At 46.5% G+C, this 143576-nt stretch overlaps 1 protein-coding gene across 3 annotated transcripts; it reads left to right on the top strand.

The window, feature by feature from the left end:
• The first annotated feature begins 62714 nt into the window (after nucleotides 1-62714).
• SPRED2 (sprouty related EVH1 domain containing 2) lies at nucleotides 62715-128360 on the top strand. Of its 3 annotated transcripts, none has more exons than XM_037391874.1 (6): nucleotides 62715-62872; nucleotides 100299-100476; nucleotides 101837-102005; nucleotides 104646-104710; nucleotides 124302-124451; nucleotides 124861-128360. In XM_037391874.1, exons 1-6 carry the CDS (start codon nucleotides 62826-62828, stop codon nucleotides 125509-125511), a joined length of 1260 nt encoding a protein of 419 aa, XP_037247771.1. In that variant the 5' UTR covers nucleotides 62715-62825; the 3' UTR covers nucleotides 125512-128360. The 3 variants fall into 3 exon arrangements, with proteins under 3 accessions (XP_037247771.1, XP_037247773.1, XP_037247772.1); XM_037391875.1 differs by lacking the exon at nucleotides 62715-62872 and adding an exon at nucleotides 89877-90726; XM_037391876.1 differs by lacking the exons at nucleotides 62715-62872; nucleotides 100299-100476 and adding an exon at nucleotides 89874-90726.
• The last annotated feature ends 15216 nt before the right edge of the window (nucleotides 128361-143576 follow it).

Raw genomic sequence — 143576 nt, 5'->3', positions numbered from 1 at the left:
CTGCAAGGCAGAAGGGAGGCAGGACCCCGTTCCTCTGACATACGGCAGGAAACAGTTCTCCATCCCCAGTTCAGGAGTAATTCTTTAGCTGTGGAACATTTGTGGGATGAGCTCTCCATGAGGAGACACAGAGCTAAGAAGCCAAGAACCAAACACAGGAGAAACAGAATCTGGTCTTCCCAGAAAGCCCTGTCATGCATTGCTGTTAGAAGAGGCTTCAGACAAAGAGCTGACCTTTTGGGCAGCCTATGTCAGGACTCGGGCTCAATGAATCATTTAGTCACTACCACTACTCACTCAGTCATGATTAAATCTCACTGCATCCAATTCAACTAACTGCAAAAACATTGCATAGCACATCCAAAGCTGAATACCCTCAAGCTACCACAGAGAGGGACAACAGCAAAGAAGAAAGATGTTTATTAATTCCAGTGTCCCAAGCTGTAGGAGGAATCCATCTTTTTCCTATGCCCTCCCTTTCTGGCTGTATGTCGCACATGAACTCTGTCTTTCAGAACAGAGGCTATAGAAAAGGACTCCTGGTATTGTCTCCTTCAGAGGCTTGGTGGGAAATATAATACAGAGTATCACAGCAGGGAAGGAAGGAGACAAATGGGCATAAGCAAAATAGGGGGTAAGGAGTGGGGAGAAAATGCAAGGAAAAATCTTTCTGTGCTTCAGTTACAAGGAAGAAGCAGCTCAGTTTAAATGCTCCTCTGCAGTAACATTTATGTAGATACCTTCAAGGCAGATATGGAAATATCAACAAAAAGGTGGCTTAGAGGTGCGCTACCTCTTTTTGAATGGTTCCTTAATAGACAGTGGATGTAAGAGAGGAGTTGGCTCGGCTGCCTACAGTAGAAATGTTAACGGTTTTGCAACACAGTAAAACACACACGGAGCTGAAAGTAAGTTGGAAGACAGAAACCAAAGTTGGGGTCAGAAAATAAAAGGGCCTCTGTACCTGGCAGGAAGAAGGAAGCATTAAGCTCAGCCAGGAGCTTGGAAACACCACGAGAGAGCCCATGCTAGAAACAGGCTGTTTTGCTGGTCAAATTCTCTCAGTTGTGAGTCTACCTGCCGACTCTACAAATGCATTAATAAAAGCAGACCGAAACAATTTAATAAGCTCACTCCTGCTGCCAATTCCTTTTCCTCCATTAAAAGAAATAACCCATCCCTCTGGTTCCAGTCTGCTAACCATCTGGCATAAAGCCCAAGTGGGGCTCGGCTCTCCAGCCCTGAAAGGCAAGAGGTGAAATCCAGTGCTTGCTTAATACCAACAGTGTAAAGCCAATTTAAAAGTCTTTAAAAATCTATCTTTGATCGAAAGGAAGATGTTGTTTAATTGAAAAGTCTCCTTTTCTGGAACAGCTGGATTTTCCTCAAGCTGCAGCCACTTCAAAAGGATTCCCAGTAATGTCAGAGCTTCTTAGGTTTAAACTGTCAGCATCGGAAGGGCTGCTACAGGCTTTCGTCTCCTGCAGGTTCCTAAAGACCTCTAGTGTATAAAGATCCATTTTAAATAATATAAATGCTTTAAAAATACAGAAGGGAGGGAAAACGCTAAGAAAAAATTCCCTCCAAATATAAAGTTATCATAGTTTCTGCTGAGGACCGATTTCTGCAGCAGTTAGGTACTCTTCTAACATTAATATTTTTGTTTCTTGTTCCTTAATTTGTATATCATGTAAACAATAATGAGGTGCCCATTGCTGCAGACACACAAAAACATGTTTTGGAATTGCTGCTTTACTTCAAATGCATTGCATTTAAATGCAGATGGAAAATGCACTTAGGCAGGCATTATTATTCAATAAAGTGTGCCCTGTCATGTCTCATCATGCTTGACTAAAACTTTGTAACTCTGGCATAGCTGGCATAAAAATAGGGATATGCCAGTATCTGGATAGAGACATAACATTCTCCTCCAGGGAGAGCAGACAGCAGCTTAACAAAATTGATGTCATACCCAAACTCCACTGAGCCCTCAAAATAAGACAGACTGGCTTTTTTAAAATTTCAGAACTGCCCTGTGCACCTTAACTTTCATGACCTATGTGAGGATTTACCATTCCCATACATATAGCTTTAAATTCCTGGCACACAATGTCTCTACAGATCAGTTAAAAAAATAGGCAATTGGCTTTAAAAACAATTTCTGCACACAGACAATGCTGAGGTCTGTTCAAAATGGAAATAGATGAACCGAAACGCACCTGTATTCTCAAACCCACGACCTACTCTGGTTTAAGGACAAAAAAATTGAGCCCATTTTACCGTTGGACTGAGGAGAGCTGTGCTCTAGAGACTGCAAAACATCAGGCAGGATGAGTCCCCCTGTTCGCCCAGCACTGTGCCTGGCCTCACACAGACCAGACTCAGCTGACCTGGATTCTACTCCACCTCCATGCCTTGCTTTTCCCATACACGGGTTCTAAGAGACTTCCCCTTCAGCAGCTCATGTAAGCTTTGGGTATTTCCCTCCTGGAGTTACATCTTCAGGGTGAGGTCCTCTGTGAATCTCATCATCGTGCTCTTCAGTGCTTAAATTCCTCACTTGCACAGTAAGAAACACAGGACTTCAAAGGGTATTTGTGAGGGCAAACAGGGCTGCCCAGAGACTGCAGGGATGGAAGTCGTAAAGTGGGACACTGCAGAACATGTGACAAGAGAATTTTCTAAATCATATGCACATATTTAATAACAACTCATTTTTGGGTTCCCCATGCATGAGGACTGTCATGTCACATTCTATTAGTCATAGTCATACCAGTGTATTCCTTTTACAGTTATTGGGGTGGCTGGTTTTCTGGACACTCATGTTTGCTACCAATAAATTTGGGAGTGAGGGACAATGGGTTAGATTAGGACAATTAAAAGCTTATTCCATTACCAATTACTTATATTGCTATACTACTCCTGTGCTATCCCTGGTGTAATTCTATTAAGCTTTTGGAGTTGCAGTGGGGACAAATTTGGCTCAGTGTGCTTAAATATTTTTTTGTATTCAATACTCATGGCTGTATTTATATCCAAAGCAATATGTCTCTTATTACAAACATAAGTCTTTGTAACGGCATAAGCCCTGAATGCATAGGACATTTAGCCCATAAAAATAACCAAGGTCTGATCCAGTCTCCATTGAAATCATCTACAAAACTCCCATAATTTCTAATGGGAACAGAATCAGGCCCCAGGTTTTCTGCCCTTAGAGGGGAGCGTTGCATTAAGAGTTAGTGGTAATATCCCCATATTGATGAGTCACTCACTTTGCAGTACATAACATTTTATGAAGTAGAGAATCACTTTCCCTAAGCAATTACAATTTTGAGACAGGATCTCAGGCACTGGCAAGTTCCTTTGTTTCACAGCCCACTCTTGTGTGGCACTACAGCCATCCTTAACATGCCTGCCTGGTTATTTGCTAGGGTAAATAATTGGTAAAACGTGGTTTCTGTGATAAGAAGAGCTCCCAGTTGGATATCAAAGTTTAGGTTAAGATTTCAATGAATGAGGATTTCTATTAAATTTCTCACCCCATTTCTTCAGCTTCTTGATTAGGGGCCTGTCAGTAAGAACAAGAACGTCCACCTCTGAAGCGCATTGCCCCTACTGAAAGGAGTCCCCTTTCACCCTTGCCCAGTATTAAGTGTGAACAACAGGAGCTTATCACATACATAATAACATGAGCAAGTGCTACAGAAATCTTTAAAAACCTATGCATGTCACCTCAGCGCTGGCAGAAATGTAGACATTCCTTCTACCACATTTTGGGAAATACTGCAGACCACTAGCAAAATCCTCCCATCCCACCAGCAAGCCTGCTAAGGTCTAATGTGAGCTCTGCCCAGAGGAACAATGGGCTGTACTAAGACCATTGCAGCAACTGAAATTTACTGCTCTATCAGAGGGAAAAGTATGTACTGGCATCAATTGCTCCGCTTTGGTCGGGCATATAGGAAGATTTAATTATTCAGGACGAAGCCTCCAAGCCACACCTCTGTATTAAGAAGAAGGAAAGATGTAAAAATGGACAGGGCATCTAACGGCATTTGACAGATTGCTGCGGGGGTGGCTGTTCTTTCCCACTCAGAAACGTTTCAGAGGACTCGCGCAAAGCGTTACCTTGGCCACTTGCGCCCTCTAGTGCCCACCACGGAGAACAACCCAAGCCTCCAACAGCGCGTACAACGCTTCGAACGTTTAAGAAAGGCAAACTACAAGCTCTACACGGAGATCATGACATACTAGGTCTGCCACTCGGAGCTTTGTCATCTCACCATCACGCTGGGGTGAATGTGGGAAACAGGACAGAAGTGTCTGATTTTCCTCTACCAAACCTCCTTGAGCTGCTAGCTGAACTCCCTGCTTCAGCTTGCGACGTGGTCAGTGTCCTTGAGGCACGCCGCTAATGCGCGGAGTGACCTTAGATGGGGCCTTCAGACGGGGAAGATCCCAGTTCTGATTAGCTTTTACACGGTACGTTATAACAGGGAACAGAATCTGCCCAAAGTTCAAGAATAGCAAAAACGATGCTCCCAGAAATTAAATTGCTATGGCCTCTGGAAAAATATCTTTTTTTAACAGTAAATGCAATTATTATAACCCAACACAGTCTTATTAGGCAGGCTTTCTGAACCAAAGTATCTGCCTCCTCTTCCACTACAGCTTCTGCTCTTACAAACTTCAGATTGCCCAGCAGCAAGCACTGTAAATTCGCTTCTAACATTTCCCAAGGAAGGGCTTTGGACCTCTGAATTATGTTCTACTAGACCTGGAGAAGAAGACTTTTAAAATGTAAAGAAGAAATAAAGGTTACAGATGAGAGTCTAAAACAAGTGGAAAACAGATGTAAATTAAACAACGGCTTACAGCATAATGGCAATGGAAAAGACAGTGCCATGGCTTTGGTTTTAAAAAGAATACTTTCATTCCATGTAATATTTTAAATCCAGAGACTGAAGTTACAAGGCACTACCTCAATCTATTGTTTAATGACATTTATAACTCTATAATAGTATTTTGCAAAAATTACTGCTCAGGCTTAATATTTCTGATTATGGAATAGACAATACAGTGATGTCATAAATGCAAAGTTGGTAAATTATAATCTGTCATTTCGCTTTAAGTAAGTGTATTTCTTCAGACAATAGGCATGATGAATATAAGCGCAAATGAACCATGAATCTCTTCAATTATTCTTATTTAGATTAATTTTCCTATGAATTTTCCTTTAATTCCAACCACAATCTCTTTACCCTAAATCAAAGGCAGCCCTTTCTTGTGGCAACATGTCTGCTTAATCTAATGAAGAAACACCTACAGTCAGTAAAAATAGCATTTCCACAATCCAAGGTTCTTTTACAGCAGCACACTCTTGTGTTTGAGGCTATATTCTGGAGTTTGCAATATTGTCCCTTTTTCTCTAGCATCAGATTGTTACTATCAACCACAGCAATTACACAAAAACCACATTAAAACCCTTTACCTTTAGCACTAAACCCAGGTAACCCGTGATGAATGAGAGTATGATTCTCCTAGTGCTAGAACCTCAGCTCATCTACCCATCACCATTCACCTCTTGCCCTGACAGCATGGAAATGAGCTGGTATTATCAAAATAGCCCATGTTGCCTCACTTGGACTCAAGCCCAAGGCCTGAGAGATTCCAGATCCAGCTTTTCAGTTCAGGCATATCCTCAGGGGGGGACAACGTGGGCCCTAATTGCATCAGTACTAATAAAGATGCTTAGCTTTAGCTGTCCCACTCAAGTCCACATCCCCTTGAACATGGCAAGCAGCTAGTCTAAAGTTTCCCAACCAGCATCATTGTGCTCCATCTGGCTCATGCTGGCTTTTGAGTTGCAAACTGCACATCTGCAACAGGATTCCCATGCTGCTCACGACACCCTGAAACCCTCCTTCTGGATGTTGTAGTCTCAGCTGAGGTCATGACCCCTTGTGAGAGTAAGCAAATGCATCCCAACTCTCCAAGAGGCTCCAAAAGACTCCTGTCATGCCCTCTGTTGGGAACCACTGATTTAAAGCCCTACATGAAGCCCCAGGGTCGTAGGGTACAAAAACTGTGCCACAATTCCTTTATGTTGCTTCTCCCTCACCTGTTTGCCTCCTATACCATATCAGGCTTTAATCTTCTGTTTTCCTAACCTCTGTGGCACACAGTTGATCAACTTCAGCCCACTTCCCAAAGTGATCCTGTTCACCCGTGGAGCCTCCTGCTCCTCTCTCCTGACACTCTCCTATTGTAAGCTAGCAGAATAGGCAGAAGGCAAGGAGATAATCAGGCAGCCGATGTGGTCTGAATACAAGTCTCGTTATCTCTTTATGCATTCTCTCCTCAAATTGTATGACCTGCAATTCAGGCACCCTTGGGCTTGGGATTTACATTTTTAATATCGGGGGCTTGTGACGCCATCCTCTTGTTGGTTAATTGGTATCAGAGAGCAAGTGTTTTCCCTTCCACTGAAATAAATCTCCCCTAAAGCTGCAATTGCTCATTCTTTTGTTCCATCCTCATTTGAAATGGGTTCTGCAAAGCCTCCACACCATGCTAAATAATCTTCAACTCTCACTTTTTAAAATCTGTTGGTTTATGCCTTAATGGCTTTGATGGGCTTTGCTATTCAGTCTTGTTACTTAAACCACTTTCCTCATATTCCTAAACTCTGTGTTTTCATTCATCCTTACCACAGTGGACTCTTTGAAGCTGAAAGGATTTATTTATTATCCAGAATACTTTTTCCCCCTGAGTTTGGAAACATACCTTTTTAAAAGACAATGTGACACAGTTCAGGGTATTTTCTTGGTCTAGAATACTGAGCCTAAAACAAATGCATTTTGTGTTCTGATTTGCTGAAATATCCATCTGTACCTCGCAGGAAATCATTTTTCCAGTGGATCTGTGTCAGCTCCAAACAATAGAAATGTTGCACTCATCATCAGTTTAATGTGATCTGAAATAACATTCCGTTTGAATTCAGTTGTTAGTGGTGTTAATAAAAGCTCATCAGTAGCAATGGTGAATTTCTGGAAGATTACTGCATATGAGCTGTAATTCTCTGTCTTCAATATGCATTGCAGTTTTAAATTAATTTGGACACACATAGGAAATGTCAGTCTGGGTAACACTGTGTAAACAGACTGAAGTATCACAGAGGAGGATCAGGAACAAATAAAATCGTGTGTGTGACTTTGTTCTTAAATCAATGTTGACACTTTTGCTGTTCCTACAACGATAATGTAACTTTCAGCTCTTTCTTCATGTGCTGTCCTTATTGTGCAACCATGGAAATACTGAAAAGTGTAATCATCGTTTTGTCAGTCATTTGTTTTAATATTGTTCTCCAAATATTTGAAAATATCTAAAAACAAGGGCTGAATTTCCGAAGTTCATCTATCAGTCAGAGGCAGTCAGCTCTCTTTCCAACCCACACACAGCTTCTTCAAAAACTGGAAAGATGACCATGTATTTGAAACATTGCCAGTTGCTTCCAGGCCAGAGAGCTGATGTGCCCAAATTCCTCCATTCTCTGGGGGGAAAAAAATGCAACCAGAATCGGGAGCCGAAGTTGCTTTGTTTTCCCTTATATTTTTACACTGACTCCAGAAAGAGATGTTGTCACCAAAACACTTCAGTCAAAAGGAGTTTTTTCTAATGACTGAAGCTGTGCTTCAACCCAAAAGACACAGAGCTTGAGCCAACCTGAAGCCAGAAGTTTCACTTCATCTGGCTTCTATAGGGAAAGAACTGAATCCACACTGAGCCCAAATTTCTGGGCTGCTACGGAATAGCATGTGCCTAATTAGAGTCCAGCTGGAGGCTTATTGTATAGAAGGATACAGTGGGGTTTTACCTCTTCAAAGCAGTTAGTCATGCACACAGGCTTGGCTAGAGACCTTTGCTTTCTGTGACCGAACCAGGACACGATGGTATTTAATGGGACTGTGATTCCGTCTCGTATCTCAAATGGTCCCTGCAGAGCTTTGACTCTCCCTGCAGTCATGGTCTCTTACCTGCAGTATTTAACGTGCCCCAAGCTGCAGGCTGAAATACTGGTTTTAAGGGTGTGCTCAAATACCGAGGCAGGAGCCAAGGTTTGTATCTGCATTGGGTGGCCTCTTAGTTTAAGCTGAGAGTAATACCACCTATTGCTGGTCTGTTGGTCAGGACGGATTTCTGCAGCCTCAGACTGCCAAGTGATACAGCTCCCTGCTCGTATCAAGGCTTCGCTTGCACCAAGTGAAGAATTTGAAGGGGTCCTGCTCTTGGGCAAATGGGAAAACTGAATTCCCATGACAGAAAAGCTCTCAGCAGTCCTTCCAGGTTAGAAACAGGTTTCTGCATTATTGGATAGGCTGGAGGACAGTAGTCACCAGGACTCTCGTCTCCCTGCACAATGAAGTGTTCAACAAGGATGAGAAGAAATATACCCTTGCTCTGCAAAGTGCACCGTGGACTAGCTGGTATTCCTGGCCACGGTTCCCCATGCTTCCAGAAGGACAGTAAATGGAACTTCAGAGGGTGTAGCATGCTGTCTCCATACTCCAGTGATACCAACCAGTATCCATTAGGACTGAGGCCTGCTATTAAGCACAACAAAAAGAGAGCTTGCCTGCCACAGATTTTTCCCAGTTTTTGTATGATGAGAGAGTCTCGGGCATCAGACACAATTTCAAGACTGAGCACCAGCTGAGCTGTGGTAATTGCCCATGCATGGACACAGAGTCTAAGGGAGGACTTTGACTCATCTGAATTAGCTTAACTTTCAACAGAAATTAGCTATGTTCAAAGTATGTTACCAGCTCAGGCACTAAGTGCTTGTGCATCCATATTTACCACAGGTCAGACAACATGACTAAATATATTACTCCCCAAACTGGTTAACACTCTTTGTCCTGATTTAATTATTTTAGATGTGGTATTTATTTCGTAAACCAACAAAAGTAAAGCCACACACACCCTTAAAGCTGACACTTTTACAGAAGAGCAATGGCATAGCTTCTATTGCTTTCGTGTATTCTCTTCTGATCACAAGGACCTATCTCAGTCACTGCCCACCCTTCCACCTCTGCTAGAAGACAGTAAGAGTGGGCAGGTCACGCAACAGTTACGTTCTGATCTAAATAAGTCAGGCTAAACAAACAAGCAGCAAATTCTAGCAAAAATGACCCAAGTTAAAAAGGAAAGGCTTGTTAACAATCACTGAACTGAACAGTGAAGACTAGTTAATTTAAGTGAGCTTGTTTGGACTCGCACCAGTTCAGGCAGTGACCACATGTACAGTTCAGACAGCAGATGGGAAGGGAAGGAAAGGAATTAGACCCCTATCATTGGGCCCACAGGTATTAAATTGATGGGAAGCTAAGAGGGGAGACTCCTTCAGCCAGCATAACTACATCTGGGATAGCACCTTTCTTAACTAAAAGTAGCAGTGGCTCTACCTGGAATCTCCACAGGTCATACTCCTTGCCCCACAACTCCTGCAGCCACCTCCCTGCAGCGTTTGGAGGCTAAGTATGGGTGACTGGCTCCTGCCCTGTGCTACTTCAGCTGCTGCATTTGTAGATGCTTGCACGCCTCTTCTGCCCTGGCAGGATCAGCCCAGAGTTTGAAATCTGAACCCAGAAACAAAACAAGCCTTTACCACCTACAAAAGACAAGATCTCTCCCCCTTTGCTCACTGATGAGTACTTTTTAGCTGTTTCTACTCCCCTTGAAAACTTACAATTCAAGAAGTGGAGAAAAACAACTCTTCTCATTAGCAATAACAGTCATGTGAAAAAAATACTTGTCTCACTAATTATGGGTATTGTGTTCGCAGTGCATTTGCCCTGATCACCACTTCTTTCAGTTACTCCTTGGACTGCTGCTTCGTCTTTCTTAGTGAGTAGGACAGTGGCACAATGGGATCCAGTACCTCTTACTGCTCAGCTGCTACTTTTTTTGCATAACTGCAGTGAGACCCTTTCATCTCTCTCCCAGAGGATAATTAGGTATAGTGAGGGATAATACTAGAAGTCCAGTGACAGCAAGTCCTGTGTAATACTACTCTTTACAGACATAGCATAAAACCTAAAACAGATGAGCCAGCAGTATTTTTCCATTGACCTTTCTCTGTCCCAAAGAAAAAAACGGAAGAAACCAATAAGCTAAATCTAGCAAGCCACTTAAACTGGTATTATTTCCCTGGTCATCCAAAGGGGTGAGTAAAGCAAGATACCTCTGTGCTTAAGAAATTAAGTTAGAATAAGAGATGAGCTCAGCATGGCAAACTGGAAAGAAAAATAAAACTGACAATTCCAAACTGCTCTCTGTTCATCTTGTTTGCAACCAGACAAACCTCATTAGGGCTGAATTTCTGCAGAGCATCATAGTGACATTCAATGGACCACTTGCAAAGTATGCATTTCCTTCAAGCGTCCAGAGCAAACTATCTGGACCTGGAGCTGTGGCCAGCTGTTTGTTAGAAAGCCAAGCTTCAGGCAAAACAACCTACCAAGCTTCCACACTTGCTCCAATTTGCCAATTAAACACACAAAACAAATAATGGGGAAGGGGAAGAAGGAGGGGGAGATCACAGTGCTGCTTTGCCAGAAAATGACAAAATAAGCCAGAGATAGGAGCCAGTAGAGCTACTTACACTACATTATAATATGCAGAGCATTGCCTGCCTCCTGATCCTGATAGTAATTTGTCATTACACGGAAGCCTCATTGCATTTGTTTCCTTTAAGGGAGCCAGAAGTCTCATGCGCCACCCCCCAGCTTTCAGTGAATGCGGTCAGGCTGCCTATCCAGACATTTCAACAGAAGGCCAAGATCCACGCCTTGGAAAGCCAAGAGTTTCTCTGTCTGTGCAGAAACCTAATGGACACAACATCATGTGGAACAGTCTGTCCCAGCAAAGGGCTGAACTTCTAATACCCTCTGGTACTGGTTATAAGCAGCAAATGCTCCTGCTCTGGAAGCACAGTGAGATATAGCTCTCACATGACGCACACAAGCAGTCAGCGCATGCCTTGGGATGCCTTTCCAAATTTCAGTACTGCCTTCTACCTGCGCTCAGAGGCAGGTGGCCACATACCAGGCAGGCTAAAGACGGGCTTGTGTAAGACCTTCTATATTAGACGCATCTTGACCTCTGATTTTGTTTGTGCACCAAGATCACAGCAATTGGACAACACTTAAAAAAGAACAACACTGAAATCCTCTCATTTCCTCCATCTCTGGCACTCTGAGAGACATTTCTGGCTGGGAATTGTGACTTTGACAGGTTGGGTGTCAAAGCATACTTGCTACGATAGTTCAGGTCTCTGGCAAGCTAATCGAACCCTAAAGAGAGGACAGCTCAGTGTCTCAGCTGCAGCTGGCCCCAAAAAAAGGTTGCCTTCACAAACCCTTACTCCCCACTTCCCACTAAAACATAACCTATCCTGAGCCAAGAGCCCAGCAATCTGTGGGTTGTCTCTCTGCCCTATGACTTAAATTCCCCATGCCTTTACCTGCAGACTCAACTCTATTTGCAACTCTGTCCTTCTTTTTCCAAGTTCTCTCTCTTCGCTAGCATTCAGGATTAAAGGTAAGGTTCCACAGTAGCTCGAGCTCAAGCCTGTTTTGATCTCATCTCCATCTCTCTAATGAAAATCACATAATCCAGCCTCCTTCCTTGCGCTGTTACTGGTGGTCATATATGTGGGTCAGTTTAAGGAACCAGCACAGCTGAAACTAACCCACACCAAGCAGAGAAAAAAGAAATTATTACGTTTCAGACAGATCAGTCTCCTGAACAGATTTGCTACACATGAATGGAAAAGGAGGGAAATGTCTTGCCGTGGGAAAGATGTAACAAAGCAGTATGGACCTAAAACTGTCCCCACAGGCAGTGGCTGGAGGAGAAATGAACCTGATACTTGCTAAACCCAGGAAGTATGCCTGTGTCTGCTGATGGGCCACAGCTTAACAAGGTGGGGGCAGATGGCCAGAAGGAAGGGAGGAGAGTTCTAGGGTGGCTCCAGCAAGCTGTGCGTACCGAAGGCCAGCTCTGAGCTCTCCACTACACTGTAGCTCTGCGGTACAGACATACATATTCATTGATCTCAGAGATAGCAAGCAAACCCATCAGCAGTGACTGATTCATCTGCAATCTCCTTTCTAGCTCCAAATCTGCCCTCTGAAACTGTTCAAGAGTCTTTCTTTGTATGAATTAGGAAACACACATACTTTGCTTCATTCATGTATTTCTTTAGTTATCAGGTCCCCATATTGCAGTTAGAAAGCTTCTGATTGACCTTAAAATATAGTTCATATCCACCTCTTACTGTAAAAGCAGCAGTCCTTACAAAACACAGATTATTCCAACCCACCATCCTGTTTTAGACTATAGCAATGAAAAAAATGTCATTGGTAATTTAGACTATTGTTGAATACGCCAATAGGTTTGCTTTGTACTCTGAAAGGGAAATCAGATAATTGCTTTGGCAAGGCGGCACACTGCTTATTGTACACGGTTATTGCATAACCTCCAGCAAAGATATATTTAAAAAAAAAGTTTTCAGGGATTCTTAAGCCTATCTTCTTGCCCCCAGCACCATCTCCCCACCACCATTCCCCTCCCCCAACCCCCAAATCTCACAGCTTCACTTTATCCCTGACTGCAATATCAGCATAAAAAGCGAAATCTGACAGGAATTTGGAGAAGCAGTTTTTAAGTAAAGGCGAAATAAATCTTAAAAGGATTTTGGTCATTTTAAAATATTTAAAGACTTCAACCACAAAATCAAGATTTTGTGTTTTGGATACTTTTATGTACTGGTCTAACCAAAACCAGCTTTGTATAAAAATCCAGTTTTGCAAGTCATCCCACTTCCATAAAGAGAACTATCCCCTTAAAGTATTGCTAAAAGGTTGTTTGGCCCACAGGGACTTGCCCCCTTCTCTCCTACACTCCTGTTAGCAGAACGGGAATGACCCAGCATCCATAAACCTCTAAGCCCTTGAAATACCAGAGGCACCCAAGTCAAAGAGTAAGAAAAGCCATTAATTTGGCATTCATTTCCCTTTTTAGATGCTTGGTGTGAGCCACTTCTGGACCTGGATCCTGCAAAGGCTCAAACACAGGTTTAGCTTTACACCCTGCATGGGGTTCCATTTACTTCAACAATTGCAAACACTGGGAGGCCCAGGGACTTACAGACAAACTGGAAATCAGGCTCCGCTATCTCTTTAAAAAGGATCCCGTCTATCTGGAAAGCCCATTTGCATCTGGGGGGGTTGGGGTTGTTAACCTATTACAGTTACATTACACCAAGATTAGTCCAACTGAAAGAAAACAGCAGGAAGAAAAAAAAATAGCTCCTACTTCCTCTCCACTCCCAGGTTAGTTTATTATGTGTATTTGATGGCCCTTCACGAAGAGGCAGTAAGACCCTGAACCTGCAATGACCCCTGTTTCCACACAGAACATATGGACTTCAGTGCAGGGGTTTGCCTGTACGAGGCTTATTGTCAACTGAGACTCAAACATCCCTGAGCAAGCAGAAAAACAAAAACATATTTTAATATTCCCCTTTAAGAAGAAAATAAGTCTAGCAGATTTTGAATATTCTGTTTCTGTGAGACACTTCCTATCTTGTTGTTTCACAACTGAACACATCCCTGTAGGTGCTGGATGCTCTGCAGGGTCTGCACTGTTTATGTGTAAGGCACCATCCTGCAGCACCTTGAGCTGTGTTACTCAGCACCTTCAACTCTTTCTGAACCCTGCTGGCGTTGAGGGCACTCAGCCCCTCTCCGGATGGGACACAAAACTAGTTTACTTTGATCTTAAGTGCTGGAATTGTTTGTGATTAAATCTAATTTCACCGGATCCTTGAATTTATCCATTCCCCTAACGTTTGCAACTTCACTGAAAACAATACGTGTAGAAATCACTAGCATCACATATCCTACTGAAGATGGAAGTTAATTTACAGAACCTAGCCTTTAAAATACAAGGATTTCACAACAAATCTGTTGCTATAGCAACAGAGTAAGCTTATGTGAACTTCAGGCATTCATATTCATAGAAACTCCTGAAGCAAGACTGACTGTTGGCCATAACATCCCTACTCTTGCCAAGTTTCAAATAGTGCATGAATTATGCCAAAAATAAATGGGTGTGACTAATACAAGCACACAGAACACTCAGGGAAAAAGAAACACCCAAGCTTTTGCCTCTAAGGCAACATTTGTTGATAGAAAAGATGGGCATTTGGAGAGCATGCCTCTTCCTTCCCTCTATCTTTTTGCTTTACTTGCACTTCATAAAAGCCCCACGTGCACATTTGCCTCCCATAAATTGTACGACTGCTAGTAATCGCATATCTTTGCAGTCTATAGAACAAATCTTTTTTTAAAGACTTGCTCCCTTTGTACTCCCCTGGTATTTAAGGAGCACGTGTGTGTTGGAGGAGGAAAGTCAATCTGTTTTAACTCATACCCTTCTCTCTCACAGAGCTGCAAGCAATTCTTTTTGCAGCCTCAGAAAAAAGCATGCCCAGCCTTAGCCTGTGACAAGCTCTGCGATATCACATCCATCCCTCTCACATTCTCTCCTGCCCATCGTATCTCTGCACCCCAGCCCAGCCTGCCCACTCTCATTTACCAAGGCCAGACCTTGTCAAAGGCCAGCCTGCATTTAACGTGCTGTATCCAGATCCAGAAACTTCCTGCTAATTACTGTGGTCACACTTCCTAATCCAACAAGCATCAAACTGCACAGTAGTCTCTCAAGCGGAATAGGTCACCCAGCTATCTGCTGCAGGTCATTCAGCTGGCAGCTTTTTCTTGATGAAAGATAGCTCTGCAAGGTAGCTGTTCCAACATGAACAGCAATCTAGACTAATTACATGTGATACACCCACTCTGACTCACGAGATAGCACAGAAGGAAAAGGAGGGAGGAAGGGGAAGAAGATGAACAGGAAGAGTAAGCACAGTAAGTCCTTAACTCATCTAAGGAACAGAGGAAAGTTTCACACTTACCGCTCTTCCCTTCGGAACAGAAAGGTTCTGCAAGAATTTATTTAAATCAAAATTTTACTCCCCTTCCTCTACCCCCCTCCCCAGCTCCTCTTCCTAGGCTGTGCCGCAGCTCCATTTCCCATTACAACTCAACCCAAACCAACATGTCCTTCTCAGAACTCAGTAACTGCTTTTGGGCCAATGAACTCTACACAGGCAGAACAAAACAATCAAGAAGGTGGTGGAAGCATCTTTCTGGCTGTCATTTCACCCCATGTTCCCACAGGTGATTTTACAGTCTTTCACTCTGCCCAAATCCTGATTTTTGCTTAATGATGGAATTAGCCCAAACACATGTTAAGAGAAAAAGTGAAGAAATGGGAGGGCTCAGGAGACCAAAGTAGACCTCCACGGAGCAGAGGTTTTGCAGTTGAAAAACACAGGATTAACTTTACAACTAATCTTTAAATTCAGTGAGGGGATATGGAGGAAGGATTTCTTCTTTGCATGCATTGCCTCAACATTCAGTCCACCTTTTCAGATCAAGTGTTAGGCCCTGCACATACCATCTTTCACAGTGTGTTCTGGACAGAATGCTGGCCTCCGACATGCCTCCTGTCAGGCATTATGTCAACATGCCTTCTCCTTTCAGGAGCGATGGCATCCACAAAACTTCAGCTCAGCAACTAAGTGTGGACAGAATTTTATGCAGGCCTGCAGATGATAACCTCACATCCCCCATGAGTTTATAAGCATGGTTATTTTTCATTTATATCGACAGTAAATTGATTTCAAGTGATTTGAATAGTATTCATTATGAAGTCTGAAGAGAAACTGTTTGATAAAAGTCAGCCAGGGCAACAACTAAATGCAAGAACATGCCATCTTCTCAGAAGAGAAGAGTTGGCCCAATGGCATAGATGAAGTAAGACGCAATTTGTTGCAACACGGTTACTTCAGTAATTATGCCACTTGGGGGGTTTCCTTGCATGTGTCCTCTTCTTGGTGGAGGCTGTACTGACCTAGACACTAGGTTGCTGTTTGCTGCTGCAGCAAAAAAAGGAAGCCACCTGTGCGTTGCTTGCTAATTGTAGTATCTTCTGTTAGGATGGCTACAAACGTTCAAGAATGAAAAGATGTGAAATACAGCAGGTCCTCATGATTAAGAAGGATGAGAACGCAACATGCTGATCCATTTTGACAGTCCATTAACAAGTTCACTTGTGCATGATTGAGATGGCTGTTTCCAGTTTTCCAGGAGCTAGGCCTGGAAGCTGGTAGATCTTGTGTGAAGTACGAAAACAAGGAAGATAAGGGGGAGGGGAAGAGGGTGAGAAATCATAAAAGCTACTCATGGTCCATGGATTATTTAAGAACACCTGTGTTACCTGAACACTTGACCTTGCTTTGCCCTGGATAATTCATAATGCTGGCATCGAGTCGCCACTTGTCAGGAAAATCATATTGGGTTACTCACCATCACATGAGATGGGCCTGTCTCCAAACACTGCAGATTCAACCAGTGCTGAGAACTGCACGTATTCACAAGCCTTTGCCAATTGACTGACTATTTCCCAGCCATAAGGATTTTGGTAGTTCGCCCTCCAGCCTTGCTGCCAACAGCACTCAACTGAACAGAACAACATCTCTTCTTAGCATGCTGGGGCACTAGCAGACACTGCAAAGCCAGGTACGCCTCTGAGGGCTTGCTCAGAGCTCTTAGAAAGGCTTATGTGGCTAACAAAGGCCTTGGGTCAATCTCCACTCCCTCACATTGGGCTACAACAGCCAGCAGTGGGGACAGGAACTAAGATGTGAACTCACCCACTGGATTTCACACCACAGATCACAGTTGCTTTACGCTTAATTTATGTTAGAGGTCACTCCAATCTAACTGAGCCCTGTCACCTGGTTCTGAAACGTTGGCTACGGATTTTGTCTTCTTGTTTCACAATCACATTTTGGTCTTGATTGATGGGTTCTTGAACTCTCATGGAGCGCTTTCACTCCCGTCTAGTTACAGCATAGCACTGTACTGCATGAACACATTTTCCTCTCACAGCTTTAGTAAAGGGCTTCTGCAGGATGCAAATCTGCACTCCCTCGGGCTTTAAACCATCCGTTTTTTCAGCACTATAACGTCAGCCCCTTGTGGGCAATATGGACAGTCCTTGGAAAGGACTAGCAAGAGCATCCAGAACTTGCTTTCATTTCTACCTGTTACACATTTTTGGTGCCCTCTACCCTTTGGCAGAAATACTGAACTACCAGAAAGGAGAAGCAAATTCCTATAGCTTAGCTTCATTCTAACGGTAGCCAGGGCTGCGTTGGCAGGCCAAGTAGTACCCACTGCCTTTAAATGGACTAATTCTGCTGTTTGGAGAAGCATGCAAGTGAGTCTTGGCAGAACACAAGGTAAGGTTTCAGAGTGGCTGTCCTATAATAGTAGCTTAGCTTAAAGAATTACAGGTGTTCCAGATGTGGGCCACCATGTTTAAATTGGTATTCTTAATACCAGTTCTCAGAACTGCTCAGGACTTTTAGGTCTGCTTTTCTTCAAGACCTGTGACTAGTTGACTTCACTGGAAACCGGAGCTTTTGTCCCAGTCAAGCTCCCTTTTCCATTTCTTCCCTCTAGAACAGACAAATCAATTTCTACCTATTTTAACCTATTGTATTTCTTACTCTTTTCTCCCAGAAAAACACAGGCTATTTCCAGTCTGCAATCTTTTGGAGGAAAAGAGGTTTCAGGCCAAAAGAAAAGCACGTAAGACAGTTTGTAGCTGTTACAGCGAGGAAGCCATTGTTCTTCTATGAGCCATGTAAGGGCAGTCTCTGCAGAAGTGCAGGATGTTCTGGCCACTGCCACCACACTGCCCACCATCTGCCCCGCTGTGTCCGAGGCAGCCTATCTAAGCAAGCACAGCAGTCTTGGCCAGGCGCACTAGCAGGCCTAACTACCCCTAGAGGAGATCAGTTTGGTGTTGAGTGCCTCAAGGCTGCCCTTTCCTTGCAATACAGGCAACATGCAGAGGTCCTTCCATACTCCGCTCCCAGGTAAGTGCCCAAACACTTTTGGGAACTGACGAGTCCTCTGCAAATTTGCAATGTGAGCGGTGTGAGTGACCAAGGGTATGCTATTCCACAGGTCTTCCTGTTATCTGGCTCCCAGGACAGAAAAGGCCATGCACTAAAACCTAGTAGAGACCACACTGACCTCACCATGAAGTACTTGGGGCCGATGGAAAAAGACTCCCACAAATATTCATGGAGGTGAAACAGAGCCACTGGTAAGTGTTTCTAGATGAGTCCTTTTGCTTGCACTAAAGGAGCTTAACTACTTCTAAAAGAGAGGAAAGAAACTACATTCCTAAGTATTATTTTCAATAACTCCAGTGCTTTAAGTAAGTGCACTAAATATCTGCTGAAGTGTCATATTCAGAATGACTCTGCTCTTGGTAAATGAAGACTTCAGTTTTCCTGGTAGCAAGATGGAGATCTGGAGCATCGAGATGAAAAACATTTCTCTCATTGATTTCAATGGGTCTGCCTGGAGACCCAAATCTTAAGCACATGCTTATGTACTTGATTGAACACAGAAAGGACTTAAGCACATGTTTAAGTGTTTTGATGAGTGTTGCCATATGAATTTCAACATGGATTTACAGATCTATGGCTTGACTGACAGACTCAACCCTTTCAAACATATATTATCTAATTAGTGCCTGAAGGGAAAGGCCTAGATATAGAACATTTGTCTTTTAGCACACAACTCATACAGCATTTCATGACGTCTTGACACTTATTAATTGCATTCAGTTTGAATATAAACACTGTCACATGATCCTTAATCGAGAATTGGCTGAAAGACCATAAACAAAGGATTACAAGCAGAAAGCGGGGAGGATGTGTCTCAGGGGATGCCACGGGGAATTTTGGTTGTGTCCAGTCTTGTCCTCAAACGATAAGGAAAACAGAATTAAAAACAAGCCTGAGTTTGTAGATGGTAGAAAACAGACATGAGAGGAGCTAGAAAAACAGAGTACCTAGAAATGTCTACAACTTGGCGGATATAAAGAAAGGAAGAGTTATAATGGAAAGAAAGAAACAAATTTCTATCTTCTTCCTCTCAGCTAGAACACAGACAATATTTTTGACACCTTTCGTCCAAAGAGTTAAAAAAAAAAAACCATGAATGATCCAAAATATGCACAGAGCAATAGCAGAGGCAGTATCACAGCATCATACAAGAGCAGTAATAGTGGGATACTGTCTCCAGGAAAAAAGGCAGAGGCAGAAGGTTTCTGTAAAACTACCATGTCTCCTAACAAAACCCTAGCACAGGAATGGCACCAGTATAGATCCCCTTCTCACCTCCTCTCTGTCTGCCAAACTTAATCCCTGAGGCTGTTCTAGTTTTGCCAGGTCTATGGACTATGGACCTCAGCCATCTCAACTCCTGTTACAGGCTGGGACTTGTGATGGAAGCAAGATAAACTACTTCTCCTAGCTTTGTCATGACATCTGGGAAATTCCTTCCTTGCTTAAGCAATCAGAGCCTGGGACCAGGATGTGACTGCCACCAACAGGCAGTGCAAGAAGTGGATGGCACAAAAGCACTCCTGGGTTTTAGTCTCCCACATGCATGTATGACTTTGTATGTGTTCACAAGAGCATGGAAGATCCTATGGGACCGCAGGACAAGAGCCTAAACTTGCACTGGAAACTAAGAGAAGGACTACAAACTCTGGTACCCTTTGCCTGGATGGAATACGCTCTACCCTTCAGCTAAGAGGAAGCAAAACGCTGGAGCCTGCATTCTGTATTTGTAGAGCTACAAGAAGTTAGCCCAAAGACATTTTTTCACATTAGTTTGGCATTTGCTAAAAGCCACTACAGTTGCATTTATAGCATATCATTTTTCAGATGACCAGAAGACTTATTTTCATCTGCTTGTCAATTAATTCATTTATCATTCAGACCTTTCCTTTAAGTAAAAGTGTTCTCTCATAACTTTCATACCATTGTAAATTTTTACCATGTGGGGGAATCAAGCAAAATTCATCAGAGCTTTCAATCAATGTGAGATATATATAGATATAGAGAGAGATATATGAAGAAAGTGCTGCAACGGTATTAAATTTCAGAGTAAAATCATTTATTCTGCCTAACAATGAAGCTGCTATCTAGAAACAAGACTGATTATTCATAATACTACCCACTGTTATTACCAGAACTCTTTACAGCCCCCGATAAGCTTTTATCCAACACGTTTAACATGTCAAAGTCAATTTGGCTTTCCACATGTATATTTCATAATGTTACTTAAGTATACAACCAGACACCAAAGTATTAAATAGAGTATACATTTGTTTGTATTTATTTAATATTGCCATAGCTCTTGACAACTTTAAAAGAACACACATCTTAAGAAATAACTCAGGTTTCTTTAGGAAAAGATCTCTCATGAAAAATTATGTTTTTTCTAAGCATCTTAATGGTAGAGGGTTACTATTTTAAAGTAGGAAGAAAGATTATGTAATTATATATCTTTATAGTTACATATTGCAATATACAGTGTAATTTACATAGCCAGAGTAACAAAGGGCAAGGATATATCCCCTAAAAAACACCCAGCAATGGTGAACTCCAGATACCATGAGAAATTAGGGGTATATCAGGGGTCCCACGGCAGACAAGCTGACCTCACAGATTCAGCTCAGATCCATCAGGCCTCCTGACCCCTATGACACCAGTCCAAGCCAGCTACTGGAAGCACCGTGCAGGTGGGACTACAATAGCTCATGTAAAGCGACAGTACACAGACATGGATCAGGTCCAATACAGTCAATGCTGAATCAGACTTTTCAGCCCCACTGACACAGGGGCAGGCTGTCTCTGCCTGTGCTCCTACTTCTAGAGGCACCAGATCTATCAGCTACCTGCTCCAGGGCTGCCTAACAGCAGTGCCATCTCTCCTGGCACCAAGCTGCTCCTGAAAGACACGTAGCTATTCTCACTCCTGCATCTGAGCCAACACACCCTATGTCTCTGCATAGAGCAAGCTCAGGTCGCCCCACATCCATAGCCCAGGCATAAGCCACAACCCAGCCAGCCACTTACAGAACCCTGACAATATCCTGCACATAGCTCCCTCTGCCCAAGGAACACCACAGCTTCACCTGGAGCACCTGCGGGGATAACACCCACTGCTTCCTCCTCACCCCCCCCCCCCCCCCCCCCCCCCCCCCCCCCCCCGACTACCACCAAGCACATCCTCATCAGCTCCCAACACAGCCAGTGTTGTTAACAACAGCTCACTCACCCTTCAGAGAGCAGCTTCTGCTGCCTGGTCACCTCAGGATCCTGCTGCACCCCAAGTGCAGGGCCCCGTCTCTGGAACCCTCCTTCCCACCAGGGCACAGCCCTCCCACTCCACTCCAACTGAGGATCTGTTCATAGCCCAGCCTCCTCGTGCTGCATAGGACTCCCAGGCTGACTGAGCACCTTTTAGTGCTCCTCTGCCTGGTGAGGACGGGAATGTGCCCCCCACACACACACCGCTTTACAAATGCTAAACAACCTCACATAGCATCCGCAGGACAGAGAAATTGTGCCCGGTGGGGAACCTGAGGCAAGCAGCCTGAGCCCCATCCCTGCTGACTGTCAGCACCAAACCTGTGCCCGCCTTCCCTCAGCACAGTGAGTCAGGAGTAGCCGTGTAGGCCATAAGCAGATCAGCTCCTCACACACAAAAACCCTGTCTGAAGTGCCCAGCACCGATGAGCTCTGAAGCTAATTTCCACGCAGTACTAGCAGGGCTCCCTTTTGGATGAAGCACCTGCACAGCCAAAAATGAAAGCCCAAGGAAAGCTTATTATCCGTGAAACGCAACTTACCAAAAAAATACAAAACCCCTCAGCATTTTGAATTTAGCTTATCTCGGCACATCCCTGCTAGTTTAATGGAAAGGCACGTAAGCACACAAACACTGAAGTACAGGTTAAGAACAGCTAGCTGAAACCTAGGGCCCAGTTTTCTTCTTGTTCACATTTCTGAAATAAGCCCATTTGGGGCCAGGATGTTCCTCTGCTTTCATATCACCAAAATCATGAGCAAAATCTAAACTGCTCCTGGTAAAATACTTCTGGAACATTCAGTTTTGAAGTACACCTATTCTTCCCTTAACACTGTACGCTGCATGTACCTGACAGCACAAGAAAATGACCAACTGCAATATTTTTGTGTGTTCACTTGTGTTCTTCTGAATAAATACAGAAAATATTGAAGATTTGCCCCTAAGTTACTTTGGAAAAGCTCCTGCAGTCATTCTTGCAGTCTACTAAGCAATTCCTCTAATAAATGCAACACCCAGAAAGATTGAGCTCATGTCACAGAGACACATTCTTACAGCTGAGAATCATTTTCAGGCTTTGAATCCAGCTAAAAAGAGATGCATTAGCAAATGTAGACGACGCATTACTATTTGCTTTTAAAGGAGGTCTGACCAGCACACAGGATGAATTCTGAGACCCCTACATGACATAAATAAATAACCATTATTTTTTAAAATTAATATTATTTGGAACATCAAGCAAGCTTTTCCAGTTTGAGATTCAAACACAAGAGACCACAGTTTACCCCACTTATAGCACATACCTTGGACAGCGCTGACAACAAATAAAATGGGGTAAAAAGTCTTCCCAAATACCTTGGCATTGTCTGGATGACCACTGAACTTTAATAACAATTTCAATTAATTAAGACAGGAAAATACGAGAATCATAACAACAGTGCTATTTTATTGGCAGACTACTGGGGGGGGGGGGGGGGGGGCGGGGGGCAGGGAAGAGGATTCATCTGTTGGCCAGCAATAAAAATCAAAATAACTGCAAGTAGCCTCAGGCCTAGAATCTGCTCTTATTTACACCATCCAGGTAATTCCATTTATTGCAGTGGGATTACTCCAGGCAGATATTGTGGTCATGCAGCTGTTTAACACCTCATGCAGAATAGAGCCCTCCAAGGAGAATTTGGCTCCATGCATTTATATTTTCTATCAGGCACATACCCCTAAGGGGCTGTAATGAAATGTTAAATAAATAAAGTAAAATAAAAATAGGGACTTCTGGCTCAGGTTTTAACTGTGCCCTCCTGCAGAAGGTTCCACCTGATTTACCCAGTTAGTATTGTGCCTGGGAGGCACAGGAAAGTATGAGGGGTAAAGAGCTCATTTCTCCATTACTAATTCCTATTATTGTTAGCTGGAGTCAAGAATAAGGGGATTCAGAGTGAAGATGTCAGAAGAAAGATCAAATAACTTGAACAGGCAATAACAGCACATTGACTAGCTATAGCAGCTGGATTACAGGTGGTAGTTCCTCCCAAAGAATGACTGGCATAGGAAACAATTTTCAGGGTGAAACACAGGATGGTGCTCTGGAGAGCAAGAGAAGATACAGCCTTTGAATGAATTCTCCACTGCAGCAACCCTAAAGCAAGATATCCTCCCAGAAAGAAGACAGGCTTTCTACTTCCACATACCTTTACGTTTCCTTATGCTCCCTTAAGTTTCTCAGTCCCTGTGCAAGGGCCACCAGTTGAGGAAGAATGTGTCGCTGGAAGGTAAGCAAGTGACATGGCTGGGGATCTATCCCCTGCAAAGGGTCTTTCTGTCAGGCTACACATGAAGATGATGTCTTTGGTTGAGGCCAGTGCACCAGGGAATGTTCATGCCCATCAGTAGTTCAAGATGGTGTGACCAGGATTAACAACAGAAATTCACTCTCCACCACCACTAGCTCAGGCAGCAGTCTTCATCTAGGTGGCTGTTTTTTCCTGACCCTTCTCACTGGTGGAGCATATAGTAACAGATGTATTGCCTCCATCAGACCCCTTCAGCTCCTAGGTAGGTTCTTGTGACCTCGTCACAGTAAACTATGAAGCAAATGATCTGCAAAATAAAATTACTCCCAACCAAACTGATTCAATTTCACACGTCTTCAAGGACCAAATGCTTAAGGATGTGCTTACAAGAGAATGTATGAGGCTGCTTTTAATTAGGCACAGAAAGAAGAGCTTTGCTGAATGAGAAGCTAATGTGCAGCTGTGAAAGAGAAAGGTTGGCTTAAGTGTATGATTTCTCACATACCTGGAATAATACACCTGCTGAAGTTTGAAAGCAATAACTGTTTTGTACCTACACTACCCACTGAAGACCAGGCAACCAAGTATGTCTTTTGTCTGCACTGAAGTTGCAGAAAAGTCTCAGGCAAACAAACAGAAAACAGTGTGTTCCACTGCACAATACGGACATTTTTCTTTACAAAACACTGCAGGTTGATAGCAGGGTATCTATCAGCACAGAGAAGTTATCTGCACTTGGTGACTAATTCACCTTTGGAAAATATTGCTCCTACAGCTGATTATAGATTCAGACAGGAGTCCTGCCCCTGAAATCATTTCCCATCAATCTCAATCACTCTGAAAGGCTCAGCCACCAAAGGTTCCCAAGTCAGCTGGCACACAAATGTCCAGACCCTGCCAATATTTTGTGATCCACTTACTGTAAACACACAGCTAATGAATGTTAATTCCCTTGATGATTCTTTTGGAAAGTGGAGACACATCTAAGAGTGTTTAGGAGGTATGTAGTACTCAAAAAAATTGATAAATACTCTGACACATCTTAAAACAGAGGCACCGATGCCTTTAGCCAAACAAATAATGCTAATCTTGTATAAAGACATGAGTTATTTCAGGAGCCTCAACGTATTAATTTCATTATAACTGAACACTGCAGTTGTTAAATATTCTGACCCCATAGCTTGGGGGAGGACAGGAACAAGACTAATGCAGATGAAAATTGTTAGTTGTTATGGAAACCTTTGCATAATTGTGATGGCAGTTTTGTGTCAGCCTGTGGATTACATATTTCCACCATCAGCAATGGCCATTGCTAACCCACAATATCCACTTGGCAGGATCTGAGACTGTGCAGCTCTTCCAGCAAAGAGGATGCCTGACTCTGGGAGGAGGCTGACCTGCAGGTGACAATGAGATGTGCCAGGGTTGCTGTCCACCTTCCCACTGAGCTAAGCCAGAATTTGGCAACGCAATACCAACAGCCTGCAGGAAGACTTGAATCCTATTCGTCTTGATGCCCAGAGGGACTTCTCTTCTAAATAGCTGGGCATAAGAAAAAAATGTTGTATATATGCACTCGTGCACACAGACATGTATACACTCAAACAGAAAGTTGAAAATTAGATTTTAACAATATTGTGCTGAGAACTACCATGGAAAAAAAATTATTTGACTTGCGTTTCTCTTCACTACAAATCCCTAAAGGTAGATGATGGGACCCTTTGAACACAGGAAGAATTTGGCAATACGAAGTAACTTGCAGATGCTGTGTCTGACACAGCACATCTCCTATAAGGCTGCATTCGCTAACTGCCATCTTAGAAAGCTTGGAGGCATCAAGGAAGTTCAATGCAATCTTCCGGTCCTCTCAGCCCTTCCACAGAGAGTGTGTCTTCCAAGGAAGGGAGTAAGAAACCTGCCTCTGTGTGTGATCATGTTGCCATCTAGTGACCGCAACCTAGAGAATACTCTCCCACACAAGCACAGACAATGCTGCGTGTGAAGCAACACGGTCTTGTATAACTGAGACCTCAGGGGAAGTCTAAGCTGTTGGCAAGATCGACAGGATTATTGCTCCTAAAGTCACTTAAGCAGAAACAGCAAGTTCTTTGACTAGAGTGATAAGGAACCGAAAGCTCAAAGAAGTTGCAGATCAGTTCTAGGGCCAACAGAGCAGTTCCTTTTCCTGAATTCCCATGGAGAGTTGGCAAGACCAACCACAACAGTCGGTCTGCTGTTCTCTGCCATTCCTGTGAGATTTGCTCAACCTTTCCCGTTAAGCACAAAGAAGCGAAACATCCCAACACAGGTACTGAACGGTGCTGGGCCTCCTCTACTGCTCGCTGCACCTAGAATCAATGGCAGATTTTCTGGGACAGAGGGGAAATGCGGTTTTCTTCTACAGCCCAAAGGATGTAGGAAGCCAGCACTCTTTTTTAAATGACCAAGATATGTAGGCAAATAAAACTTGGGGATCCCACACATAGGCACTTCTGAAATCCAACTCTCACTGCTCTCCAGGCATCCTTTGCCGGTCCTGGCCCAAGACACTCACTCAAACTCCATCAAAGCTGTTTTGAGTGTTTTTCAAACTTACAGTTATGGTAACACACTTCTTTTTTGGCGATTTGAGAAAGCAAGCTTTCCTTCCTAAACATGTATGTGCTCAGTCCTTTTGTGTGTAGATAAGTGTACGTATGTATGTGTGCATGCATGTGTATAAATAAATACACATATATGCACAAAAGAGCATCCTCTCCAGCGTCCAATCTTTTTTTTTCTTCCCTATATACAAACTGCTATGAAGTCAGATGTAGAGAACTGGCCAAAGATTCAGAGATGCACTTAGATGTGACTTTCTGTGGTATCTTGTCCAAGTTTTTCACCCTGCCTAAGCCCCAGACATTACCACCCAAAGTCTCTGTATCCTGAACATTACTTCTTCCCATAGCACCAGGTTTTGTGGAATTTGTCTTTGGTTTTCCCCTTGTTGAAAGAAGGCCTTCTGCTTCTGCCTTAACAGAGTCACATGCCAATCTGGATCAGAATCATCTTGTTGGTTTTGTCTATAAACATACACACACAGAGTAACCAAAACAGCTCGTGTTTTCTTCCTATTATTCTCTGTATTATCTCTTTCTTTTGCTTTGGGATCTGAAAAGCCACTGATTTGTTTTTATTAAAATATAAATAAATTTTAGGTCATATATTCCCTGATCAAATACAGACAATGAAAGGCTAACTTCAGCATACTTTTCTCCTTAAACCGTTATAGAAGTCTCAGTGTGGTTTCCTGAGAGATATGATACACACAAGAATTGCTAGCAGATATAATTTACTGGCTCCAATTTATTAGAGATCAAAGAATGGGGAAAATAGGCCTCATCTTTCTTGTTCTTCTTGGCAGTGAAACTTTTAGATCACTTAGAAAACCAAAAGGCAAGAGGAAAAGAAACAACATGAGGATACACAATTGCACTGGGGAGAAAATGATCACACTGAAATACCTAAAGAACCCCAAAAGTCTTCATAAAAATTAGATGCACAAACCAAGTCAGATGCAGATTACCAAGCATCACGGCCCTTATCCTCAACAGCCATAAATCAGTCCTGACGTAGCTATGCTAGTATGAAATAGCTGAAGATCTTCCTGCACTGTGGTGATGCTCTAGGGTTTGGGTTGAGATAGTTCCAGTGGAATATGGAGGAGAGGAGGGAGCTACATACCTCCCCGGGCCTGGGAAATAAGGGAATCCCATTTCTTAGAACCTTTTCCAGCAAAATGCACTAGGTGACGAAGCTAACCTCTGCCACTCCTGTTAGAATTGCTCAACTTGTCCTGTTAAGCACAAAGAAGAAAAAAAACACAAAGTAGAATGAAGGATGGCCATGTGCAGGATTGCTGCTTTTGCTCTATTATGCTAAATAGGATTATTCACACAGTTAATTAATTTTTCCTCCAAATAACTCACTAGTTAATTCTAGAGACTGAAATTTTGTTCTCTCCTATGGGAACTTGTATTTCTCAAGCAGTTCCTTAAGATCAGGTTTTCTTTTAGTCTTTGGCAAAGTGCTTCCTTTCCAGGGAGACCACCCAGAAGAAAATAGGAAGTTCCACAGTTTCATATTCTTTGAGGAGCAGAATGCTGAGTTCAAGCCCTATATTTACCCAGCCACCAAGGAGTTAATGTGTTGAGCAGCTACTTCATGTTCTGCAGCTATGTATGTACTGATTAGCAGTGGTTGGAATAAAAGACTACAGCCCAAGGAGGGTGGAACTTTCTCAGAAATAGCAGTCTGGCAAGAAGCTGTCAAGGGAATAGATCCAGAACCCCCAAGAAGAATGAGACGGACTGACTGGGAACAATTAAGGAAATCATTCCATTCTCTATAAAGGGGAGAACAGAGCATCTTTCTGGAGTTGGGGGGTCCCTGGAAATCCCCTTTAACTTAGGTTACAGAAAGGACTAAAAGAATAAGACTGGACCATTCCTAATCTCTTGGAGGATAACAGCAAAACACCTCACAAGGAGAGTGCAAAGTCTTCCCCAGCACTGTCTCCGTATCAAATGTGCTAATGATGGCAACAGTGCTTCTACAGCGGGTTTCACCCCAGTGCAAACCAGACAGCCACTGGCTGCTTGTTTTGGGGGTCATTCAAGGCAGTTGCCTATTACTGCCTAGCTACACACAACTTCAAATACCAAAATAAAATACTCCAATGGTAGTGGCCGGCCTCTCCACTCAACCCTATCTGTCCAGAAGCTGCACTATGCTGCTAGAGAAAGCTATCCAAAACACAAAATGTAAGACTCTATCCCCAGTCCCATTAGTTCTTTGATTATTCCATTAACAGTGCTAATGATTAGCAATGAATATCGAGAGATGTACAATTGAACTGGCTGACTGACTGACATTACCAGCTCCTGTTATGCAGACACTTGAACAACCCCCAGTCCCATCTAGGAACTTGAATTTCCCTACTGAATCTAACCCGATTCCAGCTCAGGAAGCGGACCAGGAGTCATCCTGGAGCAAGATGCAAGATGCTAGAGATCAACAATTACCTGTTCCCCATCTTAGTATCCGGACTTCACCTTGACTGCATCAGAAGGTTTTGTACCTTCTTCGAAAAACATGTTTAGCATAAACTATTTCGAAACTGGTGACCTTAATTAGGCAGATAAAGAGGATTCCTTCTCTCTGCCTCTTGCTGAGTTTTGATCCCAATGTAAACTAACAGCAATGAATTTTGCAGACTAATTCCACGTTATGTGAAGCTGCATTCCCACAGGGAAGCTGTGATCCCTTCCAGGAACCAGCAGCTTTAAAGTTTTTCTGTTACAATGAGCATGGCCCCTGTGGCCACTTCTGCTTCTTTCTTTCTTCTATTGGACTTCAGAGGACGAGGGCATGTTCCTGGCTGGACCTGTGTCACAGAATGACAATCACAATGCAAAAATAGCCCCCCTGCAAATCAATTTACTAAAACTATTAAAAGATCAGCACAGAGCAGGTGTCCTTAAAGATCAGAGACCCAACTGGACCTATGTTTCAAACTGGAGTGTGGGCAGAGATATCAACACTCCCCCTCACAAAACAGGAGTGAATGGAGGACTAAGTCATGAAGTGTGTGACAAGAGATGGCAAGGAGGAAAGGAGGGCATGATGTGCAGGGACTCAAAGATATGAGTCCCACTGCAACTTCAGAGGATGTGCCAGCCAGTTATATCCCACAGATGAAGGAAGAAGAACAACATTTCTGCCATCATTCCTACACAATTCCTTATTTGAGGAACTTCATCACATCCCATCTCCTTGCTCCTTGTAAGACAAACGAATCTGTTCTATGGCAGTGACTTCCTTCTGGCACACAGGGACTAGGCAAGCTGAATGCACTACATGACCTCAGCACTTCTGTGCCTATATGCCTCTTTTGGGGACGAAGACAGCAGCAAAGTTTGTGACTTGCATCCTGTCAGTCAACATGTATTCTCAAATTCCCCTGAGAGTAACATGCCTGGGTAGAGCAAAAAGCCATTTCTGTTCTCCCAAACTAATGTTCTCATCCCTGGTGTGGAAAAGCCAGGCAAATCCATAGCTGACTTTCAGAGATGTCACAGAATCGCATAATGACTGATGTTGGAAGGGACCTATGAAGGCCATCTCATCCAGCCCCCCGGCTCAAGTAGAGACACCTAGAGCAGGCTGCCCAGGACCATCAGCCTTGCTCCGACTGTTTTTATGGGAAGTACCAGTGCTTACAGCACCTGTGCAGGGCAGACCTCTCTCCTTAGGCGTGCATTTTATTATATAACAATACATAGATAAGGAAAACAAGTGATAGTATTTCACAGGAAGCAGTGCTGTTTGGAATGGAGATATACAAAAGACTGTTTGTAAAGCTGCCAGTTCTACATACACAAAAAACCCAGAAACATTTAAAAATACTTAAGTGCAGGATTAATTCATTACCTGTAAAACTGACTGCAATCTTATATCAGAAAGAGCCATCTGCTTATTTATCCATCTTAGTAAGCTGAAAACACAGAGAATAGAAAAAATGCATAAACCACCCCCTCCCCTGAAAGAAAATACCTCTTGCTATCGCAACGCTGAAACAAAAAGCAATCACCTTTGCAAATTAATTAATTTACTGAAATTCTTAAAGAACCAATCGGAAATAGTTGTTCAAAAATAAGGCTTCTTAGGCTGTGGAACAATTCAGTAATGACATATCCTATTATTCTCTTCAAAAGGTCTTGGAAGTGCTTTGTAAGGGAGTGCTCTTAACGTTACAGATGGGAAAGCCAAGGCCTTACAAGGCAATATGATTTATCCAAGGTTATTTTACCACTCAGTAGTGGAAAGAGGAATATAAACAGTTACTTAATCCCCAGTCCACCACCAGCTTCCTGTAGCCTTACCTCTAGCACAAGCAGGATTGGAACAGCAGCTGATAACGAATCTGTTTACTTGTGGGCCCGTACATTGTGATTTCGTCAGAATCCACACGACTGGAGGACACACTGCCACAGATAATTCTTCCTTATGCAACGAAAGACACTGAGATGCAACAGGGACCTTCTTCTGCATGAAGACAAGCTAGCACAATTTCATCAGGGCCTTCAGTGAACGTGCGGGAAATGCTGGGGAAAGGCTCTGAACAACTTGCCACCCATCGAGCAGCTTCAGAGTGCTGCTTCTAACGCCCCAACACCAGCCTCACCGCAGTCACCCATTAACTTCCCACCTCGTCCCTGTCTCCTGCCAGCATCACAACGAGGACATGCCAGGGCTCCCACTCGCGAGGGTGTAGTGCTGCAAACCCGTGCTGCTGTGCCAACCCCTGCCAGATTCCCACTCCTACTCCCATTACGGGTACGCCTCCATCTGCAGGGACATGAAGCCACGTGGCAGGCCCAGCACAGCCCACAGTGACACAGGTCACTGCTGACACAGACACAGGTCACTGTGTGACACAGGTCACTGTGGCAGGCCGCCGCCGGGGCCCCTCCAGCAGGCCTCAGCTGAAGCGCAGCCTCCCTGCAGCTAAGGATGGCCTGGCTGAGGAAACCAGGGCAGCAGCAGCTCACAATCGCCTCTTCCAGCCGAGCACGGCGGGGAACCACCACAAACCCCCCTTCGAGAAGAGGCAGGGGCCACGGCGGCCGCCCCCTCCGCCGCCACCCCTCGCCGCGAAGGGCCCGAGGGAAGCTGCGTCCCCGACGGCCGCGCCGCGGCCACAAGATGTCGCCCTCCCCTCAGGCAGGGCTGGGGCCGGCGGGGCGGCCGGGGAGACCCCCAGGCCCCGTAGGGCTAAGGACCCCCCGTAGGGCCGGGGAGACCCCCGCAGGCCCGGCCCGCCATGGCTGCGGGGAAAGGCGGGCCGGTGGCTCACCGGAGCCGCCCCAGACCTACCGGCCTCCACCTGGCGGCGGCGGCGCCGGGCGAGCGGCCGCCATGTCGCGGAGCCGCTCGAGGTCGCGGGGTGAGGGGGGGCGGCTGCAGCCTGGCTCCTGGCGGGCCCCCGGCGGGCCCGGCACCTCAGCGGATCCCGGGATCATAGGATCGCTTAGGCTGGGAAAGACCTCTGAGGGCATCTGGGCAACCGTTCATCCCAGCGCCGCCGAGCCCACGGCTAAACCGTGCCCCTCAGCAGGCGGCTGGGCGTATGTTACACACCCCCGGGCACGGCGGCTGCAGCGCTGCCCGGGCAGCCTGTGCCTGTGCCTGTGCCTGACCACTCCTCCTGCGAGGAAGTTTTTCCCTATATCCAACCTAAGCCTCCCCCGGTGCAACCGGAGGCCGGTTCCCCTCATCCCTAGTGCCTGTTACCTGGGAGAAGAGCCCGACCCCCCTGCCTACAGCCCCCTGTCAGGCAGCTGTAGGGAGTGGGAAGGTCCCCCTGAGCCCCCTCCTCTCCAGAATAAACCCCCCCGCCGCCCCCCCCCAGCCCCTGCCCCAGCCCCTGCCCGGCTCTGGACACGCTCCAGCCCCTCCACGTCCCCCTGCAGTGAGGGGCCCAGAGCTGAGCCCAGGGTTCGAGGGGCGGCCGCACCAGCGCCGAGCGCAGGGGACGGGCACTGCCCCGGCCCTGCTGGCCACGCTGTTCCAGGTACCAGCCAGGATGTGTTGGCCTTCTGGCCACCTGGGCATACGGCCGGCCGTCAGCCAGCCCCCCCAGGCCCTTTCCCCCGGGCAGCTCCCCAGCCCCCTGCCCCCAGCCCGCAGCGCTGCCTGGGGCCGCTGTGACCCCAGGGCAGGACCCGGCCCTTCTCCTGGCTGAACCTCGTACAAGTGGCCTCGGCCCACGGGCCCAGCCTGCCCAGCCCCCCCCGCAGAGCCCCCTGCCCTCGAGCGGATCAACGCTCCCCCCAGCTTGGTGTCACCTGCGAACAGCCCTGGGGACACCCCGTGGGCCCAGCGCCCGCGGGATGTAGCTCCATTCCCCCCCACTCTTCGGGCTCGGCCACTCAGCCAGTTTTTTACCCAGCAACGAATACACCCGTCCAAGCCATGAGCCGCCAGTTTCTCCAGGAGAATGCTGTGGGAAACAACGTCAAACACTTTACTGAACTCTAGGTAGACAACATCCACAGCCTTTCCCTCATCCACTAAGCTCAGTCTGGCTTGCTATAAAAGGGACAGTTTAGGCACTTTGGGCACCAAAAAGGCCTCCTGGGATGCAGGCTGACACCCCCCATCCCCTACCCACTGCAGTGCATCCTCCTGCAAAGCTGCAGAGAGCTGGCTTCAAACCAGCTGCTCTTTTTTGCACCCAGGGCATGTGAGGCTCCAGTTCTGGGAGGCTGTACAGGAGCCTTACTCCTCTGCTTTACAAAACTCTTCCTTTCCACAGCCAGTTCATTCTGCTCTGCTTCTCTGACACCACTGTCCTTTAGCCCAACTTATTTTTCACTGTGTCTTCTAAGCAGTGAAAAAAACCCAAATGCAGCAGTTTAAGAGGGGGCCGGATGTTTCCTGTTGTTGCTAGGAGCACACAGCAGCATCTTCTGGTGATTCAGTATGAAGGTAAAGCTACCATCTTTACTAAATCCCCCCATGTGGACCAAGCATCCCTCCAAAAATGACTAAATGCAATAACTTGATCCTGAAATGGATCTCTTGCAAGGCTCAGCCGCCTCCACTCCTGTTCAATTGACTCCTGGAAGGCAGTTACAAGTTAGGACTAAAAGACCTGGCCAGGATGCAAACAGCTGCTCTGCTGGAAGACGCGTCCACCTCCCACTTACTTGTCAGCCCCTGCCTCCTGGAGGGTTACCACCTTCCCGACTCTGTAGGTGGGATCACCTTATCTAAGTGCTGCCTAATCCACTGCAGGCATAATCAGACAGGCTGGCTCAAACCCTCTGAACTGGTGGGCTGAGCTCAGCCAGCAGATTTTCCTTGAAGCCCATAGTGGATGCTAGATGGACAACTCCATCAAAGTGGCAATGGTGTTATCTTTCCATAGGTCTAACCAGATGGAGAAGAGGATGGATGTCCTTCTGGGCTGTGACACTCCCGTGGCTTTCCAAGCTGAATAACCCTTTTCAAACATACCACTAACCTCCCACTAAAGATGTTTTGGTGATCCTGGAGGAGGACTCCTACCCCTGCCATATGTGACATCTAGATGCAGCCCAGGCCACATGCATTAGTACTCAGGTTCCGAATCTGAGAAGCTCACACACGTGTGACCGTAAGTGTGGGGGAGACGGGAAGAAAGAGGTCACCCACAGCAGCCTCTGAGCAATCCTGTAATGATGGTGTGTATGTAAATGACGTAGGAGGGTTCAGAACAGGAATCTGCTCTCAGAAAATATTTGCCCTCTGTGACACGAGGAGTCCTGCTGATGTCAATGGAACAGGAGTGGCAAGCCCTGGTTCTCAGTAAGGAGTCAGATTTCCCTTCTTTTTTATATTCTTAGGATTATTATGAACATCTGGTAAACAAATTTTTCTTAACGATTGACAAGATTTTGACCATTTCCTTTCAGACAGCTGGCTTAGAGTAGTAAGACACAGACCGAAGGGTTTAGATTCCCCCTTCTTTCATACATAGCTTCTTCCACACAAGAAGCAAGCAAAGTTTCTCCTTACGCATAATCGTATTCACTAGCAAACCACAACTGCTGGGGGGAAAGTTTTCCCTAAGACTGCATTTGAATCCAAGCATCTCCCTTCTTTTTCAAGACTATGAATAATGTAATGCTCATTATTACAAGACAGACGCAATGGTACTAGCTTTGTACAATCTAGCGTTTGTTTGGTACCTCTGGAAAAGAAGATTTAATGATACCAAACTCTGCGCAGGAAGTTAGAGAGAACACTTAAATAGTGGTTCAATGCACAACAAGGAGATAATTAAATCTGGCACACAGGAGAATCCTTTCTAATTGACTCCCTGGATCAGATTGTGCTGGCAACCATTGGAAGTGAAGATTAAAAGAGTTTAACAGCTTCCTTTTTCAAAAAGTGATTTTCAAGAGGAAAATATCATAGTTCATTAAGAGTTTCATTGGAGCTTCATTAAGAATTTCATTGGAGCTGCCATGAATTGTGCTCTAAACAACACATACTTCATCGCTATCTTTGCTTACATTGGTTCTGTAGATTCAAGTGCATTCTAGGGGAGTTTATTTTTTGTTACCATGGTAAAAATGATTTTAACTGTATATGATCAGCATTGCCCTCTCTGCTTGCTCATAATCTCTTCTACTCCACCACTTTCCCCTTCCAAGTACATAAGCATCAAGATTTTCTCTCTCTTCCTTTGACTCACATAGGTAACAGAAAAACAGTTTCTCAAACATATCCAGTGATGACCCCTGTTTATTAATGGGTCTGGATAAAAACCAGCTCTCTTTGTATAGCTAAGTATTAAAGACAAATCCAAAAATTTTAATTGCTAGAAGTTAAACTCTCTTTTTTTTTTAGCCTGGCTTCCTAATGAAATGAGGCTTATGTGATCCTGCCGTCTGTTTTCCTCTCCCACCCTCCTCCCCCATTCAAATGCTTTTAAACCTGTTGGCCAATTCCAGCTAAATTTGGCAGAGAGGTTGGAAAACACTATCTTTGCAACCTCACCGAGCTTAATGAAAATTGGCGCTGGACCGAGAAGAGCTATACAAATGAATGCCGTGTAGTTCCACAGTCCCCTGTTTGGCTCACGGGGTGACCCAGCAGCGTGCACACACCGGCCAGCCTGTACACCGGCTGCTTGAGCTTTCCCATCGCAAGTGTCTGCTGCTCAGCTTACTGTCGTGGTGGTGTAGGCAAGCAGGTGGGACTTACATGGGGTGGGGGGGCAGAACTGGAGGTGGTGCGGGGCTGTGCAAGTCGGTGGGTGAAGCTGTAGTTATAGGGTTGTGTATACAGAGGCATGGAATAAATGTGCGTGGGGAGCAGCTTCCAGAACAACTACTTGCAGTGACTGATACTCCCCTCTCGGTAATAGTCACCTTCCAATAGCACAATAATCCAGACCAGCACAATTCTTTCCCCGTGATACATTTTGCCGTTCTACATAAGCAGTTTGGGTAGGACACATGCAAGAAGATTTTCTGCACAAAATACTGAACAGGAATATTCCTTATCTTTCATAGCCACTGCCTCCAGACAACCTATATGCCCTTTGCATCCTGGGTGGGAGCCAGGACTGCTAGAGTGATGAATCAATAACATCCATAAGGAAAACGAAATGGAGGAGGCTCTTATTCAGTACATTTCTCTTTTGTTAATTGTTGCTATATTTCATTCCAGCCCCCCTGTCCTTCCAAATGGCTGGGACTGTGACTCAGCTTCAGCAGCTTACATGATCAGAAGAGAGAGGAGTCACCCTCCTAGGGCTGATTTCACTGTTTGCTTCATAAGCTCCATCGCTCGGCAGGTTTGTCCATTACACAGATCCTTTTGCAGGTCTTACCCATCGCACACCCTGGATCCCAGTCCTGTCCTAGGCAGCCGATCACTATGGACAAGGACAAGGACAGATACAGCATCAGAGGCCAGCAAGATAATCCTACTAGCAGGATGGCTGCATGGGGAAGCGCTGGCTTTGCTCACCTGGTATCATTGTCCTACCTTCATCAGACGCATGATCTAAATGACAGAGTATGAACCGGGCCCAAAGACAGCGAGAAACAAGACCCACTCTCCAACCCTGCTGCAGAAACGCCAGCACCTAATGGACAGGCAGTGCAAACTAAGAAGGGCAATTATTTCTTCGGCTGTGGCACTTAAATCCAGTAGATTTGGTCTGTCAGTCATGAGTCAGCTCTGAAGCAAGCTTGTGCCTTCAAGGTATGGTATCGATGCTTCAGAGTTGACACCTCATAAGTCACTCTGTACGTATGGAAAGCTTAACATTGCTGTTCCTAGGTAGCAATTACACTAGACGACAGGTTGAAAGGAGGGCTTGGTGTAACTGGCAACCAGAAAGAAGGAGTCAAAATAAAGTTAATGAGATTTCTTTTTAAGATAACTGCTGTGTCCTCGTCAAAATAGATCAAGGCACCTTAGGTGGAAACTGAGGGGAAAGCATAGTGAAAGCAAAACAAAAAAGCAATGAATAGCAACAAGAAAATAAACTAGAAACATATGTAAAACAAAGACAGAGGCAAAACAGACAGGCCTTTCCAAGCCTCACCCTTTAAGCCCTAGCTCCTGGAGCCAGGAGATTGCATACAGTCCCCAGTGTCATTAAAGAAAGTTATTTTCTCCTTCTCACTATTCTTTGCAAAGAATTCTAAAACATAGCACAGATGTGCTTTAAAGAAAAGCCAGAAAAGGCACCCAAATTTGGCTAGCAAACACTGGGTCTTTAAAGCCAGAGCAACCTGATAATTCTTTGAGATTTGCCCCACAACTTTTGAACAGTGAAGAAGTGTTCAAAATGCCGGTAATACTGCATGGGTTGGATGAACTCATATTCTGGGCCCTGGAAACACTGTACAACTACACTGCTTTCCGGACATAATGAGACTATTTTCATTTTAAAAAAGGTGGTTTTGTGTAAATATGTAGCTTTCAGGTCAGTGAGAAACCTGGTATCAGAAAGTAAACGAGGACAGAGATGTCTAGAGACATGCTGAAGCCTGTAAGCTCTGTATTATAAGGCTAATGTTTCCAAGTGCATCTGGAGACAGTACGTTTATATTGCTAAAAGATCCAGCTCACACCACAATGACAATGGGACACTATAATGATGTTGGTGGGACACTATAATGGTATTGGCAGCTGACTGCAAGTCTTCTACTGCTAATGTTTTAGAATTGGTCAGACACCACAACCCATATTTAGAGCATGCTTTTCAGAGACACCGGCCACCCACAATTCCTACAGGGCTGGGCACAGACATCAAGCCAACAGCTGTAAAGCTCTTATTTCCAATGTTGTGTTTCCAGTCAACAAACAAAGCTTAGGTAGGGAACATACTGTCAGGAATGTCTTCTGGGTTTCTCTTTTATTTTTTTTCCACCCTGTTTCCCAGCTAGTCTTACTGAGGAACAAGAAAATCAAATGACTTGCATGGAGGTCACAGAGTGAGTCATCAGCTCAGCCCAGTGACGGTCAAATAATGCTTATTTGTAAAACTATAATTTTATAGTGCTCTACTGCATAGCTTTAAAAATGAATGTATGGGAAAAATACACCCACATATGACAAACGTACTTATACTCCCTCCGCTTTGGGTGGACGTTCTGTTAGTCACAGGGAAGCATCTGTGTAAAGCTTTTTTTGTTGCTGCTTTCTGCTTCTCTAGACATTTCATCAAATGGTCCCTGAGTCAGAAGAAGTGGGTTTTGCTATTAAAGTCTGTGTGGAGGCCGCATTCCAAAGCTGTTGGAGGATTCAAAGATAAATATTCCTACTTTGGAGAAAAAGTAAAAAAAAAAAAAACCAAACAACAAATATCTTTGATTTAAAAACCAACAACAACAACAACAATCCAAACTGAATGTAATGTTTACAAAGACAGCAAATAACTAATGATCCTGCCCGATAGTCCCTTTGGAACTGAAACCAAAGAAGAGTTTCATTAAAGCACAAGTTCCCTTAAAATTGCTTTCAATTGTATAGCATATGTGCCTACCATGCTGAAAAAAAAAAAAAAAAAGGTATTGATTCGTATTGAAACTAATTCCAACAGCAACAAAATATCAGCCAGCAACCTCATACAGCCACTGTGTGATGAACAAAGCTCTTTGGAGCAGGAGCCATCTCTGTTCTGTGATTTGTATTTTGTGTGGTAAGGGTGGAATGCAAGCCTGTAATAATCTGTCTCAAGAAAATATTTGGGGGTGAGCATACAGGCAACGGCTCCTTTGGCTCGCTGCTTTGGAAGCCTCATGTATGCTCTCAAATACATGGCTTGCATCAACAAAATGAGGGAGAGCTCTGCGGTAGAAGATGGTAGAATCACCCCATCCTGCGAAAGTGTTCCCATATAACATATAAAACCAGCAGCTGCAGAACACACCAGAGGTGTAATAGACAGAGGTTAGATTTCAACTTAAATCTAGGTGCATTGCTTGAAGTAGCATCCCTGCCTCAGTTCAGAGGGACCTTCAGACCCACTGTTCTCCCTGCAGTGGTCCGCCATGGACAGCAGAAATGACAAATAAAGTCTACGCTCTCCCTACGTAGTATCTGTCACCATCCCTTCCATCTTAGATACCCCCATCCATACCATCAGGGGGTATCTCAGCCCAGATGGGCTTGCAAGGATTTTGCCCCCCACCATGAGGCAGAAGGAGGGTTTTCTCCCTTTTGCCCTGGGTGCACTGGTGTGCAGGACGGAGGGACTGACTCCTACAAGGGCAAGGAAGCCCACAGCAAAGCTGGGCCCAAAGGCTGAGTGCAGAGTTCTTACCCCATCCCACCTTGCCCGTGTTCAGCAATATCCCATGGCTTGGATGATCTGCTTCATACTAAAAGAGTGCCCTGGGTGAGGGGAAGAAGAAATTCACCTAGCCTCCATCACTCCTGTAGCTTTAACTTTTTGTTGCCTGGTTTAGCAGCTCTGGCTCTCCAGCCGTGCAAGGTGGAGCTGGATGCAAAGGGAGGCGATGAGCCTCTAAAGGTGGAGCTTTGTGGAAGGAAAGCTGTCGAGCAAGACTGCACAGGAAAAAGGGACCATTTTATTTGAGCTGGCCTGGTCCCAGCCTCACATTGCCATTATGATCACGACCTAGGGAAAAACAGTTCTCAGGCAACATTGATGAGCCTGGCGCACCTCATCTCCGATAGCCAGATCACCAAGGCAATTACAGCTCACGTCCAAGAAAAGCTAAGAAGATGAATGAATAAAAATGCTGAAATATTAGATCATAAGTAGAACAATGAAAACCCCGAACAGATACAAACAGTGTTATTGCCTTTTTTCTTTTTTTTTTTTTTTTTTATTTTAACTCCAAGCTGAAAACCTATTTGGGCCAGAATTCTTTGGAATCATGCTACTGAATGTGCCTATAGTTAGGAGATAAAAAAAGAGGCGTTAAAGCTGCTAGGAGATGTGATCATCACAATGAGGGACTGGTTGCAGCCTGCAAGAACCTGAAAAGAAACTGGTGAGTGCAGGAGTTAGAAGGCATTGCTATGACAACAAAGCAAACCACCCCTGAAGAGAATAGAAAATATGTACAGCCATGCCAAGATCATAAGCAAAGAAATGTATATTCTAAGAGGAGGCAAATGAAACATTGACTTGGAAAACAAAATTACGCCTTTAGCATGATTTCTTCTTTATACATGGCACCTCTTCAGGAAAAGCATGCATTTAGCAGAGGGAAAGAAACTTTCTTCAAAGCACCTCTTTGCCCAGTCCTGATGCTTTGAGGAGGTAGCAGAAAGATCTGTGCTCTGTTTGCACTCTCAGATTTCAGCGAGCTGTGGTTGTTTAAGCTATCCATAAGGTGGTCTCTATGCTTTTTTCCAACCAACACTTACTGTACTTGTGAACAAATTTAATGCTAAATTTCTTACATTTTCCCTCCTAATAAAATTACGGTCATTTACCAGAAGACGCCTTTTTATTCACATTCAAAGCCTAGGATACCCCATGGAGGATTAAACCTAGAAATTCCTCTAGCATTCTGGCAGAGAAGGTTTCCATGTTCTTCTACAGCTGCACATAAGTCATTAATGAGATCGGTCCAAGCAGTTGTCTGGACCATACCTAGCAGAAAGCTCCCTGGTGACACTGATGCTTGATGACAGTCAACTCTTGAAATCAGAGCCAGCATGGATGTTGACATAATGGTCCACACTTTGTGTGCTCAGCCAGGAGGGGGAAAATCCTCAGGTTCCCAAAGTGAAGGAGCAAATGAGCGGGCTGGAGGAACACACTATAACAAGGGTGTTCTGAAGAGGTGGTGAGCAGCATCTAGGGTTGGTCGCAGGGAGCACAGCTGGGCAGCTTTGTGCCACGCGACTGTTCTGCATGGAGGATGTCCTGCACTGGGAGAATGGAACACATACTGCTGGAAACAGAGCAGTATCAGGCCCTACCTGGACAGTCTTATGATGGCTTTTGAGATTTATCTTCCAACTTAGTTCTGGAATGGTAGGAAAGAGGATGTCATATACACAGCCTCGAGTGGGTTGTCCTCTGCCTCTACAAGGTCCTCATGATGCAGCCTCCTGCCTCCCTCCAGCAGACCTGAGCAGTTCTGCCACACTTTCTGGCAAAATACTTCCTCGCTTCAGCCTCAGAGATTTCATTTCCCTACCGCACTCCTTAGCTGGAGACTGAGCATAGACCTCAGCTGCTACAAACGTACACTGTGCCCCGTAACACATCTGGAACATCAGCAAACTAATGCATGGAAATTGTTGTGCCGGGCTAGGAGATACCTTGCACTAAAACCAACAACAACAACCACCAAAGTGTGACTGTCCTTGCCTGTCCTCTGGAAGGTACTGCCGTGGAGCGGCATGGGCTGAACCGCCTAGCCTGCCACCAAAGGGACTCGCAGCCTGTGGCAATGCCACCTATGCACCCAGGCACGCTAAACTGTCAGAAACACTCATCTGTCAGCAGAGCTCTGTCTGCACCAGCGCCTTGCCAGCAGTGGGGGAGTTGATTTCTTTCCACACCCTAGAATTACACTGGCAAACTCTGTAGGTTACGCTAAGGCACAGAGCGCAGGCCACGTGTGCACACACTTTATTGGCCTTCATGTGATCCTGTGCACTAAAGGCAGCTGGGCTTCCTCTCTTTCCAACTAAATAATAATTACACCTATTGTTCCCAGTGGGCAAAGAGACCCTGTTCGCACATATCCAGAAAGACAAGGCATATAATTAACACCTTGCTGGGATAGAGAGCTTTTGTTCAGGTTAGTTATTACGTGTCTTGCAGCCTGAAAACAGTGCTTCTTACATTCATTGCAGCTCATTTCCTCCCTGCCTCAGAACTTAACTCCCTGCTTCTCCCAGGTCTTTGTGCACCAACGTGTCCAGCAGCAGTGCTCAGTAAACTGGGGGCAACGGCTTCTTCTGGGTGTCCGGAGCAGGGGGTGCTGAGCTGCCATGTGTATCCCGCGTTCCTGCCCGCAGGCAGGTGCTGTGGCTCTCGTGGCTGCTGCCAGACCCGTTTGCAAACAAATGTCAAAGGTCTCTGCCAAAGGTGCGAGGCAGACAACAGGTCTCTCACCTTGAGATTTGGGCTGCAGGAAGAAGGTGAAGTTCCACCATATGGATGGGCTTAAATAACAGCCCATTGCTTTTCTCTTCCTCCTTCCTTCCTCTCTTCTTCCTCATCCCGTTTCCCATCCTTAGTGCAGCTCTCATTTTCCCTCTCTCTTCTGTCCCTTCCTTTCCCATGTGCTGGACTCCACCTTCTGCTGACCAGTGCGGTCAAAAAATCTCTTTTTTTTTTTTTTTTGTGTGTGTGTGGATTTAGGGTTTTTACTTTTTTTTAATTTAGGTTTAATTTTTTAAGCCTCTGGTTTAGTGCATTCAACTGAAGGGTCCCAAACAGCCCAAAGACTGGCATAAAGAGGGGAGCAGAACAGTCACAGTTAAGGGCAGAAAGGGGGTGGCCAGGGAAAGGGGGCATGTGCTCCCCTCTCCCAGCAGCAATCTGCCTTTAGAGCAGCTCAAGCTGTCTTCTGTAACTTTGCCATCTCTTTTACCAACACAGCGACTTGGAGTACAGTGCTGTGAGGAGGTAGGGTAGGTTGAACCCCATCATTTTGTCAGTAACGATGCTGCCTAGGTGTGACTATAGCCACAAAGAGTCATTTCAGGGCCAAAATCCCAAAGGCAAAAGCACTGTATTGCCAGAGTAAGGTCTGTCCTTATGACATGAGCTTCCCAGGAAGGAACTCTCAAAGTCCCTTTTGGACATGGTTGCTGCCCAGCACACTGAGAGGCCCCATGGCCCATCCAGGCAGAGCAGCGAAATCCTCCCCTCTCCAATGCCCCCACATCGCAGCCCCCATATGTGCCCTGCTGACAAGGCTGCCGCTTGCGCTGAGAGCCACCAGCTCGGGCAGGGCGCGGGGGCTGGAACACCAGCCATGCTCAAGACATGAGGAACCAGACCGAGAGCAGAAACCAAACGGTTTGGCACAATCGATACAGGTTTTGGCCATCAACTGACAAAGGAGCAGCTGTGGCTATGGCCTTACAGCACAGGTCCTGGCAAGCAGCGGGGTTACCGACACCCGGCCGACAGGCGCTTGCGTAGCCAGCATTTCGTCACTTCATTTCAAGCTCAGTCCAGCTGGTACTACCCGATTTGGCAAGGTCTTTGCAAGCCCAGAGTGGTGTTCAGCCCACCGAGAGCTTTAACTATAAACATCCAAAGCATCGTGGCAATACAACCTGAGTGAGAAGGAGCACTTACATCAGCTTAAAGACACCCAAGTACCAAGCTCCTTTGATGGGGCGGCTCTCTGCTGCCTGTCATCAGCATGAAGTTAGAGGTCAGCTCTGTATCAGAGCACTCCCACATCAGCTGGATTAACTTAACCCCCCTGTGTCAGTCCCACAAACTAACATGGTGCACAGCTGGATTGGTAGCATATAACATTTTCACTGCCTCAATCCAGATAAAGCCGCACTGGTGCTTTGAGGAGAAACTGTATAAAAAAGACCATTCACACCTAAACTAACTTAATAAAAACAGTAATAGCCGCATTTTGTAAACGGAAAGCGCAGCTATACTCCTGCAATCCTGGCAGACAAAAAACTCCTGCAGCACACAGTTCTGCCTTCTTTTGCAGCCTCTAAACGCGATGGCATCTGGTGCCTTGGGGTTTCAGCCCTTCCAATTAACTAACAAGCTCTATCTCCCACTGGTGCAACTGAAAGGTGATTCTGTGATCTCAGGAAACACTAATTGCTCTTTTTCTTCCCTGTTCTAATTTAAATAACATCCAGCCCCCCCCCCTACCACATAGCCACTGTAAGGAGCTTTAGAAAGGTCTGTACTTAGCACAACGAGATTGTAGCAGACAGGTAGGCAATTAGGCAAAATAAGCAGCAAGTTCTTCTAACACAACAGCCATGCCACGGTGCCGTTCATTTCCTGTGGCAACTTCTGTATCTAAATGATGTAGGATGTTTAAATGGATTTGACACGTAACATTTTGCTAATGAGCTCTGGTTTCACGGCTCAGTGTTATGAAGTAGCGTGAAGGTCCCTTTTGTACGTCCCCCACCGAAACTGGTAGGACCTAGGCAAGTGTCTAAAACCACCGCGATAGCCATGTCCCTCATAACACGTGGTGGTATCATTGGACTATGTTTTGAAATGTTATTGTTAGAATTAGCAGTTTAAAGCCTGATGTAGCAAAAACCCCAAACCAAACCAGAAAAAAGCCCCAGCTTCCGTTCTCCTTATTTTTCAATTCTAAACTCAACAATATTTTAGCAGCTGCCTCTGGAGAGGCTAGAATATCCCCTGCAAGAGCCAGGCGCTGCCAGGAGAAGGACAGAGTGTCCTGGAGATGGGCACTGCTTTCCCAGTCCGATGAAGCTAGCCCAGGGCAGCAGCCAGAGGAGGGTTATTTCAGATCCTTTTGTCACAGCAAGTCAGGAGAGTTCAGCAGTGCCCAACAGGCCAGGCAGAGGCAGAAAGGATTTGTCCCTGCTGCCAGGGACACTCCTTTCCTACTTTCCACAGAAGGTCTCTAATCTGCCTTTGCTGCTGGTGGCTGGAGACGCCTTGGGCATATTTCTCCAGATTCTCATCTGGTTCCCTAGATGGAGACAGCAGATGCACTCCCCTAGGTTTTCGGTCCATTCCCTGGGTGAAAAGTTATCCGCTGTCCCAGTTATCTCAAAAGGATGGCTCTGGGAAGCGTGGCTTAGCCCTGAAAAAGGCCCTGTTGTGAGGAGATGGGGAAGTAAGATTGAAGAGAAAAGCAGCAGCAGAGCTGGACCACAACATCTGTTTGAAATCTCAGGTCTTACTTGCCGTTTACTGAAACTCTCCCCCACTTCCAAATTTTCTCATGACAGAATGAATTGCTCTATCAACAAGCGTAAAAGGAAATGATTAATTTACCCCTCCCATCCAAACTGATTACCAAGACTTCCATATCTTCAGGACCTGAGTAATGAATGACCTTCCTGTGATTATAGCCAGGCACACCAAGAGGGCTCTAGTGTTCGCATTCACACCTCTGGGTCAAAAGCTGTAAGGACCACACAGCGAATCTGTGCTCATCAGAGACAGCAGCAACTTTTTCACATGGCAAACAATAACTCCTGTTGTCTTTGACCTTGTGCACAGTAGTAATCTTGCTTAAAAAAGAAAAAAAAAAAAGTCTCTGCTTCACACTGCATGACATGGCACACGGCGCACCAGGCTAATGGGAAAATGCTGGAGTCCTGGTTTCCCTGCCATGCAAACCAGGGCAAGGGTAGCATGCCAGCTTGGACTTTCTTTCTGAAATATGAGGCTCAGCTTGCTGGGAGAAACACAAGAGGAATCGGAAGCTCCTATCTTGCAGAAAGGCAAAATGCTGCCAGCAATTAATAGATGGTATCTTGCTTTCTTACATGACAAGCCTCACTCCTGGTGAGACAGGAATTCAGCGTGAGCTGGAAGCTGCAGTTTCTCACAGCTCCTTCTCCTGTGGTGGCATGCTTCCCAGTTGCTGATCTTACCATGTGCCAGGCAAAAATATGTCCTCCTGGTATCTTTGGCCTCCACGCTGTCAAATGCTGACCCTGATTCAGAGCTGCACCGGTCCGAGTTAAACGGCACAGCTGCGAGCCAGCGGGGCTTCTCCGCGCTAACGTGCTCCCCACCAACAGCCACGGGCAACCCAGGCTGGGGACCCAAGCAGGGCTGTGATGGTCACCCTCCTCTGTGCCGTCCTTCAGAGATGTCGAGCCAAAGCCTCCTCCCCAGCTGCTTTCAAGGTAGAAATTACAAACTGTCACCATCATTCTCAAAAGAATAAAAAATGAACCTCAGCCTGAGCACACAGACCAGCATCCCCCTTCCCCCCGGAGGAAAATGGTTTCTGTGTTAAACTTTCACAACTAAACCTGAAACCCAGTGATGTTTGTTTTAGGTTTTGTTACAAACCTAGAACACAGGCCAAGTTTTTTGGGGAAAAAAAAAAAAAAAACGGGCAAAGTTTCAAGCAAATCAAGACCGATTTATGGTTTTGAGTGGAAACCATACTGAGTTCACTACTTTCACAGGGGTTTGATCTGAAACCAGGCACAATCTGGCAGCCTTAGACTGACTTTTGCTTCAGGTTAAATTGAAAGCCAAACCCAGCACATCTCCCCAGGTACCCAGGTCTATGTGGTCCTCGCAAGGAAGGATTCACAATCACAGATGTGCTAGAGAACCCATAATTGCCCAGCAGTACCCACACGCTGGGGTGTCACTCCAGTCTCACAGATCTGCCTTCAAGACATACACTGAGGGTTTTCAGGATAACATACATCATATAATTGAAATTCTAGGCTGTAATTTCTCATTTGTTGGGGTTGTTCTTCACACACACACACACACGCACAATTTCCTTTGATTGTTTTGCTTTCAATCTCTTTGCTGCTTTGGTACAGTTGACTTTTTATCAGATTGCAGACAAAATTTCTGGCGATCTTGTATCAAAGGCCGTACGTTGTTGCAGTAATTGAGAATGCTATTGTGGCACTGGTAGGAATTCACCAATTTTACTGGGAGACAAGATGCATGTCTTACTACGTGCCTATACTGCGTTATCTGTGAGCTTTCTCTCCCTCTGCCTCACACTGATACGTGTGCATGGTTTAGGCTTGCTTTCGAAATATTAAACAGAAGTGTCCTATTTGAAAAAAAAGGATGGCAACCGTGCCATTGCTAGACAGAAGGCGCAGGAGTCAGTGCTTCACAGAAGCAGAAGGAAGGCTGAAGCAAAGAATGGACAGCAAAAGGCATTACTTAATGATCCTGTGCCTGGCTTCTACCATTATTTCACATCGTTAAATGCAACATCTTGCCTCTCCGAGCCAGCCCTCCATTTTCCAAGTCCTACTTAATACCTTGTCAATCCAGACCATGAGGGTTTATGCGTCCCTGAGTCCAGACATGCAAACATCCACAACGTGACAGCCCTAAGTCAGCACATCAGTATCAGGTCCATGCAGTCCGTGCCTTCCACAGATGCACATGTGTGCTTGACTATATGCTGGGAGTAGACTTTCATGGGATTAGCCACAGGGAACATTAAGTGCATGCTTAAGTTTTTGTGGGACTGGCAGGCCTATCTATTAACAAAAGAAAGAGATACATAAATACTACTTTGCACGTATCCAGGCCCCCATCCTAATCCTTTGTATTTTAATCAGATTAAACTTTGCAGAAACATATTATTTCGTGACAAAAACACCACGAGGAACAATCCTTTGTATAGGATATCAAAGAACCATCTTGAGACATGGCTCCAGTCGAGTTGGCACGGAAGAGGTAAAGCATCCCCAGCCACGAACCCTCCCCAAGCCGGCAGGGAGCCACGGGGAAGTTTGCTTGCTGGAGCCAGGCTGGAAACGTGCTGCTCTCTGTAGTGGTTTCAACAACAACAACAAAAAAAATTCCGATAGCAAGTATGATGGGCTTAACATAGGAGCTGTTCCCCGTGCAGCCTGCTTGATTTGCTTCAGCGGGTGCAGGGGGATCATCTCGTTGTCACCTATTTCCCCCAGCCCCTGGTGAGATGGGCTTTGCCTCCCAGGCGGTCCTTTCCCAGCAGGAGGACAGGGATGGAGATACACATCCTCCGCCAGCTGCAGCTGTGCTGGCTGAGTTGCTCCTACTGCCACTGTCCCACAGGTCCTGCTCCCTTCAAAATCTGCTCTTAAGGGGCTTATCTGGATCATTTTCACCTTGCTGTGACAGGCAGCCGGAGACAGGCTGTGGGCAGTGAGCATCCACCGGCACCTTCACAGGCACGTCTCCCACCGGCCGGCGGGGACAGCCAGATGCTTTGCTTTCCTTCTGTGTGGCACCGTGAGCCCCAGCACACTGTGACAGCCACCTCCCGGCACGCTCCTGAGCCAGGGGACCAGCCAGGGGTTTTGCCTGCAATTCTTCCCCTCTACGTGGACTTTGCAGGGGTTAAGCTGTAGTAGCAAACAGCCCAGCGCTGCCAAGAAACCTGAGTAACCCTAGTCCTCGCCAGACAGGAGGCAGTTTGGGTTGGTATTCTTTTACTTATCCTTCCTAAATGTACCAGGCTATGCGACCTTTTCAAGCATAAATCACCCAAGGTGGCTATGGTTAGGAATTAATTTCTAGACATTAATGAGTGCCAATGATGACACCATTCAGCTGGTGCACAGAACTGCCAAGTAACAGACCAAATTCCTTCCCAATGTAACCCCAACAAAAGAAAGGTTATTCCACCGGGGGTAATTCTTACTTCTTCATGCTAGACACACACCACTTCTTAAATCCAGGTTCCTATTTACATGTTAAGTATCCTCCTAGGAAGATAAGTGAATTAGGCAGCCACACTGTCTACTAAGGTTGACTGAAAAAAAAAGAAAAGAGAAAACTAGTCCAGCTGAAGCACAGCTGGACAACTTGTCTTGTTCTTATTATTTGATGCCCTTCAGGATATAAAGAAAGTCCGTGCTCCATTGTTCCAGTGACAGAATAAGGCCTGCTGAGATCCCACCACTTCATTACAAAACATTGCATGCTGGAGCAACCACAGAAGGCCACAGCTGGCCAGCTCTGGGAAAACCAGAAAAACAGTTTGCTAACTTAAAGTGGCTTCAGTTCAGAACTTCTGTCCCCTGCAAGCCGGACACACAGCAGTGTTTGTAGGTCTGGAAGGAAATGCCCATCACCTAAGCTGCCCATTACCACACATCTGTGTTAAAGGGCTACTGCCCTCACGTTAGGTGTTACAGCTGGATGGAGAAACTCTAGGACCTGACTGTCGGCTGGACATCGCAGTGCCACCATGGTCCCCCTGGACCAGCTCCTGCTTGCCCCTGCCCGAGAGTGCCAAAGTTGGGCAAACACTCAAGCTGACAACCACATTTCTGCTTCAGTCAGTTGCTTGGGATGTTTCTCTCATGCCTGTCAGCATCACCTCTCTTATCTGGAGTAAGCACAAGGCATTTTGCTCCTCTGTATGTCCCTAGCCTGCCACGCCAGCTGGCGAGCAGGCAAGCCCCTGGATTGAGTGGGAAGGTAGTGCTGCGGGCACCTCCGCACCCGTAGCCCTAACAGGGCAGACCCACTGAAGGAGAGACACCTGCTGAGCCCACAGGGTGTGGGATGCATACTAACAAAGCCAGCCCCCGATGCCTCTTGCGTGACCCTACACGTCTACCTCGACACAACCTGCCAGCAAACTGAGAAACCCTGGAGTGTATCGGGATGAAAGGCTGATGCCGGTGATCTGGTTGCTAGAAAACCAACCATCCAGCAGTGCAGCCATTTAAAACCTGCGTGCATCCATCCCCCACCACTTCAATCCTTTCCTCACTGCTGCTTCTTCAATAGCTTTACCAGGAAATATGAGGGCACTGGTGACGCTCTTGCCTTCAGCCATAGCCTGGGCTCTGCCCAGGTGCTGCTGTGAGCCTCGTCCTGTGCCCTGAAGACACAACCAGGAGTCACAAGCACTTGCGGGGCCTTTCGCTAACATGAGCTGTGACCCCCCCATTCCCCAGGTTACACGTCTCCCTTTTCTTGTTTCTGCAGAGGTAATTGCTCAGCAGGAATTGAATGAGGCCAAAAAACCCCCAAAAATGTCTAGGGAAAAAAAGACAAACCCAAACCATGCAATTTTGGGGCTTGCAGAATGAATGAAACATGGCAAACATTTTCAGCTGTACCCAAAATGTAGGGGGAAAGGACATACATACCTACATCTCTTGAACGAAACGGTTTGTTTTGAAATGCCACAGCATTTTATTTCAATGCTTCTTAAACACAACCCTTTGATTTGCTATTTTGAAGTGGCATTTTCCACTCAAAAGAGACCTGAAATAAAAGAAAGTGTGAGAAGCAAGGGAGGTAACTAACCTCAAAACAAAACATTACATTCAAAATGCGATTCGGGTTGACCCAAAATAACACGTTGGGGTTTTTCTCATTTCCCCCCAAAACAAAAAAAAAAAAAACAAAAAAAAAAAAAGAGAAAAATGACAATTTCTTTCACTTTGACCCAATCTAGATCTTTTAGTTCTTTTTCTCTTCATTCTCCAGCACAGCCCCTGAGCTGAGGCAGCTGTTATTTCCCTAGGTCTTCCCAGAGGGAGTCGGCATTATCCAGGCTGCCTGACCCATGGATCTCGGGAGCATCTAAAATGCTCGGTGCTGACCCAGTCTGTGCAGGGGTGTGTGGAGCCCACCAGGTGAGGGGAGTTTGTTTGTATTTCATTTTCTTTCTCACTCTGTCCCATGTACTGTGCGGCTGTGGCAAGTCCATTTGCTCCCAGGGCTGTTTCTCAGAGTAGAAACGAGCTTTATCAGCACCGCAAGCTGCTGTGCCTGCTCGTGCGGGCGCTCTCCCGAAAGCAGCACATTAACCACCACCGTGAAAACTTCTTTCCCTCTAATTCAGCACCTACCGAACACCGAAACCTTTTATGGCTTAAACCTGCCTAATGCACGTGTCTCTTTGGGGATGTTCCTCCGTGTGCCAGGCTTTGAGAAAAACAGCTTCTTCCCTGCCCCCTTTCCCCTTTTCACACGATTTTTTGCACCTTCCTCCGCGGGTTTCTGGCGGTTCCTCACAGCCCCACAACAGATGCCTGCGCTCGCCCTACCTGTGCGGCTGGCTCTGCCTTTCCCCCCCCCCCCCAGAAGATTCATCTAGAGGATAAGCACTGCGGAAACCCTGTGACACCGACCTCAGGGCAGCTCTCGTAGTGGGGAGCCCAGTGACACGTCGTCCATCGGGAGGTCCCACTGACAGGCACATCCATGCATTTTGCACCTCCTGAAAGTCCAAAGCAAAGCTTTGGGCGCCTTACAGCATCGCCGCGGATGCTCTGTGGTTTCGCTGTGGCCAAGCTCACTTTCATTTTAACGTGGTGGAGGGGAACGTGGTGTCTAGGTTTCGGCCAGGGAATCCTGCGCCGAGGGGCTGCGTGCTGCACCCTACAGACACTGCACACGCACCAGCCATCCCTCCGTGCGGGATCAGCTGGGAATTTATCCCCCGAGATCTGGGACAGCAGGGGTGTGAATGCGCCGAAGTTACGAGGCACTCAGCTGGGTGATGACTCAGAAGAGAGGAAGGAGCAGAGAAGGGAGGAATTGTTGGGGAGGGTGCGAGATGGGTCAGGCACGTGTGTCCTGCATGGGACAGTCCTGTCCACTTGCCAAGCAATAAGGTCGGTTCATTGCAGATTAAGAAGGCCTTGCTGGGAGAAAAAACATATCCAGGGGAAAAAAAAAAATCAGGACAAACCAATATCCCACCGATGCTCGTAAGGATGTTGGGACAGACCCAAGCCTGGGGCGTCTGGTGGCCCTGGGTCAGAGAGAAGTGGGGTGCAGAGCCCCCATGGTTTGAGGGAGGTTAGAGAGGCGTTCAGGGCACCCGCAGCAGGTAGCCAGGCTGCAGCCCCTCCAAAGGAGCCACCTCAGTGCCTGAAATAGCCACCTCCTCCCAAACATCAGGACAAAACTTCCCGAGACTGACTCTACAACATTCATAACGAAGGCACATGAATACAGGGAAAAAGGCAGAGCCAGGCTCTGCTTTCCCTGAAGCTGGCGCTGAGCACAACGGATTGGACTTCTCCAGTTCCACTCCAACCGACGGGATATATGCCTGCATTTTTTTTTTCCTAGTTTAGAAAAGCAAAAAATATTTCTTGGGCTTTTGTTTCAAAAATCACTATGCTGTGATATTTTTCAGCAAAATATTTCAGTTAGGGTTTTATTGTTCTTTTTATTTATTTATTTATTTATTTTCAGTAAGACGGATTTAGTATCCTGTTCCACAGGCTCAGCGAGAGAGATTATAGGAAACCAGGAAGTCCCAAGTGGAAATACTCTGGTACAGAGCAAAGACTTAAGACTTCTCTGAGGACATGGAAGTAAAAAGAACATTTCCTTTGGGAGGAGCAGCTCTTGTATTCATGGCTTCCACTTTAAACAGCAATGTCTTCCCTCAAAAATTTTGCATCACAGGCAGTTTGGGAGATGTAGAGCAATTGGAAGAGGATGGGGAGGGGAATCCCTAGGACTTGATGACAACAGTGAGTAATTCCAGCGGCTCCCCTACAGGAAACAAGTCAAAAGAGGAAAAGGAAAAAGGCCAACAACACCTTCCAGTTCAAAACTCTCTGTAAGCCATTGTTTTTGCAGACGAAACCATCGAGGGAGGCAGTGTCTTCTGGCGGGGAATATTCCCATATTTCCTCCTCTTTGTGAGCTTGGCTAGCACATTCGTGTCAAGCCTGGTAACCCCACAGGCGGCTGAAGAGCATTTACTGTGGTGTCTAGACACAGGAGAGCACCACACCTCCTAAATCAGCCCAGGGTACTCTCCAGCCGCCACGCTCTCAGGGAGGGATTGCCAATATCTGATGCTTGAAATGGATTGCAAAACCTTTCCCCCCAACCGGGAGGTACGAGGAAAGACTGCTGACGAATGGAGGCAGAGGTCTCACTCCTTCGGAGTTTTGGGGGGTCCCTCTGTATCCCCACCAGTTGATGGAGCTCTCTGAAGCTACCCGGGAGCTGTGGAAGCGGAGGAAGAATTTGGCATCAATCCCATACGAAGCCAAAAAAGAGGACTTTGGTTCTGCAGGGGTGCACAGGCTTCTGTAGCTGCATACGTTCAGGGAGCGATGTTAAAGGCCAGCTGCTAGTCACACCACAGTACGTATATCGGAAATAAAGGTGCCAGTGGTATTACTCCTGGGATACGCCACCATACTGGAGAGGAAAATTTTTCTCTTAATTAAGAGAAAGACACCTAGAACTAAACAAATAATTCTTCACACTGGGCATGACCAGCCTTTTCCAGCCAGCAAACCACTAAGCAAAGTCTTCACACCAGGGGCAGCCACCAGACCCTGAGGTGCCCCATTCCCAAGCTCTGCAGCTCCCCGCGTCGCGGCGGGTGCCTGGTGCAGGGGTCCTGCAGGCTCTGACAGCCCCCAGGAGCCGGCCACCCCCGGCTCAGTGTGGGGCTCAGCTTTCACAGGCACACACATCTTCAAACCAGCAGGAATTAGAGGCTTTGTGATCCGACTTCCATGATTCAGTAGCTTGCAATTTTGCGGGATGTGGGTGCTTCCCTCGCGTGGGACATCTGAAAGGCCAAGCCTCGCTCATCCTTGCAATTACATATAGTGCTTGGGTATCTTTCATGTCGCAGTGCATTTTCCAGGATGAACGCATATGCTGCACCCCTTTATGGTAAATGTGTTTTAATTTAGGCCTCTGTGATGTAAGACCCTGAAAAGTGCATTTAAAATTGAAAAGGCAGCTGGTCCTCAATACCAAAGGCACAAATACGATACCGCAAAGCATTTTCTGAAGGGTGTGCCTTCTTCAAACACACCTTCATTAGAAAGGTTAAAATTCAGAAGAGAGGAGGCATGTGTCTTACAGTCATTATTAAAAAAAAAAAAAAAAAAAAATCCGGGGAAGCTTTATAACTAAGAATCTAAGTTTAATTTTTCATCCAAGTTACATGTTGGCACAAGCGCAAAGGAAAGGGCTCTTGTTTAGGCAGCAAAAAGCATTTATAGGTGAAAACACTTCTTTGGAGGGTGAAAAATGTGTTTCATCTCTAGAGAGTTCTTTTCAAACGTGGCAGTCTGAGTGTAAGGAATTTTTCTGGGGTGGAAATGCACACACCACACCGGGCAAATGATTACAACCACGTTCAGTTTGATGGGGCAGCTTCACAACAGCATTTTTTTTTTACTCCGTGCTGATAAGAACTATTAGAAGAGAACAAGCAGCATGGTATTCAGGCTTGAAGCATTTAACTTCCCTCTAAAATTTCCTAAGTTTGGAGTAATTCCGGTACATCTCACAAACCTGTTAGAATTTATTTCTGTCCTTTCTGATAATAAATTACAGGCGAACAAAGGGGCTTAAGTGATTTAAATACCACTTACAGCCAAGCAATTAAACACACGTAAATAAGCACAGGGAATTAAGCTCAAGTGGATGGTGTTTTCCTGTCCTAGATGACTCCCAAGTGCTCCCGAGTCTGAGTTCTCCCCCTGACACCTGGGTATCTCCTCGGGCCGTGATTTATTCTGCTGCAAGGCAAGACTAACACTCTTCTCCACCCTTACTGTGAAGGATACTAATAAAAATTAGTGTATAAGACCAGAGATGATTACACAGATGCACTAATTATACCAAAGGTCACGATATATCATTTCTTACCCGGGTGATTACCTTTTTTCAAGATCTCATCTTCCTCAGCAATTATCTCCCCCAATACTTGGAAAACAAATACGGGAAAACTCTGTATAAGGCAGTGCCACTGTTACAAGGTCGAAGCCCCTTTTGGGGTAGTTGCGCGCAGCAAAGTTGCTGCAGACCTTCCGCCACTTCCCAGTATAGCTGATTTTAGGGTCCAGTAAAACTCTGGCTGTGATTTTGGTGCTGTCTGTATAATAGTGGCACAAAATCCCTTCCCCTGCCAGGGTTCTTCAGGGAGCAGAAGGCAGCAGGCTCTGGTGCCCTTTCTCAAGGGTGCCTTGCTCGTGCCATTACTAACAGAGGAAAAGTCCGTCTGCAGAGGGGACCTTGACTTGCCACTGCAAGGTGAAAACCACCTCTGCTTTGCACCCCCCCAGGACTGTAAAGCAGGAGAGTTATCCACCTCTGTTTCAAGAAGACAAAGACTTACCCCAGTTTTCCCGTGACCCTGGGAGAGGAGAAGGGCCAAAATTCAGACGGCCTCTGACCAAGCCTTGTGGGAGAGCTTGCACGTTTGTTACATCCTTAGGCTCAGAACTGCCAAAGGGAAGACCCAAATCTCCGTAGAGCTGAGCTGGAACCACTTTGTAAGCAGCTTTTCAGTGTCACGGTTATCCAGAGCATTTTATGCAGTAATACACGAAATGTATGGCAATGTGGCAATGGCTTTGGTATGAGGAGCAGCAGGTACAGGAAAGGTAGGCACATGGTTAGGGTGGGTTAGGGCAATTCTGTCACCCCTTGATGGGTTTTGGACTATGTTGTGTAGGAGGAACAGGTCTGGTGGGAAAGAAGAAGCAGAAAGCAAAAAATAAAGGAAGAGCCCAGAGTCTGTAATAGGTCTGATGAAGACAAAACCAATGACATTACAAAAAAATGTTATCAGTCACCAAAACGTTATCGTCATAAGCTCTCTAGCTCCCTGTTTAAATAATATTAAAAAAAGTGATAAAATGCTTAAGATGCCAGACAGTGCTGCTGAGGTGGGGCTGTATAAGAAGGTAGGGGTCTGGATATGCTGAGGATCTTGTTCCTTGTTCCCTCAGAAATTTAGGGCAATTGAAAACCTTTCTGAAGCGAGGCCCGTAATTTAGCAGAGATCCGTGCCCATATTGAACACGTGTGACCCTGAAGACACACATGGTCCTAGCACACACATGTGTTCCCCATGTCGTCAATGGGACCTCTCCAGTGTGTGAAATCAGGAGGCAGGAATTTTCCATAAGCTGCTGAAGGTAAATAATGGCTATAAAATAAAATAAAATAAAATAAAACAAAATAAAATAAAACAAAACAAAATATCTTTGGGATAGCTTGATCTGGCTGGCACTGCCTTCAGTGGGGCTGATCAGCACACGTACCTCCTCCCCTACAAACCACCCCTCCAGCCATCCTTTGTAAAGCTACAGTCAAACAATTACCACGTTATAAGTATGTGCAGGAGGGAATGAAATTCTCTTCCTAAACTCATCTTTCAGCACATCTATTTAAGTTTATAGACCTGAAGAGAAAAACAGAATCAAATGCAAATGTTTACCTGCTGTGGATCTAGGTTTCCTTCACAGAGTCCCTGCAGCATAAGTCAAGTAATCCTGACTATGGAAATGAAGCTTATTTTCTACAGTGTCTTCCATTTGATGTTTTCTGGCTCTTTCTAAATAATTCTTCTCACAATAAACCTGAAATTAACCCCCACTCCTCCACGCTTGCAATTTTAGCATGGTGGTATTAACCGCAGCACGAACAAAAAAAGCCCTTCAGCTGCCACTCCAGCAAGCCCCACATCTTGGATTGTTTTACTTTGGGCTTTTAAGGTCAGAACATGGACCCAGCAATAACCAGAACTTTTTTTTTTTTTCCCTCCCACCCCCCCCCCCTTCCTGCCCTAAGAGGCTGGAGAGGCTCCTATCTAAAACAAGGGAGTTTTGTGAGCAGGCTGTGAGCTCTGGGGAGGCAAGCCTGCACTTTTAGCTTTGCAGGCACGACGCTCTCACAACCTGGGCTGGTGTTGCTGGGCTTTGTCAGCCCTGGCAGCCCATGCGGCTGGGGGTGCAGCTGGCGGTATGCACGTGAAAGGCCTCGCACCCGGTTTCTGCGGATGGCGGCGTCTGTTAATAACCACACGCAGAGCAGAGCTGTGCATCTTCATTCCCTTCTAGACAGAGCTGGAATACATACCGGAGCATACATACAGTCCCAAAAGATTTGTGTGGGGTGACTAATTACTTTTCTCCTTAGAAGTGGGCAGGGAAGCATAATATGTTTGTCATTACAAGGGACATAAAAGGAGCATATGATTATTTTCCATGGGAATCCTTGGGAACAGCAATGCAAGCGTCCTGGAGGATGGTTGTCTAAGGTGGTGCTCTCTGCAAGAACATTAAACTCTCCTCCCAGCTTCCTCATTGTGTGCTGCGACTTGTCCCCAGCAAAGCTACCCAGTGGTGCGTGGGGTTAACCGGGAACTTTCTTTAGCTCAACTCCCCACCTCCCAGCCCTTCCAGGGCGCTCGTAAGCCATGTGCTATATTTGCCTAGCTGGAGTTGTTATGAGACGTTGACACAAGGGAAAATATCTGCGTGGAGAAGAGGGTGGACTGCTACCCTTTGAAATTAAATATTGTCGAGCATCTGTAAAGGACTGCGTGGGTCAGTGCTGCTGGCAGCCAAGGGCTCGCTTAAGGAGGATACGGGCAGAGCACATACAACACTCGTTCCACCAAAACACATGACCCAGCTGCGTCCTCATTTCCTTATTTCAAAAGCTTAATTTAGCTCCAGAAACCTTTCCTGATCAATACCAGGGGGGTGTTACTGCCACGACTGGGTCTGGACTGGATGAACCCATAGCTACAGCTGCTCGGGTACTGAACGGGGACCCTCTACTCACAGCAAGATGCTAGGTGAGAAAAGCAGGTCAAGCCACGAAAACTGGTTTTGCCAAAGTGAGGAGTCAACAGTTCATCCTGTCACCCACCACGGCCGACCGCAGAGCTCTGCAGTCAGGGCGATGGGGTGTTCCAAAGGGATGGTCTCCCATCAGCTGTGCGAGAAGGGGAGGGACGCTGGTTATTGAGCGATATTTGGGTATTGGAAGGTGACTTTCTTAAAATACACTTCAGGGTTCAAACCTAATTCAAATGATCCCCAAGGAGAAGAGGGAAAGGTGTGCACAGCTCCAGTGTTTTGCCCAGATCCATCCACTTTTGTGCTCCCTGAAGTAAAACCAGATTATTTGGCATCTGTTTATTCAGCTCCCGTGAGGCCCTGGGAACAGCTGTATTAAAAACGCAGAAACCTCTCAAGGGTGGAAAGGCATCTTAAGAGGAGAGCAGCCTTTCCCTCATGCCAGAAGTAGCCCGGCCTTCGGACTACTCCTGAGGTTGGCAGTGCACCTGTGGCACTGGCAGAGCTCGCGCACGCTGGTTTTTCAGTCCAACGGGCCAGGGCACGCTCTGAGCCAGGAAAGCCCATAAGCAAAGCACTGCTGGGGAGCCACCAGCGACAACGTGAGGGATTTGCAGCAGTTTGTCTTTCCAGGCTTTCAGCAAACAAAAGGTATGTGAGAAGTTCTAGAAGCAGCTGTGCACCCATCTCTTGTGGAGTCCTCGCCAGGGACTCAGCTCCAGGGGGACGCCTGAAAAACATCACCCTGCAGCACTACACCTGAAGGAACCGCCCCCGCCAACACTGCTGTCACACTGAACCTGCTAATGCCACTGTGTCACCAGGGTGAAATTTGGGGTTGGGGAGGGGGGTGGGAGGCTGAGGGGCCGAACTCCAGATCAGAGCATTTTCCTGCTATCTGCACTACAAAGACAATGTGTCATGTGCTTGCAAGATTACAATTTAGGTTTGTTATCACCCTTTTATATCAAAAGGAAGTTATGCACACAAGGGAAACACCAAACCATCACGTCAGGAGGGCTATAAATCACATACTGCCGAATACTAAGAGGGCATCAGCATGCCCAGTAGGAAAGCAAGGGTTCTGAAAACCCCCCTTTCCCTTACAATCCCCTCGTTTCAGTAAACCTTCCTTTTATTTTGGGAGAGGGAGAAGGAGAGCAGATGGTTTAGTGAATACAGGTATGAAGGAGACCAGGTTTGTCCCATACGTGTGACTCATGGCTGGCTGAGGTCAATGCCTGCCTGGCTGTCGCGACGTTGCTGTTGCCCAGGTGGATCCCATGGTGTCCAGAAAGGGCTGAGCTCCTGCTCCACCTCTGCTTTCAGCTGAAAGCACTGAGCTGCTCCTCTAAAGAGCCATTTATTTTATTGGAATCGGTGAGCACCGGGTTATTTTGGAGAACTCTACTCTCCTTCCATGTTCTTCCCTTCCCCTTCTTCCCTGCCAGCCACCAGCCTCGTGGTGTACGGAGTTGTACAGAGGTGCACACATGCGGTAGTGAGTAGATCATACAGGCTTTGTGGCCATTTTCTGTCCTAGTAAAACACTTGGTTACAAAAAAACAAGAAATGGAGAAAAGAGGGGGGTAGCTGGACCTCAGGCAAAGCAGCCCGCCTGGCAGCCAGGCTCCCTTTCTGCTTTCCTGCTCGCGTCTTCCCACCGTTCCAAAGGACATCCTGGGAAGCCTGCGGGAGCTCTCCACCTCCTCTTCCCCTGGCAGGTGCCTGAAATCCTCCTGACAATTCTCCAAACCGCACGCTGAAATCCCACTCCCACTGAAAAAAAATCCTTTCTATTTCCAAACTCCATGACCCCCCAAAATTTTGAGCTCCGAAAGCTCTCAAGCTGGCTGCAAAAGATGGAGATAATTTCCACAGCTCTTCAACTCTGAGTGGTTATAAATGGGGGGGGGGGGAAAACACAGATGTAATCATTGCTTGTAAAATATGATTGCTGCTCAAAAAATTATTGGGGAAGGGGGGGTAACCGTCTGCAGGACAGCGTGATTCAGGGCTGCTGACTTCCACTCCTCACTCGTTCAAAGTCACCGAGTGAGTCAGTGAATCATTGAAACCAGCCCAGTCAACATGGTACCGACGTTCATGTCCAGGTTCCCAAACCAACAGCGTGGAAGATTTCAGCTCGAGGACACGGCTTTTCAGAGCAAGAGTAGGTGAAGGTAGGAGGCTATGTTGCGAGCACGCAGTAAGCGCTGTCCTAAACCTGCCGCTTCAAATCCCAGCGCTTCTCACCCCAAATGGGCACTGGCCAAAGGTGCCACAGCACGCAGGGGTGTCCATCTTCAGTCCAAGCAGGAACACGGTCCATAAACCACATTCTCTGCCACGGCTCAAGTATTATTCTGCAAAAGAAATGCTCCTTTTGATTATAAAATGCAGAATAGTCATAGCACGCAAACCCTTAGTACACAGAAGCTGCCGGCTTGAAGCTCTGCCACCAATGGCTAATTAATTCTAGGTGCCATAACGATCGCATGGCAGGGAAGCACCATTCTGTGTGCAAGCAGAAGCCCTGAATACAAACAGTACAATGCACCGGCAGAAATTGCACCTCGGAGAGCCTTTTCATTCAGAAAAGTCAGTCATTGTGAAAGCGCTACTCGCAAGAACCGGCACGGTAACCTGAATATTAGAAAAATAAAATTCAATAATTTATCGGTATGAAAATAATAGTAAGAGGGTTGTGCAGGGAGAGAAATCGTTCAGAGAAGAAATAGCTTAGCAGCGTCCAAATTAGCAGGACGGTGAAAGCAGAGAGGGAACACGAGATCTCGCAAATCCACAGGAAATGACTCAAGAAAGTAGACAGAGTAATACTTTGGCTTCCAAGCCTCGGGCACCCTCGCTTCTCGCCGTCGGGGCAAATATACGCGTGCACAACCCAAGTGCCTAAAAATACACCCAGATCATACAGTCAGGCTCTGGAGCATTAATCAGACAGTGATTAATACCCAGTCCTCCACAGCCGTATATGCATTATAATGGCCTTTTAATTGCCTGATGGTGCCCTGGGTTTTTCACGTGGCCGTAACTCTCCCCTTATTCTGGTTCTGTAGTAGCCAACTGCTAAATGCCACGCTCCCCGCTCCACCCGCACTGGCGCTCGCGCCAACCGTGGAAATCGTTGGCGTGGAAGGTTTTAAGGTTGTTAAGTCTGTGCAATCTCAGCATCGTTTTGGGGGTGGAAAAAAAGTGGACATAGGATGGGTGGAGGTGTGTCAAACCATTACATCTGGTCTTTTATGGCGCAGCAGCTGAAGATGTTCCTGCCATTTCCTTGCCACCAGCCGCTTACTCCTGCCTCGCCACTTCCTTTGGCTGCCAGCTCAGCTTTGCCAAGATGTTTCTCACGCCATTCTGTGAGCTGGATCCTCGAATAACTTTCCAAAATGAAGAGGTATTGGGCGGGGGGTGTGTGTGTGGGGGTGTATAATAATTAGCCAGGATCATTTAGCAGACCCAGCAGCATGACGCCCCGTGGGGGGGACGCATTAGCGCAGCCGAGGGGGTGTCACACCGTGCTGTGTGGAGCAACGAGCGGGTGGGATGGGGATGGGGGGAGGTGGCAGTGCCACCCAGGGAGCCCACCATGGGCTGCCACGGGGAGGGACGCAGGCTTGCGCCCTCCTGCCTTGTCCCCTCTTACGGCCAAAGCTCTAGCGATGGCAAGGCATGTTATATGGATGGGCATTATAATGCACATACTGCCGCGGGGGGCTGGGCATTAATATATTCTATTGTAACGGCACCAAAGCTCTGGATCCTGGTACCATCTCCGAAGGATGCGCTGCTTCTCCTGGGGGTCACCTCCCCCCCGGAGAACTGGGAGCCCCCACAGCATTTCCCTCGGTCGCCTTGCTAGCACTCCGCAGGCTTCCTCCCATGTTCCTACTTCTGCTCCCAAAAAGAAACTTTAGAGCACTTAGAACCCGAACCCCCCAAACCCAAACGCCCCTTTGGGATTCAGCCCCGTCGCCTCCAGCCATCGGTGGGGAAGGGGCTTCAGGTGGCACCGTGGCCACAGAGGGGCCAAGCGGCCACCGTGGTGAGGGTGGAGGTGGCCCAGCAGTCTTGGGGGCCAGGTGCCACACCTGGGTGGCACCCGGCTCCGCCACAGGGGCCTGGCAGAGAAACCGAACCCCAGGCTCAGCCCTGGGCACTGTTCAAAAGGAGGCCGGCGGCCCCGCCGCACACGGAGCCCGTCCCCGGGCAGGAGGTGTCCTGGCACAGCCGCGGCCACAACCGGGGCAGCGCTGACGGGCACGGCACGGCTCGGTGCTCCCAGAGCGGCCGGCGTGGTGCTGTGGCCTGGCCCAGCCCAGCACGGCCCTGTGCAGCGGGCAGCCGAACCAAGCTGGGCTGAGCTGGGGTGAGCAGGGCCGGGTCAGGCTGAGCCCGACTGAGCCGAGCTGGGCCAGACCCCGCTGAGCTGGGCCAAGCCAAGCTGGGCCGAAGCAAGGTGGGCCAAGCTGAGCTGGGACAGGCTGAAGTGAGGTGGGCTGAGCTGGACCAAGCCAGGCCAAGCTGAAGCAAGGCAGGCTGAGCCAAGCTGGACCAGGTTGAAGCAAAGCAGAGTGAGCCAGACCGAGCTGAGCCAGGCCTGGCTGAAGCAAGGTGGGCCGAGCCAAGCCGGACCAAGCTGAAGCAAGCCAGGCTGGGCCGAGCCGAAGCAAGGTGGGCTGAGCTGAGCCGAGCCAGGCTAGGCTGAGCCAAAGTGAGGCAGACCAGAGTAAGCCAAGGTGAGCCAGGCCGGGCTGAGCCAAAGCAAGCTGAGCCGAAGCAAGGTAGGCTGAGCCAAGCCAGGCCAGGCCGGGCCAAGCCAGACCAAGCTGAAGCAGGCCAGGCTGAGCCAGGCTGAGCTGAAGCAAGTTGGGCTGAACTGGGCCGGGCCGACCCGAATCGAGGTGAGTCAAGCCAAACCGGGCCACGCCAAAGTGAGGTGGGCAAAGCTGAGCCAAGCAAGGCCAGGCCGGGCCGAGCTGAAGCCAGTGAGCTGAGCTGAAGCAGGGTAGACTGGAGCCGAAGTGAGGTGGGCCGAGATGAAGCAAGGCGGGCCGGGCCGGGCCGAGCCGAAGCAAGGCAGGCTGGAACCGAAGTGAGGTGGGCCGAGCCGAGCAAAGCAAGGCGGGCCGGGCCGGGCCGGGCCCAGCCGAGCGGCGGCGGGCGGGGCGCGGGGGCTGCGGCGCGGGGGGCGGTGCCGGCGGGCGGGGGCGAGCGCGGCGGCGGCCGCACCCCGGGCGCTGCGCCGCGGGGGCTCGGTGGGCCGGGCCGGGGCGGGACGCGCCGCCGCGGGGGAGGCGCCAGCGGCGGGCGCGTCTCCTCCTTCCTCGCTGCCGCCGCTCCCTCCCTCCCACCCTCCCTCCCGCCCGGCTCCGGCGCTGCCCTGCCCGCTCCCGGCGGCCGCGGCCGCTCGGCAGCGCCGCCGCTTCCTGCCGGGGCTCCCCCTCCCGCCTCCCTGCCCCGCTCCGCCGCCACCCGCGGCGCCTCGCCATGGCGTGAGCGCGGCCATGGGGCTGGCCCGGCGCCGCCGCCTGCCCCCGGGCGCTGCGCCGCTCCCCCGGGCCCGGACCCCGCGCCGCCGCCGCCGCCGCCGCGCCCCGCCGCGCCCCCGCGGCGCGCTGCCCGCCGCCTCCCCTCCTCCTCCTCCGCCCCCGGCCGCCGCTGCCCGCCGCCCAGCGCGGCCGTAGCCCCCCCCCTCCCGTCCCACCCCCAGCCCCCCCCCCCGCCGCCGCCCGCGCTCCCGCGCCGTCGGGCCCGGCGCGGCCGCCAGCCGCGGCCTCCCCCGCCATGTGAAGCCCGGGAAGATGCGGAGGCGCAGCCCGGCCGCCCGCGGCGAGGGATGAGCCTAGACGGGGAGAAGATGACCGAGGAAGCCTTCCCTGATGAGTGAGCGGGGCCGGGGGCGGCGGGCGGGCGGGCGGGGAGGGGGACGGGCGCGCGTCCCCCGCTTTGTTGCTCCGGTGGGAGCCGGTGCGGACCCCTCGCCCCCCCCCCGGCTCGCGGGCGGGCGGAGGGACGCGGACACGCGCGTACGTGTGCGCGCTGCCCGCCCGCGCATCCGCCATTTCGCGCTCCCCCCCGGGCCGCGCTCATTTGCATACCGCCTTTTCATTCATAAAAACCCCCGGGAGGCGCGGGGACCTGCGGGGGGGGCACCCCCGCACCAGCCCCCCCCCGCCGCCTCCCCGCGCCCCGGCTGGGGGGAGTCGGGGCGGTTGGAGGGGGAGTGGGGTGCCGTGGGGGAGGCGATGCGCTGGTGCGCCTTAATTCCCCCGCCCCGCACTCCCGGGGCTGGGTGAGGGGCGGGGGGGGGGGGGGGGGTCGGGAAGCGGAGGGGGGGGGATGTCGCGGATCCCCGCCCCGGTTTTGTGAATAGGAGGGCGGCCCGCGCCGTCACATGACGCCGCATTCATAAACCCGGTCACCGGCGGCCTCCCCATTCACCGCCCCCCCCCCCGTGTTCCGCCTGTGTCCTCGGGGGGCAGCCGCCCCCCCCCCCCCCCCCCGGCCACCCCAGCGCTCCCACACCCTCCCCACACATATCCCCCCAAGCCGCACCGAGCCTTGGAAAAGGCCTGATACTTTTTTTATTATTTTTTTCCCCTTCTAAATTTTGTTCCCCAAAATAAAACTTCCATCTGTCACAGCAAAATTACAGAACCTTTTGCAAGCTGTGCTGGCCCAGCTGCTGCTCCTGGCTACCTCCTCCTGCCTTCTGACAGTGTGTCGTGTCCCCCGTCCCCCCCCCCCCCCCCCCCCAAAAAAAAAAAATATATAGCTGACTCGCGTGCAGGACTGGTTTTGTGCCAAGCGCCATAGGATGTACCGCGCGGTAAAATGACTGCTCTCAGGGCTTATAAAGCGGCGTCGGAATTGTGCAATTTTTCGGCTCGGTTTGAGAGGCCAAAAAAATAATTGGCGGAATGCGCGGTGCGTACACCGTCGTAACATCGGACTTATTTTAAGGCGATTTGCTGGGGAGATGTGAGCGGTGAAGGAAATGGCTCCTGCCTGCGACACGTGCGTTGGGAGGGATTGGTAAATTGGCACCTCTTAATGAAGAGACTATAAATATGTGTGTATATGTAGCTTCTGAAATTGTGGTTATTTTGAAGTTGGTATGGTTCTTCCAAAAACATGAAAGAAGTTGAGTTTCTCTCTCATGGATTGCCATGACCTAGCAGGCTGGAAAAAAGTGGCCAACTCGTTTCCAATAAAAACCCGCCGGTTCTGGGTTGGGTTTCGTTGGTTTAGTTTCTCAAATTGGACAAGAGGAGGTGAGGTGGGTCCCTGTCTGGGCTCCGAGAGCGCCGTGGTGAGCCCAGCCTGGTTCGGTGGGTGAAAGCTGATGCTCACCAGCCGTTGTCTTGCAGGAGATGTTGCTCCCAATGCATTTTCCTGCAGGGCTCGGTGCGGAGGTGAGTGTCAATGTAAATCAGCGAGTGCTTGGCTCCGATCGTTGGGGTTTTTTTCCCCTTAATTGTAGCTGCAGTTTGGTTTGGAGTAAATTCTTCTTCCACGTGCCATCACGCTGCCATGCCGAGGGATGCTTTGGCTAAATGGGTTTTGTGCGCCTCCTGCCTGAGCCGGGGAGGGCGGCTCTCAGGTTGTGCTGCCTCTCCTGAGGTCACCAGTTAACCCAGCAATGTTGTGCTTTGGTCACTGGGAGCTGGGGAGCGCTGGTGGCCACGGGGAGCTGGTACCCAACCCGCTTCCCAGGTTGGTGTTAGCTCTTGGCATCTGGGTGTGTTGGCTGTCAGGGTAGGATGATGTCCTGCGGTCCTTACCCCGGTGCGCGTCCCTGCAGCCGTCTGGGCAGTTGCAGGCTGGGCTTGTCGCAGTTGAGTCCGGGCCTTCGCTGCGCAGGGCCCGGGGAGGTGTTTTAGGTAAGCGATGGTTTCCTCTGTAAGCTCTCAGCTTCCAACCTTGCATTGATTGATAGCGTCGCTGAAGCCGGTGACTCATGGGTTGTTTTTCATTTCAGTGGTGGGTGAAGTGATTTGATTTTTTTTCTTTTTTTTCTCCTTCTTCAATATATATGGTGTTAAAAGAAATAAGGACAGGCTCGCCTGATAAGTTTTCTCAAGCTGTCAGAACAATGGTAGTATAGCATGCTATTTGCCCTAGATATCTGGCTTTAATTTGCATAGCTATTCTCGTTTCACTGAGTGCACTGTGAGCAAATGTTAACAGCCAGATTACAAAAAAAACGGACCACTGTCAGGATGCACGTTAAAATAACCCTCCTCAAGGAAATTATGAGGATCTTCCCCCTCCCTGTTTTGGGTGTTTGGGGCTTTTGTTAATTTTTTTTTTTAATTAATTCCTTGAGAACAGCTCAATAAGATTTTTTGAGTTTTAAAACAATTTATAAAACCAAGGAGGGGAGGAAAATAGGGCTTAGGATGCTGGAAACTCATTGGTCCCTTCCTGACTGCACCATTTCAGATCGATACTTAGAGGTCAATTTGTCATTGCAAACCGAGCGCCTCTTTCTGCATCTCAGCCTTTATTTCCCCCATCCCCATCCCTGCTGTGCTGCGCCTTCGCACGTTGCAGGGCAGGGGCAAAGCGGGGACGCCCAGTAAGAAATGGGAGGCACGAAGCTACAGCGCAGAGCGTGAGCGATGGGAGAGCGTCTGGCAGCGCCCGGAGAGGGGCAGCGCCTGGGTGGGCTGCCGCCGTCATCTCACTTGGAAGTAGGAGGATGGAGCCGAACGCTGAGAGAAAATTGGGTTATGCCCGGAGGCTGCCGCCTGCTCGTTCCGCCGCACGGTTCCAAGAAAGTCACAGGAAGTAATTAAATGGAAAAGGTCAGAGAACGAGGAAGTGTTGGTCCGAAGCCTTTCGCTGCTGGGGATGAAGCGCGATGCCCTGCCCGAGCCAGACAGCGGCTGCATCCCCCAAGTGTCCCCCAAGCATCCCCGCCGCTCACACTGCGCTGATTCCAGCGAGCCCGCAGCACGCCTGCCTGGTGTCTGCCAGTGGGACCGGTCCCTGGAGGTTTATAATGAGCTGGGTTAAGTGGGATATGTCTGGGGCTGTGTAGGGGGTTGCTGTGGTGTTGTACGGGACAGCAAAATGTGGCGTGGAATCGAGCGGATGCTTTTTTTTTCCCCAGTCCAGGGAAAGAAAATTAAACTTGATTCACTCCCGCTCATCCTTTCACCAGTCCCAAAAATCTCATGTCCCTCTGTCACTGAGCAGCGACCAGCGATGCTTGCTCTGGATACCAACTCTGTCAATATTACAGTTTGCCCTTTATGCTGAAAAAAAACCCAATTATTTTTTCTTCATTTTCACCATGCTTTTGCCCAATACCAATGATTTTTCTGTAAGTGTCATAAGCGGTTCATTCCACTAGATTATTTTTTTTTTTCTGCTGCGAGCTTAAGCTGGGGAGGAAGGCATGGGACACGCCATGTGTCATGACATTATTGCTCCCAACTAGGACAGGAAATGAAGGATTGCCAAAATATAACTCTATTTCTTGGCCTGAAAACATGCCTGTTTAAAATACAACATGTAACTAGCCGCTTTGTTTGGTTACTGGGAGAAGTTGCTGTTTATAAGGGAATAATAGCTCTGTTGGATGAAGGAGGGGTGATGGGGAAAGGGATTGACTGACCCTTTCTGCTTCTGTCTTGGAAAGGAGCTGAAGGTGGAAGGTGTACAGACAGGGCATTTGGGTGGGTGACTGGAAGGGAGACCTGTGGGAAGAGGGTTGCCACAAGTGGGAGAGAGCCAGACTTGCATTTCCTGGCACGTTAGTCCACGCTGTGGCCGCTGGCAGCCCTCGGATAACCCTGATCCTGCAATGAAGAGGAGAAACCTGAACAAACCCCTTCATGCCAGAAAGCAAGGGGTTTTTTTTTTGGTGAGGTTCCCCTCAGCAAGAAGCATGGTGGGACGGCGGCGGTGGGATGGTGCCCGCGCATGGGGCAGATGCCGCACCAGCAACAGGATCATCTTCGACCTGTTTTTTAAAGCCTTTTTTTTTTTCATCTTGCTGGGGTGCACCCTGGAGCGTGGGTTAAAAGGTAGGCTTTATCTGCCTGTTTAATTAAATCCCGAGGCTGCAAACAAAAGTACACTGTGCGGCAGGGCTGGCTCTTAATGTGGACTCAGTTTTCTGGATTTCAACCACAGAATTGTTTCCTCTTGGCCACCAAACTGCAGGGAGATGATGGCAATTGTCCTTGCTCTTCTGGACCTGGGCTGGAAAGTAGGAGCTGGGGAATGAGACACAACTTAGCTATTGGTTTCAATCCCTCTTTTTGCTTTCTTACACTTTCTGGCATGCTCAAGTAATCGATACATTCAATTTCCTTCCTTCCAGCAGAATAAGAATAAATGATCCTCCAGAGATACTAAACCTGGGAGAGATATGCTTGGGAAGCTTGAGTGCTGAAAGGGTGCGGGCAATCAGCCACATCCCGACCCAGGCGATGTCGTGTGTCGATCCAGCCCATTGAATGGCAACGCCCTGGTTCTGCAGAAGTTGAGATCTTGTGGCTCGCTGGCAAAGGTGCACCTCTTGCTTTCTCTGCTGTTAAGAGCAGCTTCGGCTGTAGGAGCTGCTCCCTACAACAAATTCATTCAAAAATAGGTTTTGTTTTGCTTTTTTCTTCCCACCCACCTCCCTTTTTTTTTAATGGTAGAAGTTAATCATTCTTGCCAGAGATCTGCAGGAGTAGAGAGGTCACAGGGATCAGTGAAACGAAAAGAACAGCCCTGGAGACGGTGTTTTTGATATATGCCCTCTTGGCTAAGTGGAGCATTTGATTTTTGGAAGACTTACGCTTCTGAAGCAGTGCAGAAATTTAAGCAGAAATAATAATAAAAAAAAAGGTCGGTTGACTAAAAAAGGCACAAATAGACTGTGGAGTTGACTGACAGCAGATGCGGGCTGCAGCGGTCCCTGTTTCTGTGAACTACCAAAAGCAAGTGAGAAGCTGTTGTCACGTAGATCCTGGCGCTGGTAAGGGAGGTCTTCTCCAAGCCTGCCAGCGAGCAGGGACTGCAGCATCGCCCAGTGCCTTGCTCACACTGACCCTCCCCACCTTGCCCGTGGGTGAACGCAGCTGATGGGTTTTAATGCTCTTTTTTTTTTTGGTGGTGTTTTGGGGTTTTTTTGTTGGGTGTGAGGGTTTTTTGTTCTTGCCTATTCGTTTTCTGGCGAGATTCTGTGAGTTTTCTTTTCCTTCCTTCCCTTTTCCTTACCCACATCCACCCCCTTTCCTTGTCAGATTTCCTTTAATCATTTATTTTTCTGGTGGTTGCTCAGTACTGAAAACCTGGCCTTCTGAAGTGGCAGAGAAATGCAGCGGGGCTGCACCGGCCGCTGCCTGGATGCCTTCCGTTTGCGCCTAACCCCCACCTTTGGGTTTGCATCGGCATTTCGGAACAAAGGTTGGGTTTGCCCGCACAGTTTCTCATGTTTTGTTCCCTCGTGTGGCAAGGGTGGCTGCTGGTCCCCTCTGCTTGGTAAGTCAAGGCTGCTGGCTTGCAGAAATAGAACCAGGGCGAGGGGACAGCCCTGGTAATGCAGCAAGACTAGCAAAGCCGTGCCCAAATACTTCACTTCTGCCTGCTGGCACAGTCATTTTTGGAGTTTTTTATTATATTGGTGCGACTGTTGGTGTTGGTACCGGCAGACACCCTAGTGATGCTACTCACCTCTTTTCCTACTCCAGCCTGATGTCAAACAAATGTTGGCTGGGCAGAGGAAGGTCATCTGCTTTAAGTCTGGGCAGATGTCTTTGCACTGTCTCATCGCTGTCCCTCAAGCAGAAGTCGCTGCTGGTTCCTCCCTCCCCTGCCCCGTCCCTGCAGCATCCAGGGAAGCGGGCTTGCCCCGCTGCCTGCCAGCCGGCTCTGTGCCACAGGAGCCGCAGCTTTGCCTGCGGCTGAGCTTGGGAGCCGCTCTGCGCGGAGCCGGCGAGGGGCTCTTCCCTTCTGCTGCGTTTCTGCACTTTCCTGCCCACTTTCTCTGTTTCGCTTCTTGTTTTACGCTCTTTCATTTCCTTTCCCCTGCACTCTTCCGTGTGGGGGTTTTTTGCCTCTTGCTTATTTTCTTTCTATTCCTTCACATGTCGCTCTCGTCTGTAAGCAGGACTGCGAGCCGAGCCCCGCGGGCAGTGTTTTCTCCCTGGTGGCAGGGGAAGGTGGTCTCCCGTCATGTGCACCTGAGGTGGCAGCTGGAGCTTCGTGCGGTAGAAGTAGATGCTTCACCTTAAAAGTAAGCTGCGTTTTGTCAGAAGCAGCACTACAAAGCATGCTTCTGGGGCTGTTGAAGACCTTTCTGCCAACAGCCGGCAGGTCCTACCTGTCTGTTGCAGTAGGTCTAAGGAAGTTTTAACCTATATTATTATTGGTTTTGGTCTCTGGTCTGCTTGTTCTTAGGCTCTTAGAGTAACCTTCTTCTTTGACTTGCTTTGCTTGCAGCTCACACTTCAAGGACTATGTTTTGGGGTTTTAACATTACTTCCCCCCCCCTCCCCTTTGTTCTCAACTCCTACATGTGCTGTAGTCGGAGGAGAGATTTTGAGTCTTATCAGCTGAGCACGATAGCTGATGGCTGTTCCAGCTAGGAAGGAAACTTCTTTCTGGCAGGCGTGGGGAGGAAAGGTTACAGGGCTTTCTAACAAAAAACCCTTGATTTCCCTATCCATTGTGGTTTCAAAAGTGAGATTGTGGAGTTGCCCATCTCCACAAAGCGCTTGGACCTTGACAGTGATTCCTAGCAAGTAGAAAAGCATTTTTGGTCTAAAGGCTATTGTGTGGAGCTCGTTCCTGGCTAGCTAGTGCTTTTTGTCCAAGATGCTACAGAAACAAGGCGAAATGCACATCAGAGAGCATTGTCAGTGAGCTACTTAAACAATTAAATGGATTTTTTTTGTTTGCACGTGTATTAAATGGTCTTTCAAAAGTAACGTTAGGACTCGTTACCTGTGTACGTCTCTTCCTCTTGGAACAAAAGTGTGTGTCTCTTGCTGGCAACGACCACTTCCCCCCTTTTTTGTAAGAGGAAAGTTGAGTTGGTCGCCGTTACACTTCTGCTGTTGCTTGTTGCGAGACTCGCATCGATGGCGCTGGGAGATGTGTTGTAAAACCTGATAGTGTCTTTTGATCTAGTGTATGGGAAACATGTCTCTCAGCTTGTAAGGACCTGTGCTGCCGTGCAAGGACAGGAGCGTGTTCTGCACATGCACTCGAGTCCTGAGGAGGTCTGGAAACGCTTAGATCTGATTTTTCTTTTTTTTTTTAAATTGCATTATAGAGACGTCCTGTTGGGATAGTCCCATTGCTTCATTTTTTTGCGAGTTAAAAGTGGGTCTGAAAACTGGGCAGCTTCCCTCCCTGTACTGCATGTTAAAATGTTTAATGTTGCTTGCCTGTTGGGTGAGTAGTTAGGAGCAAGTTAGTTTCCTTTGCAAGAGCTGGAATACACTGAAGGTGTTTGCACAGCAGGGTTTCAAAACCTGTGGGAAATCACAGAGCTTCTTCCCTATACACCGGAGCATGTTGCAGCACCACGGTCTCGCCTACCAGCTCCTTCCTGGTCCTCCCCTTGCCTGCGGAAAGACAACATTTCTTAAATGATGTGGTTTTATAGGAATCAAGTCCATGCTTAGGATTAGTTGATGCCACTAGCAGCAATTAGCATCTGAGCTAAAGCAGTTCTGTGTGATTCTTTTTTTTTTTTTTCTTTTTCTTTTTGAGTCGCTAGACCACTTAATGCTTTTTATTTATTTATTAATTCACATACTGGTGGTGGAAAGCATTTTTCAGGAGGGGGGAACATGAGGTGAAAGAAGGCTCTCCTCCCATCGCCTATCTATAGTATATAAAGTGTATCTCTATCTGGGCGGCAGGGTGTCTTCCCTTTTTAAATACAGGCAATGCTAATTTTTCAGCAGCTGAAATGACTCCTTACCTGTACCACCCTGAGCAGGGGATGTACCACCCTGAGCAGGTCCCTGCGGTGAGGGGGATGCTGCCCAAAAAGATACCCGTGGTGCTCGCCCCTCTCCCCAAGTCACACACTTGGGCTTGCTGAAAGCTGAGAGCTCAGCTCACCTCTGCTCGCTGCATTTCTTCCGCTGACATGTCCAAACACTCCCGCCTGGGTTTCTGAGCGCTTTGGAAGGCGAGCTGGCTGTTTGCGTGGTTTTACGAGGGAACAAGCTGATAGAAGGTTACTGATGCTTCAAGTTGCAGCATATAGGGAAGCGTTTGCTTTGCCTGGAGTTTGGAGGAAATGAGGCTGGGGGGACGGGGGGAATACCTGGGTTTGTGCCCTGGTAGCGAACAGCAGCCTGGGCGGCTCATCATGCGGATCCTTCCTCCCCTGCAGCCCATCACCCTGCCTCTGGGCTGTGGTGCCAGGAGGTGCGTGGTTGTTAGTGGGATCTTCGTGAGATCTCAGAGGGCTGAGAAAAGAAAAAGTGTCCAGGTGTTAATACTGGAGAGTTACTGTTGGTTTGTTTTCCAGAAATCAAAGGGATGGTGTAAAGAGCTGCTGGAAGGCATCAGCGGAGCTGGCGAGTAGGCTGGGCCGGTGCTGCAGCGCTTCTGGCTCTGGGGCTGTGTGCTATTTACAGTCTGGTTCTTAAAAATGGTGCAGAGATCTGAAAGCGTCACCCGGGCTAATTCAAAGCACGCTCGGAGATTTTTCAGCTGTTGAATTTAGTTGTTCAGTAGCACGATTCCTGTAACGCTTGGACCTTTGCATCTCTCCATCGTTTGTCCATCCTGCATGGCTGGGGGTGTAAGGACGGCAGTCTAGCAGCGCAGTGGGGAGGTGAGGGCCCCATTTTGCCCTAGGTGCTCAGTGTGGTGGGTCTTTGCGATGCTGGCAAGCTGAGAAATGCACCCTCAGCTGCCAGGTCGACGGTTGAAGAGCTGCATGGGAGAGCACGTTGCTGAAAGTGGGAGCTAGACCTGGCTCCTGCTAGCCTCTTCACGGTTTTGGCAATGCAGCCACCTTATTTGATCACTTTTCCTAAAGCCCAAGGTGCCCGATTCCTTAGCACTGGTACTTTTTTTCAGTTTTGATGTTCTTTGGTGCTTTTTTTAACTTTTATTAAAACCCCTACTGCCTTGCTGGGGATGGAGAGCCAGGGTACCGCCACCCCTGTTAGACGCAGCGTAAATCCCTGTATTTCAGAGCTTGTTATGCTCTGTGTATTTGAAGTGTGTGTATATAAATTACAGAAAAGTCACTGGTACTTCAGCAGAGCATGCTCTTTTTTTTTTTTCTTTCTTTAATTACAGCAAAAACTTTTATCGCTGGAGATGTATAGTGCTGCCAACATAATTCATCCTTGACTGAAACTTGGCATGGGAGGTGTTAAGCTGGTTGCAGCCCGTCATTGCTTTATGTGTTGTTACTGGATGTATGCAGTTTGGTGGCTGTAAAGATAAAAGTTAGGAAGTGGTGTAGAGTTTTGTAAAATAATAATTCTGATACTTGCACTGCTTGAATGACCTTGTGCTTTTAGAACGGCGTCTGATGTTCAGTTGAACTTGGGCGAAAAACTTAGTGCAGAGCTTGGTTTTTGTATTTAAAAATTAAGAAAAAAAGGCTGCAGTACAATTAAACCACTCAAGCTGCTTAAGAGAAAAAATTGCTGGTTGTTTTGGTTTTTTCTTTTTTCCCCCATGCAAGTGTTTAGCGTTTTGGTATTGTAATTCTGCACGAGAGCCTGAATGTTGAGTGGCTGGAAGGTTAGTAAGCAACGCTGGAGATGAGCTGCTGCTTGTTGCCTGAAGGAAGTGCAATGCAGAGTGTTAGATAGCTTGGTTAAAAACAATAAATAAAAAAATTAAAGGCAGGGTGATTGAAGAGCGGGGAGAAAGAGGACTAAATGCATTTCAAAGATGCAGTTAGAAACCCAAACAGCAAGGATAACTTGCAGATTTTTCTAGGGAAAAACACATCAAGAAGAGCTGCGACTTCCCTGTGTCTTGCCTACCTTAGTGACCTGGAGCTCCGTCCCGCTGATCTGTGGAGCTTCTCGTAAGGCATCCACAGCCTCCGTTCTCCTGCAGCACTGGCTCTAAGTACCGCGGACAGGCAGGCTGGCGTGGGCAGGAGCCGGGGCGTATGGAGAGCACGGTCTGACCAATGCAGTCAGCAAGTTCTAGAAACACCCTTGCATCCTCCAGGAAGAGCCTTTGAGCCCAAATAAACCATTTCCCCCATCTCTATGCATACACTGGTTTGGAAGATCTCAGCAGGTCAGCAATGTGGCTTTTTACAGTGGTTCCTAACACAAATTATGTGATAAATACCAACTTTTTTTAGCTGTTCCTCAGGTCTCTCTGTGCTTTTATCAGTTACTAAAAAGCCCGTGACTCCCTCGCTCTTACCCAGAAGTCACAAACCTTCCCAGGTCAGTTCACCTGGCAAAGTGATCAGCTTTGGTTAAAGTCCTTTGGCGTGGCTTGGTGGGGATGGGCAGGGGCAGGAGGAGGGCAGGTGTTTGTGTCCATTTGATTTGATGTCCATGTGGGATCTTCCCCCACCTGAAAGTTGTGCTTTTATGTTTGTGTAGAAATGATTAACAGACAGCAGATACAGAGGAGGCAGAAACAGGCTTATTTTGATGCCTTGGGTTGAACTCCCAAAGAGTTTGTTGGTTTTGGGATTGCCGTCCTGCACGATGCTGGGCTGGACAGTGTGAAAGTGTTTATATTTTATATACAGTGATTTTATTTTATTTTTTTACCCAACTTCTCTGATGGTTTTGCACATTTAAAATCTTGCTTCTCTCCCAGTTCTATTATTTGGTCCCAAAAATGCTTATGTTTCCACACGAAGCCAAGATCTCGCTGGGGTCTCCCAGTTTCCGGGTGTGGAGCTAGCGGTTGGTGCCCTGTTGGCCTCGGCCATGCTGATCCCCCGCGAGCGGTTAAGGAGCCCTTCGAAATCACAGTCTGTGAATGAAAAAAAATTACAGCTTAACGAAGTCTGCCACCAACCACTCATTTGGTTTGGTTCTATATGCGTGCCTTTATACGAGATCCCTGAAATAAATTTTCAGGGCATGCGGAAAAGCTCCCCCCTCCCCCCCCCCCCCCAACCCCCCATAAACAACAGAAAAGACTGGTCCCTAAAGTTAGCAGCCACATGGATTATTTTAGAAATGGTGATAGTAATGATCTATAAATGGAAACAGAAAAGGCCCTGTCTAAGGCATTTTTATCTAGGATGTGAGGGTTTGGCAATGGAGCGCTGAAATTGTGTGGTGCTCAGTGCCTCTGCATCCATGTACCTCTATATTTTCTTGTTCAGGAAAGTTCTAGGTGTATTTTAAACAGAGTTAATTCGTTGATACAATTGGCTGTTCTGTCCAAAAGTCATTAAAATATTTTCGAGCAGCTTTGTGGCTGGTGGGGGTGTTCAAGTGGGTGATTTTTTTTATTATTTTTTTTTTACTCTTTCCTTTTACTATATCTCTAAGGAAGCGTGGGCTACCTTTATCAGAGTATTGGTGGAATAGCTTCCCCAACCTTTCATAAGGTCAAATAAAAAAACAAACACTTCTCCTTATGGGAAGGAAGGGATGCGGAAAGAAGGGTGTTTGTATACACTTTCCCATTCATGTTTTAAAAAGAAAATATATAAACTTCTGGAGTTGGTGCCACGTAACTGATGTGATTATAGGATCTGAGAATTGGAAGCTTAATTTGCTTTCTCAGTGCTGACTTAAAGAAACAAAACCCGAAGGGGAATAGTGGTAAGCAGGACAGCTCTTACTGCTTTGGGTTTGCCTCTGTTGGACAAAATGCATTCCAAGTTCTGCAGCGATTTCAGCAATAAAATGACTCTACGTGCTTCTGCAAATCCGTTCTCTTCGGGTTACAAATGTATCTAAGGTTTGTGTGTTGATTTTGGGGTGAATTGATAGAGAGGAAAATGTGTCCTTTGCTCTTAGTAGAAAGCACTTGAATTCTGAAATTTCAGCAAAATGCATGCCTTTTGTGCAAACTTTGTGTCAAGAAAAACCAGTTAAGTATTACTAGGCTGTTTCCCCCTTGTGCTTCCTCTCTGCTGCAGGAATAGATAGGAGGGATAATTTTTCACAAAACGTGTTACCAGGTTGCGGTTCCACAGGAGTCTGAACGCTGAAAATACTGGACTGCGAGCGGTGCTTCCCTAGATGTGTTTTAAGGAAGGACTTGCTCTGACTTCCGTGCTTGGGGTACGAATAGTAGAGGTGGGGCTTGAAACGAGCATCCCCTGTTGGACCTTCTCCAGATTGCTGTCCACCGGGGGTGGCGAGCCCTGGCTGCCCGCTCATGGTATAGACGTCTAAAGCAGCCAGGCGCCACGTTCGTACAACGCTGCAGCCACCCCTGCCCTGGAGCCAGGGTGGGAGACCCAGCTGCTTGGCGAGGGGCTTCTGTGTCGGGTGTCTCAGACCAGTCACCTGTGGAACGGCTGGAGACTGTGTGATGTGTGCTGTGGGTGCCAGTTAATGCCGTGAAGGAGCCGTTGAACGGACTGCCAGGGATATAGCTGAAAACTGCTGGTGGTTGTGCCCGTGCCTGGGAGCGTGCCCACACCTGGAAGAGGTTGGCTCCGAACCTGGTGTCAGAGAGATCCATCTCATCCTCTCTCGTTTTTTATAAAAGTGGCAGTCCAGATATTAGGATGTGTTAGAAAATACTTGGTAAATAGCTACTAACCTTGCTTTGGAGAACAGTTAGTATGGGATTGTTATTTTTTTGCAGCGTATGTGGAAGTCAACGTCCCTGTGTGTAATGGGGGTGGCGGGGGGAGAAGGGAAGGACGGGATGGCAGAGAAAACCTGTTGACTTAATGGGTGATGGGTCAGCAGAAAAAGTACTGATTCATTCCTATTTGTGGTTTTATAAACTGCCATGAGGTGACCATGGGCCAGCTGGATCGCCCATGATCCAGCTCTGAGGGGAACGGGAGGGTGGCGAGTGTTATTTTTCCTAGATGGGCAGAAGGGAATCGTCTCTGTGCCTGCAGACGGTGTCTTCCAGTGTCAGGTAGCGTGCATCTTCCTGGGCTGATCGTTCAGCGGCATGTTTCTCATCAGCTACAGAGCACCTGACGCTTTTTCTTGCCCATTAAGCCTCCTACCGTGTTTTACTTTCTGGCTTGTGGCAGAGTGCAGCTGCCCAGCAGCACGGCAGGGTGGCAGGGGACGTGTTCTTGGCTGCAACCCCAACTGCTGGCTCAAGTGTGCGTGCCCTAGGTTCATCCTCATCGCTTGATGGCACCCAGGTGTATGATGCCTGTGCATAGTGATGCAGCTTCAGGTGACTCCAGAGGTACGACGAGAGTAGTTGTATGTGTTTGCTCGGTGCAGTGTTCAGTTGCCGTGATATTTGCAGAACACCCTACTCTGCTTCCTTCCATGAGGCAGTGGGGAGCGCCAGGTCATGCCAAGCCCCTCTCTTTGCAAAATAGCCCAAGAGAGAGGGATGCTTTTGGTTTTGCACATTCTTTAATTGAAAAAGGCTCTCAACAACTTAATACCCAACTGCTCTTTTGAGCTGCTGTTCCCTTAGGTGGAAGGAGTAAATGCTCAGCACCCTTTCCTCTGCTTCTGCATGTGACTTTGGTCAGCAAGAAACTTCTGCTCCCTGAACTTCTGAGTGAAACCAGGTCCTCAGGACAGGAAAGGGAAACTCCTTGAGAGCACTTTCCAGTGTCGAAACGCACTGTATAAAAGCACATTTGTATGTCTTGTTAGGCAAAGGAATTCCTGGCCGTACCCAGCCCTGAGTAAATAGCCCGGGAGAGGCGGCCGAGGCGTGACGGCCGGCTGCGGTTGGCGAGGGAAGGCACGCGGCGTGGAAGCCCGCGGTGCAAAGGGAACCGTGCTGTGTTTTACAGAAGTGGTAGTGTGTCGGCAGAGAACTGTCTGGTGCCTAAAGCTGTCCTCAAGGTCTCTTGCCACAAGGACAGAAAATGCAGAAAGGTTTTCTTCAATCCATAGGTAAATTTTCCTGTTACATCATGCTTTGCAAGCTGCTTGAAAATGGTAAGTCTTAATGACAGGAAGTAATCCATTGGCATGTTTTGCTGATGTGATGTTTAGCTTCAAATTGTGGACAGAAAAAAAACCCCAAAAACCTCCAGAAGTTTTAAAATCCACTTCTAGAGGATGCGTAACATAAGCTCCAGGAAGTTTCTACCTATAGATTGCCCGCCCTTGCAGCTCCCTGGCTCAGTGAGTTGGCAGAAAACCAGGCAGGGTTTTCCTTGGATGGCTCCGATAGGAGCGTGCCTGGCTGAGCACCTTGTTCAGGTGTCTCTTGCTGCATAATTCATAAAAGGGGATTGAGAAACTCCCTTGCCAGCAGAGGTAAATTTTCAGAACCTAGAGAAAACTTCAGACTGGGGAGAGGGGGAGATGTGGCTGGCTGGAAGGTGCTGCCCTGCAGGAGGGTGGGTGCTGCGGTGCGAGGGTCTCTGTGCTTGGTGGAGTAAGAGAATTTGCAATGGTTGTGCCTGTTGACAGCTTGTGCACCTTCTTGCTATATTATATTTAACTTCTGAAAACTGTAGACCTTAAATACGGGGAAGGAAATACCTAAAAGGCTAAAATCCAGCCTCTGTGTATTCATTTTATTTTGGAACATCTCAAATACTGGAACTTTTTTTGCAGGAATACGACTTTGTCATTCATGATCTAATTAAAATGCTAAATATACTAGCTTTTGTGCTTAAGGAAAATATTTGCTTCTGGATGTGGTAACTTCCCTCTGCGGGATGGCCTTATTTCTGTCAAGAGTGCCTTGTTGTAAAGGTCAGAAGACGGTGACAGTCTTCCCTCCGATCAAACGGGCGCAGGCGGACGTGGAAAAAGTCTTTCTTAGATTGCTCTTTGTGGGATTTTTGTACAAAAACACACAACGACCTGGCACAGGGATATGTAAGCTTGCGAGAAACTTATTATTTGAGTTCATATATAATAAGTAATACCTAAGTCATAAATAAGCAATATATAATTATGTATTTAAGAAGATATTTCCCATGTGTTCAGTGACCGGGAGGTAGCTGGAAGACAGCCGGCAGTCCCTGCAAGGCCGTGCCTCCGGTTGCAGCGGGCTCCTTCGGCGGGTCGGTGTGGATGTGCACGGCAGCATCGAGCATCACGCAGGCTTTCATGGCCTCGGCTTTCGTTACCTGTGGCGATGGCTCCAGTTTTGTGAATGCTTTTTGCCGTTCAGCACTCCTCAGTGTTACGGATCGCGTATAAATGAGTCTGCCGGTGTCATGGAGCGGGATTGTGGCAGAGTGGATTTTTGTTGTGATGACTTTAGCCCAGGCAGTGTGCTGAACGTGTTCTTCCTTTTGGCTAAAATTCAGGCTTCTCCCCACCCCAAGCTGCTCTCCCACCCTTGGACTTCCACTACATTGAAGCATGAGAGATATGCAGAGCGCACCGTAGCTAGGCGTGATGTTTCAATTAACTGTTAAATTCTTTAGACTGGGATATGACCTAATTAAGCTTGAAGAGCGTGCTTGCCCCAGGTGAATAGAAAGCCTGCCTGAACAAGCACCAGGGCACCGACCGAAAATTACTTTGTATCAAAGGAAAAGCTTAATTTTAGCCCTACAAATCTAAATGGGCTATAGCACCTTCAGCAGCCTGTGGATGTGGGTTTTTGTGTTGCGGGCTATTAGCAAGTTAAAGTTAATAAAATCTGCGATGTGGAGATGGTGTGGGCGCCGCCGGGCTCGTCAGAGCCGTCCGTGCCCATTTCACAGCAGCGTTTCGGGAGAGCAGGCGAGGAGCTGCTGTGAGCTCGCAGTGCTGCTTGCTTGGCAGAGGGTCACGAGGAAGTCCTGAGCACTATCCAGGAGTGGGATTTTTGGAATTGTCCTCGTACCATCCTCCATACTGGCAACAGCTGGTCATCATAGGCATGATGGGCGTCCGAGGTCCCTGGCACCAGAGCCCAGCCTTTCCCATTGCTACCTTGGTTGGCAGGAAGAGTCCACAGTCAAGTGCCATGGATATTTTTTTCTCTATTATGATTTTTTTTAATTACTATTTTTTATTTTATTTCTGTTGTCATCGGCATGCATCTCTGACCTGCTGAAGTACCCATGGACCTCAAACTCTGGTTGATTTAATGGAAAAGGCAAAACCGCCCCATGCTGCACGAAGCCAAGAAGCCACAAGATGCCCCAGATGAAATGTCCAAGGCCTTCGGCATCAGCTGGCGTACAGCTGTCCCGGCGCACCGCGTGCTCCGCAGCCACGGCGGCCAGCGCTTGGCAGGCTGCTTTGGATGAAGCACCCATCATTTATTGTGCTTTTTTTGTTACTTTGTGGTATTTTCATATGCATTGAAGAAGAGGGCTTGAAGAGCCAAGCTGTGACTTCTGAAAGTCTCTCTGGGCAGATGATGGAGGGAAATAGCCTGTTGTATTTTGCTAATTGGCTCTCACTTGATGAACTGCTGTAATGGCAGGAATCAGTGTTTGGTATATCAAAGTTTGGTATTTTTGTGGAAGTATTGTCTTTTTTTGTTTGGGGTTTTTTTTTGTTTGTTTGTTTGTTTGTTTTGGTAGCTCATCCCTTAATCTAGAGCAAAACAGGGATGAAGCTGGAATACCTGGGTGTCATTTCAGGGTTGAAATTACATTTTGGAGTGACATGTCAGGGTGCAAAGCATGGGGAGCTTTGGCGAGCACCATGTGCGGGTGCAGCATCTCACTGCTGCCTCAATCACTTAATTAGCTGGAGAGCGTGAACTGTAACGGTGCTCTTGATAGCGATTTCCTAGAAGCCAGTGCTCAAGGGCTCTGTCTGTGTCGGTTATTATTATTTCAATTTCTCCTTGTAATTGATGCAAGTTGTTTAATTACCAATGCCGTCACTTAACACGAGGAGCTATGAGGTGGTGTTAAAAATTTCAGCGCACCAAAGCCTGGTACGCTAATACACGTGGGAGACAAGAACAAGAATTAGAAAATATTAACAGCTGGTCTGCTTGGATGTGCAGCAATTCAGCAGGATTTTAATGTGAGTAATCGCTTGGAAAGGGGATGTGGATTGGCATAAGGCAGGGACCCACAAGCTGGCCAGGCTGGCTCAGGTGAGCACAGACCTTTGCTTGTCCCTCGTCATCGGGAAGCGTGGCGATGCACTCTGTGCTGCTGTAGCAGCGTTTCTCTGGACAGGAATAATTTGTGTGAACTGAAATCTGTACATTGTTTCAGAGTCAGATCTTGGCTTCCCTGGTTTTACTGCAATTTAATTGACCGTGCTGTTAAGAGTTGGTCACTGCCCTAGCTGATATGTTTAAAAACAGGAAAAAATGTGGCTTGGTATATTCTGTGTCAGTCCAATAGCAAATGCTTACTATTTGATACAATATATAGATTTTTAAATATTTATACAAATGTTCCATGAAGTAAGTGTACACATAGCTACGTTGCAGTTGTGGTAGAAGTCAAATCCGAGCTGGGTTGATGGTATTGCACTTGGGTTTTTTTAATGTAGATCTTTCCCTCACCCCGTACCCCATAGTTAACTAACGTATGGTAACTAACGTGGAAATTTAATTATATTTCCTAACTGATGAATGCCCTAGTCCACATGGATCACTTCCAGTGGACAAAAATAATTCAACTAATAATGGCACTAAAGAGCGAAGTGATGAGAACTTAGTAGAAGCATAAATATTTAAGCTCTTTTTTCAGGTTAAGTTAAACTGAATTCCTGCACCAATGGCTTTCTGTGCGCTGGGGATTCTGCAGACAGGTGTGAGCTGGATTCAGCTCTTAGGGGTGGCATTCAGTACATGTGTGTAGCATGGGCTGCCGTGGGAAAGATCTGCATTTTTTGCAGGCTTTTGCAAGACAGAAGTGGAGGAGTTGCTTCAAAAGGTTCTTGGATGATGAGGACAGTTTGATGTGGTGTCCCTGTCGCCTACTCTTGCCACCTCCTTTAACAGCAGAAGACCCCTGGGCAGCGCTGTGCCTCAGCTTGACTCACTTGAGTAAGGCAATGTATGTATAAGATGTGACACGAGTCCGAGGGCTCCTTGCAATGCCACCACGAGCTGGCAGGAGACGTTTTCGGGATAGCAAGGAAGGTTGGTGCCTCTGGACAAAGCGTTGGTCTCTGCTCAGCTTTGGTGGCTTGCAGTGGTCTGCAAATCCTGTGCCACCAGGTCGCTGCATAGGGGGTGGTTGTCCCCAGCGCATCCCCACTGCCTGCTTGGAGGGACTGTAATTCATGGCGGGGGCAGTTTTATTTTTGTTTGAGCAAAACCCAACCAGAACAGCTTTTCTTGATAGCTCATTTGTGGCAAAACTCTTTGTTTCCAACAAGTACTCTGTTAATACCAAGTATTACAGTAAATCGAGCGAAACACTTACTGGAGGGAGTGCCTTTGTCCTGTGGCTGTGGGGTGGAAATGCAACAGCAAAATAACTTGATTTATTGCTATCACCTACAGAACATTGTCCACGCAGTGACAGCCCTTTCAGTGACTTGTAATGACTTTAAATGATGTGAAAACGGAATAACAATGTTGGCTGGGGAGGCAGCTAAGCCGTAGTGTGCAGGATGGCCTCCCCGGGCTGACAGCTCTGGGGACCCCAGTGAGGAAACTCTCTGCAGCTGCTGTTGCGTAGAGAATAGTGTGACCTGCAGATGGATGCTTTTGCCGGTATCTTAAGCTTCAGAAAAACAAATACTCCCTCAAAATAACATGAAAAAAAAAATAAACTTCCACTTCTTCCTGTTTTTATAGTTCACTTATTTCCTCAGTGTCATGGTTTTGTCTCCAGTACTGTAGATTATTAATCTTCAGAGGATCAGGACCTTCATAGAAGTATTTCCTGTACATGTTTATCTGTCTCTTTAACAAATTAGTATCTACTTGCTCTCTTCTGAATTTTCCTGCAAATAGTAGCAAAGTCTCCCTCGGTAATAAGGCTTTTTGCTAGGAAAAAATATCAAGATGAACCACTGCCAGGGGTTAAAGTACCTTTTGTATGACTTAGTCAATGGCATCCTTTAGGACATCTGCAAGTAGCACCAAATTGCAGAGGTCACTATCTTTGTGTTGGTTTTGGCGAAGCATTGTTTCAGCTAAAGTTCACTTATTTGGTCGTAAGTGCATCTGGAGGTCTCCTGTCCCAGTGTTAGCTGGACTCCTAAAAGAGGGATGCTGCTACGTCTGGAGCTGGTTTTGAGGCAGCTACGGATTTCCACCTAATTTATTAGGTGAGTGTTGGCCGTTAGTCAAGGGAGAGGTGCCCATTCTCTACATCTAGCTCTTGCCTTGGCTCGTTACAGCAGGATGGAGGCAAGCTTTTCGGTAACGGCTACAAACTTCTCCTACTTTTAGCTAAACTCAAGTTCAGTCTTTAAATACGTGCATTAAATCCAGGCATTTAAATACATTCCTCCTAAATTGTGCATGCATGCGTGTGGTGGATGGGGACTCAACTCCCAAATTCTCCATGGACTCATTACAGCCCCAGCGCATCTGGACAGGCCGAAGCAAGGATGTGGTTTCTCCTTTGTACCTCAAAAATGATGGCATGCATCGACCACGCATCTCCAAGGGAGAGCGCTGGATTGGGATGAGGAGCTGGCTTTCCCACCGTGGCTTTCTGTTTCGGATGGAGCTGTCATAGTCTGACTCTGTCACCGAATCAGCTGAAGCTGTGTGTGTTACACCGCCCATAACTCAACGCTCCTGCTGGATTGCATCAATATCCACAGTGTCTTCACAGCGCTGGCGTGGTGGCTTCTCCAGGGCTGTCCCCATGCTGGAGGAAACACGGGTTGGGCACCTGCCTCATCGCGGTGGTAGCGCTAATCAAAAGGCATCCCTGCCTGAAAAAGCAGCTTGTGGGTCCATCAAGGCATAATCTTTTGAATTGCCCCTTGCCCCACCTTGCAAATTAATATTGGAAATAGCACTTGGTCTGACTCAGAAAGGGTTGGGTGGGTGTTTTTATTGGTGTTGTCATTTTTGTTGGTGTTTTGGGTATTGTTTTGTTGGGGTGTTTTTGGTGGTGGTGTTGGTTGTTTGGTGTTGGTGTTTTTATTTGCAGACAACTTGACAACTTGTGATTTCCCATCACGGTGTGAATTGTTTAGCAAAGCGTGTATTCAGCTTGCTTTAGGGCAACGCACGCGTATTCCTCTCCGTTAGCATGCTGAAACGCCATCACTGTTTTCTCTGAATATTAATTTCTAGCAGACAACAAGGCCTTGCAGGGCAGTCTGGGCACATCGTGCTTCTGCTGCTGTCTTGACCGGGAGGCAAAACATCCCACTGGGGTGCTGGGTGCGGAGCTGCCCTCCCTTTGCACAGATGCAGCAGGGACCCATCTCTTCCTTTCTAAAATGTCTCCTGCTCCAAGGTATGAGTGGACATGGCAGCAGAGGAGGTAAATCCGAGGCAGGGAAGCCAGAAACTAATATAACCGGATGAAACCTCCTTAAGGAAAAAGAAAACTGTTTGTAGATGGGGTGTTGGAGGCTAATTGTGCAGCTCCTGTTGATTTTGCATCTTTGGTAAATGGGAATTAAAACCCCAGTTAAATCTGAGTTCAAGGGGAGGAATCAAAAAATAAGCCATTTTGGACTGAGATAAACACTTGCAGTTGCATTATCACCCACTGAACATGCGCAGAGTGGTGGTAACGCAGCTTGAGACGGTGGCAAACAAGTGGGAAGGTGTGTGGGGGGAAATCTGGGTGTATCTTGCTTCTTCCTCCCTTCTGGACGTTACCTGAATTTACTGGGGGTGGGCAGTGTATAGTATAGACGGGGCTTTGCCCAAAGACAAAAGGTATATGCCTGCTTTCCACAAATCTCCAGCAAGAGGATAATGTTGCTTCAGTAGTCACTTCTTGATGTTTTTAGATGGAGTGTTGTGGGCTATTAAACGAATAGACACTCAAGCTGTTAGTAGGTATTTTCTAAGCCTAGCAATTTTTTGGTCTTGCATGGAGCATTGGTGTCGTGGTATTCCTTGATAAACCCAGCAGGTTTGAGATTGCAGCTGCTGGCTGATATCGAATGCACCAAAACCCCTGATGGAAACAGGGCGAGAAGCGCCTTCACCATCTCTGCTGCAAAAAGGAGAGATCGTGGGAGGCTTCAGTCACCTTCAGATATGCAAGAGGACTCCGCTGTCCCTCGGCAGACATGCCCAAAACTGAACCTTTTTGGAAGGAATTGGCATGGCAACACGAGCGTGCAGCACATTGAACAACTCGCCCTTACATGTCAGAATGAGAATATAGGATGAACCTGAGGAGATCACCCCCGACTGGCTTCGCCGCCGTATGCAAACAAGATCCCTCTTGCCCGTGATCTGTTCAGTGGGCACTTCACGCTGCCCTGTCTTCTAGCGCTTAACAGATCTGCCTGTTGAAGTGGAGCCTAGGAAATAAAGCGCCGAGAGGCAGGCGACGCTTCTGTGACCGGGCGAAGGACGGTTGTAGGAAGAGGCACGCAACTGCCGCGGCTTGAGGAAACGCTTGTTTGTTTGTGGTTTTTCCAAAGCCCTTCAGCTCTGCGCCGGCAGGGCTGTAAACAGGAAAGCTGGCCGCAGGGAGAGCGAGGGGGAGCCCAGGGGATGAAACCGAAGGCGGCGGTGGGAAATCTCTGGCTGCTGCGGGACTTGGGTAATAACGCTGGAAAGCCGAATAGGAGTCGGTGCTGGGTGTCCTGCCCCGGGGGAGGCATGGGCGGGGGGGATGCCTGTCCCGTGTCATTTCTGTCCTCCAAAAGAGGCAGGCAGCGAGGATTGCTATCCTGAATGAACCATAAAATAATTCCTGTGCTACTAAAAATGAAAGCAGAATCATAAGCATTAATCATCTTCCTATAAATCTATAAAATAGCGGCTTGTTCCTAAGAGCGCTGGAAAGAGCTGGACAAGGTACATTTTAAGGGCAAGATAATGTTTTACTAACGCTTACAGGAGAAGCAAAGTGATCTTGAAAATTTAAGCTGGTTAGCTTCAGTCAGCCCCCAGCAAAACGGGGTTTTGCTGAAAAAACCAGGCTGAACGAGGTGCAGTCAGCGTCAGCTTGAGTCTCGACTTGGAGCTGGTCAGCACGGTTTAATGGAAGTTTTCAGTGGATTTAGAAATAAAGGTTATCCTGTCGTGGGGCTTGCCTCTGGTCTGCTGTGCCTTGCTGCCTTCGCAGGCGCTTTTAGCGTGGGGTATTGAGCCCTGGTATGAGGGCTTTGCGAAAGATAACGACAGCCGTCAAAGAGAAAAGATGATTTGAAATCTAGAAAGAAGAAATTGGAGAAGGCAAGAAACTGGATATATTTGTCTGGGATACACGTAATTAGTCTGAGTGTACTTGCATGGGAAAAAAATTTACCCTACGGAAAGGGAAAGCAAAGATGGCAGTGGTTAGAAGTTGAAGATGCACATTTTAAAAAAATGTGTATATTTTGAGGGGGATGCTGTGGATCCTTCACCACTCGAGATCTTTTGCAGGTGAACAGAATAAAGCATCTGTGAGACTCAGCAGTCTAAAGTTGAAACAGAAGTTTTTACTTGGCTGGTTGTTCCTAAATCAAGCTCTTCAACATACGCTGCAAGCGATGGGTTTTCTGGAGGTCAGAGGTGCAGATCCGTTCGTGGCAGTGATTGATCGTGGCTCATGGAGGCCAGGAGCCCTTCGGGCAGGTGACTTGAAAGAGGCGGTGAGCTCTGCTGTCTGGCCAGCCTAGGAGGTATTGATAACGAGTGCAAGAAAAACACAAATTCAGATGTAAACCGTGGGGAGGCAGGACATCAAAAGCATCTCCCTTTGAGCTAAGAATTTAAGCATGGAAAAAAGGGAGGAGGAAGGTCTTGGGTTTTTACTAGCTTTTTTTTTTTTTTTGTAACCAATGTTTTTTTTATCAAGAAAGTTAAAATATGCAGCCTGCTTCTGTGATGATCAATTCCATGTCACGTGAGTAAAGTGAAGTACAGGGATAGATTTCCTGGAGTGTATTACAGCTGTTTGTTCAGGTATCAATTAGGAGCTATGGAGGAAGGATTTAATTAGAAGAAAAACACACGAGGCTTTTCCGGCGTGGAGGAGCTGGGTGCATGTCATTTGTGTAACCTCTTTTCTGGTCATGGATGTTTATTTGGAGTCAAGTAAGTCGCTTTCAGCAGCTTTCCTTTGATCTGTCTGCAGGAAAATTGAATCCACATGGCTTCCACACAGAACCTTCCTGCATCCTGGATGGAAATACCCGTCTGTGCTGGGGTGGTTTTTTATTGTCATCCATATGTACAAAGGTCCATTCATCTATGAGAATGACACGTCTGTCCGAGGGCTAAGCTTTAAAACACCCAAAAAAGAAAAATGGTTGTTGCACCTGGAGATGGACTCTTTAAACCAAGACATGGAGAGCTGCCTTAGTTCGCACGGTTTGATGGCAAAGAAGCGTTGCCGCCAGCTCGCCAGGCTCGCTTAGCATCTCTGTAATTTATAAGTGGGTTGTGCCCTTGCTAGAACCTGGGATTGTACTGCGTGTAACGGCTCGGTGCCAAAGGGATGCCTGTGCCAGGCCAGCTGGGATGATGCCCCCCAGCCTGGGCCCAGAGTTGCAAAGCGATTGCTGCTGGGTGTTAATGGTGAGATGCTCCCACCCTGCTGGTGGCTCCCAGCTTGCTGGAGACAACTGCAAAGGGGAGGAAGAATGCATCCTCTGTTTGAGAGAGGATGGTGTCTGAAGGGGATTAAATACTGCAGCTTTCCTCTTTCTTTGGTTTTACTGATGTACTGGGGGTGCGTTTGTGTTAGGAAAGCACCGTGCTCAGTGATGGTTAACGTCAGCGTGAAGTCTCGATAGAGAAGGGCAGAAGCAGAATCGAGCTGTGCCTTGACCAGACCTGCTCCCCCATGGGCTTTTGGGGACCATCCATCCCCCCGTGGACTCCTCAGCGGCTGAAGTGCTATTCAGCCGGACCATTAATGCTGCCTTGCCTTTGTGCTAGCAGAGGTGTGCTGCATGGCAGAGCCCTCCTCCCATTTTCATGGAAAATAGGGAAAGCATGGTAATGGGAGGGAGGGAGGAGCATTGTAGTGCTCCTGAATATTCAGCAGCCCCAAGCATATCACAGAAAGGTTGAAGTCATTCCTAAGGATCAGCTTTCCTCTCCTTTTTCCTATTTCTGCTCTACTTCCAGCTCTTCCTTATAACGTGACTTGAATGAACACTGTACTTGAGAAAACTGAGTAACAAGGACAGCATGAATGAAAGGGGTGTCTGAAGTGCTGGGTAAAAAGCTACGCTGAAAATGTCTGTAAAGTCTTTTCTTTGGGGTTTTGGGTTGTTGGGGGTTTTTTTGGTTGGTTGGTTTTTAAATTAAAAAAAAACAAAAACGAAACTGAGACAGGCATCCTTCTTTACCCCTGAGAAGGCACAGTAAGCAATGTTAAGGCAATATTGCTGTAACAAATCTTGAACACAACACCTGAGGTAGGTTGCCTGGTGTTCCCAGATGATGAGACGCTACAAGGTTTGGAGTGTGCTATACAGACGTGGGGCTGCAGGTGCTTGGGAACCTACACTGCACTGCAGTTACATGCTGAAACATCTTTTTGCTTCTGGTTCACATCTGGTGCACAAGCTGTCAGGGCTTGGTCCAGTGCACGCCGTTAATTTTGTGCTGCAGAAGTTCAGCCCATTAATATGGCTGGCATCAATGAGGTGACTGAATTTCATTCTCTTCATCACGGATACTCCAGCAGCTACAATGAAAATGAGCTCCTGTTGCTCCAACCAGTCTCAGCTCTTTGAACTGTGCTTGTAGCTGGCTGGCAGGCAGTGAAAAGCAGATCTACCGCCTTGTTGGTTCTCCAGTTGCAATGGTTACTGTAGAATCCTAATGGCAAAACCCAGTAGCAGCCTGCATCCTGCTGGAAATGGGGGAAAATGGTCGTGTACTGGAGCAGCCGCTCACCTGTCCAAGCTAAGAAATGCATGGAAGCTTTGGAGGGTATTTCACTGTAGCACCAAGCTGGTAGGGATGGCTGTGCTAAGGTGTACTGGACAGGGCAGTATTTAAGGGGAAAAATAATCATAATAATTAAAAAATAATAATGCGGTAGCCTTGCCAACCCTGGAGCTGATGTTTGCTTAGCCTTAAGTTTAAAGAACCTTTGCAAAAGCGAGAACCCAAGCAGTGATTTGGCTGATGTTCACGGTTCTCCGGTGACTTGGTATCTACTTCCCGTAGGAGAAAACCCTTGGGGAGCAGGGCTGGAAGCCAGCTGAGTGAGGTGGTGGTTCTTTTTGACTGATGCAACAAACTCTTGGTGTAGACAGAAGGCCAGGGCTTTATTTGCATCTGTATGGATTGAGCATGCAGTAACATAACAGAGGGCTTTTCTGTGTCTGGCGTTTCCACAGGCAGGGTGTCTCCCTGCCTGCTCCCGATCCTGGCACACCGGCAGCTTTGCGGAAACTACCCAAGTCGTGGCTCGGCCCCGTTGCGTGAGCCAGGCTGCCCTGTGGACCTGTGTTAGCTTTACAGCGTGGTGGCTTTTCTGTGTAAACTGCTCTTGAGGTGTGCTGCTGGAACCGGGTTTGTTAATGCTGCTCCTCTGTGTGCCGCCTTCACGGTCCCGAGTCTGAGAGGACAGCGCCGGGCTGAGCTGTGGGGCCAGGGCAAGGCAGGGAAGCTTTGGGGAGATGTAACCACTCAAACTGTTTCAAAAACATGATTACAACACAGCTTATTCAAAGATAGTTTTGTCTTACACTGGGAGACTAATTTCGTCTTCCCCCATCCCTTGGGAGAAAAACTTTAGAAACTGGACTTGCAGTGAAAAGCACCAGGTTTTCCATTTTTCCAGCCGACGTTGCTTTGGATGTATGCTGACTTCTGGCTGGAGACAGCTGAGGACAGAGCTGGTGGGTGCTGTGTCAAGCATTTGGGAGGAAAAGCAAGAGGAAAGCAAGGCAGCGCATCCTGGCACATCTGGGTAGGGTGAGTTGTGAAGTGGGGATGTGCGATTAAAAAAAAAAAAAACACCAACAAAAAAACCCAAAACAAACCAACAACCCAAACCCCCAGACTTTTTTTCTTTACTTGTATAGCATTGGTGCTCTGCCTGGCTGAGCAGTTACCCAGTGGTCACAAATGCATTCCTGCCTGAATGGAGTACCCTTTGCCCGTTAAATTCAGGACCTTTTAATGCTGTGTACTGAAATAGGGTGACAGCAGCTGTCCCTTGGTCCCACTACAACAAACTTAAAATGCTGCACGTTCCCTGCAGTGCAGACTGTAGCTTGATTCCGTTGTCCTGACAAAATCCAGGGAAGCTGCAGATACATGCCAACAGCAAACGACTGCTGCTGTCCTGGTGGCATGGGATGTCCTCGGCATCCTCCATGCAGCCTGCTGTCTGCGCACAGAAGCTGGGATCAAGCCTTGGTGGGCTTGAGCTCAGTGTTTCTGTGGTCCAGGCTTGATGTTTTCAAGAGTGTGTGTGATTTTGGGGTGGTGATGTCTGCAGAATGGGTATGCAGCTTCCCTAAAGGATGCTTGCAGGAAGCATCACCTTGGCCGCTTTTCTCCACCCTGGGGAAAAAGGGATTTATTTTTTTTTTGCCCCAAATCGAGGTTAAAACAGTTTGGATTTAAGGAAGGCAGAAGCAGCTGAGCCTGGAAACTAAACTTAAATTAGCTGTCTTCCTCCCTCCTGTCTAATCATCAGCATAGATCACTTCAGAAACTGGGCAAGTATTTTTAGAAGCTGCTTTTAGAGCCCCAGTGTCACAATTTTTATTCTTGTCATTGGTGCCGAGGCAACTCTTGAGCAACATTTCTGCTTTAAAAAAAAATAATAATGAGAGGGCATTTAGGGATGATCATATAACTTTGGAGGGGGGGGGACACCCTGGCTGAGCGAGGAGTTAAAGCGGGTGTGAAGGTGTTTGAGCCGCAAGTTTTTGAGACCAACCACCCAAAATGAAGCTCGTGGGTAGGGTTGTTGCTATGTTGGCGCTTGGGTTGGGTGGGCAGCCTGCAGAGGTATATGGGATACGAAGACCTATAGCTGATGCTTATAAATATCAACTTGTTGCAAAATGGAAGTGTTTAAAACACCGTTAAAAGCTGTGATGGAGATTGGGCTGTCGGGAGGCAGAGTGCTTCCTGCAAGCCCGTGGGGTGGTTTGGACCCTTGGTCCCAGCGCTGCGTTAGCAGCTTTTGGGGAATAAAGTGCAGCCAGGGTTGCCGGAGGCGATGACGCCCGCGCTCAACTTTGGACCTGTTTGCAGTCCTGGGTGAGCGGGCGGCGTGCCCGCCGGTCTGGTGCAATCTCTCGGCAGCGTGTTTGCTCCATCAGCTGCTGCTAAATGCCCCCGTTATTAGTTTATGGTGGTTGTGTCGAAATTATTTTAAATTTTTTTTTTCTTGCCTGTAACCGGGGTGGGGAAGCGAGGATCTTTGCGGTGTGAGCGCTTGTGCTCTCCCCAGACGGAGGATGTTGGGAATGAGTAATGGTCCGGCCAGGGCTGTAATATGCAGAATACCTCTGGGATGACTCACCCGGTACAATGCAGCACATCCCTCAAGGAGACTGAATCACACATGGGGGGAAGCCGCTGGCTCGGCAGCAGCCAGCTGGGACACGGGGCAGCCAGCACCGATCTGGAGGCTGGTGGTGGCAATGATGGTAAAACGGAGCAATCGGGGTGTAAAATGTAGAGGCGATGGCATCCCCCAGCAGGTACGTGTGTGTGTTCTCACCGTGTCTAATTTCATATTTTTCACTCTTGGCTGCTTTTTTTTTCCTTCACCTCCCCCCATCTGCCCCCACAGCCCTTCTGAATCTTTTCTAAACCCGCATATAATTCATCAGTAATTGTGTATGAGGTCTTCTATGAAACACAGGCTCTCTTTTTATGGTTGCATATATGTTTTTTCAGAAGTAATGGTTTAACGTGTACCCTCTCTTAAATACCGAGAGGAAAATAGATGCTGCCTGGGAAGCTGCTTCCCTTGATGTCCCTCTCCATGGACACTTTATGAGGTAGGGGGTTAAAGAGAGGTGGAAGGCAGAAATCAGTGTGCATGTTGGTTTTGATGTAGTTAATTTTTTATATTTTTTTTAAATGCATTTACCTGGCAAAAGATAAAACCCCTTTAGATTGAGACCACAGTTATCCTGCTTGCTCCCTCCCCTCTTCTGTGATACAGATTCAGCTGGAATTGAGTCACAGAATTTTTTTTTTTCATATTTGCAAAATATTGCCTGCCCTTTGTAGTTGCATCATACGTGGTGCAGAGAATGTTTACAGGGGGATAAATATAGTTGCATTCTCCACTGATCAAAATGGAGGAGAGCGGGGGGAAACTGCAAATTGCCTAGGGTGAGCAATTTCAGGGTTTTTTTTTTCCCCTTTTCTTTGTAAACTTGGCATTTTCCAGAAATGGTGTGTATCTGTATGCGTGCGTATGTAATTATTTTTATGTTCCGGAGAGTCATTGATTCTGTAGCTGAAGGTTAGTACCCCTTGAGTTATTTCCACTTGCACTGTAATGGTGCTGTGTTGGGACGGGAGCCGCTGGAGCTGCGAAGCGGGATGTTACACAGGGATAAGGGGACACCTCGTCTGACCAGCGCGTTTGGTGGCATCGCGGGCATCCTGGCGGGCTACGGCATGACGGCGGAGACTCATTGGATGGGGAAGAGGGACATGTGGAATTAGTGTTGTCTTGTGAATTGAATAGATTTCTCCATTACATTCCTCTGCGATTTTTGGCGAGCAGTGTCAAACCTCTAGTTTCATTTTACAAAACAAGGAAGGTGATGAAACTTACAAAGCTGGAATGCAGTTGGTGTGCTTGTTAGTTTTCTTATTTTTGCTAAATATCACCTTTCATTAGCTAACGTAGGATAACAGTACTGGAATGTTTATGGTCAGTAGATTTTAGAAAAAAAAACAGTGTCGAACTTGGTTGTGGCGTCTTTTCAGGGGTGTGGGAAGGATTCAAATCAGGATGTGGATCTCATGCGACTACCTGTTTGGCTGGCTAAGCTTTTATGTGATTTTTGCTTATCTTGCATGTGATATAAAACAAATACCATCTGTCATGCAATAACAACTTCCTTTCTCATTACAGTAAATGATAGTACTAATTAGCTTTCCTTGAAATCTGTTAATAGTTTGTAACCTTGCACAGAAATAGGACTTCGGTGTGCAACTCTAGCCTGTACTGTATGCTGGCTTGGATGAGCTGCAGGGCAAATTATTTGAATGTGTTATCTTTCTGAACTGATATATTTTTTTTGTTGTTTTGCTGCTCCTTACAACTTTCCAAGACATGCTGTTCATGTGCAGCTATAACAATTTATAGCAAAATTAATCCCTTAAATTCAAAGAACACCTCCCCCCCCCCCTTTTTTTTGGTTGGGTTTTTTGGGTTTGGTTGTTTTTTGTTTTTTTTTTTAATAAAACCCAGACCTGTAATTTGCCATCACTGACAAAACAGCTGCCGGGCAAAGCTGTAAGGAGGCTGGTCCTGAGCAAACTCAAGTCTCCATTGAGACAGAAGTTTGCTGTGATTTTTTTTAAGAGGTTTCATTAAAGCGTTGTTCATTAAAAAGTTTTGTCAGTAGTGTACATCCTGGTGGTGTCATGGCTGTCTTTTAGGAGTAAAAAACCCGTGACTTGGCTATTTTTGTAGCAAGGTTTGCTGGGGGTTTCGATGGCTTTAACACGTTTCAACAACACGTTGCATAGATGCTTCAGTACATCCACGAGTAGTGACTTTTTTTCAGTGGTGTTAGCGTAGTAAGCTAATTTCTGGGGATAGCCCTTAAAATCCGTGTGCTTGAGCTGCCTCAGTGGATCTTTGCTGGCCCGTCAGCTTGTTTGCAAGCCTGGTTTTTCCCCCTGAAAAGCCACTTGCCGGTTTGTTTGGGGTTTTGCCTACATGTGCGGCACTTTGTGGGGCTCGTCAGGCAAGCCTGGCACGGGAGGGGAGGTTGTGCTGCCCGAAAAAACGGGTTTAGCCCACGCAGGGCTCAAACAGCCACCCCTACAGCTGTGCAAATAGCGGTTGTGTTACCCTGCCTGCCCCAAACCCTGCTGGTTTTTAACACTTTTTCTTTTTTTTTTACATGCTTTTAATAAGGAGCGAGGGCCTGGGGCCCTGGCTGCAGCAGCAAATTGCTGTCGTTGACTAGTTTGGTGCATCCAGATTAGTTGGGATGTTGCACTGGAAAAATGCGCTGTGAGAGTTACTCTTGCAGCAGAAGCTGATGCTTTTGTCTGTCGCTTTACGTATTTTTTCTTCTGTTTAATATATTTAAGAGAAATGAATATACATAATTTTTTATATCTACATTCTATATATACATATATATAGATATGTATACATACATATATATAAAAATACATATATTTAAAAAATTAGTTTTCCAGGTACTTCCTGGAAGGATCTGAAATATTTATGGGATTATGAAATCCCATTTGAGCAAGTTAGGATAGAGCTGTTTTCTCATAAACTCAATAAAATGAGCCTTAAATGTTTAACAAACGTTTTGCTGAAAGGATTCCTTTGTTCCTCGTTGCCTCAGTGTTTGAGGGAGATGTGGAGGCGGGCGGCTGGATTGTGCAGGTGTCTTGGTTTTTTTGCGAAGTCCTTTTTCTTCTGAAAAAACAAACAAACAAAACTGGTGTTAATCTTTCCTACGGAGAGTTTTCGGATGGGCTGTAGCGCTGGGAGCAGAGCCAGGCTGGCTGGGCACTGGCCGTGGAGGACCCAGCCACTCTTTGTTCTGCCCTTGGGGCTGCTCTACACCCAGGAAAGGCATCAGGGAGTGAAAAATAAAATCAGAAGGCAGTAGTTCGGGTTTGCTCCAGCCTGCTGGAGCGGTGTTCCTTGTGCGAGGCCACGTGTCCTACAGGAAGACAAGCTTTTGAGGGTTGAGGGGGCGCTTGAGCCTTGGAGCATCCGTGCCGCATCCAGGACCCTGACAGTGCGCTGGGGTGCTCAGCCGGCTGGGCTGGGGTTTTGTGCTGCACACAGGACTTTGGGCAACACTCAGCCAGCAAGAAAACCCCCAGCACTGAATAACCTTCCTGCAAAAACAACTCCTCTGGGGCGCTTTGTGGGATGCGCAGGTAGGACTGTGCATGTCTTATACTTTGCCGGCGGTGATTTCCAAATCCTGCAGGAGCGCTTCCTTCGGGGCAGGATTTTCCTCTCCTGCCTTCTGCACTGCTGCAGCTAGCAGTGTTCTTGGAGTTAATGTATCTCTTCTGGTTTGGTTGTGGGTATTTTTTTTTTAACGTGGAACAGTGATTGTACAAGCTGAACACATGCTGCTAAATTCAGTTCAGCAGCCAGGCATGGACTGGGGAGCTGGAAGAGAAAACTCCTTTCCATTTTCAGAGGGAAGCTGGTAGGAAACGCTGAATGCCAGCAATGTTTTCTCATTTTGTTGAGACAGAGAGAAATGTCCTGAAACCGAGCCTGTAAGGTTAATATCAGGTTAAGATGAAGTGCCCCAGGACAGGCACATGGCAGGAGTCGGCAGCATCCCTGGAGCGAGGCATGTGGGGATGGAACTGTCTTGTATTCACTCTGACCAGGCAGAACCCAAAATTTCCCGGATGCCTGTTTATCCTGACAGTTTTAGATTTGAAAGACAGAAAAATAAAGGTTGCAAATGTGTTATACTAGAGCTGGGTTACGGATGCAGTGGTTCTGTGTGCCTGGTGTGATGCAGAGGTGAGGGCAAGGAAAACTTTTGGGAGGTTTTCTGTGGTTTTCTACAGGCTCCATGTTAACATAGGATCTGACCAGGGGGGTGCAAATGACTTTTTTTCATGCTGATAGCCAACGGAAAAGTTTTAAACAGGCTGGATATCTAAATGGTATTGAAATACCAACTTTATTTGGCCGTGGCTCCGTGCACTCAGAAGTTTTCTTTTAAATAACATGCTAACTTAGGGTTTTAAAGAAGAAAGTAGTTGTTATAATCTGCAGATATTTCACCCATGCTGTAGAAGGTTCATGAACCAAGGACTGGGTCAAGAAAGCAGGACTCCAAAAATAGCAGGTTTTCATGACCTGCATCAAAATGCTGCCGCTTTCTGGCTGCGGGATGAACTCTGGAGAGGACCCTTCCCATACAATTTCCTGCAGTCACCCGGGCAGAACGGGATGGCTTTAACTCCCGCTGTCGGAGTCGCTGGGGCAGGGACGGAGGGCACAGTGAGAGCTCTGTGAAACCACATCCAGCTCAGCCAAAGGCAGGTTATGCCCCAGTAAATGGTAAAGTTAAATTTGCATGGCTCCAAGTAGTTTAAATTGTGTTTAAGTGCCTGATGGCCGCGGTTCAGTTCAGCTGAACAGCCCGACCTCTGCCGCCGTTGCATTAGCAGCCTCCTGCTGTCCCTGTGGCTCTTCCTGGAAATCTGGGATCTGGGAATGTCGATCAGTTAAAGGCAGCAGTCCGTGATTTTGAAGCCCATGATGTTGCACTTACCTTTTTGTCTGAGACTGAATCTCTTCTGGCCTCATAAGCTACAACATCGAGAAGGGAGGAAAGCGCTGAAGTGCTGCATGGCTGCATTAGCATGGAAGTCTAAGTTTTATCCGTCAACTAGCCTGGCTAGAGGAAAAAATATTCTTGAATTACAGAATACGTCTGGGAAGTGGTTTATGATGTGACTCAAAAGGAAAGTAGTAAATGTGGTAGGTTGGGCTACTTTTTTTATTTTTCCCCCCCCTCCCCTTGGGATTTTTAAGTATCTCAGACGGTATTTGCAGTTGCTGCGTTTGAAGCAAAGTAGAAAAGAGCAGCGGCTGGTGGAAGGGAGGTCTGTACTTTGACCCTCATTTACAAAGACGATGGCAAAATTAAAGACTTCGTTGACAGAGGAATGATTTGCTGTTCACTCCTGGATGCGGGATCGGAGCTGTGAGCCCACCCCAGGCATACAACGAGGCTCAGGGCTTTGTCCCCCTTGGCTTTGCTGCGCTGCGGTTGCCGTCAGTGATGTGGCTGATGTCGGGGAGCCCTGGATGGTGTCAGCGGCATTTTACACTGTGGTTCCTGCATGCTGGAGGAAAGCTCTTTAATCCACCTTAAACATCGCCTGTCCCTTAGACACACCAATGCTTTGTAAAAGTTAGGCTGTAGGTAATAAAACTGCGGTTCAATTATCACAAAGGTAATCGTTCAGAACTTCTTGTTTAGGAAAACTCTCAATATCCTTCGGAGTAGCAATTATACAGGCGCACGCTTTTTTTTTTAATATCTTTTTTTTTTTAATATCTCTTTATTTATTTATATATATGCACACCCACGAGCTATAATTTTTAAAGGGTTCTCTTTTCCTTCCAATAAAAACAGCACGTGGGTTCCTGCGCTACCTTTCCTCCCCAAGTTCATTCTGGTTTTCTGCGCAGGGTGGGGCGGGCGAACAACCTGCAGCAGCCCCAAACAGGCTGGCCGGCTGCCATGCAGCTGGGTAATCCCTGCAGATACTTTCTTCCCAAGCTTTTAAGGCAGTTGAAGACAAATCTGCTGGGTTAAGATAGCAAAGTATTCCATTTAAGAGCATAATTAAGAATAGTTTGCATGAAATGCGTAGCGCGTAGGCCATAAACCCAACAATTAGAGCGCTCTTAAAGTTTTAAGAAGCCAATAAAATCAGAGGAACTAAGGCTACTGGGGCGGGGGGGGGGGGGGGTTAGCTGTTTCATTTTTGACTATATGAAAGGCTTGTGCTATGTAATCTCAGCAGCAGTTGGTATCTCATTAATGGTAATGGACCAAATATTTTCACGTACCTCATTAACCATTTCTCCTGAAATAGATTGCACAGTTGCCGTGATAAAATTGCAGGCGGAGGGTTCAGACGTGGTTGTTTCGCTGCTTTGGTGCACCAAGGTTTCAGCAGTGACATGCACGTGGGATTTGCAGCCCACCCCTTTGCTCCCGAGGATTTTTAATCCTTGCAACCAACAGGAGCCTTGGTGCAGTCGTGTAAAATTAAATAGCAAAGAAAATAAGCAGCTTTTACACTAAGGAAGCAAGGTCCTTATATCGACCTGAAATGTTTGAGTCTCTCCCGAGTATTTATCAGTGTGAGGGAAAGAAGCACTGCCTGTTCTAGGCTTCTGGGTGGGAATGGCAGGCGAGATTTTGACTTAGAAAGCTGAAGGAAGCAGTGGGTAGCCTTGAAAATGCCACGTGCAGTTCCGCATCCTAGTCCAGTGACTAAACCAGGATGTCAAGCCCTAGGAAGCTATAAGCGCCTCCTTTCCTTATTTTGTTGCTTTCATTTTCCCCAAATCCCTTGGCATAGGTGGCATGTTGGGAAGCAGCCGGAGCCCCACGGGAGAGAGGATGGGGCTCTCCGGGCAGCGCGGCGTCACGGGTGACTTTTGGTCGAGCAGGACAGCGTGCCAAGGGATTACGTTAACAGCAGCAGAGCTCTGCTTACCTTGCCAAGGGCGAACCCTTCTGCTGGATGAGGCCCTTTTCTAATCAGGGAGCAGAGAGGTCATCTCGCCATGGTAGGGTGATGGAAACCAGATTTTCTGGCTTGATATATTTAAGGAGGTAGCTCTTCAAGATGGGAGAGATGCAGTTTATGCGGTGGTCTCTTGGTACATAGGTGAAATCGGTGGCCTTGGTGGCAGAGGTTATAAGAGCCACAGGTCCCGGTATCGGTGTGGAAGTGATGATCTAAACTGTATGGCTCTGTGCCCCAGCAGGTTGTGGTTGTAATGGGCAGGGATAGCAGTCAGGGGACCGAAACTGGACGCGTAGGCATCCACTGGTATTGAAATGTAATTATGAGCCTAGAGAAATCCCTGAGAGGTGGTGGAAACACAAAATAATTGATAGAAATCAGAACATACTGAGTAGTCGCTGCTGGTTTAATTTTCCTTTAAGTGGACGATTCCTGCAGCAGAGCAACCGAGGACGGCCTTACTTTTGGGACAGCTGAAGGCTCTGGCTGCTGCCGTGAGAGTGAGGGGTAAATCCTGCAGGAAGCTGTCTTGCCAGTGGCAGTTTTCAGGTGTGGAAGGAGAAGCAGGAGTTTGCATGGATGACTTTTGCAGGAGCATGGAGGGGAAGGTCGTATTGAGCAGCTCCGACATCAGAAGAGAGCTAAAAATAAGTCCAGAATAGAATATGTCCAGTATAAAATGTATAGTTGGCTTTCTTTTTCCTTTCTCTGTTAATTGCTAATCCTTATAGACCATATGGGAAAGGTACTGAGAAGAAAACAAAAATTGTCTTGGATGGAAGCAGCTCGATTTTTGCACAGCAGGAAATTGGCTGAAGTATTTTGCTTAATTCTGAGTATCAGGAAGCCAAGAGATTACAGTTGCCACTGGCAAAATCCAGGAATGGGTTTTCATTACCAAGTAAAAAGGTAACTGGATCTGTTTATAGACACGCTTGTCCTGTTTCCTGTACCAGGATGCTGCTTTAAGGCCTCCAGAGCAAAAATATTCTTTAAAATGTCATTTCTCAGTTCTGTGAGTGCTTTGCGTGTGTCGGCTGTCATGCGGGCCACTTATCTTGAGTATGCGGAAAAGCTTTTTATCAGCCGGTGCAAAGTCCTCAGAGCAATAGGGGATGAACCTTAAGCATCTGTGGACTGCCTTCATCCTGTAGGTCCGGTGAGAAAGTTGCTGGATCCATAAAATAAAGCTGGCAAAGGGAAGATCGCAGCACACGTTTTGCAAGGTCCGCATAGGTGCGGAAGGTATTAGCTGGTCCCAGGTGCCTCTGCCCAGACGATGCTTGCTGCCTCCCTTGGTCTGTCCCCGAAGCTGCCCTCAAGCGGGATCTGTGGGGCTGCTTGCTTAAAATCTGGTTGTCTTAGAGAACAGGGAACTCAAGGCTTCAAGTATTAGCACTTGGATTACAAAAGCAATGCAAAAACAGTGTCTTGAAAATAAGAGGCAGTTTTGTCTGGTGTAGGATGGAGAAAGCTCCCACTGCACGTAACTTCGGATAGGAAGGGCCCATTCTCTTGTCGTGTTGTGCAGATGCTGGGAAAGTGTCTGGATACAGAGTTTTCCTCAAGGAAAAGGGTGATACCTGTGTTTTGAGAGGCCACCTCTTAGAGCCCTCCTATGGGTTGAGCTTCCTCCACCTGGGGCACTCAGCTGGGGTGGCCTGGAGATGGCCAATTCCTGGGCAGTTTTCTTCGCACGTCCTTTCTTGTAGCCCCTGCTGCTGCTCCCGGTTTCACCCAGGCTGGGTGTCCCGGCAGCGCCGTGGCTGCGTGTGGCCGATGTCTAACCATGCAGGTCACCTCCCTGCGAGGGCGTCCTCAGCCATCGCCGGGTTAGGCGATGTCTAACACACGATGCGTTGCACCGAGCTGGGGGTCGGTGGCAGCGTGAGGACAAAATGTGGGTATTACCCAGCAGCTCCAGGGTAGGACAACCCGCTTTAGCTTGGCGTCTGTTGCATGTCCCATGCAAGGTGCCTGGCTTTTGCTTACGTGCTGCAGTGGCCTTTCTGCTCCCAAATGACCCCTTCCCTGGTGATGTCCCAGGAGATGCTGGAGCAACTGCTCTGTGGAAAGGGTACAGGAGAGCTCTGGGGGAGTGGAGCTTCCTGCTGGGGGGGATGGACACCTAGATCACCCCCGCATCTCAGGTGCTTCCAGGAGAGCTTCTGGCAAGGTTATGATGTGCTGGTTCTGCCTTTGAAAGCTTGCAATGCTGGTGGAGCTGTTGTAGGGACGTGGTGTGGTCCTGGTGAACTGAGCTGAGATGGTTCCCATCTCCTTTCATCAGAGGTACCAAATGGAGCCACGCTTGTGGTTTTATTTCCCGTAAGACTGTCGCAGTTGCAGAGGAATTTGAGCACCATCTTCCAAAGCCCACTTCACTAATTTGATCACAGAAACCTTAAAACACTGGTTTTGTGGGTTATTTGAGCTCCGCATGTTCTTCCAACACTTTGGAGACCCAGTGCCCCAATGCATCCCTATGGGTGGTGGCCTTGGGGTGCTGCCTGGCTCACCCCTGCTCTCTTGGTCCCTGTCCCCAGCTGCATGAGGGAAAGAGTGTCCAGACCCATGGGTTGTTTGATCTGTATGTTGACACTTGGAAACCCAGTGGGTTTCTCTCCTGTGTTGGCTGGAGTGGGCAAGGCCATCCATCACAGAGGTGGACTTCCATTGCGGGCAGAAACTGTGTTGGGGCCAGACCCGTGCAGTGTAGATGCCACCTTCAAGAAAAACGCTCCGCTGAGACCGCGTGATGCTCACAAAAGGTTCTGTTTTTATTTTGTTGCCATTGCAGTGACAGCTATATTGTGCGAGTCAAAGCTGTGGTTATGACCCGAGATGACTCCAGTGGGGGATGGTTGCCGCAAGAAGGAGGTGGTCTCAGTAGAGTTGGCGTCTGCAAGGTCACGTACCCGGAGGGCAATGGAAGAAGTGGATTTCTAATCCATGGTGAAAGGCAGAAAGACAAACTGGTAATAGACCCTAATTCAACTTTTGTCTGTTCTTATAATGAGAATTATCCCAAATCTATTGCTATTGTATTCTTGTGCAAATTTGGTGGTTTTTTTTTTTAAAAAAAAAAAACCACCATAAAAACCAGGCATGTGCAAATAGTACCAGACTGGACAAAGCAAACCTATCTTCATCTAAAATTGCCATCTTTTGCTGTCTAGGTTGGCATGCCGCCACCTGGAAGGAGCAGGTAAATTTTTGACATCCATGTGCAAAGACCCACTTTGATGATTGAAAAAGGGACTGCATTTTTTTTTTTAAGACCTAGCAGGGGTGAGAAGTGAATTGAAGTGTAAAGAACCCATGAAGCCAGTCACATTGCACTGAGTAATGCAGTGCAAGCCTTTAAAACGGGCATGAATTATTTATGCTGCGTGCCGTTCAAGGTTTGAACAAGCAGAGTGAGAATATGAAGACAAGTTGTCTCTTATGAATTGGCGCACTATGTTTCTCCTGGTAGCTGTTTATCTAAAAAGGAGCTCTCTTCTTTCCCCACACAAATCAAATTAATAAAGCCTTTTCCCTATTTCCAGGGTCCGTTTCAAATGTTTATCTCGTTTCTTATATACTTTATTCTTCAGAAATTTTCTCCTGTGAAGAGGTGGGCTAGCTTAAAAATAATGCTTCCTGCACAGGCTCTGCAAACTCAGTGTTTGGGGAAAAAAAATATGCATTATTTGAGTCAGAAATTATCTTGCTTTCCAAAAGACTGGTGTGTTAAAGATGTTTCGAGTATAGTTTGTCTTTTGCAACACTATTTTGCTTAGGATTTTTTTTCTGGACACTACTTGGGAGCCATGCTTATGGTCTGGGGGGACGGAGTAAGACTAACAAAGCCGTTCCTGCTCTCCCCGAGCATCACCCTGGAGGTGGGTTTTGGCACAGCAGAGCTTAAGAGGAGTGTCTGGCTGGGGGTGAGGGAGGAAAAAAAGGGCGAGGGGAGTGTTACAGCACCCCTGAATCTGCTGCTGGCAGATAAAATTTCTGTTGAGCAAAACTGTTGAGGGGGAAGACATTCTCCCTCCACCTGAGCCCCCTCCCCCAGCTGTAACCTGTGCCACACTGCGCCTGGGTCTGGAATAGGCTCCTGGGGTAGGGAGCAAGCACCTAGGCAGAGCACAAGCCGAAGCTGGATGTGCAGTGGTTATGAGAACAATTACAGCGTCTGGTGTTCATTAGTCATCGTTCGGTAGGGTAGGCAGTTCCCCCCACGCGAGGCATGACTTGGCTTGCTTTCGGGTCCAGGCTGAGATGGTGCTGGCTGTGTCCTTGGGTGGGAAAAGTGACTTTGCTCTTCTTTTGGGGCTCACACCCTCCCAGGTGGTGCTGGAGTGCTTTGTGAAGAAGGACCTGGTGTACACAAAGGCAAACCCTACCTTCCACCACTGGAAAGTCGACAACAGGAAGTTCGGGCTCACTTTTCAAAGCCCCGCTGACGCGCGAGCCTTCGACAGAGGAGTGCGGAAAGCCATCGAGGACCTCATTGAAGGTACCACAGCGTGCGGCAGCGGCTGCTTTGACCCCTGGAGGAGTGGGGACGGGGGTCTGAGTCACAGCGCGGGGAAGAAAGACGGGTTTAACGTCAGTTCTTGGGCTTGGACATCTCTTTTGCTCATGTGCAGGTGTAGCTGGGCGCTTACGCCTGCGCTGAGCAAGCCCCAGCTTTTAAGAACTTGAGTTTTCTCATCCCTTAAGGAGGGAAGGGATTTCAGTCCAGGTGTTTTCCAGTCCTATCTGGCTTGGTCTGTCCAGGTTTCCCCCCCCCTTAATTATCATCAAGTCTGTTATTACTGCCTTTATTTGATAGGCTTGGGTTTCATGCCAGCGATAGCAACTCAGACAGCCCCGGCTCCTCTTTATATGCAGCCGCATCTCATCTTACCGAGTCTTTGTTAAATCATAGTATGAATTCCCTGCCTGGAGTTGAATAAAACTTTGTTTTGTATTTGGGGTTTTTTTTCAGTAATTAGTTTTGTCTGCATCGTCTTAGTTGAATGGTAGTTCTTGAAGACTTTGTTGTGTTTTGGGGTTTTTTTTTTTAGTTCTGTAAAAAATGCATTTGAATTGCCTGTGCTTTGAAGTTGTCATAAATTTCTCCTTTTCACATTTCACTGCAATCAAGCAATCATAATACAGCTATAATTCAATAGTACTTTTATTTTAATGAAATTTGATTCTTCATAGGGGTTTTGCTCGATTTTTTTTTTTCTTTTTTTTCTTTTTTATTTTTAACCATGCCACTTTATTTAGAGACCTAGTGATCCAAAGCCTTTCTCGTTCCACCTGGTGTGACCGGGATATTTTTATATACAGATGGTATTATTTTTTGAGGATTCTAGCTCAAATGCGTACACAGATGTGGATACTTTTTGAGGACATCAGCTCCATAAGACAGCTTAACATTCTGGATGCCCTGTCCTTGCTTTAACATGGAAATGGTAGATACTGGGAGAGAATTAATCCCTCAGGGCTCTTCCCTGGTAAATATCTCACTAGTTAGAGGGAAGGATCCTCTCAACCAGTTACTCATTTGCTTTTTCCTGTGCCATTAACGTGAAGGAGTCACAGCTAGGCCTCGTGCTCTCTTCTCACTAGCTAAAATGGAAGCATTTTGAGTCATAAACGTGGTGTTTTATGTAAGTGGCATGGGATTGTGCAAAGTTCCAAAAAGATGATAACTCAGCTGTATCGAGTCTTATTTTGGAGATGCCTGGTACGCAGCAACTCCTGTTCTGCTCTTTCTGACCCATTTTTACAGTAGAGGTATTTAAAATCAAGTCCTGCTGGATCTCAGATACTTCAAAATCAGCAAATCTATATTTATCCCATTAAGAGCACAGACTGCTCCTTATGAATGTGTTCCTCCTTAACATCCAAGTAAGGCTTTCTGAATGAAAACCAGCACCGGCTGGGGAGCACACAGCATCGGCCGTGGCTTTCATTTATCGTTCTTTTGTTGTTCACGTGGCTGAGCAGGTTGAGCAGGTAATACTCAGCACGACAAACTACACACGTTCAAAACTTCGTGAAACTGCCGCTTTATTATTAATGTCTAACCACTGGTTTGTTCCCTGTAGCATCAGAAGTGTAGAAGCTTTGTGCGCAACTACAGGAATCCTATGCAGCTCTCTAGAGCGTCTGGATTTTTTACTTTTAAGGTTAATGTAGCAAATGGCACGAACGTTTGCACGTTACTTAGTGTTTTAAGTGGGCTTTCACACTTAGCTCTGCACATCTTCATGATGATGCAACTGAGAGCAGCCAGGACTGGTGCAGATAGCGTTATATAAAGCATGTTATTTAAAAAAATTTCCAGGATGGAGGTGGTACAAACAATTCAGTTGTTTTAGTTAGGGATGTGATGTGGCTGTAATTCAGGGTAACAACAGGCAGCTCCGGAGGGGGACACCCGCAGGGTGGGGAAAGAGGTTGGAAGAAGGTTTGTTTAATATGATTTCCGACTTTTTTTAACAGTTGCCATGCAATTAATGAGACATGAGAACTGTACCCCAGTATGTGCATTTAAAAAAATGGGTTTACACATTTCAGCTCCTTCCAAATACTTTGCTTGCATGAGGCGAGGTGGTTCTCTGAGAAATAGGTGGTAACAGGGAAGACATTCACAATATGTAACAACTTGCAGAATTAGAAGAAGAAAAAAACCCAGATCTAACTCTTCATTGTCAAAGTGAGGTTTATTTTTTATTTTTAAGCCATTTTTTCCACCAGGTTTAGGTAATATATGACGAATAACTCCTATATGGTCTCTCGACAGCTGAGGATCTAGCCTCAAGCGCTGATTAGTACGTAGCTTTACCATTCTTCAGAAACGAAAGTCTTCTGTGATTGGAAATGTTAACTGCTATTTTTAACATAGTTAATTAGCATTGGCAGCCATGCAGTTGCACGTCAAGAAACACTTTCAGATTTTACCTTTCCAACCCAGCTTACATGTAGATGAGGTTTTCTTCCGTAATTTAAGCCACTGTTGTACACATCTACAACAGAAAAACTTGGGAGAATCCAAATGATTATGGGCTTAATTAAAAAAAAAAAAAAAAAAAAAAAAAGAATTACATAGAAATGTGAATTTAAAATGCTGTGGGTTTGTGTTTTGTTTGTTTTCTAGGATCTACGACTTCCTCGTCAACGCTTCACAACGAGGCTGAGGTGGGCGACGATGATGTCTTCACTGTAAGTACATGTCACCTGAGGTCATTCTCCTTTATGCTCTGGTTTACATGGTCAGGTTGGAAAGGGGGTTTCTTTTTATGCCTCAGGGTCGGCTTCCAGCAGTCATCCCAGTGTTTGGCCACTGGGTGTGTTTAGTTTGATGGAAGTATGTCCTCTACGGAACGTAAAGCGTTGGGTTTCTGTTGGCCTCCCATCGCCACGTGAAAAGCGTGGCAGAGCAGATGTTGTCAGGGCTAGAAGTGAGGAAATAATCACTCTCAAATTTCCTATGGCTTAATCTGAGTGGTGCACACAGCCTAATACCTCTCTCTCTGTCCTTGAGAAGCATCCCACAAACTCAAGTAGATGGCTGCTGCTCGGGTACTTACTCAAGGAAATAAGATTTTGAATTGCAGTTGTTAACAAAAGCCAAATTTAAAGGTGTTTCACCTGTGCATGAACATAGAAAGTTCAAACAAGTGTCTTTCAGCTGGGGGAAGGCACAGTAGCATGCTGTCTGCCTACCCAGTGGTGACTTGGAGTAAATAATAAATAAAAAATAGGAGTTGCTTGTATTTAATCTGTGGTAATGTCTAAAATGTATTTTGGAGCTTTCCTGAAACAGAGGCAGCTACTGTCCCCACTATGCTTGGACACTTTAAAGGCGTGGAGGAATAAAGAAATGTGAAATAAAATGGCAGTCCAACCATGGGTATTCCATGGGCTGAAAACAAGGTGCTCACAGCGAATATTTTGTCTTCCTAAATTTATTGCAACCCCCCCACACACATGCGTGCGTGCGTTAGTTGTGTTACAGACTCCCTCCTTGTCCTGTGGCACTGGTGGGGACCGGCTGGCAGGAGGGTGGAAGGTGGGATGTCCTCAGCGCAGCAGCAGCAAACTCAAAGTCGTCTTTGGGATGCTTTCCTGCATCTTCAGGGCAAACAAGGAAAAACCGAGGACAGGCATCAAGCTGTTTGATGCACCAGGAAGCAGCCGAAGCTGAAAGGTGTTTTTTTGAGGGTGATGGTGTGGGACCAGGGCAGGTTCCCTGCTGCGTTGTGACCGGATCCTCCCAACGGCTGGCATGTCGACTGCATCTGTCCTTTTGTCATGGTTCTGGGAGACAAACAACAGCAGGCAGGGTTAAAAGGTGACTTCCTGCGCTCCGCAGCAAAACTGTCATTAGCAGCTGCTTCCCAACTACCTGCCAGAAGTGATTTATAGGCGCTGGGATGGGATGGACTGGGGGGAGGCACCGCTGGAGCTGGAGCAGTTTACGGATTTGTGCTGTTTTCTTCACTGGGTAGGCTGTGCTCTGCTGGGGTGGATGGGTGTGCTGGACGTGCGTGCGGCTCTTCTGCGCTCGTCGGAAAGGGGATGACAGTCGAAATGTGCCTTGGGCAGATGTGTGCCAGCTCTGGCCGGGTTAGACATGGAATTACTCAGTGTAAAAGCAGAGCAAAGTAGCCTGTGGAAATAGGAAAGGATATTTTTACTAAAATCCAGCCAGCTGACGTTTAGGCACCTGGGAGTGCTCTTGGATTTCTCCACAAGCTCATTCTTGTGGTTGAGTGTTGATTTTTAAACTCGTAGGGTGTTTTTTACCGGGAGGAAGAAATTGTTGCCTTTAAGTAGGTGTTGCTTTACATTGGGAAAGTTGGATCAGCGGTGCTCCAGCTGCATTGAAATCACTCAGACTCCTGCATTCAAAGTGAGGAGCCAAAACTGTGAGAGATTTCCCCCCTACTTGACCCCAGGGAGGTGACAGATAACCCCCCATGGTGCAGATATTTATGGGGTAGGATGCTTGGCGGAGAAGGAGGAACAAGCTGCTCAATAGCATTAACAAGGAGGGAGACCTCAGCAGCAGTTGCCATCTTGTTGGGTTCCACAGGGATGTTCTCACCTCGAGCTGTGCCCTGCCTGGCAGCTCTCTCCACATGTTTCGTGGTCTCTGGAGCATGAGAGGGACCTCACCGATGGTGGTAGCTCACGTGGTGGCTGGTGAGGTTGTCACATCAGGGCAGGCGTGTTGTCATACTCCAAAAATAAGGCTTTAGGAGCATCTTTTTCCCCAATATTTCTTGCTCTCCCGGGATGAAGTCTCTCCTTTTCCTGCGGTCCTTAAGCTCTCAGCTTCCCATTTATCCTGGTAGGTGACAGTGGAATATGGAGTCTGCATAAGCCAGAAATAACATACTGAAGTGTGGAGGGGTTTGAGTCTGGAAGAAATCGATAGGGCTGTGATGTGTTTTATTTTTACCCTTCTGTTTCATTCTTTCTTTGCGCTTCTTTTTGACTTGGATATCATAGTTCATTTGGTCATTCTTGCACACAAATCTTCTTTATAGCTTTCCTGTAAACTCATTCCCCCAGCCACAGCAGTGGATTTTTTGGGGTTTGGGTTTTTTTTGCTCTGTTTTAAAGAGAAAGTACATTTGTTCTTTTTTATTTCCTAAGGTAGTTATTAAAATCTTCACAGTCCTCCCCCTCTCCCACACATGCATGAATAAACTTAACTGCGTGCGGCAGAATTTTCAAAAGCATCTGCATGATTGAGTCATTTAATCAGTCATTTACCCGTCTCTGAAAATCCCAGCCATTGCTGCTACGCTGCTGCCTCAAATATTTGGCCCGAGGTCCTGCCTCTCCTTCAAGATGTTTCAATCTGTTTAACCACAGTGGTCCAAAACTTGACATTTCTTACACTCCTCTGCAGGCGGCCAGCCCAGCTTTGTCCTGCACGGCAGCACTGATGTCTGCACCGGTGTAATGGTACCAGCTTTAAAACAGCCACCTTCCTTACATATATATATATAAGCACTGCCCCTGATTCGGCTGCTGGATGGTGATTGACACAGGGCTTTTATTTTATACTGTTCCTGATCCAGTTAGCTTCAGTACCACTTTGTGGGATGATGACTCTGTGCATGTTTTTTGTGCGTGCGACTCGTACATCATTCATTTCGTTTATTCGTCAGCCAGCACGCAACCCTTCCGGGCATCCAGCAAGTTATTTTCATGGGGAAGAGAAGGTTTGCCCCAGAGGTAGAGCTCTCCCTCAGGCTATGATCTTGTGTGGCTTAATGGAGGATCGTTTTCTTGTACCAGAAGGTGGGGTTTTTTTTGGTTTTGAGTTTGAATTATCTGCAGCTGTGGTGCTGTAAGCATTTGCTTGGGAAACATCACGGGTACCAGTAGCCTTATCTCCTCCCATCACTGCAGTTTGCAGTGCCAAGACAAGAACCTGGGCAGCAGTACCTTGCCCCCATCCCTGCGGTGTATGCTGCTCATCCATGGTTCTGAAGCAGGGGTTATATCATTAAAAACAGGACTTTGCCATCTAATAATGTTCCTGTGGATTAGGCCTACAGCAACTAGCTGAATCGATACAAACCTCTGTTCTGAAGTTTATACCTGACAGGGCAGAAAGCAAAAGTATATAGAAATAACTGCCACCGACTTGACGGGGAAAATGCTTATTTCTAAAATGAAATCTCCATTTAGAAGTTTTAACAATATGTAGTTGTGTTTCTTTAATTCCAGATCCTCAGTAGGGCCCATAAATGTTTTCCATATGTTAGCAAATAAATTTCTCCGGTCTTGTACATTATAAATCGTCCTCTCAAGAGATGCAATCTGAGTAAGACTAGCCATCCGTTCTGTCTCCGTTGGGGGAAACATTGTCATTGCGATGGTCTGAGATTGTTCTGTTTGTCTTCATCCATCTAGCCTGCATCTTCAGCCTTCTTTAATTAACAGTCATCTCAGAAATAACCTTTAATAAGGACTGAATATATTCTGCAGTTCCTCAGCCGCAGGATTCGCCATATAATCAAGCTTGTGCAAAATCTTTTCCTTAATCTACACTTCTACTTTCAATTACAGATAATAATCCCACTGACCATGAAGTGAAAAATGTGAATTCAGTCCAAGGAGAGAAAGGTCAATGTCTTCCAGAGTCTGCAGAGTGCCTGAAATGGTCTCTTTTAGCAAACCATCTGAAAAAGCAGAGGTGTTTGTTCCGAAACCTTATGACCAGCTCAGCTGAAATGCTGCTCATGTGTTTTTCGGATAAATCCACAGCCTTGTGCCTGCTTTAGCGCTGAAGAAAAGACACCCACTGGCAGGAGGAGCAACAGCTCCCGTGTCGGCTCTGGTTTGTGAACCTAAAAATTACTGCAGTCCCCTTCTGGATTAACAGGGATATATAGGAGAAAACAACAAAACTCAGCCATGCTAGTTTTGATGTGCATGTTGCGATCATAGGCATTTCATGTCATCGATAATAATTTTTTTTTTTAAATCCTTGTGTTGTTCAAAACGAGACTTGCAGAATTTTGCAGGTAGAGCAGGCGTGATCCAGAGATGCATGGCTGGGCTACAGGGGGGCATTTAAAGATGCCTGCCCTCGATCCATTGCTTCTTTTGCTGACTTCTGGCTAAAAGCTTGCTTACCTTCGTTCCCCAACTACAAATGGGGAAAATGTTCTCCTGCTTCACTAAGGTGATGTGGATAGATCTTGCTGCCACCACTTTTCTTCTTGGGCTTCCCACAGAAGTCTTCAGACTTAGATTTTCACCATGAAGTTGCATGTTTGGAGCGATCCTGCGCCCCTCGTGCCTTTTTCTCGGCATGAACGTGAGCCCCTGTGCTCAGGGATGTTTGAGTTAGGAAGTTTGCATGTGGCATGGATGTTGCTGACAGGCATTTGAGGGACAGACGCAATTACCCATTCGCCACCGTAGCGGTGAGGATCGTGGCAGATGTTAATGTTACAGTTCTCATTGCATCTCTTCTGGTTTCCTAATTAAAAAAACAGATTTCTCCCTGCTGTCTTTCCATGAAACCTTTTCCCTACTTTCATCTCCCATGTGGGCCTCAAGCGTGTTACAGCCCCGCTATTAAAATTTATAAGATTTATGTTAGTTAGATAAACACTAAATCTAATTTTTCTTGCTGGCTTGGTTGTTTCACGTTCAGATGGTTCTTTTAAAGAACAACTGTAGCTCTTTTTCTTTAAAGTAGACGTGTAGAAACCCAGTCCAATTACTTTGGAATATATTTGTAAGTTCTGTATGATGCTGGAGCATTTCTCGTCCCGCCCCTCCGTGGCAAACGATGTTGCTGAGAGGAGGGAAGCACTGAGTTGCAAGATTTATTTTTTTTCATGAGTTGCACTCGGGGATTGAGGAGCCGCAGGAGCCTGCAATTTCCTTTTTCTTAAGGCTAAGCTAGAGTAACAAAGGAAAAATGCCTTTTGGAGGAGCAGAGCTCTCTGTATGGGGGTGGTAGGTTGTCACCACGAGCACATCCACCTTGTTTGCTCGGTGAGGCTGAGGGAGGCGATGAGGGGATTGTCCCAGCAGTAGGACTAGATGGCCATACCTATGTTATTCTTCCTGCTCAGCAGCCAGCTGTGCTGTGCATGTACAGCCAAAGGGTTCATTGTTGCTAGCCACATCCTCTGATGTCTGGATTTTGGGCTTGCATTGTAAACCACAGCTATTCTAATTCAGATTTTAAAAGGAAAAAAAGTACTTGCCAAGAAGAGAGAAATTCACACGCAGAAACCAGCAGGCTCAAATCCCTCCTTCAAAAAACAAAACCACCAAAAACCAACCAAAAACCCATGCCTTTCAGCCTTTCCTGGCTTTCAGCAATGAACCGGACTAAGATTTATTCCTATTTTTTCATAATTGGGTCTCTCAAGTTGTATGTACGCAGTGCTCTGGGCATCCACACCCTACACTTGAACAGTCAGTGCAACGCCAGCTTAGCAATCGCTTGTCATGTCTGAACACGGCTTTCGCTCTTCACACTTCAGTGCCGTGAAATCTGCCTCGCTTTGTTCCAGCAGACTGACTTCCAGGGTAGTCCCGGCGTCTGAAGTCATTGGTTTAGCTGGAGTTTAATTGGTTTATTTTCTTCCTCCCATTAATACCGGGGTGCATCAGGGGAATTCTGCCTGCTTTTATGCCAGGGGTTGGGAGGCAGGAGAGATACTGCTAAAACAGTGAAAAGGTCCTGAATGTGCAGCTATTTTAAGGCCAGCTTCTCTGTGTTCCTTCCCCCCACCCCCTGCCTTTCTGCAGGTTAACTTTGCCCGCAACAGATTCACGTTGCTCAATGGGAATGGATACCAGTGCTCAAAGAGATTTTTTTCAGTAGGGAAAGTCAAGTGGAAAGTTTTTCTCTGGCTTTCAGGGTGGTTTTTTGTTTTGTTTTTTTTTGTTACAGCGTTGTGTTTCTCCCTTTCCTTCAGGACCTCCTGTTTCTTTTAAGTGATGCTGGAAATTAACCCGTTTATTTTCTTACTCTTTCTACCGGTACAAGCAAGCTATACTCAATAATAATTTACTATGATTGTCACCGAGACAGAGATATCGCTGCTGTCATATGGGATGGCAGCTGCTCTTAATTCTTTAAGTCTTTCAAAACTGTAGGGGCAATTAACGTCGTCTTCAGCCTATAGATTGTCCTTGCTTACTTGCAGCCTGTCATCTGGACAGAAGGAAATAGGAAAATTGCTGTGGTGCAGAGGTACACAGAACATATAATCTGTTTATTCTTGTGTATATAACAGATTCGTGAGCTGTACTGAAGTGATAAGTGAGGGGAAACTGGTAGGGGAGAGAACCGTGGGGTAGATTTGAAGCTTTATTTGCTGTCGTTAGAAGGAACGAGGAGGAAGCAGAGGTCTTGCACAATTTCTGTATTGCTTTATTGTATTTATCATACTATTTTTTTTGCTTTCGGGTCAACCTCTGATGGGCAAAGCAAGGTTTTCTTGTTGCAGATAAGGAGTACGCAGTTTAACGCAACTCCCAAATGCACTGACCTTCAGTTCTTTGGCACTGTTTCAGTTTAAAGCTTTCAAACAGTATAACGCTTCCCCCCCACCCCCAAACCCAAACTATCAGTCTGGTTGTTTTACCACACACAGTCTTGAAACTCCCAGGTCCCCAGCAAGGACAGGATCAGCCAACTGGTATTGCAGCGCTTCCCAAAGGTCCGGCACTCGCAGCCACGCCGGCGGGGAGATGATGCGAACGCGGTCCGAAATCTGGTCAGTCACGGGCAGGCACTTTGTGGAGGAGGCAGAAAGGTGTTCGCTGGCACAAAACTAGACCCGTAAGAAAGGATGTGGATTTTTTTTCCCCCTGACATGAGCAGCCCCAATTTCAGCAGCCCAAAAAATGAGCAGCGATTCTTTCTTGCAAATATCAGCCCTGCTGAGAGCTTGGGGTGTTTGGGGTGTCTGCGTGAAGACAAGGCGAGGGGCGTCTCTTATTCGGTAACTAATTATTAAGCAGAAAATACCGGTCTTGCTGTCAGATATTCCAAGTCTCGCTGTCGTGTAGTTTTTATGGAGCTAATTATAGCAGCGACTTGGATGTGTTGAGCTACTTTGCTGAGGGTAGGCAATTTCTCTTGTCACAATTCTTCCTCTCAAGACCGTTTTTGCAGTGTATTTTCTGGCTCTGTACCATTCCCACATGCAAACACAGTTGGTCCTGCGCTGGGATTGGGATATATCCTGCAGGAAACTGAAATTTGATCTTCTGCTGTGATGGAAGTTTCCTTATAGCTATATCTTGCCAGAACTTGTAAATGTTGTAGTTTGTGCACCAGTTAAGTATGGGGTTTTGTTCAGTTTGCTCCAGCAGTTCAAAGAGATTTAGGTCAGGTTTTTTGTTTCTTTCTCTTTTTAACACCCACTTTCCCCTTTCCCTGTGCTTAAGTGATGATGTGGCATATTTTAGTGTGCTAACTCTTTCTGGTTTATACTCCATTTAATTATTTGTTATGTATAACCAGACATGCATTCATTTAAGTAATCCTCAGATTACAGAAAGCTTGTTTCCTTGTAATATGCAGTCACCTGAGGCTTCGGCACGAGAAGGGTCACCAGCAAACCTGCCTGTAGAGTTCCTCGTCCAAGGGTGAATTGACTGGTGCATCCCTAGCTGCAGTTTCTCGCTGATGAATTTGTTACCCGAGTGCGTCGTAGCACCATTTCACACTTGCAATCAGCTAGCTGCATGCTTGTCTTTTGAAGAAATAATTTGCCTGTGTAGTAATGTAGTTAAACTGTGTGATGAGTTAAAGTGCGAAGCTGTTTATGAGCGTGTTCCCTTTTAATTCATCTGGAGCTGAACACTTTAGTGCATTTGTGTGCTTAAGGCACAAATGTGTCAGAAACAAAACGTAGCCAAGATGAAATTGCCCTTTCTTAACCTACAGTAAAATGCAGGGGGAAAAGATTTTTTTCTTTTTTTTATTCTTTTTTTTTTTTTAGAGGATTGTTTTTTAACCTGGATCGGCTTACTAGTTGGACTTCATGCATGGCCCTGCCGGCGATAGCAGCAGCCCAGATAAAGGGGGGATGCAGAGGGGTGAGCACCTACAAGCGGAGCCGGAATTGCTGGCTGCCAACAAAGCCATGGCAGGGACCCCTCGCTGAGGGTGGGCTTTGCTGTTCCTCCCCAAAAGAGCCACCGTGGCCCTTGCTTTTTCCCTTGCGTGGCTCCCATCCCCTGCCCTCAGCCAGGAGGAGCATTTGCAAGTACAGCTGGTCTTTCCCCTGTTTGCAGCGCAGCGGTTTTGCCTACCTCGGCTTGTCAACAGAGTTTTGTACTCCGGGTTTGTGGCCTTCTTGTTTTGGCCACGCTTTTTTGTTGAGCTGTGGTTCCCCGGGCATTTCTTCAGCATTATGTAAGGGGGACCAGATTTGAGGCAAGACGCCTGAGAAAAGCAAGTTATTTTCCAGCCAGCTCAGTTCCCCCCACCTTGCTTTTGCAGCACAGCCGTGCCAAGAGCGGAGCTGGTGTCGGGGAGCAGGAACGGGGTTGCAGGGGTTATTTTAGTGCTGTGTATGAAACCACAGCTGAGGGATGCAACTTGACTGATGCATCTTTTAGCCACAGCACCGCTGAGAGCCAGTGGAGCAAAGAGGGGCTCCTGCCGTCCCCCTTTTACCAGCACGGCTGACCCCGCACTGAGCCAGCCTGGGGAAGTGAACCAAAACCAAGCCCTATAAAAGAAAGTGAATACTTTTCCGGTGGTTTAGCTCCTCAAGCCAGCTCGTAGGGCTGGAGAAGCAGAAGTGCTGGCTCAAGGGAAACCGTAAGAGTGATCAGCTAAGCAGGCAGCAAAAAGCCTCCACCACCCCGCTGATGTTCATCGTGCCACCCGAAATTCATTGCATACCCCCTGGCCGTGGATAACACTGCCTTCTGCAAGGCGGCTTTGCGCAGGCTTCTGCTGTGCTTGTGCCAGTGGTACGGATACGGCGGTTCGTGTACTCGTGGCTGAGCCGGGCTTAGTATTTATGGCATTTTCCTCCTTCATGTTGCTACCACAAAATTCAGCTTTCGATTGAGACAAGAAGGAGATGACAGGATAGCTGAGGCAATGTCAGTGGCATTGTGTTAGGGCCAAATGTTACACTTTTACCTTGAAAACACATAGTTGATATTACTGTAGCTTTCCATTAGGTTCCTTCTTTAATCTGGATTATGCGGTTAGCCCTTGCAGTGTATAGTCCTTTCTTTTGGCCACGGGGTGCTTGAAAGTTTCACAAAGGCAGAAAATGGCCTTTTCCATTATTGTGATATGCAACCCAAGGAAGCTGCTTTCAGTGAGCAGCTATATGTGTACGCTGCAGGCTCTGCAGCTGCTGCATTCGTCCCGGAGCGCTCACATGAGAGGGCACCAGGGATGCTGGCTGCATTTGGGGTGTCTCGCTCAGTCCTGGATGCCACCTCCGAAGGTGACGGGCAGAGCAGATGCCATGCAGAGTGTAAACGCTGTTGGAAAGAGGCAGCCTTGGACAGGGGACATGGCAATGATTGACCGCTTCCCATACCGTGGCAGAATGAATTAGGGGATCGACAGCCAGCACGTAACCCAGCAGTGCTGGTGGGGCCGGAGGGATGCGGCTCTGGAGCAGCAAGCAGGCACAGCCCCGCTCAGCCCTGGCATCCCAGCCTCTCCCTGTATTTTAGAGGCAGGGGAAAGCATTTGGCTCCTGGTGCTGAGCTGGAGCATCCTTCTTGGCAGTGGTGGGAAGGGGGCTGAGTTGGAACCATGGGGCAAATGACTGTGTTGCCCTGCCCTTCATGAGGGAGCCTGTAATTTCCACGTGCTGTTTAAGCGCTTGCAAGTCTGTTTTGAATCTGTTGTCTCATATAACAGGTAGAAAAGAAATGGGGGGAAAAAAAAATCCATAATAAAACAGAGTTCAGGCCACTTGAAGTGTACACCCGAGTTTTGATAGTCTAACCATAATTTGTTTGCATCCACTCAAATGTGTTGTTTTGTTTGGGGTTTCTTTTTTTGGAGAGTTTGGAAAGGAAAAGGAGGAGTTTGGTAAAGCTAAACAATGAAATGTACTTTTACATGAAGCTTCAAGAATAATTTTCCTTTAAAGTGGCAGGCTCCCACTTTCAGCCCTTTAATAAGAAAAAGAAAAAAAAAAACCCGAAAATCTCACCATACAACCTTCTGACTGACAAAATACTGCGGGATGGTGTTCCCTCTGCCCCGAGGCATGTGCTTGGTGGTGACTGAGGATGAACAACAGAATACAAGAGTCCAGGGAGCTCGAAATGGACCTCTGCCCGGTACAGAAATGCGTTATAAACAACTGCATCTAAATAGTCCTGTTTCCTTCCCTCACCTGCCTAATGTGTTTTGCCAAGGGTCTGCTCGCCCTGTATCTTGCAAATTTTTTATGAAAATTAAATCAGAAGCAATTATAGGAAGCAGTTCATCTGTCTCTGGTTGTGTCTGCAAAAGGCGAAGGAAAGGCAGAAGTAAAAAGTACCATTGCATTTTTAAGCGGAGCCTGACATATTTGCATTGCATGTGAAGAGGGTATTTTAAAAGTTTGCATCAGCTGTTGGATTCTATTTTGGTGGTGAATTCCAGCTAAAATAACGTGGATGCTCATAACTGTGTGAATAAATGACCCCTAACTGGCTTCTTAAAATACCATATCAGTGTGCTGTGGGAAGTTTGCATTTAACTGGGTTTTTATCCCCTCTGTTTGTAACCTGGTATATCATAGAGGAGGAGCGTGCTGCTGAATTTAAAGGCTGAAGTGTTGGATTTGTACATAGCAAAGACAGACGTGATGGATTAGGTGCACCAGTTCTTTTAGTTTAGCTAATCTAACTTTCATTAGTATTTTTCTTCCCCCTCAATCTTATTTTCTTCCTCCTGCCTTGGAAATTTTCTGTGTAGAAGAGTTGAGATTCAGTGGTGAGTTATGTGGAGCCATCTGTTCCCGGCTGTGCTCAGCAGCAGCGCAGCCATCCCCTGTGCACGTCCAGTGTTTAACACCCCCTGGCTGAGCTTCACTCCTTTATCTCCTAGCATCCTTGCCCGTCTTCTAAAAGTTCTTCAGCAGCGTTGGATGTGCTAAGTTCCCTGTTAGCACCTCAAAATTAGGAGCTGGCACTTTCCAAATTAATTGCAGCTATGCTGATGGCAAGCAGGTCAAAGGTGGATGACTTTAAAGAGGAGCTGGCACCCACCTCCCTCTCCAGACCACCTGTCTGTGCCCCCTGCTTTGCCTGGAGACCCTCCTGTGCCATCAGGGCACAAACCTCTGCAGGTGGTCAGCTGGGGTCAGGGAGCTGAGACCGAAAATGATTTTTTGGGCTGTGTTCCTGTGGTTTTCCACCCAAGCATGAACACGGAGCAGGTGATGAGAGTGGTGGGAGGGAGAAGCAGGGACCGTCACCTCCCCACAGCGGTACTGACCTCAGTGCCCATCTCTCCTGGCCTTAGCAGAGGACAGCTGGGGTAATGTGGCTAATATGACCTGTTAGAAGAGGGAGACTTTGCTACTAACACAAATACTGGGCAGCTGATCATGCCGACTGTGCTGCAGTCCGCATCAAGATGTCATTTCCAAGGCATAAACAGATTAACGGAGCCCTTTATGCAGACAGGAGAAGTCTGCCTCTGGCCCTAGATGGTTTTAAGCAATTGGTTGGTTTAAACAGTTCCCGAGCTTAGGTACAAAGATCCTGCTGAAGTGATGTAGCTCATCTCAACATGGAGAAATCCTGTCAGGCCACAGCAAGGAGTTGTTACAGGAATGAAGAAGGATATGTAGGAGTCCTGGTAAGGAGAGTCTCTCCAGATGGACAAGGACACGAGCGCCTCGTGGGTAGGCAGAGCCATCCCACTCTTGCCACTGTGCCATGGGATTGCTGTGCTGCCTGGGGAGCAGCCCCCCTGGGAACTGGGGCTTTTTTTCCCCCTTCCAACATTCTGGGTTTCCCTTCTAAGTATCTGATGCAAAGACTTTTTCTTCCATTGAAGCAGTGCGCTAGCCCAGTGGTGTAGTAAGGACAAGGCGAGGGGTATCATATGGGAAGGAAATGTTTTGTGGAACCACTCACAGCCTCTGGTCGTGGGCCGAGCCTGAGCAAAATGGGGTACTGTTTTACTTCAGTCCTCCTCTGGCTTTTGCGGGCATTTCTCTGGGCATCTGTTCAAATGCCAGCTTTTGCAGTGATGTGTCTGACTCCTTGTATTACCAACCAGTAGTGAAACAGGAAAATGTCACGGAGGTTTCCCCCTTACCACATCTGAGTATTTGCTGTATCACTTAACCGTGTCTGATTCTCATATATTCTTTTTACTCCTTGAAGCGAGCCGTTAGGCCACATCTGTGCTCCATGCAGAACTGAGTGATGATGCCAGAATTGGGCTTAGCGTTAGCTTAACGGAGATGATCTTGCGCACTGAATCCTTGTAAACGTTCCTGAAGCTTTGCTGACTTCAGACAGCACAGCCACTGGCACTAAGAGCTATAACCACAAAACTCAAAAATAAAAACAGAAAAGGTAGCAGTAAAACTAGCTAGCTTTCTGCACTTCAGGTTGGTATTTGTGTGAGTGGTGATGAGGAAACAGTCCAGACATTTGAGAAGTCATAGTCCTGTGCTGGTTTCAGAAAAATCTTGAATCCATGCTTATTGTAATGGTTGTGTACAGCCAGTTTGTCTCTGAACTGTACTGGAATATGATCTAACATGAAGCTTTTCCTTCAGACTCTTTGCTAGGCAATAGAACTAGATTCCAGCGGTCCTCAGTGGATGAGAGTGTCAAAACGTTTCAAAACTGTATGGGAGCAATTTTCTTCAATACAATTTCTGTCTTGTCTTCAGTGATAGGAAACAAACAGAAATTTGACAAAAGCATTTTCTTCTGTGGCTTTATCTTGCCGTGACAAATTAAAAGCTTCTGCTCAGGAGACAGGAGTCTCAAAAGATTTTTCACACTGAACCTTTTTCTTAAGACTTGGATTATCTAAGCCCCCTTTGAAGTGGGCTGCTCTGAGAATACGGGGCACACTTAGAGGTGGATGGAAAATGTCAACTCTTTCCTTCTCTAATTTCCTTAATAGGGAGAAGGAGGTGTTTTGAGACACAAATTTAGGATTTTTGCTGTTCCCCTCTCTGTGAAATTAAAACATGCTATGTCTCTTTAGGCTTAAATAAATTGAAAAAAAAAAAAAAAAAGGCAGGAGGAGAAAGGAAGGACTTGTTCTGGCAAGATTAAGCTGAGGGAGTTCTGGGAAACTATATTTTATCTTAATTTCTTTGGAAAGGTGGAAGTTTCTTCACCATGCATCCGAAATAACTCTCAGACTTCCTTTTTGTAAACTTCATAAACAGCAGAGGCTCTGCAGATAAACTTATGATTAGCTCTTAGCTCAGTATTGCTCGCTTACTGTACCATTTCGCCGACTTTATCATCTTTCCTTTCCGTATTGATAGCACAGCTGTGTTTTCCCCTATTCCAGCGAATGAAAAGGGCCAAGCAAAGAAGAGCTGGCTTGTGCCGGGACTCCCAAGGGATTGCACCTGGGCAGAGCGCACAAACAAAGGGCTGCGGCTGCTGCGGGGAGTCACCACATGGGTCTTGGCTGGAGGTGGGTGGGCTGCAGCCGGGGCGAGGATGCAGTTTGCTGGCTGTCATCTTTCCGGGGTCATCCTCAAGCTGTGAACTGGGGAGGGAGCTGGGTTTCTTGTCCTGGGGACGGTGGGGATGTCTTTTCAGATGACAAGATAGCAATGGGCTCCTCTTTAACATGTCCAGGCTTCCCAATGTGAACACAGGAGGCACTCCGAGGAGCTTTGGCAGCTGCAGGAGGCTGCCTTGGTGAAGATGAGACTTGAGCCCCCACCAAGTTTTGCATTTCCATTCTGCACGTTGCCAGTCCCCCTCAGATATGGGTGCTGCAGTGAGTGGGCTCGCACGGCAGTGGGAGACGAGCAAAGCAGAGCATGGCATGTCAGCTTGTAGAGGGCTTGTGCTTTGCAAAGGCCAGGCTGGCGCAGGTTTTCGACTCCTTTAGGTCCATGACTTGCAAAACTGCTTGTTGAACATCATGATACTTCTGTTGCCCCTGGTCCTGTCCACCTCATGTAACCGTTAATATCCTAGAGGGAGAAAAAAAAACCCATCTCGTCTTGCTTGACGCACAATTATTTTTGACAGCAAACTTGTGCATGCTTTAGCTGGCGGAGAGCGCTTCTGGAAGTTAAAAGTGACAGAGCTCCGTAATTTCCCTCTGGCAACCAATTTCTGACAAGCTGCCACAGATTGTATTGCTTCATAATTTTGAGATGAATCTTTCTTCTTTTTTGTAGTCACCCTTGGGTGTTGCATCACATGGGGTGAACCTATTCTGTAAAGCCATTAGAGGCAAGGTGATCAGTACAGTTCAGGCTTCTTTTTCTCATCATTTTTTATGATAGATGCTTATCTCAGAGTTTTACTTAGGCACCTGATTAGCCAGCTGTCCTTGTGTAACAAATCCATTTCAATGAGAAGTAAACTGCAGTAAATGATTAACACAATCTTCTTTAATAATGGCTAGGGTTTTTTAATTTAGTGAGCCACTTCTGAAAGTCTGAGGGGGAAACAAGGACACTTTTTGTAAAAAAAAATTATCACAGTGCAATCATTTGCATGTAGAATCCCGGTGGTGTTTCTCAGAGCAGCCATATCAAGCATGCAGTACGTGTGCTCACTCGGATATGTACAGCTCACTTGCAAAAGGAAATATTTTGCACGGGTTTTACAAAATTACTATTATGGTCATGATTAATGATTTTGTTATCCGAGCAGTGAAACCACAAGACTTCGCGACCGCCATAGCAATCGCAAAGCTTTAGTATGTGCGGCACAAATTTCTCTAATTGAGCATTTGAGGGCATGTTGAAACAGAGTTTCTTACCAGGCTCCCTGTTCCAACAACTTTAGTTTTGGGTTCATTTCTCTTATGTGGCTACTGGGCATGTTTTCAATAGTTTCCCCTCAAAAACAAATACTGGAGCTGGATTGGTTTCAAGAGGCTTTAGAAGAAGACAGTGTTTCTCTGATAGACCGGTGGCTCACCGGTTCGTGACATCTTTTCCCATCGGTGAAATAGCCTGGCTCTGAAGACTGTGCCCTTTCTAGATGTATTCCTGTAGGTGAGCGTCTTGTATTTATGTGACCTGCAGCAAACCTCTCGTATCTTCCCCCTTCACCATCCTCCCCAGAATTTTTCCTGCTATGCTGGTGGTAGAAAATCCCAGCCAAGACCCAGTCTCATCCTGGGCAGACAGAAGTTGTTCCCTGCTTCCATCTCTGACAAAGTTTTGCCATCATTTTTTGTAGTGGCACTTGCCTGAATATGAGGGTGCCTTTTCTTTGAGAACATGCCTGTTTTTCACCAGTCACCAAATCCAAGTTCAGTCCCAGTGGAGCAGCACTGAGAGAACAGTATGCTTTTGAAGGTCGAGCATCATCATACCTTTGATCCTCAGTCATTTATTTTCTTCTGAGGGTTTCTGTATGGTGTCTTGAACCACGTTTTAACTATGGGGTCTGTCAGAAGCACCTCCTTCTGTTAGACCTTTATCAGAGCCTGTTCCAGTGAATGCCTCGCAGGCTTCTATTCTGAAGTTACTAGAAGAATAATCTCTTCCTTACTCACGTTCCCATAGGACTCGTGATTCAGTAGGCTTCCCCTTCCCATCTTCATGGTCTCTTCCATTATCTCTTTTCCAGGCTGGAGAGACCCAGGCTTTTAGGGAGGCGTTGTGAAGCCATCCCGTGTCCTCGGTTGGCCTGACCATGGCAGAAATGGTGGAAATACCCTTACTGACACAGGGTGGAGGGTGGGCCAGAACTATGGACAGACTGGGGAAGCACAGCACATACATGCAGTGTCTTGATGATCATCTTTGTTGCTGCTTCTTTGGGGTTTTTTTAATCTGTTGCTGAGCCACCAAGCTGACACTGTCACAGGGCTGTCTGATTTCATCCCAAGAACTCTTCCCTGGACCGCAACAGCTGGCTCAGAGTGTATCATTGTATGTGTGTCAGATCAAGGTGTTTCCATCACTTTGCATTTTAGGGGTATTTATTCTATTTTTTTTTAACATCCAGTCTTTTGGCATTATGAGATTCTTAAGCAAGTTTTCAGGGTCAGCTTTCATTTTTATGCCCTTGAATGACTTAAGTTTCATCAGAAAACTGTGTCATCTTGTTGTTCGCATCTCTCTTCACATCACTGATGAGTATGCGCACCAGCACGGGTGAGGAGCCTGTGGGGTTCGTTGGTGACTTTCTGCTTGGGAGGAGGCAGGTATTTTCTACCTTTTTTTCCCCAGTCTTCATTCATTCCTGTGTGTCGAGAGCCTTCTCTTTTTTCTCCTACAGAAGTTCGAAGCTTCAGTGAGGGACCTTGTCGGAAAGTAACAGTGCTTATGCCAGCCGATGGTCAGCAAGGTAACCCTGCAGACACTGTCAACCAGCTGCCTTTAGTGTCACCAACCAGGAGGCAACGTGAATTTTTTTTACGGACAAGCGAGCAGAGACCTAGTCTCGGATAGCTTGGTTTCTCCCTTTCTGGCACTTAGAGTAGGTGTTTGTGTTGGCAAAGTGCCCCTCTAATCTGAGGACATTGAACATGGAAATGCAGCAGTTTTTTAATAAGGTGAAAGCAGAGGCCAGAGCCACAGCCTCTGTGGTATGCTGCAAACAGGTTTTGTAGCCATGTCAACACATGTGGAGGAGAGGCTCGGTTGCCCTGCTGGGTCTGAAGGAGAATTAAGGTGTGAAGGAAAGCCAGGGTAGATAAGAATCGGGCAAGATAAAAATCACTACAGCCTCTTTTCCAATTGCCTATTGCAGAAATACTGCCCTCCCTGAGAGGCAGGCAGCAAAGAGCATGCTGCTTGCAGGGCTGGTTATAGCTCCCAGCTGCCCCACTGAGATTATCTAGCAATTATATCCTGTTTGGGATTTTTATTTTCATCTAGGAGGGTGAGGGGGTTGCAGGCCAGTATGTGCAACCTCCACCAGTTGGGTAATTTTCCCAGGCATCGTTATTTCAGCCATGAGCACCCACAATGTTTTTGGAGCATATCGATGAAAGGCTTATCCCAGCAGGGCTCGGCTGTGGTTCCAGTGAAGGTGAAGGGTCCCGCTGGCTGGCACAGCACCGTGTTAAGGCTCTGCCTCCTTTTTGGTTCATGCCAGTCAAAGTTTAACTTTGAGAGCACGCTGCAGGCTGAGGCTGCGGCTGCCCGGGCTATGGGGCGTGTGCCTTACTGTTGTTGTTCTGAGAAGCTTAAATTACAGCTCAGCATCTGAGCCTGCACCACACACAGCGCTGCAGAAAGGTGCTCATATGAAGTGGCTGTTGTAACTAAATCCTAACTTTTCTCGGGTTTTCCAAACAGGTTGGAAGCTTAATGTTACTATGAAGTACTTGGTTGTAGAAGCTGCTCATTTTCTTTTCAAACATCTCCAAAATGTGCTAGATACTGTAGGACCTAAAGGCGCAAGAATTAGCTTTGAAGGGTTTAAACCCCAGGTTTGAAATGCCTTTGTTTAATAAGTTATGAAGACTGGGCTGATGAAACCACTTTTTAAAAAAAGAGCCTGAATATCAATGCAGTTACATTGTAGGGGTGGTTAACTATCTTAAGAGTTGTTCTGTTTCTACGTACTTGTTTAAAACAAAACAAAAAAACATGAACAAAAAAAAACCAAAACAAAGACATGCACGGAAAGCCTGTCCCTAATGGGTGGGTCAGCCATTCAAAACTCATCCTGCTTGTTGTACCCCTGAGATAACCCAGCCTGGCTTTACATCACACTGCAAACAGATCGGTATATTTGCTTTCACCAAAGTAAGCTGGGAGTTCAGTGCTTTTAAGTGCTATACTGGCTAAAGAGGATCAACATGTATTTTTTGTTCTAATGCTTTAAGATGTTCTCACCTTTGGACAGAGTCTTGCAGAGCATTGTTTTCAGAATAAACAAATATCCACAGTGAGCGTTCTTGTATTCTTGGAGTAGAAGATATGTCTAGTACCATTCATGGGAAAATAATATTTAGAGAGTGCATTCTTGACAAGGAGAGAAGGTTTTTCAGGTAAAACCAGTCTTCTCCCGCTACTGATACAACTTTTCTCTGCTGTTGCAGTTGTGTCTCTAACTAACTGTCATGGCGAATGGAAACGTCTCCCTTGGCCTCACCATAGCTGCAGCACAGCTTGTTAGTTGGAAGAGAATAGAGATTTTTCTTAATACAAAGCACCAATATTTTACACACGTGCAGTGTTACAGCTTTTCTGATCATTGTGCATGGAGGCTTCTTTTCCTGCTCCTGATCTGTTAGCGTATTAACAGCTGCCCTCTGATATTCATGTTAATATGAAAAAGTCCAAGCAATCTGTGAAACGAATTAATGGGCAAAATCCTGAACGACTGGATAGTGTATGGAACCTTTTGAAACAAGGAAAGGCTAGAGAGAGAGGATAGCTAAGACTGGTACCCCCCCACCGTGTATTTCTCCAGGAGAAATTTTTTAAGAAGATTTATTAAGAAGATGCAGGTATTAGCAATAGCATGTTACTGTGTGATATTTCACCTTTCACGATCGTTGTTGTGTAATGATGTAACTAACCTAAAAAAAGTACTCGCTGTGAGCCAGGAATGTACAACAACACAAGTAACATTTGTTGCATATTAGAGATTAGTGGCAAAATGAGAAGAACATGCCCTGAAGGTTTTAAAAAATACTCTGTGATGAACTGGAATTTGGTGACTGGAGAAGAATGTTTAAAGGAGTTTTTGGCTTAATGGGATGCCTGGAGGTTAACAGAATTGCCAGGATTTTTTGTAGCCTGGGCACACAGATGCTCTGTCCAAGTCTGCCCACAGGACTGACATGATTGCATCATTTGATGGAGTTTGCTCTTCATAGGTAGCTTCTAGCGTGAGCACTCATCACCCCGCAATGCCCGGTATAACAAATAACACGCCATGTGAACATGAGTGGTGTTGGTGGATATGTCATGGGTAGGCTATGACATTATTTTTCCACATGTGTGGTGACAGATTTTATGGCCTGGCAACAGGTCTGCCTCTTTCAAGTATTCTGTGTGAAACTTTACAAAGGTGCCAATGTTGCAGGTGTGTGCGAAGTCAGTGAGTGGCAAAACCTCTTTTTTAATACTGCATGCCATAACAGCTGAATGTTTGACAATTTGCCCTCCTTCCTTTCCATTTAAAACAGAATGCTACAGATAGCTCCTCTAACTCCTCTCAAAAAAGGGAACAGCCTGTGCGAACTTTGGCTTCTCCTGCATCCTGCGAACATCGAAGAATTTGCACTCGTGGACACCTTCACGACCATTATAGCTCTGACCACTACCATCTAGAACAAGTAAGGTTTCTTCCCAGTGTTGCCACCTAAGCGGCTGTGTCTGCCATAGCTGACTGGTGGTTGGTTTTCCCCTCATATCTCTGGAAGACACCCCCTTCCTTTCTCTCCCTTTCCTTCTCAGTTACCTTTAAATGGCTTTCGATTATTTTTTTTTAAAAAAGCTTATACTGTGATTTAATGTTATGTTGTACCACCTGCACACGGACCATCGTAGGTCTGTGACAGCTGTACCCATTCCTGAGCCGAAGGCTGAAACTCTGTGATGGGTCGTGGTAAAGGGCGTACAAAGAAGGAAAACTAAAATTATTAAATAACTGTTTTTTCTCTAAGCAAAGAGACAGTGATGGCTGATAGCAAAATGAGCTTATTTATCTTCTCTCCCTCTTCATCTCCATCCCTGCTTCCACAGTCAGTACCGCGATCCTATCGGCATGTCAACTTTCCAGATGATGATGAGGAGATAGTGCGCATCAACCCTCGGGAAAAGATTTGGATGACTGGATACGAGGACTATCGCCATGCCCCAGCACGAGGAAAGAACTTTGATCCTGATGACACGGACTCCTACGTACGTTTTGCCAAAAGCGAGGCCTCAAAACACGAATACACTTATCCTTACGTAGACAACTCGGACTTTGACCTGGGTGAAGATATCAAAGGTGCTGTGATAAAGACTCAACCTGTCAAATTCAAGCCCAGGCGGAAGGAAGATGGTGAGAGGTCGCGGTGTGTGTACTGCAGGGACATGTTCAACCATGAGGAGAATAAACGGGGTCAATGCCAGGATGCTCCAGACCGCGTCAAGACTTGCATCCGTCGAGTGAGCTGTATGTGGTGTGCAGACACTATGCTCTATCACTGTATGTCTGATTCAGAAGGAGACTATATAGATCCTTGCTCGTGCGAAACCAGTGATGAAATGTTTTGCCTCCGGTGGATGGCCCTTATCGCCTTGTCTTTCATTGCTCCATGTATGTGCTGTTACTTGCCGCTTCGGGCTTGTTACCACTGTGGGGTCATGTGCAGGTGCTGTGGTGGAAAACACAAAGCTGCTGGATGACTACAGATGTATTCGAAGTGTTACGTTTTTCCTGTAGTTCAAGGAACACGTTGGTTTTGGAGCACTGAGATCACTCATTTTGATGCAGCCACTGTGCCCAGCAGCATCCAGAAACCACCAGTTTGGATCATCTTACATTTGGTCGTCAGGGGCTCACACTGCATTGATTTGCTCATCAAGTGTTCTAACTAACTAACCTACAGCATAGACTTTTGTATTATTAATCTGTAATCAAAACAGACTGTCTTGTACATTTTTTTAAAATTTTTTTTTTTTTTTCAGTTAAAATGAGTTTGAGGAAAGAACTGCTTTAAATGGTGGTGGATTGTAGAACATCTCCAGGTTGTGTCCGTCTTGCCTCCGCTTGTGCGGTACCATCGGCGTGTTAGCAAGCTTTGGCGTTTATAGAAACGGGGTGGTGTAGTGAATGAAATCTCACTTAGAAGATACTTGCCATCAAGTTATTGTGTGTGTATAGAAGGTGTGCTAGTAACAAACTTGTACCACAACACAGTATTTCTGTCACTGGTTTTCTTTGGGGTTTTTGTTCTGTTTTCCAAAGCCAAAATAGCCATCTAAACTGCAGTTTCTCTTCTAGAGTCCATCGTCATTTCCTTCAGCAAACATCTGAAATTATTTCTCTGTTCGTAAAGCTCTGTGAACAGAAAGCAAGGCTCAGTTACCATAGTCACATAACCATTGAGAATCTGGTAGTTCTCCTTACCTGTAATCATTTCAGACCACTACTTGAAAGGGAAACTTAAATTTTAGGGTTTTCTTTTTTCCCTAAATAACATTGGAAAAATAAAACTGTGTTTTCAGAGTTCTGCCCAAAAGAAAGGGAACTTTTTCATTAGCCAGCCATGTAATGATCTGTGAATAAAACACTAAGGTTCCAGATGAGGAAAATTGTTTTTATGCAAAGAATTACTACCAATGCAATGTCAAAAGCACTATTGTGGGGAAATGCTGCATTAAGTGGTGGATTATATGGAAAATTGTATTTGTTTGTTTGTTTTCTGTATAATACATGAGCATGAGAACATACGCATCCACAGTAGAAACTACATTTAGCAATCTAGACAGGTTTTTAAAAGCAAAAGCCAGGATGATAACCACCACTTCCATTTTTTGACCTGCGGTCCCAATCCTCCAGATGCTTACACATGTCTCGATGTATCGCGCATGCAGCCAGCGTTCCTGTGAGTCTGTGCGTAGGATTAAGCATGTGAGTCTTTGCAGGAGCCAGACCGAAGTGTCTCCCTGGCTTTCCCCTCCCCAGTTCACCACCCAGATTTATCAAGTGGATGCATAAGGTGCATACAGCAGGATAAGATTACTTTAATTTTTTTTTTTATTTTTTTAATGTCATGTTGTCTTGTGTACAAGGCTTGTAATTAGCTTGGAAAAAGAGTATTTTTCTAATATATTACAAGGAATAGCCAAATAATTTTTATTAAAAAAAAAAAAAAAAAGATTTAGCGCAGTGAGCTCTAACTAGCATAGTACAATCTGAATACTTTGAGGCAGCTAGGGATTGGCTTGTCAAAGCTGGCACTGCTGTTCCTGCCATAATTTCTTTCTGCAGTAAATTGCCAGTGGGCGCATGTCCTTTCCCTCCCTCTATTGCACATTGACATCAGTCTTAAAAGAGAGGATTTTTTTTTTTTAAACTATTAATTTGCCAAATAAATGTAAAAGGAACGCTTGCCATTCTTTCTTGGTGGAATGTCCCAACGGTTCCTCTGAGAGTTAATCACAGCTTTTTTAGTCAACCATGAATTAAGTATGCAATGTGCTTATACACTATAGAGTTCGGTAGGCTTAATTTGTAGCAGTTGCTGGGGATTTTTTCAGTTGGGAAAAAAAAATGAATGATAGTGGAAAAGGGATGGAGTGTTACACTCTGGGTGATATGTCTGGGTTTGCTGAATGAAATATAAATATTTTGTGCCTAATAGCAGTTGACAAATCTCTCAATGGTGTCTACTAAACATCAAGCCAGCCTCGGGAAAAAAAAAGAGAATTAATGGAACAACCTTTTCCTTTTATTTCTGTTCTCAAAGTTGTTTCATGTAAACAAACGTCTGTAAGATCATCTCTCTATAAAGCACAACACTACAAAAAGATCTTACAGCTTTTTGTCCGGTCTTGAAGTGCCCCTATTTATTTAAGCAAAGTAGACATACTCCAAGCCTTTCCGTATGTCTGGAACTAAAAATTAAAAAAAAAAAAAAAATCCCTCTTTTTATTTTTTTTTCTTCCCCTCCTCCTTCCTCCCTCTTCTCTTGGGTTTTTGTAATACTTGTAGATTTTGCTGCGTGTGTTATTTGGTTTGTGAAGGCAGTGGTGTAAGGGCACAATGATAGAAATGGGTGTTTTTTTGTAAATATTTCTCCTTAATTTCCACACTGCTGCTGAACAGTGTGTAGCGTTCTCCCAGTCAGCTTTGCAATACTGACATCAATCATTTGAGAGAAATTATTCAGATTTTATTTTTGTATCTGTGGTAACAAAACATTAACCAAATTTTTTTTTTTCTATTGTGGAAAGGGTTTTTTTGTGTTGGGTTTTTTTTTTTTGTTGTTTTTTTCCAAGCTATTGCTCACGTTAACAAATTAAAGTGCCTGAAGCCTCATCATTATTGTATCTATATACTAAAACTTAAAACCCTGTTGTATTGATTTTTATAAGCCTTTTTACCTCTGTGTAAAAAAAAAAAATATATATACAAGTGTATGATGTACATTTTAGTTCTTAACTTCTTTTTTTATTGTTTCTAATATGTACGATCAGTGTAGCTATTGCTTTAAAATGTACCATGTAAATATAAATACATCATATCAAAATGATGCCGTTTATTGTCAAAATGATGCTATTTATTGTTATTTAGCTGGCTGGAAAATGAGGGGGAAAGAAAAGGGGGGTGTCCCCACAGCTACTTCCCCAGAACCTCGCCGTTCCTGAGGAAAATTATTGATTTATTTCACATTTTTGGGTGGCAAACACTGCCAGCCTTGGGGACAGTCTGTTCTCGCCCAAACACAATGGGGACCAGGGGGCAGGTGGTGTTTTTTCCAAGTATCTTTTAAGTGGTTTTCAGGCATTTCGCACATTTGGGGTGGCCTGGCCTGGTGTTGCTGCACCTCAGGAGGCCCTGGCGGCCATGACAGGGCCAGGGCTCCCTCCTGCTTTCCCTTCTCTTCTCCCCAGGCCCTCATCCCCTGCGCTGCTTTAGGGTTTTGGTGTTTGGGTGGGTTTTTTGGTGGTTGATTGGTTTTTTCACCCAAGCAGCATGGCCCCAAGGGACAGGGGAAAGCAGAGGGAAGGGCTGGCAGACATGGCTGCCGAGCTTTCTGAGGTGTCACCTCCGCTGAGGAGAGGTGCCAAGGGCGGCTGGCGCTGCTGGCCCTGCTCAGGGGGCCTCGACGTGGAAAATGGAAGAGGAATAACCCAGCAAAAACAGACACTAGGCTGCGGCCAATTGAGGAAACCAGGGGAAAAACAGTGAGTATATCAAATTTGTACAACATTTCCAACAGGGGCTAGTCAGGCCGACACCAACTGTTTGTGGAAAGCCCAGGTTTGTTTTTCTGTAGGTAATAACTGTTTCTCTTTTTTTACGTGCTGCATGTTCTGCTGCTGAACAAAGCCACCTTGAGTAGCATGTGAGAGAAGGGAAGCAAGGGCCCATGTGCCAAACTATACAGTCTTTCTCTTAGAAAAGGTGTGCTCCCTGTGATGGCAGTGCTTTGCCTGATGCGCGCCCACCCCACACGTGGGTTGACATATTGGTTCTGTAAGTAAGCTTGATGTTTGACTTGCCACAGCTTTGCTGAGATCCTGAGTCTGCTTTCACTTTCGATTGATTTATATTTGTATTTACAGGTTTCTAATGCTCATATAAATAGGTATTTCTGTTTACAGTTGTTGTACAACTAAATGTTTGTTACACGTTTTAAAAATTCTTCGCAGTGGGTCAGATGTGTTCGGGAGGATTCCAGCTGCACACAAAATCCTTTGGTTTGTGCTGGCATTGTCTCCATCCACGGCTAAGCTGAGGGCAAAGTGATTCTGACAGCCCGTTGCTCACAACCCACCATACTATCTGGACTATGGCAGGAAGACTTCAACCCTCTTCCCTGGCTGTTTGGATTCAGCTTGTCCCACAGAAGACCTGGCTATGCCACATACCTTCTGGCAGCCTGTGACATCCTCTTGCTTTCATCTGCGAATTAAAGGGGTTGCTTATGCCTGGAGATTTCTAAACTGAACTAGTAAAGTCTGGACCCTGTATCCGTGGAAAATGCAACTGCCACCAAGATCCAAGGCACCATGAACAGCAATCAGCCTTCCGCAGCCTAATCAGTGTGGAGGTCCTCGGGCTTACTCGTGCTATCATCTGCGACGGGTACTGTCCTCTTGGCAGGGTGCAATCAAGAAGGAGTTTGGGGAGGACATGGATATTGTAAGCTTGCAACCATATGAAACAAGGTTGAATATTTCATGGCTTTAAAAAAGAAATCTATTTTACTAGTAAAAGTAATACCAGTTACATTTTAAAATAATGTCCTTTCACCCAGGCTGACTTCTAGGTGCTGACAAATGCAGCTTGGCACTTTGTAGCAAAGAGGCTTGACACCAAATGTGCTGCTACCGTTGCCTGGGTGAGAATGGCTTTCCCAGCCTCTCCTTTCCCCATTTTGGCAGCAGGAGCAGTGCTAACCCAGTTCACCCCCAGGCCTTTCTCCTGGGGAAGGCATCCTTGTCTTCGCACAAACATCACAGCAGTCCCGCCTGTGTGAACCTACCTCCTTGTAGCCTGTGAAACTGAAGAGATGGAGGGCAAGGGGAGGATTTTCTTGGCTGTGCTCACTCAGGGAACCTGCAAGTTACTTCCATCAAGGATACATTCCCTCTGGTAAAAGCAGTATCAGGTCAGGAATTGCAGGGTGAACAGAGGGCAACTACCAGTGTGGGTCCTTCCAGGTATAACAGCGCTGTTTTCCTTCAAGGATCCTTTCCACCAAGATAACAGTTTCAAGCATTTCTGAGGAATGACCGTAGCTTCCCAGTGTTGCCTTCAGGGGCAGAAATTTTGTACGAGGAGGGTTTGCTTGGCCGCCTTTAATAACGTGGTAATAAGTTTTTCTCACTCTGGTTGAAGAGCTGCAATTTAAATAGGCAAAACTGATTTATTCCTGTTGTGAAAATGACTAAGTCCAAGAGAGTTTGAATGACTTGCATAATGTGGGGAATTTGTGGCACAGTCTGGCCTGGAGTATCCTGAGCACAAGTCCACCATCACGTTCATCCAAAGGTATCTCTCCTGTCCGAAGATGAACTAACTGCAAGGTTTGGGCTTCTGCAGGAGCCTGGCTGCATGGAGCACAAACCAAACCAATCGGCCCTATCAGGAAGGGATGTGTAAATCCCCTTTCTCTGCTAATTCCGCTTAGAAATGCAAATTGGAAGTATCTGTCAGCAAGCCTGGAAACGAGGTATCATTGCATATGTTCCCAATGCTTATCACAGGCAGAACTTGGCTTCTTGTGCAGACTAAATGAAGCTTTTTTCACAAATCATTTGGGAGTGAACTTGCAGTGCTAGCAACAGGAAACACTTTCCTTTTTTCAGCACACGATGCTAGGTGAGTTAACATCCTCCTAACACCGTGGCCTTTTCTGAAATGTTTAGCCTTCTGCTATTTTCTTAACATTTTGAATTGGGCAATTAAATTCCTCAGTATCTTGGTGGCATACATGGAAATAAATAGAAAAATGTTTGGCTTCCACCCAGAGACAAGATATTTAAATGGTGGAAAGTATGTGTGTATTTTTGGGGTGGTGTACTTGGATCTCCACAAATATATTTAGTTGCTTCCCTGTACTCATGCACAACCAGCCAGCCCATGCCATTCATCTCATTCCCCCATTCCTCACTTGTAAATTCATTTAGGAAGAGTTGACAGACTTTGGTTTGGCTTCTGCTGGATTTCAGGCCTGCTGCCTAATGTCATGTGAAACAGGATCTCACAGCACTGCCTTGTGTGGCTGTGAAGAGATAGTTTCTGAGGACTGTAACACACCCTCTCTCTCTCCTTGAGCAATCACAGCTCCATGCACTGACTGATGTGCACTCCAAGGTGGCAAGGAAAGTACTAAGTCATTTCCAGATTTAATATAATTCATGTCATGACCTAAGGTGTCACTGATGTTAAGAATACGTATCATTGCATGGGGGAGCTAGAATTAATGTGTACTTTGGGATGGCTGAGATGTTACCAAGATATACACAGCATTAAACTTTTTTCTTATCTAGAGTACTTAATTATCCTTAATTATATAGAGAGTGTAATATGAACTGACATTTTTTTTTCTGCGTTTTCTAAGGTTATGTCACGATGAGCTGCAGAATTGGCCAACATCTGTTTTAAGGGAACTGACAGGGCTACTATCAGGCTTACCACTTTGAGCAAGCATTTTTCTGATTTTCACACTCTTAATTCCTCTGTTTCAATGCTGTGCCAATGTTATCTTATTAACTGTTTAAGCTCTTGATGTGAGATTTCAATCTTACGAAACAAAGAGCGGGGATGGGGAGCTTGCCAGTGCAAACAGTGAGATCCTTGATGTTGAAGTATCAAGTCTGATATGTTCCCAAATGTACCCTACCTTCTAATCTGAGATTCCTGGTATTCAGATTATGTTTAGCTCCGACCTGATTCAGACAAGTCTGAAATTCGAAGCATTCACGTCCTTGTGCCCTGGAGGGCCATTTGCAACCTTAAAAGCCCAATTCCAGAACTACTGAACTCAAGTGATTTCACTTTAAAAGCGCTTACTCTTTACAACTTCCTGAGAACAATGATAAAAGCCAGGTTAGAAAGTATAACTTTCAACCACATTTTGCAAAAGTGCTGGCCACAACTTAAAACAGAGAGCATTTTGATGTGCACAGCCAAAAGAAGCAGCACTCTGCTGGTTTTGTTCGTGAGTCTGAGCATTGCAAAATTCAATTCCCAATAAATTTGTTTCAGAAAACTCTGGGCAGAGTAGAAGCTAGGACTGAATGCAGATGCAAGATATATGGTTCATCCCAGATATGAAACATAAGTAGAAATGCAAGCTTGGTGTTTGTTTGGGGGTTTTTTGAGGAGTACCTGAAAGCTCCCAGTGTCACAGTTATGTATTGGTGGGGGGCCTGATGTTGAAGCTAAAGTACCCCCAGCTATTTCGGTGTATTCCTGCTGGGAAGGGCAGATGGTCTGTGCCTCTGAGGGGAGCATTTAGACCAACACCACAGGTCAGGCTGCCAAGCAGGAAATATATACACACACACACACACATATATATATGTATATGCCCATGTGTGTGTGCGTGTGTGTATCCTTTTGGAGCAGAAATCTGAAATTACCAACATGACCTAAAAACCCAAGTGATAGTTACCCTTTAAATAAATAAATAAACAGGTAAAACTCCAGCTGTGTGGCTGACCCTGGTGGCTTGGCAACAATGAATGGGGTTTTCTGTGCAGTGGCCCCAAGTATTGGGTATCTCTGCAGGATTTCTCTGTTCGCTTAGTGAACAGACCTCAGAGAATGTCCTCATCTTGGGGAAAACCCCAGAACCCCATAATGTGGTTGAGGCAGCCACAGAAATGAAAAGGCTTCCAAAGTAGAAAGTGAAACAGCAATAGGATGAAGCAGAGAGATGTGATCTGCTCAGAGGAGTGATCTGCTTCACTGGGACTTGAGGGTCATGTGTTGAACGGCCAGTGGCTCTGTTTCTCTGGGGCCAGGGACTGGGCTGTGGGGGAACCGTGGGCATTTTGGCAAGTAGGAAAGCCCGTGCATTCATTCATCTGCCTAAGATGGAGGGGGTTGGTGCAAACCATTTGGCCAGAGGAAGGCAGCCTTCGCAATGATGCCAGTACCACAGTTTGGATACAGTTTCTGCTGGCTGGGACATTGCTGGACTTCCATATGTGGCCAAAGTGCCACAGGCCTGGAGCAGGCTGCTGGGTGAGCGAAGTCCTCACACTTACCCGTCCCTGTCTTTGCAGATTCAAAGGACTGAAATTGTCAGAAAGGCAGCAAGCAATACCACACACATTTAATTTCAAAACTCTAGCTCCCATCACAGATGCAATGCTATTTGCTGCATTTGTGCTTCCGTAGACTTTGAACAAATGGACACTTACCAGCATCAGGTAGGAGAACAGACCACTTGATGGCAGGAGATCCTGTTCCCCGGTTCCCTGGGGTAAAATCCTGGCTCCATGTAGGTCAGCGGCAAAAATCCCACACACTTAAGTGAAGCCAGGGTTGATTTCCTGGGATCTTCAGGCTTTGGATGCCACTATCTCAAGGTTTGGCACACAAAGTACCCCCTCCGCTGGCGACTTCCTAAGGTGAACTTTCCATGGTCTTCTCCCTCCCCTGTTCTCCTAAGAGACAGTAGGTACAATGATAGCATAAGTCCATAAAGAGGGATTTCTTACCCTGCACTGTGCATCAGCTCCCCAATTCTGTCTTTAAAGGGCCGTGTTTGAAATGGTAGCCGCTTTCTGCTCCTGAAAAGTGACAAGTGGGTGGGTTGGGAGCAAGAGCACCTGCTGACAGCTGAGGAAGGGCTTTGTTGGGACCAGATCACTGGTTTTAATGATAGCACCTTAGCTCATCCCCTTTTTTCCTATACCAAATTGCCAGGTCGTTTCAATCACTTGGACCTGCACAAACCAGCTTGGAAAAGAAAAAAAGGTGTTTAGAAGGAGTAAGCAGTTTTGACTTACAAAGTGACAAACTGGCAGGGACATTCCCTCAGCCACCTTTCACTCATTTTTGACAGCTTGCAGGGTTTCAAGCTGGCCAGCAATTCTTTCCGATATTAGGTTGAATTTCCAATCAAAGATTAAAAAGCTGAAAGTGTGCCTGTGAACTAAGATACATGAGGAAAAGGTCCTATAACAAAGAAGCACCCCTGAAAGGACTGTGTTTTCAAACCCACTCGCATACATAATGTTTTAAGAGCTGTCACCATCAGAGCACATTTTATTGCCGGTTCTTGAAGGAAGTGGTTGTAAAGATGTGGCACGAAGAGCAGAAAATCCAGGTGCTGAGCAGAGAGCTTTTGAACTTACAGCAAATGCCTGATACTTTTTTCTAACCAGAACAACTGCTGTTTGTGACCATCTGAACTTTGAGCTCCAAGAAAATGTTTTTGGGGTTCGTCAGGCTGATATCCTGTCTCTAACCACAGCCTGTACCAGATACTTCAAAGAGAGCGAGTACAAGAAACTCTGTATGGGAATCATCTGCTAGCAAAGGAAATTTCTTCCCAGCATCAGACAATTTGTCATTGATTTATCCCCCTCAAAAAGAAAAGTTTATGTGCCTCCTAATAAAAAAAAAAATCCATTTGAATGTAACAGCGATGTGAGTTTATTCATTAAGCCTAACAATTTTTTATTTGAACTGTATTTGATTTCTGTCAAATACCATAACAACCCTTCTACTGTTTTCTCTGGAGATTCTTCTAGTGCTGAAGTGATAGTTTTTTTCCCAGACAGTTTCTTTATACAGATAGCCTTGCAAATGTGACGATGTCCAGGATCTGGGGCCCTATAGCAGCCATTCTTCAAATGCTAGTGTCTCCTCTTCCAAATCCTTCTTCTCCTGGCAAGCATTTTTAATCCCCTTTCATGGATCCTTTAACCTTAATTTTCTTATTGTTGGGATGATACTGTGTTCTTATTGTTGTACAGGTTTTCTGAAGCCTCCTATGTGTCAAAACAGATTGAGGATATGAGGTGAATAGTGAAAAGACAGCAAATTTATTGTTTTGTTTATTTGTCAGTTGCTGACGCGGCACTGGATTTATAATATTTGTTTTCTGGGACTCAGATACTTTCAAAGACGGCTGTGCTATAACTGTGAATGTAAACTAGGATGTACTGGGTGTCTGTCTGTGATGAAGGTATTATGTGTGAAAGTCTGTATTTAGCCTCTTCAGTGGCTTTGCTCTGAGAGGTGTTGAATGTCTTAATTTTTTCCTGAAACCCGTAAGATTTCCTAGCTGGGTAGGTGTAAACCATTGGCCCCACTGAGGTCAATGGCAAGCATCCCACCGGCTTCAGTAAGTAATACATAATCACCTCTAAAATACAGAGTTAGGAGATGAATTACTGACAGCTATCTTTCTAAGAGCCTGGCTAATACATACAACCATACCAAAATGCCTCTTCATGTTTATTTCTTTGTGCAAAGTTCTTCCATGCATCTTCCCATCCCCTATAAAAAATACAGAAATATTCTGCAGCCTGAGTTGCCGTCAAAATCTATTTAAGGGTCATCTATTCGGCCTTAGTCACAAGCAATACAAGTGAAAGATCTGCTTTGCTTAAAACAAGGCCTGGCCAGGTGAACAATTCACTTGAATAGTAGAAATTTAGTGGTTCTGATGAAGAAACTCATTGGTTGATCTTTTGATCCTAATTTGAGACTCCTATTTGATTGTTTAGCAATTGTTGATTGCTTCAACATGAAATAGAGATGATCAGCATCTCCAGAAACGAGGCCACAGATCACTGAAAATAGCAGGTATGGGGGTTTTTAAGATGTGGGTCCTAAGGTTCTGTGCCTGATTGAATTTAATTACAGCTTGGAGTAAAAAGAAACACACAAATTCAACTTTGGCTTGGTTTCTGACAGATTTGAATTTGCACCATTAGTCTGCTTGTCCTACTCCTAGAATGGTTCTTGCACCACACGGCCAGTGGAAACCAAACTGAGGTCTTGAAGAAATTCATTTCCTATGGGCTTCATAAAAATAGGCTGAGTAAAACCGAGAGCTGTTCCTACTCTTGCTGAGCTCATCCCGGATTAGACACCAGGAAAACAATGTGGGGAAAAAGCCTTGTTACGCATGCCCTACCTGTGGATAAACTCAGCTGGCAGTCATGGCTTACTGGACATTAAACATCCACCCCACAAGAGCAGCTTCGCTTTCTACACCATACCTCTCCCTTAAACAGCCAGTCATGCTCAAACACATCCTTTGGAACCCGGGCACTGCTGTTTTCATCGCTTGTGGAATACTTGTTTTAACATATAGCAGTGATATCTAGGAGGGAAGTGACATGTTTTCCCAATCAGGGCAAAGAAAAGTGTCGAGTAATGCCCTGGTCTTTTTCAGTCTGGCTTTAGCTGCTAAAGGGTCTGCTTCACAGTTTGTTAATTCAGCTGAGAAAGTTGGCTGTATCTTTGAAGAGCTGTAGGTGGATGATTTTCTTTTTCTTTTTCCTTTTCCTTTTTCTTTTTCCTTTTCCTTTTATTTTTCTTTTTCCTTTTCTTTTTCTTTTTCCTTTTCTTTTTCTTTTTCTCTTTCTTTTTTTTTTCTTTTTCTTTTTCTTTTTTTTTTTTCCAGATTGAAGTCTGCTTTCAGCTTTTTTTCTCACTTGCTTGTACATCAATATGAGTATCTTTCCATCTATGAAATTAAATTAATGTAGCTGGAAAGTCAATGATTCCAAGAGATTTCCTCGGGCTTCTATTTGCATGATGAGAGAGATTCATGGGCTCCAAAAGGCTTTAAATGCCTGGGTCTTGCTAATAATAACAACAACCCAAAGGGAATAGTCCAGCTGACTGTATGTAGGCCAGACTTAATCAATTAACACACTGAGATAATGACATACCAGCTTATAGAGCCTCTTAAATATGATCATGTGCGAAGACAGCCACTGGCTACAGGAGGTCTGATGGCTTCGCAGATTAAATGGCAGGGAACTGCCAATATTTAGATCTGGGATTTCCAGAAAGCCACACTGAGATAGAGAACAACAGCAGCTTCTGAAGAAACATGCACCTTTCCATGCTAGTATCTAAATCAAATCCATGACTCGGGGGATGCTGATACCAGAAACAAGCGTCTTGCAGCTGCACTCCTTTGTGCCTGTGGTTGCAAACTGATACCTGTTGGAGTTGTTCAGCTGGAGTCAATGGGACTGTTCCTGCACACGTTTTTGCAGAGTGGGATCCAGCATACAGAAATGTTGTTTACTTTGGAAGTTTCGGTCGTACGGGTCTCGGTATTGTTCAAACTCATGTGAGCCGAAGTTTGCATAACAGCTCTTAAAAAAGTGGGCCTCAAAATGTCAAAGGGAGCCCCCTTTCATGTAGAAGATGAAAGCCACGTTGTCTTGGCTGAATTCCAGCATCTATCCCTGTGTGTTCAAGCGGATGATGGAGGTTTTCTTGTGGTGGCTCCTGAACCGGGTGCCCTTTTACAGCCGATAAAGCTAAGTTGATTTGCCTTGATTTTGCTGTGGGCTAAATTGCGTACAAAGGGGTTACAGTAAACTCTTAATTGGTGGCTGCTTGAATGTGTGTGTGAGCCTTTAGTTCCCCCATCTGCACGACGAGGGCAAAAGAGGGGTCCCTTCCTTTTTGACCCTTTTGTCTTATCTGGTTTGTTTGTAAGATCTTCTAGGCAGAGATTGTTACCACATGGTTGCACATTGTCTCCTGGGATGGGGACCCTGGTCCCAGTGGTAAATAACAGCCTTCAACAGTTACTCTCACATGAATAAAATGCGGCCAGCAGAGTGATCCGAGTCATCTATCAAATAACCCACAGCTCTACCCACATACAGCTCCTCCATATGAATCCTGAGGTTAATTAAAAGAATCTAAAGAATGATGGGGTTAGGGTGATTTTGGTTGAGTGCTGAAGATTGATGTATCCTCACCAGCTCACCGTGCTATTCCTCCGGGCTGGAGGTTTTGCATGGTTGCTGGCCAGTCCCTGAAAGACCAGGGCTAGTTTTGTAGCTGCTCTGTGCTGGCTACGCCAAACTAAGGTTTAAATATTCATTGCATTCTTCACATGCCAAATCATCTAAGTTGGAAAGCAGGAGCCTAAGATTTTGCAAAGCTGCTTTTGCACATAAAGGCCATTAAAAATTCATCATGACAGGGAAAAAACAACATTGCCAGTAGTAGGGAACTTTATGTTGACTTGGCTAATTCTGTGTGGGGCTAAGTTAGCGCTAACCCACATTAATCCACTTAAATGGAAGGGTGAGCTTGATCCAGTAAAAGCAATAAATCCTCTTTAGAGCTGATCAGACTCCAGTTGCACTACAGGAGAATGGAGCTGAATGGCAAACAGTTGGCAGGAGGTAACTGGATGGGGCCTGAATTTCCAATGTGCCAGGTAATTTAGTCCACAGCATCCCCTTTCCCCAGTATGCACAGACCGGTTGTGGGTAGGACCACATCCCAAAGCTCTTGGTGCCAGAGGTGGAATGATAGTCTGTGGGCCAGGGAAACTCCTCCCTGCCAATACAGAGCTGGAAAGGATGAAGCAGCTCTCCATCATCGCAGGGAGCGGGTACCCGAGATGCTTGTGTTGGCAGAGTTTTTATCCCAGGCAGCTCGAGCAAAAGGGGTGAAATGCTAGGAGCAGAGATGGACAGAAACACCCAACCCGGAGCTGGCGAGGCTTTGCCTTGCCTTGGAGGCAGCCTGCAGATGTCAGGAGAGAAGGGCCAGCTGCTGCTGCCTTGCTAAGGGTGAGGGACTAACCAGGTTGCTGTTAAATGCCACAGAATTACATACAAAACTGAACTGGCTCGGGTGCAAGCGGAGCTGCACGCCTGGGAAGCGGTTGTTGCTGTCAGCAGTGTTCTCAAGGTTGACCCAAGGCATGGAACTGAATCCAGACAGGGTGAATATCTCTGTTTCCTTATTCCTCTGAGAAACTGGACCTGAATTTAAAAGGCTGTTTAACACTTTGAAGCCACCCACAGTTCTGTCTTTGCCTCCCACACAAGCTCCAAGGAACTGACTCATTCCCACCGTATTTTCAGCTGCGTGTAGATCCTGCTCACAGCCCGGGAAGATCCCCATTCAGCCAGGCGAATCAAGCACACATTGTGACTTGAGTTAGCTGGTCTTGAAAGGGTTTTGACACGCCGACTAACAGTCGACTGTATCTGAAGACATCTGGCCTGCCTTTTAAAGTAGAGTAGGAACCATATTCTTTAGTTAGCTGTATAATTTATGCCTTGTCTGCTGTTCTCTATTCATGATGCCTCCTTATGTTGACTGTTAAATAGCTGTCTGTGAAAATAAGTGACACTGTCATCTGCTCTTAAATGAAGAGAGGTCTGCTCTACGAGCAGGCGTTCACCTCTCCCCTTCTCCGTGGTGAACTCATGTTGTTTCTCTCCCCGTGGGGACGCTGCTTTGGGCTTTGCTGTGCTTTAAGGAGTGTGAGTGAGTATGTACAGCTCTTGATGGTTCATAACTCATGAAAATCAGCAAGCCTTTCTGCAAGGGGAGACATAGGGTTGTCTCTGTCCCCTGCCAACCTGGTGAGCTCAAATGCTCTTTCCAATTTGGACTAAAGTCCTGACATCCCTGGGTTTCTAGCTCGCTAATTCTTCCAATGCTGAGGAAAACAACTCACTTCTTGCTGACATCATGCTGTCCTCCCGCTTTGCCGTATCCACTGTGAGTCTTTAAAGCTTCATGCTATGCCTGAACAATTACACCCACGTTTTGGCTGGGAAACAGAGACGAACGAAGGCAGTTAGAAGGAGGCCATGGGAGCCCTGCCTTCCACTTTCCTGTTCTTCACACTGGGCTCACTACTGCTGTCTTTCCCCCTGCCTGGTAGCAAATCTCCAGCCAATACCTGTTGGGGTCACCGCTCTGTGCCTTTTCCCTGCTTCTCTGTAGAAATAACCCCAGCCTATTTGGGCTCTGGACCACTTCTGCATGCCGTGACACCACAGCACCGTCTTTATAGATAAACATTTGCAGGCTTTTGAGCTTAATCCTGCTCACTATATGGTTACAGAAGACAGAGGGAGTAAACATGCTTTGCAATACAAAGAAATTGTCAACAAACTCGGAGGAGAAGGGGAGAAATATCCAAAGGCATGCTCTGGTTTTGGCTTGTTGCATTTGGTTTCCTTTATGCAACTCACTGAATGTTTGCCCCCCTCTGCAAAAATCTGGGGCAAAGGCCTGGCTTTTGTCTGCACTATTAGCTAGCGAAGTCAGGAATTTACCTCTGTCACCACCTGGGTATTGAATAATGTAAAACCCAGCTCCTCCATCCTACTGGCACTGGGCTGAGTTCCATCAGCTTCTGAGGAGCTTTTCGGAGTGGAGTCCTGACCTGCTCACAGTGGCTAGTATTAGCTGAGACATGAATAAACAATAAAGGAGATAAAGGAGAGGCTGGGTTGCAAGCAACAGCTGTTTCCTATGGACTCCTGAATAAATTCGGGCTCCTCTTGCTGAGGGGCTGGGCTTTTGACCTTGTGCAAAGGAATGAATTGCTCTGGGAAACGCATTCTGATATGAGAGCAGAGTGGTATTTGTTTATCGCTAAATACAAAGGGTCAGTTCGTGAAGTTTTAGGAAGAAAAACCCCACCTACTTTAAAATGTAATTTTTTAGGTGGTTGCAAAATTTAGCGGTATTATCTCACCTCAGCTGTGACTCTAGGAGCAGAATTACACCTGGAGTTGCACGTGTAGATCATATATGGCAGAGAGCTAAGTCCTTGGCCCAAGACAGCCTTTTGCTGACTCCAGATGTGCTCTTCTGCCATAAAACACTTTGGAGGCCTGATGCTGCGTTACATAAGCCACTCAGTAGTTTTAACATTGATTTCAACAGAAGGAGAGATCCCTTCTCTGTGTAACTAAGCATAAGGTTTGGCTTGAGCCCGTTGCTATTATGAATTTCTAAAGCTGGGCTTGTGGGAATGACTCCATCAGCAAAGCACGAGCCTCTGCTCTGCTTTACCCCCCGGAGTGCACAGCAAGTCTCGGAGCTTTAGGCATTTACTCCCAGTTTCCACCAGTGGAGCAGGGAGAAAAGTTTGGCCAGGAGAGGTGGATTTTCCTGGTACTTCTCTTGTGTAAGCTCGTTCTGTTTGAGTGGAAATTGCACCTTTTTCTTTTATAGGGAGATAGAGCCTTCTCTTATCTCAACAATAGAGCAAGAGGAAATTCTAATATCATGATCCAGGAACCAGATAAATGCAATCTGTCTTAATGCAACAATCTCCTTTTCAGTTACTACTACCAAGTTACTGTATCTGAAAATCCTTTGCAAAGTCTGTTCTCTCAGGTCATCTTTTTATTTGCTGAGGGCCTGCCTGCTTTTGTTTACATGTGTAAAACCTGCAACAAATTTGGATACCTGATTAGCCAGTCCCTTACCCTCCCCCTCTGCCTCCCAGCTGCAGAAGGGTATCTGCAAGCTGCACCAGTTGGGGCAGAGTTTGAACTAGTCCCATTTTTAATTTTTCCTTCTTTTATCCTTTTTTTTTTTTTTTTTTTTTTAAGCAGGAGGCATAGTTTGTTTTAACATATAATGGTGGTGTGGGTCCCCTGGTGTATGTACCTCTCCAAGTTGAGGCACTTGGCTCCAGCTGCTGCGGGTATTCAGGGCAGCAGGGCAGCTGGGGCTAGTGGGCTGTGCTGTGGGCCAGGGCAGCCACAGCTGCAATGAGTCTGTGGCTCTCTGGCGTAGCCACAGGGTACCTGGGCTGCTGGCAAACTGGCTGCCTTGGGAGAATGGATCACACCAGCCTCATCTCCTCCGTGGATCCAGTAGCGAATGGTGAAATGGAGCTGCGATTGCATCTGCTGCATCCAGGTTGTCTGTATCTTCCTTTTTGTTAGGGGGGGAGGGGGAGTCAGATCCCTGGAAAAGTAAAACCTAAGGGTAATCAAGCCTTTAAAGTTCTGCTATTTCTATATTTGAAATGAGTAATACCTTGCCTTAGAACAAAGCTAAATGTATAGAAATATGAATCTGCTAAGTGTCTAATGCTGTTTTTGAAGAGGGTGTCAGCTCTGAAGTTTTATATTAGCTAGAAATCAAATAGATCCCTTCAGCATTTCCTTTTTTCTTTCTCTTTTCTGTTTTTCACCAAGTTTTGCCCATCTCGACCGCTTTCCTGAGGCTCTTTTTTGTTTATCCTACATAATTTCCTTCCTTCCTTCAAGTCCAGACCCCCTTGCTCCCCTGGGGCTTCCTATGATAGCTAGGCACTAATCATGTACTTCTGCCCCAGAAGCACAGATAGAGGCTTCCTCCCCCTGCTTCCAGTCAAAGGAGGATGTAAGGCATAATGGTAATCTTAAACAACACTGCTATTCATTGTTTGGGAGATCTGGGAAATATCCTTGAATTCAGCTTGCTAAATTAGCTGCTTCTTGAGTAACCCACAGCTGCTGCGTATCTGTCCCATTACATTTTACAAAAATGCAGCAGTTCTCATTACATATGATATTCTCTCGACATATGGACCTTCCATTAGTTTATGTCTCTGTGTAGCTCTGTTGCCATGATTGTATACACAGAAACATTTTCTTTTGTACTTAAAAAAAAAAAAAAAACCAAAACCAAAAAAAACCCAAACCAAACAATTCTTGAAAATAGATTAAAGACAGGCATTCACAATTATTCAGATGGAGCAAAGATGTTGGAGCGCCTTAGAATACAGCCTCTGTCAGGAGCCAATACTTAGATTAAAATGTTGCTTCTGGCAGTAAAAGTGTAACTACTAGTGGGTTTAAGGCTTCATCCTGCCTGTTGTGCACATGAATATCTCCCTTGAAGTTGGCAGGCATCGTCTTGTGCGTGCAGATATTGGAAGTCAGATGGACCATCAGTGTAAGGTGATGCTTAACCAACTATCTGAAGCTCCTAAGTAGGCAGCGACATGATTTTTGGATTTGGTCATGTGTGTTTGCTCCTTCTCAGCAATCCACAGAGGAATTTGGTTTGAAAGAAAATGGATTCCTGGTGTTAGTGGATTTACACTCCTTACCCTTTTAATAACTTCTCCGCATGAGTGGGGAACTTGAGTGAACCTTGGGGAGAAAGGTTTCTATGTCTCCTCCCTCTTGTGCACTTTTCTAGGCTTTGCCACTCATAGCAGAGCTGTGTCCTTGAGGAAAACCCAAACTTCCATCTTTGCTGTGCTCCCTGTGAAACAGCTGGTTCCAGCAGGGTGTAATCCTTGGTGCAT

The sequence above is a fragment of the Falco rusticolus genome, chromosome 6, assembly GCF_015220075.1.
Source record: "Falco rusticolus isolate bFalRus1 chromosome 6, bFalRus1.pri, whole genome shotgun sequence".
Taxonomy (NCBI): Eukaryota; Metazoa; Chordata; class Aves; order Falconiformes; family Falconidae; genus Falco; species Falco rusticolus.
Note: the sequence above shows the minus strand (reverse complement) of the source record. Positions and strands in the feature narration are given on the sequence as shown.

Coding starts and splice junctions, on each gene's coding strand:
- SPRED2 (XM_037391874.1), top strand. CDS start 62,826: ATGAGCCTAGACGGGGAGAAGATGACCGAGGAAGCCTTCCCTGATGA. Junction 100,477..101,836: donor AAAGGCAGAAAGACAAACTG/GTAATAGACCCT, acceptor ACACCCTCCCAG/GTGGTGCTGGAGTGCTTTGT. Junction 124,452..124,860: donor ACCACTACCATCTAGAACAA/GTAAGGTTTCTT, acceptor CTGCTTCCACAG/TCAGTACCGCGATCCTATCG.